At 45.6% G+C, this 144,179-nt stretch overlaps 3 protein-coding genes and 1 long non-coding RNA gene across 4 annotated transcripts in view; 1 reads left to right on the top strand and 3 right to left on the bottom strand.

The window, feature by feature from the left end:
* The window catches only part of TGFB1I1 (transforming growth factor beta 1 induced transcript 1), a 67,648-nt gene extending 59,800 nt beyond the window's left edge, over window positions 1-7,848 (bottom strand). Inside the window, exon 1 of the mRNA XM_069984790.1 lies at window positions 7,795-7,848. The gene's annotated coding sequence lies outside the window, so the exon portion shown is untranslated. The remainder of the gene's footprint in view (window positions 1-7,794) is intronic.
* Window positions 7,849-26,733: 18,885 nt separating this feature from the next.
* Window positions 26,734-71,142, bottom strand: ARMC5 (armadillo repeat containing 5). Its single transcript, XM_069984788.1, has 7 exons — window positions 70,829-71,142; window positions 51,360-51,390; window positions 33,203-33,310; window positions 31,806-32,622; window positions 28,944-29,497; window positions 28,437-28,569; window positions 26,734-27,615 (listed from the first exon to the last, which is right to left on the bottom strand). Exons 1-7 carry the CDS (start codon window positions 71,102-71,104, stop codon window positions 26,859-26,861), a joined length of 2,676 nt encoding a protein of 891 aa, XP_069840889.1. The 5' UTR covers window positions 71,105-71,142; the 3' UTR covers window positions 26,734-26,858.
* On the bottom strand, window positions 41,193-44,005 carry LOC138801707 (tigger transposable element-derived protein 1-like). The gene has a single exon (XM_069984789.1). The coding sequence runs from the start codon at window positions 42,887-42,889 to the stop codon at window positions 41,867-41,869; it is 1,023 nt and encodes a 340-aa protein (XP_069840890.1). The 5' UTR covers window positions 42,890-44,005; the 3' UTR covers window positions 41,193-41,866.
* Window positions 70,856-82,712, top strand: LOC138801708 (uncharacterized). The gene is made up of 3 exons (XR_011364647.1): window positions 70,856-70,940; window positions 81,543-81,637; window positions 82,539-82,712. It is a non-coding gene; the product is annotated as an uncharacterized lncRNA (long non-coding RNA).
* The last annotated feature ends 61,467 nt before the right edge of the window (window positions 82,713-144,179 follow it).

The following is a 144,179-nucleotide window of genomic DNA, read 5'->3' as shown; positions in this document are numbered from 1 at the left end:
CCGGCTGTCACTAAGAGTACAGAAAAACAAAGCCCGGCTGTCACTAAGAGTACAGAAAACAAAGCCCGGCTGTCACTATGAGAGTGCTAGACAACAAGCCAGGCTGTAACTATGAGAGTGCTAGACAACAAGCCAGGCTGTAACTATGAGAGTGCTAGACAACAAGCCAGGCTGTAACTATGAGAGTGCTAGACAACAAGCCAGGCTGTCACTATGAGAGTGCTAGACAACAAACCAGGCTGTAACTATGAGAGTGCTAGACAACAAGCCAGGCTGTAAAGACGAGAGACAACAGAGAGAGGATGTAACTTTGAGAGTGCTAGACAACAAGCCAGGCTGTAACTATGAGAGTGCTAGACAACAAGCCAGGCTGTAACTATGAGAGTGCTAGACAACAAGCCAGGCTGTAACTATGAGAGTGCTAGACAACAAGCCAGGCTGTCACTATGAGAGTGCTAGACAACAAACCAGGCTGTAACTATGAGAGTGCTAGACAACAAGCCAGGCTGTCACTATGAGAGTGCTAGACAACAAACCAGGCTGTCACTATGAGAGTGCTAGACAACAAGCCAGGCTGTCACTATGAGAGTGCTAGACAACAAGCCAGGCTGTAACTATGAGAGTGCTAGACAACAAGCCAGGCTGTAAAGACGAGAGACAACAGAGAGAGGATGTAACTTTGAGAGTGCTAGACAACAGAGCTAGGTTGTTACTACAACAGTGCTAGATAACAGAGACAGTCTGTAACAACTAGAGTGCAGAACAACAGAGGGAGAGGCTGTAACTAGGAGAGTGCTGGATAACAGAGAGGCTGTAACTACGAGAGTGCTGGATAACAGAGAGAGGATGAAACTGCAAGAGTTCTAAATAGCAGAGAGAGGTTGTAACTATGAAAGTGTTAGACAACAGAGAGAATTTGTCACTTAAAGAGTGCAGAACAACAGAGAGGCTTTAACTATGAAAGAGTTAGAAAACAGACTGTAACTACAAGAGAACTAGACAACAGAGAGAGGCTGTCACAATGAGTGCACAGAACATGAAAAAAAGATTATGAGAGCACATAAGAGGTGTAGAGCGCAGTTTACGGTTATGTTCACACTACGTATATTTTCGTAACACTACGGCCGTTGTTGCACATTGCACCAACGGCCGTGGTTATTACGAAAATATACATTACCTTGCCGTCTATGGGATCCTGGCCGGATTGTATACACATGGTATACGTTCCGGCCGGGATCCCTAGCGGCTCTGCAAACAACTGACATGTCAGATTTCTGTGGCCGCTATTTATTGAATAGTGGCCGCAGAAAACCCTGTCAGTGCACACTGTGGAGCAAGCGGTCCGACCATACACTCCATAGTGTGCAGTGGAGAGTTCTGATGCGGGAGCGCATGGATGCACACACTTTAGACCTCTGCGGCGCTAAAGATTATCCGGCCAAGATGATCTATAATAAGACCGGCCATTCCATGACCCTGCTGGCTCACGGAACAGCCGGTCTCTTACAAGGTCTGAACATAGCCTAAGTGATATAGAGGAGGAGGATGAGAGCACATAAGAGGAGTAGAGCGCAGTATAAGTGATATAGACGAGGAGGATGAGAGCACATAAGAGGTGTAGAGCGCAGTATAAGTAATATAGAGGAGGAGGATGAGAGCACATAAGAGGTGTAGAGCGCAGTATAAGTGATATAGACGAGGATGAGAGCACATAAGAGGTGTAGAGCGCAGTATAAGGGATATAGACGAGGATGAGAGCACATAAGAGGTGTAGAGCGCAGTATAAGTGATATAGAGGAGGATGAGTGCACATAAGGGGTGTAGAGCGCAGTATAAGTGATATAGAGGAGGAGGATGAGAGCACATATGAGGAGTAGAGCGCAGTATAAGTGATATAGAGGAGGATGAGTGCACATAAGAGGTGTAGAGCGCAGTATAAGTGATATAGAGGAGGAGGATGAGCGCACATAAGAGGTGTAGAGCGCAGTATAAGTGATATAGAGGAGGAGGATGAGAGCACATAAGGGGTGTAGAGCGCAGTATAAGTGATATAGAGGAGGAGGATGAGAGCACATAAGGGGTGTAGAGCGCAGTATAAGTGATATAGAGGAGGAGGAGGATGAGAGCACATAAGGGGTGTAGAGCGCAGTATAAGTGATATAGAGGAGGAGGATGAGAGCACATAAGAGGTGTAGAGCGCACTATAAGTGATATAGAGGAGGAGGATGAGAGCACATAAGGGGTGTAGAGCGCAGTATAAGTGATATAGAGGAGGAGGATGAGAGCACATAAGGGGTATAGAGCGCAGTATAAGTGATATAGAGGAGGAGGATGAGAGCACATAAGAGGTGTAGAGCGCACTATAAGTGATATAGAGGAGGAGGATGAGAGCACATAAGGGGTGTAGAGCGCAGTATAAGTGATATAGAGGAGGAGGATGAGAGCACATAAGGGGTATAGAGCGCAGTATAAGTGATATAGAGGAGGAGGATGAGAGCACATAAGAGGAGTAGAGCGCAGTATAAGTGATATAGAGGAGGAGGATGAGAGCACATAAGAGGTGTAGAGCGCAGTATAAGTGATATAGAGGAGGATGAGAGCACATAAGAGGTGTAGAGAGCGCAGTATAAGTGATATAGAGGAGGAGGATGAGAGCACATAAGGGGTGTAGAGCGCAGTATAAGTGATATAGAGGAGGAGGATGAGAGCACATAAGAGGTGTAGAGCGCAGTATAAGTGATATAGAGGAGGAGGATGAGAGCACATAAGAGGAGTAGAGCGCAGTATAAGTGATATAGAGGAGGATGAGAGCACATAAGAGGTGTAGAGAGCGCAGTATAAGTGATATAGAGGAGGAGGATGAGAGCACATAAGGGGTATAGAGCGCAGTATAAGTGATATAGAGGAGGAGGATGAGAGCACATAAGAGGAGTAGAGCGCAGTATAAGTGATATAGAGGAGGAGGATGAGAGCACATAAGAGGAGTAGAGCGCAGTATAAGTGATATAGAGGAGGAGGATGAGAGCACATATGAGGAGTAGAGCGCAGTATAAGTGATATAGAGGAGGATGAGAGCACATAAGAGGTGTAGAGCGTAGTATAAGTGATATAGAGGAGGAGGATGAGAGCACATAAGGGGTGTAGAGCGCAGTAAAAGTAATATAGAGGAGGAGGATGAGAGCACATAAGAGGTGTAGAGCGCAGTATAAGTGATATAGAGGAGGAGGATGAGAGCACATATGAGGAGTAGAGCGCAGTATAAGTGATATAGAGGAGGATGAGTGCACATAAGAGGTGTAGAGCGCAGTATAAGTGATATAGAGGAGGAGGATGAGCGCACATAAGAGGTGTAGAGCGCAGTATAAGTGATATAGAGGAGGAGGATGAGAGCACATAAGAGGTGTAGAGCGCAGTATAAGTGATATAGAGGAGGAGGATGAGAGCACATAAGGGGTGTAGAGCGCAGTATAAGTGATATAGAGGAGGAGGAGGATGAGAGCACATAAGGGGTGTAGAGCGCAGTATAAGTGATATAGAGGAGGAGGATGAGAGCACATAAGAGGTGTAGAGCGCACTATAAGTGATATAGAGGAGGAGGATGAGAGCACATAAGAGGTGTAGAGCGCAGTATAAGTGATATAGAGGAGGAGGACGAGAGCACATAAGAGGAGTAGAGCATAGTATAAGTGATATAGAGGAGGAGGATGAGCGCACATAAGAGGTGTAGAGCGCACTATAAGTGATATAGAGGAGGAGGATGAGAGCACATAAGAGGAGTAGAGCATAGTATACGTGATATAGAGGAGGAGGATGAGAGCACATAAGGGGTGTAGAGCGCAGTATAAGTGATATAGAGGAGGAGGATGAGAGCACATAAGGGGTGTAGAGCGCAGTATAAGTGATATAGAGGAGGAGGATGAGAGCACATAAGGGGTGTAGAGCGCAGTATAAGTAATATAGAGGAGGAGGATGAGAGCACATAAGAGGTGTAGAGCGCAGTATAAGTGATATAGAGGAGGATGAGAGCACATAAGGGGTGTAGAGTGCAGTATAAGTGATATAGAGGAGGATGAGAGCACATAAGAGGTGTAGAGCGCAGTATAAGTGATATAGAGGAGGATGAGAGCACATAAGAGGTGTAGAGCGCAGTATAAGTGATATAGAGGAGGAGGATGAGAGCACATAAGGGGTGTAGAGCGCAGTATAAGTAATATAGAGGAGGAGGATGAGAGCACATAAGGGGTGTAGAGCGCAGTATAAGTAATATAGAGGAGGAGGATGAGAGCACATAAGAGGTGTAGAGCGCAGTATAAGTGATATAGAGGAGGAGGAGGGGCGCACATAAGGGGTGTAGAGCGCAGTATAAGTGATATAGAGGAGGAGGATGAGAGCACATAAGAGGTGTAGAGCGCAGTATAAGTGATATAGAGGAGGAGGATGAGAGCACATAAGGGGTGTAGCGAGCAGTATAAGTGATATAGAGGAGGATGAGAGCACATAAGGGGTGTAGAGCGCAGTATAAGTGATATAGAGGAAGATGAGAGCACATAAGGGGTGTAGAGTGCAGTATAAGTAATATAGAGGAGGATGAGAGCACATAAGAGGTGTAGAGCGTAGTATAAGTGATATAGAGGAGGATGAGCGCACATAAGAGGTGTAGAGCGCAGTATAAGTGATATAGAGGAGGATGAGCGCACATAAGAGGTGTAGAGCGCAGTATAAGTGATATAGAGGAGGATGAGAGCACATAAGAGGTGTAGAGCGCAGTATAAGTGATATAGAGGAGGAGGATGAGAGCACATAAGGGGTGTAGAGCGCAGTATAAGTAATATAGAGGAGGAGGATGAGAGCACATAAGAGGTGTAGAGCGCAGTATAAGTGATATAGAGGAGGAGGAGGGGCGCACATAAGGGGTGTAGAGCGCAGTATAAGTGATATAGAGGAGGAGGATGAGAGCACATAAGAGGTGTAGAGCGCAGTATAAGTGATATAGAGGAGGAGGATGAGAGCACATAAGGGGTGTAGCGAGCAGTATAAGTGATATAGAGGAGGATGAGAGCACATAAGGGGTGTAGAGCGCAGTATAAGTGATATAGAGGAAGATGAGAGCACATAAGGGGTGTAGAGTGCAGTATAAGTAATATAGAGGAGGATGAGAGCACATAAGAGGTGTAGAGCGTAGTATAAGTGATATAGAGGAGGATGAGCGCACATAAGAGGTGTAGAGCGCAGTATAAGTGATATAGAGGAGGATGAGCGCACATAAGAGGTGTAGAGCGTAGTATAAGTGATATAGAGGAGGATGAGCTCACATAAGAGGTGTAGAGCGCAGTATAAGTGATATAGAGGAGGATGAGAGCACATAAGAGGTGTAGAGAGCAGTATAAGTGATATAGAGGAGGATGAGAGCACATAAGGGGTGTAGAGAGCGCAGTATAAGTGATATAGAGGAGGAGGATGAGAGCACATAAGAGGTGTAGAGAGCGCAGTATAAGTGATATAGAGGAGGAGGATGAGAGCACATAAGGGGTGTAGAGCGCAGTATAAGGGATATAGAGGAGGAGGATGAGAGCACATAAGGGGTGTAGAGAGCGCAGTATAAGTGATATAGAGGAGGAGGATGAGAGCACATAAGAGGTGTAGAGAGCGCAGTATAAGTGATATAGAGGAGGAGGATGAGAGCACATAAGGGGTGTAGAGCGCAGTATAAGGGATATAGAGGAGGATGAGAGCACATAAGGGGTGTAGAGCGCAGTATAAGTGATATAGAGGAGGATGAGAGCACATAAGAGGTGTAGAGCGCAGTATAAGTTATATAGAGGAGGAGGCTGAGAGCACATAAGAGGTGTAGAGCGCAGTATAAGTGATATAGAGGAGGAGGATGAGCGCACATAAGAGGTGTAGAGCGCAGTATAAGTGATATAGAGGAGGAGGATGAGAGCACATAAGGGGTGTAGAGCGCAGTATAAGTGATATAGAGGAGGATGAGAGCACATAAGAGGAGTAGAGCGCAGTATAAGTGATATAGAGGAGGAGGATGAGAGCACATAAGGGGTGTAGAGCGCAGTATAAGTGATATAGAGGAGGATGAGAGCACATAAGAGGTGTAGAGCGCAGTATAAGTGATATAGAGGAGGAGGATGAGAGCACATAAGGGGTGTAGAGCGCAGTATAAGTGATATAGAGGAGGAGGATGAGCGCACATAAGGGGTGTAGAGCGCAGTATAAGTGATATACAGGAGGATGAGAGCACATAAGGGGTGTAGAGAGCAGTATAAGTGATATAGAGGAGGAGGATGAGAGCACATAAGAGGTGTAGAGCGCAGTATAAGTGATATAGAGGAGGATGAGAGCACATAAGAGGTGTAGAGCGCAGTATAAGTGATATAGAGGAGGAGGATGAGAGCACATAAGGGGTGTAGAGCGCAGTATAAGTGATATAGAGGAGGAGGATGAGCGCACATAAGGGGTGTAGAGCGCAGTATAAGTGATATACAGGAGGATGAGAGCACATAAGGGGTGTAGAGAGCAGTATAAGTGATATAGAGGAGGAGGATGAGAGCACATAAGAGGTGTAGAGCGCAGTATAAGTGATATAGAGGAGGATGAGAGCACATAAGAGGTGTAGAGCGCAGTATAAGTGATATAGAGGAGGAGGATGAGCGCACATAAGAGGTGTAGAGCGTAGTATAAGTGATATAGAGGAGGAGGATGAGATCACATATGAGGAGTAGAGCGCAGTATAAGTGATATAGAGGAGGATGAGCGCACATAAGAGGTGTAGAGCGCAGTATAAGTGATATAGAGGAGGAGGATGAGAGCACATAAGAGGTGTAGAGCGCAGTATAAGTGATATAGAGGAGGATGAGAGCACATAAGAGGAGCAGAGCGCAGTATAAGTGATATAGAGGAGGAGGATGAGAGCACATAAGGGGTGTAGAGCGCAGTATAAGTGATATAGAGGAGGATGAGAGCACATAAGGGGTGTAGAGCGCAGTATAAGTGATATAGAGGAGGAGGATGAGCGCACATAAGAGGTGTAGAGCGTAGTATAAGTGATATAGAGGAGGATGAGAGCACATAAGAGGAGCAGAGCGCAGTATAAGTGATATAGAGGAGGAGGATGAGAGCACATAAGGGGTGTAGAGCGCAGTATAAGTGATATAGAGGAGGATGAGAGCACATAAGGGGTGTAGAGCGCAGTATAAGTGATATAGAGGAGGAGGATGAGAGCACATAAGAGGTGTAGAGCGCAGTATAAGTGATATAGAGGAGGAGGATGAGCGCACATAAGAGGTGTAGAGCGCAGTTTAAGTGATATAGAGGAGGAGGATGAGAGCACATAAGGGGTGTAGAGCGCAGTATAAGTGATATAGAGGAGGATGAGAGCACATAAGAGGTGTAGAGAGCGCAGTATAAGTGATATAGAGGAGGATGAGAGCACATAAGAGGTGTAGAGCGCAGTATAAGTGATATAGAGGAGGATGAGCGCACATAAGAGGTATAGAGCGCAGTATAAGTGATATAGACGAGGATGAGAGCACATAAGAGGAGTAGAGCGCAGTATAAGTGATATAGAGGAGGATGAGCGCACATAAGAGGTATAGAGCGCAGTATAAGTGATATAGAGGAGGAGGATGAGAGCACATAAGGGGTGTAGAGCGCAGAGGATCTCCAGGAGAGTGCAGACATGAAAAAAATCTCAGGGAAAGCGCATTTTAGTCTGATTAGAGTGAGATCCTCCATAGAGGGGAGAGAAAATGAGACAGCTGCAGGAAGAACAGTGAGACATACTTGGGGTCAGGACTGTGAGGAGAATGTGAGCACAGGGAGGAGGAATGAGGATGGAGAAGATGGGGAGGAGGAGGAGGAGGCAGAGGAGGAGGAGGAGGGGGGGGGTGCTTCTCTTCTTTTCCTTTTATGGGTATCAGACATCTCTTCTATGGAGCAGAGATAAACATTGAGGATAGAGTCAGCATGACGGCCATGTGCTGCACCCCACCAGCCTCCATGTCACATGTCTGAAAAGGAGGGGGTTCTAATGCGGTCTAGCTGGATGTTGTAGTGTCACGGCCAAGTCACAGGCCTCACTGGTGTCCCAGCTATCTCCGAGTTCCCACACACACTTTACCAATAGATTTGTCCCGATCCTGCAGTGTGTAGACAAATCACTTCTATCTCTGGGAACAATTGAAGTTTAGGTAGAAACAGGTTAGTAGTTAGAAGTTACCTAGTCTGGTAACTTTCCCTTTAAATGCGCTGCTTCTTAGCAGGTAAATGAGGAATTAAGGCCCCTAATAATAATTATTATTATTATTTATATAGCGCCAACAGATTACGCAGCGCTGTACAATTCTGGGGGGACATACATAGACACAGAGTAGACATTACAGAGATATACAGTGGTACCTTGGTTTAAGAGTAACTTGGATTGAGAGCGTTTTGCAGGAAGAGATCACAGTTTCTCAAAATTGTAACTTGGTGTAAGAGCATTGCTTTGGAGTAAGAGCTCCCTGTACTGGGTGGGAGGGGGAGTGGGGGAGGGGCATGGTCTGCATAGCGGGGTCTACAGCTCTGTACTCTGACCCAGGAAGTCTCCCTCACTTTCCAAATCATAGCAGATCCACTTCAGGCTGGGGCTTGCATCAGGGGACAGGGCTGTGGAGGTAATCTCTTTGCCCCATTTTGTCTCAAACCCCCTCCTAGTAGTCTGTAGCTAATAGGCCGTCACTCCTCATGTATGGATAATTAAATGTATATCTCTGTAATGTCTATTTTTGTCTATGTATGTACCCCCTGAGTTGTAAAGTGCTACGGAATTTGTTGGTGCTATATAAATAAAAAATATTATTACTATTAAAGGGGAACTCCGGATAAGGAAAACTTGTTTTCTATTAACCCCTTAACGACATAGGGCGTATATTTACGCCCTGATGCCGGTAAGGACGTTCAGAGCGGGGCGCTCTGAACCGCCGTGGTCCCGGGTGCCTCTTTTAGCCCGGGACCGCAGGTATTAGCGGTGCCCGCTAATACAGTAATCAGATGCAGCTGTCAAACATGACCGATTACCGGACGCAGCGTCATCCCTGGTGTCTAGTGGAGGAGATCGCTCCTCCGGGATGTTATCCCGGAGGAGCGATCTCCGTTTCTGAAGCCGGCCGGGGACCGCTCCAAGATGGCGCCCTCCCCGGCTCGGCACTCGTTTACTTCCGGCTGCAGCAGCATCTCATGGATCTCTGCAGCATATCTATGAGAGATCAGTGCACTTATACTAGAAGTCCCCTAGGGGGAATAACCCTAACCCCAGGAGGAATAACCCTAACCCCAGGGGGGAATAACCCTAACCCCAGGGGGGAATAACCCTAACCCCAGGGGGAATAACCCTAACCCCAGGGGGGAATAACCCTAACCCCAGGAGGAATAACCCTAACCCCAGGGGGGAATAACCCTAACCCCAGGGGGAATAACCCTAACCCCAGGGGGAATAACCCTAACCCCAGATGGAATAACCCTAACCCCAGGGGGGAATAACCCTAACCCCAGGGGGAATAACCCTAACCCCAGGGGGGAATAACCCTAACCCCAGGGGGAATAACCCTAACCCCAGGAGGAATAACCCTAACCCCAGGGGGGAATAACCCTAACCCCAGGGGGGAATAACCCTAACCCCAGAAGGAATAACCCTAACCCCAGGGGGGAATAACCCTAACCCCAGGGGGAATAACCCTAACCCCAGGGGGAATAACCCTAACCCCAGGGGGAATAACCCTAACCCCAGGGGGGGAATAACCCTAACCCCAGGGGGGGAATAACCCTAACCCCAGGGGGAATAACCCTAACCCCAGGGGGGGGGAATAACCCTAACCACAGGGGGAATAACCCTAACCCCAGGGGGAATAACCCTAATCCCAGGAGGAATAACCCTAACCCCAGGGGGAATAACCCTAACCCCAGGGGGAATAACCCTAACCCCAGGGGGGGAATAACCATAACCCCAGGAGGAATAACCCTAACCCCAGGGGGGGAATAACCCTAACCCCAGGGGGAATAACCCTAACCCCAGGAGGAATAACCCTAACCCCAGGGGGAATAACCCTAACCCCAGGGGGGAATAACCCTAACCCCAGGGGGGAATAACCCTAACCCCAGGGGGAATAACCCTAACCCCAGGGGGAATAACCCTAACCCCAGGAGGAATAACCCTAACCCCAGGAGGAATAACCCTAACGCCAAGGGGGAATAACCCTAACCCCAGGGGGGAATAACCCTAACCCCAGGAGGAATAACCCTAACCCCAGGGGGCCAAATAACCCTAACCCCAGGGGGAATAACCCTAACCCTAGGGGGAATAACCCTAACCCCAGGGGGGGAATAACCCTAACCCCAGGAGGAATAAGCCTAACCCCAGGGGGGAATAACCCTAACCCCAGGGGGAATAACCCTAACCCCAGGAGGAATAACCGTAACCCCAGGGGGGAAATAACCCTAACCCCAGGGGAAATAACCCTAACCCCAGGGGGAATAACCCTAACCCCAGGGGGGAATAACCCTAACCCCAGGGGGAATAACCCTAACCCCAGGGGGAATAACCCTAACCCCAGGGGGAATAACCCTAACCCTAGGAGGAATAACCCTAACGCCAAGGGGGAATAACCCTAACCCCAGGGGGGAATAACCCTAACCCCAGGAGGAATAACCCTAACCCCAGGGGGCGAAATAACCCTAACCCCAGGGGGAATAACCCTAACCCTAGGGGGAATAACCCTAACCCCAGGGGGGGAATAACCCTAACCCCAGGAGGAATAACCCTAACCCCAGGGGGAATAACCCTAACCCCAGGAGGAATAACCCTAACCCCAGGGGGAATAACCCTAACCCCAGGGGGGAATAACCCTAACCCCAGGGGGGAATAACCCTAACCCCAGGAGGAATAACCCTAACCCCAGGGGGGAATAACCCTAACCCCAGGGGGAATAACCCTAACCCCAGGAGGAATAACCCTAACCCCAGGGGGGAATAACCCTAACCCCAGGGGGAATAACCCTAACCCCAGGGGGGAATAACCCTAACCCCAGGGGAGGAATAACCCTAACCCCAGGGGGAATAACCCTAACCCCAGGGGGGGAATAACCCTAACCCCAGGAGGAATAACCCTAACCCCAGGAGGAATAACCCTAACCCCAGGGGAAATAACCCTAACCCCAGGGGGAATAACCCTAACCCCAGGAGGAATAACCCTAACCCCAGGAGGAATAACCCTAACCCCAGGAGGAATAACCCTAACCCCAGGGGAAATAACCCTAACCCCAGGGGGGGAATAACCATAACCCCAGGGGGGGAATAACCATAACCCCAGGGGGGGAATAACCATAACCCCAGGGGGGGAATAACCATAACCCCAGGGGGGAATAACCCTAACCCCAGGAGGAATAACCCTAACCCCAGGGGGGGAATAACCCTAACCCCAGGGGGAAGAACACTAACCCCAGGGGGGCTTCTAGTATAAGTGTAAAAGTAAAAAAAAAAGTGATGTTATTAATAAAAAGCCCCCTCCCCTAATAAAAGTCAGAATCACCCCCCTTTTCCCAAGTTATAAATAAAAGTAAATAAATAAATAAATAAACATATTTAGTATCGCCGCGCGCGTAATCGCCCAAACTATTAATTAATCACATTCCTGATCTCGCACGGTAAACGGCGTCAGCGCAAAAAAATCCCAAATTGCAAAATTGCGCATTTTTGGTTGCATCAAATCCAGAAAAATTGTAATAAAAAGCGATCAAAAAGTCGTATTTGCGCAATCAAGGTACCAATAGAAAGAACACATCATGGCGCAAAAACTGACACCTGACACATAGACCAAAGGATAAAAGCGCTATAAGCCGGGGAATGGAGCGATTGTAAGGGACGTATATTTGGTAACAATGGTTTGAATTTTTTACAGGCCATCAGATACAATATAAGTTATACATGTTACATATCGTTTTAATCGTAACGACTTGAGGAACATATATAACAAGTCAGTTTATCCCCAGGGCGAATGGCGTAAAAACACATTTCCCCCAAATAAACAAAATGCGTTTTTTTTTTTCAATTTCACCACACATTTATTTTTTTTCTGGTTTCGCAGTGTACTTTATGCAAAAATTCTGCCTGTCATTGCAAAGTACAATTAGTGACGCAAAAAATAAGGGTTCATGTGGGTTTCTAGGTGGAAAAATGCAAGTGCTATGGCCTTTTAAGCACAAGGAGGAAACACAAAACGCAAAAATCAAAATTGGCTCTGGTCCTTAAGGGGTTAAAAGTACATTAAACGTAATCTAGATGTGTCTATACAATGTATTACTGTATCTGTGCGGTTCCGCCACACTGGTAGCTGATCTAAATCCAGGAAGTGAAGAAAAATGGCCCCTGTGCCAATTCACATTGTCTCCTGCTCCTTCTGCTATCCCTCCTTAGGAGGCAAATCTTCCATGCCTCTGTCTCACTTTGTGTGTGTTTGCTGAGCACAGGCTGATGATACAAAGAGGGGGCGCGGCGTGATTCACCATCTCTGACCGGCCAGAAGCAGGTGTTTCAACTTCGCTGGTTGTGCAAAAGTCTGCAGAGAAATTAGGGCTGTGTTCACACATGTTGGAGTGTCATTGCAGTACTGCAGTATCTGCACAAAAATGATGCAGTAACACAAATAGATAAGTCACAGGTTGTCCAATGGGGGCGAAATTTTCGCCGTCTCTGGCAAATCTCTACATGTGATATTGGGAGGAGGTTGTTGTGTACAGCACCAACAACCCGTTTTCAGCCAATATTTTTTGGTACGGCAGGTACATAGACGACCTCCTCCTTATATGGCATGGTTCACATGAACAAGCACTGGATTTTGTCAAATACATAAATTCCAACAATTTAAATTTAAGTTTTACACACGAATTTCAGTTGCAAAAAATTTCTTTTCTTGATTTGTCTTTGTCGTTCCAGAGAGGTAGGATTGCTTCTTCCCTATACAGAAAACCTAGTGCCGGGAACGGTATCTTGCATGCCCGCAGCAACCACCCCAGGCACACCATTAAAAATCTCCCTATTGGGGAATTTATTCGGGCTAAACGCAGTTGTTGAGACTCTGCGTCATATGAACACTGTTGTCAGGACTTAATCCATAGACTACTAAATAGGGGTTACACTTCACAAGACATTAACAGAGCCCGTATGATTGCTGATAGCAGAGATCGGGAATTTCATCTTACAGACCGTAAAAATATCCTAGCCACACAACCAACACATTCATCGCAAGCCTCATCTCCTCCAACCTTTTCTACTCCACACAGCTCTCTGTTTCATCTCATACAGAACATTATCAATAAATACTTCCCGATCTTATACCAGGATGAGATCTGTGAGAAAATACTTGCCAATGGAGTCAGATGTGTTGCCAGGAGGGGAGTTACCATTGGCAACATCCTCTCTCCGAGTGCAGAGATACCAAACAAACCAATCAGTCTAACACCTGGCTTCAGGTCCAAGGTTTTCACACGTGTGCACAACCACGCTGTCCTATGTGCAAATATGTGCCCTTCAGAAAATCCACATTTGGGTCTTATATTGGAACTATCAGATAAAATCTTTTCTTAATGGTAATGCGACCTATGTGATTTATGTAGCCGAATGCCAGTCATGTTCTCTACAGTATGTAGGTTCTACGAAACGTAAATTAAAAATCAGGATTTCTGAACATCTTGCTGACATCCGTCTGTTAGGCACACGTTCACACAAGAAAGCGATGTCTGGCTTTTCTCGCCGCTTTATTGAAGTACACCAAGGCAATGTGTCCAGCTTAAATGTCTATGCTATAGAGAAGGTTACCTGTCCATGGAGAGGGGGCGATCATGGCCATCTCTTGAGACAGAGAGAAGCCCTCTGGATTCTACGTTTAGGTACACGTTTTCCAAAAAGATTGAATTACAGAAGCGATTTATTGTTTATTTATTAAAGTTGTGATATATATTTTTTGAAGTTTGCTTTAATTCTGTTGCATACGTTATGTACCTTTAAGTGAGTGCTGCCCCTGACAGGTGTAATTTACATGGGATCATGCTCACCTGCTAGGGGGGTGGGACTTTAGCAACAACATGATATTATGTGTCCTATATATATGTAGTACTGTTACACATGTTATCATGCCATGATTAAGGGAGACCATACCGAAACGCGTCGGAGTGTATTTTAAAGTTTTGTATGTATTTTATGGACACTCAATAAACTTTGGGACTTTATTTGGAGCTGTGGATTTCCTTTTGCCATGATTGCCCAGCTGGTGGTGTAGCCCAGCCTTCTACACGTGCTCCAGTCCTACATTGGGAACCACTCACTCCACTACGTTATCCTGCACATGGTGAGCTGACCCAGTTTCTATATTACAAATAGATAATGCTAAACAGCAGAGAGGATAAGAGCCGGCACTGCCAATCCCACCTGCACAAAAAAACAAGGCATAAACAGTATATCCCATGTAAGATAATATCGAATAAAGTCCTTTTTGTGGGAATCAACTTCAAAGGTAAAAGATGCTTGATCATAATATGTGCGTCGAAAGGAAAAGAAAAAAATATAAAAAAATTTATTTAAAAAGTTCTTTGCTTTATTCCAATATCAGCATAAGGGTGCGTTCACACCTACCGCATCCGCAGCTTATTTTTCCGCGGAAATCCGCAGGTCTGGTAGTGCAGATTTCAACCTGCGAGAAATCCGCGTATGTGTGCGTTTTGCGGTTTTTCCGCAGCAAGTTTATCGCAACTGAAATGTCAGTTTAAAATGTCTCTCATTCTAAACTGACATTTCAGTTGCGATAAACTTGCTGAAGAAAAACCGCAAAACGCACACATACGCGGATTTCTCGCAGGTTGAAATCTGCACTACCAGACCTGCGGATTTCCGCGGAAAAATAAGCTGCGGATGCGGTAGGTGTGAACGCACCCTTATAGGTAGAGAATACAGCGTGCTGTGCGGGTGGGACCACAATGAAATGATAAAGTACTGCAAATAATTCAGTAACACAATGAAATTGCAATGTGTGAACACAGCCTAGATGTTCTGCAACAGCTTTGGGCGGGGAATGTGCAGGGTGGGGGACTATGATGGAACAACTGAGGGAAAGCATAGCATTCTGGAACCTGTAGTACTGAGTACATCTGCTCAACCAGGAAATGGATTTTTGGCAGTTTCAAAACTGGGATAGACAGGTAAGTATTGTTATATGTTTCTGCAGAAGTTTCATTTTTTTTTTTACCTCTACCCGGAGTTCCCCTTTAATCTTTCTATAGCTGTAACCTCTCTCCCCAGACAGGGAGTGCTGCTATACTGTACCCACATCTGCCCTGCTCATTCCTTCATGCTCCCTGCAGTCTCTATCAGCCCTTTTGTTTCCCATTCTCTCCATTCCTGCTATAATGTGCCTGCACTCACACTCAGCTATACACACTGCTGCTATAATGTGCCTGCACTCACTCTCAGCTATACTTACACTCAGCAATACACACTGCTGCTATAATGCTCCTGCACTTACACTCAGCTATACACACTGCTGCTATAATGTGCCTGCACTTACACTTAGCTATACGCACTGCTGCTATAATGTGTCTGCACTTACACTCAGCTATACATACACTCAGCAATACACACTGCTGCTATAATGTGCCTGCACTTACACTCAGCTATACACACTGCTGCTATAATGTGCCTGCAATCACACTCAGCTAAACACACTGCTGTATAGAAAAGTCTCTGCCCCTGTCCTCCTGCACAGCTCTGTGATTCTCACTCCCTGATTGGTCCATGCTGAACACACACCCCCTTCCCCATTGCTGTCATGTGACCACACAGACCTCTGACAGCAGCCCTGCTTCTCTATTTTAGCCTGTTGTACTACGCTCCTACATTATGGGGATCTGCAGCTCCATCCTGTATCTACAAACTGCTGCAGTGTTATCAGGGTTATACAGTTACTATACATTATACACCACATGCTGATTGCTATACTGTACAGTAACTTATATATCACATATCCAGCTGCTGTGTTATCAGGGTTATACAGTTACTATACATTATACACCACATGCTGATTGCTATACTGTACAGTAACTTATATATCACATATCCAGCTGTTGTGTTATCAGGGTTATACAGTTACTATACATTATACACCACATGCAGCTATATTGTACAGTAACTTATATATCACATATCCAGCTGCTGTGTTATCAGGGTTATACAGTTACTATACATTATATACCACATGCTGCTATACTGTACAGTAACTTATATATCACATATCCAGCTGCTGCTGTGTTATCAGGGTTATACAGTTACTATACATTATATACTACATGCTGCTATACTGTACAGTAACTTATATATCACATATCCAGCTGCTGTGTTATCAGGGTTATACAGTTACTATACATTATACACCACATGCAGCTATATTGTACAGTAACTTATACATCACATATCCAGCTGCTGTGTTATCAGGGTTATACAGTTACTATACATTATATACCACATGCTGATTGCTATACTGTACAGTAACTTATACATCACATATCCAGCTGCTGTGTTATCAGGGTTATACAGTTACTATACATTATACACCACATGCTGCTATACTGTACAGTAACTTATATATCACATATCCAGCTGCAGTGTTATCAGGGTTATGCAGTTACTATACATTATACACCACATGCTGCTATACTGTACAGTAACTTATATATCACATATCCAGCTGCTGTGTTATCAGGGTTATACAGTTACTATACATTATACACCACATGCTGATTGCTATACTGTACAGTAACTTATATATCACATATCCAGCTGCTGTGTTATCAGGGTTATACAGTTACTATACATTATACACCACATGCTGCTATACTGTACAGTAACTTATATATCACATATCCAGCTGCTGTGTTATCAGGGTTATACAGTTACTATACATTATACACCACATGCTGATTGCTATACTGTACAGTAACTTATATATCACATATCCAGCTGCTGTTATCAGGGTTATACAGTTACTATACATTATATACCACATGCTGCTATACTGTACAGTAACTTATATATCACATATCCAGCTGCTGTTATCAGGGTTATACAGTTACTATACATTATACACCACATGCTGATTGCTAGATAAGTACTGCCCAGTACACTGCAGGTCTCCATGTGTGTACAGCGGTCACTGGGGGTTTCTGTGTATGTATAGCAGTCACTGGGGATCTCTGTGTATGTATAGCAGTCACTGGGGGTCTCTTTGTATCTACAGTGGTCACTGGGGGTCTATGTGTATATATAACAGTCACTGGGGGTCTCTTTGTATCTACAGTGGTCACTGGGGGTCTATGTGTATATATAACAGTCACTGGGGGTCTCTGTATGTATAGCAGTCACTGGGGGTCTCTTTGTATCTACAGTGGTCACTGGGGGTCTCTGTGTATGTATAGCAGTCACTGGGGATCTCTGTGTATGTATAGCAGTCACTGGGGATCTCTGTGTATGTATAGCGGTCACTGGGGGTCTCTGTGTATGTATAGCAGTCACTGGGGATCTCTGTGTATGTATAGCAGTCACTGGGGATCTCTGTGTATGTATAGCAGTCACTGGGGATCTCTGTGTATGTATAGCAGTCACTGGGGATCTCTGTGTATGTATAGCAGTCACTGGGGGTCTCTGTGTATGTATAGCAGTCACTGGGGATCTCTGTGTATGTATAGCAGTCACTGGGGATCTCTGTGTATGTATAGCAGTCACTGGGGGTCTCTGTGTATGTATAGCAGTCACTGGGGGTCTCTGTGTATGTATAGCAGTCACTGGGGGTCTCTGTGTATGTATAGCAGTCACTGGGGGTCTCTTTGTATCTACAGTGGTCACTGGGGGTCTCTGTGTATGTATAGCAGTCACTGGGGATCTCTGTGTATGTATAGCAGTCACTGGGGATCTCTGTGTATGTATAGCAGTCACTGGGGGTCTCTGTGTATGTATAGCAGTCACTGGGGGTCTCTGTGTATGTATAGCAGTCACTGGGGGTCTCTTTGTATCTACAGTGGTCACTGGGGGTCTATGTGTATATATAACAGTCACTGGGGGTCTCTGTATGTATAGCAGTCACTGGGGGTCTCTTTGTATCTACAGTGGTCACTGGGGGTCTCTGTGTATGTATAGCAGTCACTGGGGATCTCTGTGTATGTATAGCAGTCACTGGGGATCTCTGTGTATGTACAGCGGTCACTGGGGGTCTCCGTGTATGTACAGTGGTCACTGGGGGTCTATGTGTATATATAACAGTCACTGGGGGTCTCTGTGTATGTATAGCAGTCATTGGGGATCTCTGTGTATGTATAGCAGTCACTGGGGGTCTCTGTGTATGTATAGCAGTCATTGGGGGTCTCCGTGTATGTACAGCTGTCACTGGGGGTCTCTGTGCATGTATAGCAGTCACTGGGGGTCTCTTGGCCTCTGTCGTCCGTCTCAGTTTATTTCCTCATTTCTCATCTCTGGAGACAATTTAGGAAAATCATTTCCTGTCTCATACATAAAAGGAAGAAGAGTGGGAAACCGTTTAGATATCAGCTCCAAACACATGGCGTAGCGTAGGTTTCAGTATCATTTTTCCAACTGAAAAATTATAAATGCTGCGCACGCAGGGGCCGCACCCCCTGACCTGAGACCCCCTGACTAGCCCTGGATTGGTGACCTAATATTTAATAAATTATTTATTTAGAATGGACTTTTTGCATTACTGCTTATTATCTTCTATATCTGACACTTTGGTTGTGTACTTGTACACATGGTATATACAGTATATGTTGCAGTGAAATGATAAAATTAGGGATTTGATCAAATCCCGGGAAGTGATGAGATGACCGCGCCGTTCCATCATTTCCCTGAAGAAAGTCAAGGATTTGATCAAATACCTGACCCCTTTCAGGGAAATGATGGAATGAATTCTATCATTTCCCCTGCTTACTGTATTGGGCCTCCTGCTCTCCCCAGCCCGTCGGGAGGTCTGGTGCGCCTCTCTGCTCCCCGTCCGCCCCGCCGCCATATGCCTGCCGGGAGGGTTGGTGGAGGGGGTCCGGCACCATCTTGGGCCTTCTGCTTTTCGGTCCGCCCTCTGCCGTGCGTGCTGCTCTGCATCCTGCCAGGAGGTCCCGGCACCATCTTGGTCCTCCTCCTCGCTGTCTGCCCATTGCTGCTATGGTGCCTGCTAGGGAGGTGAGAGGTTGTCGTCCCTTCTGCTCCTGCTGTGCCTGCTGGGAGGTATGTTGCAGAGGCAATGATAGAATTCATTCCATCATTTCCCTAAAAGCGGTCAAGGATTTGATCAATTTCCTAGGGAAATGCTGGAACAGCGCGGTCATTTATTCATTTCCCAGGATTTGATCAAATCCCTGGATTCTATCATTTCTTTGCAACACATACCATATTTTTCGTTTTATAAGACGCACTTTTTAGCAAGAAAACATCTTACTAAAAAGTGCCTGTGTCTTTTATTTAGCAGACAGAGCAGCCGACACTGTCAGACCACCCTGACTCCTTCCCTGATTGTTGGGCACAGTGCTGACTGTGCCCGACAGCTGCATAAGCTGTACAGTCCTCTCTCTTCTCTACAGCCAGAATGGTATCACCACCCTCACTGAGGCCTGATCTTCTTAAATACTATGGAGATCATGGCATTTGGCTAAAACAAGCTAGGCGAAATTCCAAGTTCCCTTATGTCCCATTGGCATCACAACATATGGGGTATTATCGCCCCTGCGACAAAGGAATATTTAATGAACGTAATCAACAACTGTTTTTTTTTCCGTCTCCTACAGGAAGTATATAGAGAGTCTGCCTCCCTAGGGGACCTTGCTCCCTCCTCCTCCTACTATTATTTTTAGGTACCTTTATTGTTTTAGGTGCCTGTCTTTCCTCGCATCAGGCTCTGCCTGAGGTTTTTGCTGCAGCCTCCTGCCACTATTCTCTACCCCTTTACTGCTGGTGCGTTTGGGCAGTGGGGTGCTGCATCCTCGCTCTTATGCAGCATTGTCTTCCTGTGTATGTCCATGGCGGCCACCATTTTCCTGTAGTGCGGCGGCTGGGGGAATTTCACAGCACGTAATGACGTCATCACGTGCGGACACGTGCGCTGGGCCATCCGGGTGTTGGGATCCTGCATTTATTCCTGCTCCTCCAGTGTTCTGGTAGGTGCTGCTTCTGTGTCCTTTGGTTCACTGGCTCACCTTCTACTGAATTGCTTGTCAGTGCTGTTCTACATCTCCTGCCTGTGCCGTATATATCTGTCCCATTCGGATTCAGTGTGTTTTTTTAGGTGGGCTTTTATGCATTACAGGATATGTTTCTCTCTGGCTGTTCTGTATGTCTATGCATTTTCTTGCTTTATGTGTTGCATCTATTGTACAGGCTTGGTCTGTACCAGTGGTTACAGTACTGTTGTCCTTCATTTTTGTGCCTATTTTATATGTTCTAGCTAGGCTTGTAGTGATTGTATATTATACTTTACTAGATGTCTGCCATGGAAACCAGTTCATTTGGCAAGAAGACCTAAGCGGAAGCATTTTGCCTTTGCAGAATGTGAAACTCCTCTTCCAGACAGACACTAATATCGTACGAGAAGTCTTCTATCAACTTTATGGTTTCTTTTTACAGTATATGTTTTATAGTCTTATGTATATACTATGTATATTGTAGTCCGGTGTGCTACTTATCACCTGAAAAATAATGAAGAACCTGATGTCAGAGATGTCATTATTTGGGTGAAAGATTTTGTAGAAAAATCAGTTGCTAATAGGCAGTGTCATCATTCCTGTCAGAAGAAAAAGGCTTAGTGTAGTATTTCTCCTTCTGTTTCCAAGCCTGTGAGTCTTGAAAAATGTATAGTATGGTACCGTGTTAGCCAGAAAAATCCATATCGTGGTAAATACTTCAAATCAAAGTATTTTAGGAGTGATACCTTTATTGGCCAACAAAAAAACTGTTAGAGCTGTGAGCTTTCGGGATTCACAAGATCCCTTCGTCAGACAAGTTCACAAATGAATCATTTTACTGTGTATGTATGTGTCTGTATATTTTGTACCATCTCTTTTTTATTGTGACCTGTACTGTCCTTTTTTATTTGATATTAAATTTCACTTTAATAAGAGCTTTCCTGTGTTCTAAAAAGGCCCTATGTCTCTGAAGTAAAACGTTACCAGGGGTAAGTGATTACCATAAGATTGTGATAGATGTAATTTGTAGTTGCCTTAGGTGTGCATAAGGGTAAGGTGTCACGTCAGCCTTATTGTGACGTGTGGTGGCAGCAGAAAACGTGTAACTGGGTGTTAGGTTCTGGTTGGTAGCTGATCCAAGACGGTCCGAGGTGAGCCCGGTTGCCTACTAGCCAGAACCTAAGTCACGGGGATCGTAAAAGGATTCATTTGTGAACTTGTCTGACGAAGGGATCTTGTGAATCCCGAAAGCTCACAGCTCTAACAGTTTTTTTGTTGGCCAATAAAGGTATCACTCCTAAAATACTTTGATTTGAAGTATTTACCACGATACAAGCCTGTGAGTATAATTTATCCTTCTGTTCAGCTGGGGGTTGTGTTTTCTTAGCCAGTTTTTTAATTTATTTCTACCCTAGGGGTCAGAATTTAAAGTTGTCGGTGAGGTGGGATCTTCCTCTTCTCATGAATCTTCTTCCTCTTCTGAGGATTAAAAAGAAATTGTCAAAGGATAATTTCCTATCGACAGCATATACAAACATCGTAAGGCTATTCAAGCTGAAATTTACCCAGCTGAGGGCTTTTCATGTTGAGGAGACCTCCATATCCATGCTTCAGGCTGAATGGAAAAAAACAGAAAAAGCTCCGGTTTTAGTAAAAAGACTATCTATGTCCTTAAAGCGACTCTGTACCCACAATCTGCCCCCCCCCCCAAACCACTTGTACCTTCGGATAGCTGCTTTTAATCCAAGATCTGTCCTGCCGTCCGTTCGGCAGGTGATGCAGTTATAGTTATAAAAAAATACTTTTAAACTTGAAGCCCGTGCCAAACGGGAGTATTTGTGCCCTAACTTTGCACAATCCCTCCTCCCCACTCTTCTCATCATTAGGAATGCTCCAGGCAGATTGTCTCCTATTCGTCAGCTGTGGCAGCCTGGCACATGGGCTGGATCGTTAAGCACCTGTGCAATGTTCAGCATGGAGAAAATGTTTCAGTGGCATTCCTAATGAGTGTGGGGAGTAGGGACGGAGGTGTGGTGTAAAGTTAGGGCACAGATAGTCCCGTTTGGCACGGGCTTCAAGTTTAAAAGTATTTTTTTAGGACAATAACTGCATCACCTGCCGAACGGACCGCAGGACGGATCTTGGATTAAAAGCAGCTATCCGAAGGTACAAGTGGTTTGGGGGGGGGTCAGATTGTGGGTGCAGAGTCGCTTTAAGTTGGAACAGTCTAAAGATTGGACTTACTCTCCTAAAGTAAACAGGGCTATAGCTAAGCTATCCAAACGTACCATGTTACCTGCTGAGCATGGGTGAAACCTTAAGGACCCAATGGATAGGAGAGTAGAGGTAGCATTTAAAAGATCCTATACCGCGGCTTCCACCCAAGGGGCGGTCGCTATTTTGTCTTTTGAGGTCTCTAGGAGCCTTAGGAGATGGCTGGCTAAAGTCCAGGAGGATCTTGAATCTGGGGTGAACAGGGACAAGGTCCTTTGTTCGTTCAAAAAGGTAAACATGGCTATAGATTTACTTTGTGATGCCATCTCACAAGAGACTAGGTTGGCAGCAAAAACTATGGCTCTGTAAACCTCTGGAAGTCGTGCCCTATGGTTAAAACCTTGGGTTGGTGATACCACCTCAAAATTTTAATTATGCAATTTGGAATTCCAGCCGGGCAGATTGTTTGGCACAGAATTAGATAAATTAATGGAGGACCCATCTGACAAGAAAGGAAAGTTGCTGCCTTTAACATCTTGATTTCGTGGCTGCTAGCTTATAGGTAGATCACCTCAGAGGCTGAAAAGACGTTATCAGTCTAGAGGAAGGAAATTTAACAGAAGAGGTGCAGAAAACAGCAGCCCAAGGACTCCGCCAAGAAGCCAGAATTCTGACGCCAGAAGTATTCCTGTGGGGGGGGGTTAGGGTTAAAATAAACGAAAAATAGGTGTTAAGCATTATTCGCAGTGGCTACGCTCGATTGCCTCTTCCTCCCCCAACATTTCTTGTGTCTTGCTGTCTAGGTCTAGAAAAACATCCAGACCTGGACGAAAAGATTCTCCATCATCTGTCTATAAAAGGCTTTAGATGATGTTCCTCAGTCAGATCTCGGACAAGGAGTTTACTCTCCAGTTTTTCTTGTGACCAAGCCATCTGGAAAGAGGAGACTTATTATAGATCTGCGTTCAACAGATTCATGAAAAAAAAGATTTTATATGGAGAATATAAGGTCCATAAAAGCTATCCTCCAGGAGGGAGGTTTTATGGTGTCTCTAGATCTACAGGATGCATACCTCCACATTCTTATTATGCTGATGTACAGGAAATACTGTTCCGTGGCCGCTATGGCACATGCGGTACCTCCAGAGGGAAGCCCTGGCAGTATGAAATCAAAGAGTAGAAGACCTGGAAACTCTTCACGTCCTGTCTACACAGACAAGACAGTCCCTAACCTGCTTGGGACAGGTAAAGCAAGGAGCATTGATAGCCAAACCTCAGTGGGTCACTATTACCACAGATGCTTCTGGGACAGGTTGGGGTGCTCATCTAGAGGACAGGACAATAGCCGGCACATGGACCGGTCAGGAAATTTCTCTTCCCTCCAATGTGAGAGCTGAGAGCGTTCTTTCTAGCCCTTCTGCATTTTGCTCCTATCATCACGCAGAAAGCAGTAAGAGTCAGGACTTATGGCTTATCTCAACAAGCAGGGAGGTACCATATCTCTATGCATCAGACAATCCAACGGTGGTAGATGCGATAATTCCGTGGATGTTCCAGTTGGAATATGTTTCCCCCCCCATATCTATGATTCCCAGAGTTCTGATGAAAATCAGGCTGGACCAAGCATTGGTGATAATCCTTACGCCCTTCTGGCCAAAAAGATCACCCTTCTCATGAACATAAGCAAGGGGTATTCAGGAAACTGACAATATGCCCGGATCCGATATCTCAGGACAGCTGTCTGTCTCAGGATCTATCCAGCCTCAATCTGACGGCCTGGAGGCTGAGGGGGTCGTATTAGACTCTGAAGGGTTCTCTGAGAAGGTGCTTTGCGTGCTTTCTTATGCCCGTAGCACTGCAACAAATAGCTCTTACACTGAAATTTGGAAGGTTTTCCAGTCTTGGTGTCTCGCTAAACAGATAGATGTCATGAATAGAGTTGATTGAACATCGGAAAATCCTTCCACATTAGATTGCTGATGCCTTCCCGGTCCGTGCAGAAGGAGGAGCGTGCCCAGGGACCGCCTGGAATTTCGGAAGGTTCGGGAATGTTCGAGTTCGATCGACCTAGGATTTTCCAAAGTTCGATCATCTCTAGTCATGAACCTTCACCCCTCAGCTTTTGGGAGTTTCTCATGGAAGGCTTCGATAAGGGTCTTGCACCTAGTTCTATTTAAGTCCAAATCGCGGCTATCTGGGCTCACCTCAACTCAAGACTGTTCCAGATTGTGGAGGTCAAGAACTTGTAGACACCTGGGACTTGTCTTTTGTCCTTAAGGGTACAAACCCACTTGACGTATTTGCTGCGTGAATCAGTCTTAAAAATAAGCAGGCAAAACGCAGGTTGGCTTTATACGATTGTTCTGCGTTAAAATACGCAATTGCGTATTTTTGAAGCGTAAAGCTTGTGTTAGCAAAGCATCAGTTGTTAACAACCTGTGCGAAAAACACATGTAGCTTCATGCTTCAAAAATACGCAATTGCGTATTTTAACACAGAACAATGGTATAAAGCCAACCTGCGTTTTTCCTGCTTATTTTTAAGACTGATTCACGCAGCAAATACGTCAAGTGGGTTTGTACCCTAAATGCTTGTTTCTTCCTCCCTTAGAAGAGGTAGACCCTAAATTTTTTATTTTTAATTCAACGTTGTTGTTGGCCATTACCTCTGCCAAGAGGGTGGGGAAGCTTCAGGCTCTAGGTTCAGCTCCCCCTTATGTGGTTTTTCTTGATGATAAAGTTCTTCTCAGATATCTTCTTAGATTTCTTCCCAAGGTAGCTTATATATAAATATAAATAGGCCTGTGGTGCTTCCGGTTTTTGCTCCTACAGATCCAGTTCAAAATGAAGAAATCTTTTCTTATTAGTCATTTCCAGAGCTGTCAAGATATATTTAGACAGCGTGAGATACTTTTGTAAAGAAGAAATTCTCCTTATTTTGTTTTATGGCAAGAATAAGGGAAAGGCGGCCTCCAAGTCATCAATTTCTAGGTGGATCTGCAACGCTACTGGTCTCTGCTACACTTTAGCTGAACTTTCGCCTCCTGAGTTTACGCGGGCACATTCTACTAGTGGGGCTGAACGGTCTTCGGTGCCTCTGAAGAGCATTTGTCAATCTGGTCGTCTTTGTCAGACACTACAGATTGGACTCCATTCTGTCTGCTAGGACAGCTTTTGCTGTCTGTTCTAAATGTTGCTGTACAGGATAGCCCTCCCATTGGGGACCATACTTGCTAAATCCCCATATGTGGTGATGCAAATAGGATGTAAGGGAAGCTCAAATTGTTAACTTGTTTTCCCTAAGGCCCATTGGCATCACAAGTCTCCCTCCCTGTGTGTTGTATTTGTTGTTTATTAGACTGTGAAGGTTGGGAGGCGGGTTCTATATTATACTTCCTGTAGGAGGGGAATAAAATTGTTGTTAATTACTTTAATTAAATATTCCTTCATCCCAGGGGCCATAATATCCCATAAGTTGTGATGCCAATGAGCCTTATGGAAAAAAAATTAACTTAATTTTAGCTTATGGATTGTGGTGGTATATACAGAACCTCCAGCCTATGGTCATGGTTGGGACTGGGTTGTAAAATTACTTTAATGGTTTTTTGGCAAAAGGGACCGGATGACAGCACTGTATAAAAGGGAGGATGGAGGGGCCATGAATCACCAGATACAGAAACCTCCCTTCTTCAAAAAGAGCAGCTAGGATTGGTCGTGACCAGGTCTTCCAGCTGACAATGACCAGAAACCCACAGCCGGGACAACTAAGAAGGAAACTCACAGCCCAGCCAGACAATTTAGGAGGAAACCCACAGTCGGCACTAAGGAGGAAACAAACAGCCAACTAAGAAGCGGCTCGGTAAGGAGCATTTCATGGTCCTGGGAGTGGCCGCCAGTCTCCACACCTGACCCCAGCGACAGCCCTGAAACCTGAAAGACTTGGAGAAGATGTGTATGAAGGAGGGGAGACACAATCCCTGCTGCAGGGTCTGCAAACCTGGTCAAAATCTCTAGGAAACGTCCGACCTCTGTAACTGCAAACAAAGATTTCTGCACCAAATAGAAACTTTTCTTCTTCTATTGTATCACATCTTTATTTCATGGAATAAAATGGTAAATATTTATAAATCCTGCAACATATCAGGTATATTGGCCCCATGCACACTGTACATATATCACTGTTCAGGAGACAATAATACCATCTGAAGGAGTACCGGAAAAATAAATAAATAAACAAATGAAGCAGCAGACAATGTATAGGATATAAGGTTTATTCCACACCCAATATGGGCTACGCTGGGGACTGGCCCCCGAGGAGTGCTGAGAGGTAGTGCACAGGCCAAGGCACCGTAACATGGCTTCTAGTGTGAGAGGTTCAGCTTCTCTCCTGAACAAGGTCGTGAATGAGTAGGGAGAGCCGCTGCTTGTCCTGAGCTCTCTCACACAGCTGATGGAGGGTCTCTGCCCTCTTCTGTGGGGGGTGAAGCCGTCTCAGTAGGTACGAGCAGCAGTCTCTTCTAAGCTGGGCACTGTCATAAGTCTCTGCAAAGCTGTAAACAGAGGGCAGAGTGTCAAGGCTCAGCACATGGTCCCGCACAGTGGTTTCCAGCACTCTCTGCAGGCCAGGTAACAGGAATCTGCCTGCGGCAGCCAGTGTGTATGCTAGGGGGGAGTGCACCAGCTCTTCTCCGCACACAGCCCTCAGCTCCTGTAGAGTAGGGCACAGGGAGTCCTGGCTGCAGCCATACAGGTAGTGGAGCATGGGCAGGAAGGCACAGGAGGGCACCTCCCGGACATGGACCTCACACTGCTGGGACTCCGCATAGCCACCCTGCAGCATAGCCCTAAAGACGTCACATTTTCTAGACACCACCTCTCTGCTCCCAGGAATACGGTCTCCTTCATCCAAGATAAACACCACATCACTTCGGCCTCCAGATAGAAGCTCCTGGTAAGAGCACTTAGGGGAGGTGACGGGAAGGGCCGGGACTGGGCAATCCTCAGGGCTTAATAAAGAGGAAAGACACTCTGAGGTATGGAAGTAATAAACTGGATCGACAGAAATCATCATGGCTTCTAGAACCAACTGGAGGGCACCTCCGAGCAGCTGCTGCTGGTGAGAAGAGCATTTCCTGAGGAGAAAGAGAGCACAGACATCAAGTTACAGTGTGAACAACTGCATAAGACCAGTCTGTGGGAACCCAGCTACACGCTAAAAGTTCTGACATACATATATATATATATATATATATATATATACTGGCCTTGTATGGCTGTGTGTGTAGAAGTCATTGTAGTTGTGTGTGTATGTATACTGTCACACCTATGTCAGCTGTCCAGCCATATACCTTCACAATAGTGTAAACATTGGAGGATACAGTTGTTTGTTGCTATTGTTCTATGGCTGAAAGAACCTTGTAGCTGTAGTTGTGAACCATGTACCCAATGTTCTTAACAAATATGTACAGGGCCGGGGAGACATCAGATTACTTCCATTCATGGTCATCAGTGGTCTACATAGACATAGAAGCCCATCACCCCCACCCAAACTTACTATAAAGGTCGGGGGTATGTAGCTTTTAGTCAGCCTCAGCTGGAACAGAACTGCTACCTGACCGCTGTGTCCGGCCAGACTGCTGATTCAACTTCTGGGCCACATGACCTTGTGGAGGGGGCTCCCCAGACTGACCTGAACTCATTTTCATCACCGAAGCTAAGTATAATAAACATTTTTCTACTTTTTCATTAATTGTCTAGTCCTTCATTATACAGTATCTAGGTAAAAAATATCCAATTGGATACATGGCCCAAACCACAAACAAAACACCGGTATACTGAAATGTCCACCTGCTATGGCCCCAAACCGTGCAACAAGTCAACTGAGGCACCTATTTACAGGTATGTGCTCAGTACACCACCACGTCTACATACAGCACCAACGCAGAGTAGTTACCTGTAGATGAATGGCAGGCAGAGGGCACACTCCCGTCTTTCATTTGGTGATCCAGAGGCCAACATGTGGGTGATCACCCCAACACCAAAGGGCGACTCAGCCTGAATGCGGAGATTACGGAGAAGTGCGATACCTGCAGAGAAGGGAGAAAAGCGTAACAGTGGTTGAGGAGGTGGGCTGCTGCCACAGGTATATTCAGCGCCCCCATTCACATGCATCCCCCCCCCCAAATCTATAACTGCAGACACACACTCTGCTGTATATAATATCCCCCCTCCACACTCTCCTTTACATTAATACCCCCCCACACACACTGTCCTGTATATTATATCCCCCTCCACGCTCTGCTGTATATTATACCCCCCCCTACACACTGTCCTGTATAGTATATCCCCCCTCCCCTGTATATTATATCCCCCCCCCCCCCCCCCGCTCTCCTGTATATTATATCTCCACCTCCAGTCTATAACTGCACACACTCCCATCTTCACCATCTTGTCCTCTTACCGAGTTCTCTCGCCCTCTCTGGGTTGCGGATTTGCAGATCCCCCGCTGATGGGTCACTGAGGACCAGTCTGGACCTCAGGGTGCAGATACTTCCTGTCCTAATAAAGGATTCCAAGCAGGAGGGGTCGCAGGTCAGACGTTGCAGAAGCCTGGCAGCACGACCTGATGGATGGGGGTGACACATGACATATGTGAAGAGACCCCCCAGTACTGGATAAGACACCAAGGAGGAGATGGAATCTGACAGCTGAGAAAAACGAGAGAGAAGCAGCAGAACTGGGAACTCTGGACCCCAAACTTCAGGCTGAGCAGACCAGGTCCCCAATGGCCACTGGGAGCCCAGGATTTCCTGCACAGGAGACGAACACGGAGTTGAAAAGGAGCTGACAGATCCTGCTCGCCTCTTCTCCAGTCCAGGGGGTTTAGGAGATTCCTCCTGGGAAGATGAGGTCCTGTAGCCGAGTCCTCTAACTGGGGCATCTCCGTGCTCCAGGAACCAGTCTGGTGGGAGCTCATCCAAGCTGCTGATGTACCCTTCCGACAGGAGCCAAGACCTGCAAGACAAAGACACAAACACCATACTGAGAAACTGCTCAAGGGTCACCAGTCTGCTGTGTGAACAAGCCCACAGACACACAGAAGCCAGATGCAAAAGGGAACAGACTGCAGCGGGGTCACCAGTCTGTGTGAACAAGGCCATAGACACACAGAAGCCAGATGCAAAAGGGAACAGACTGCAGCGGGGTCACCAGTCTGTGTGAACAAGGCCATAGACACACAGAAGCCAGATGCAAAAGGGAACAGACTGCAGCGGGGTCACCAGTCTGTGTGAACAAGGCCATAGACACACAGAAGCCAGAAGCGGCAGGGAACAGGTTTAAGCAGGGTCACCAAACAGCATTTTTCTCAACATGCTTTTGACAAGGGGGCCTGGCTTACCAAACGTGTGTGTGGGGTGGGATAGCGGAAGGGATTGGTTATCCTGACCTTTTAGGAGGTATGTTTTTAGACTTACATTGTTGCCAGAGGCTATATACCTTAATTTACCCAAAAGTTAAAACTTAAAGCGTCTCTGTACCCACAATCTGACCCCCCCCCCCCCCCCAAAACCACTTGTACCTTCGGATAGCTGCTTTTAATCCAAGATCTGTCCTGGGGTCCGTTCGGCAGGGGATGCAGTTATTGTCCTAAAAACAACTTTTAATCCGGCAGCGCTGTGTCTAACGGCCGGGGCTTACACTTGTATATGCATTAGGCTGGCACCACCTCTCAGTCCTTCCTCCCCACCCTCGTCATCATTAGGAATGATCCAGGAACATTTACTGTTGTTTGAGCTTTGCACAGGTGTCTTAACGATCCAGCCCATGTTCATTATACACACAGGTGGGGAATAGGAGGCAATCTGCCTGGAGCATTACTAATGATGATGAGTTCTGCAGCAATGGTGTCTCTAGGATGTGTATCAAAAGCTGGGGTTAACTTCACCTCCAGGTATTATAATAGCTCCTTAGAGTGCTCAGGCATCACAAGAGATCTCATATGTTAAGTCTTTGTGGTTCTCTGCGGTATTACCACAATAGAAGAGATACCACTATCAGTTAAAATTGACTAATAATAATAGGGAGGTGTATTACTCCGATCGAGTCCTAGTCTGGGGTGCTTTGCGCTCGTGTACCTAAGCTGTTCCGGCTCAACCGGGGTTAATTAGCTTGACAACCTGGTGATCGGACTGTCCCGTAGCACGGGAGGACAGACTGATCCGCTCGACAGGAGTGTTCCCCCGCAATGGGTTTGACCCAGAGTATCCCCCACTTATAGCCGATCACTTTGATAAAGTCAGAGCATCTGATGAAACTAGTTACAATAGGCTTGGCACTTTTTAGACTAGGTATACCGTTCAATGCAATGAGATAGTAAAATCAGATAGAGGTTGAACTAGCTGCAGAAGGGGGATACTCTGGGTCAAACCCATTGCGGGGGAACACTCCTGTCGAGCGGATCGGTCTGTCCTCCCGTGCTACGGGACAGTCCGATCACGCTGGTTGTCAAGCTAATTAACCCCGGTTGAGCCGGGACAGCTTTAGGTACACGAGCCCAGAGCACCCCAGACTGGGACTCGATCGGAGTAATACACCTCCCTATTATTATTAGTCAATTTTAACTGATAGTGGTATCTCTTCTATTGCGGTAATACCGCAGAGAACCACAAAGACCAAATACATCAAAGACTTAACATATGAGATCTCTTGTGATGCCTGAGCACTCCAAGGAGCTATTATAATACCTGGAGGTGAAGTTAACCCCAGATACACATCCTAGAGACACCACTGCTGCAGAACTGTTCCCTTCTGAATAACGCATACAGTGTTCAAAGCATAATACACGCAACGGTAAACCAGATATACCTATTTTAATAGAGCACTGTAAATACACATTGTACACTGGGGCTTATTTTAAACAGATTTCAATAAACGTTAAGTTATAACTTTTGGGTAAATGAAGGTATATTGCCTCTGGCAACAATGTATGGGGTGGGAGAGCGGACGGTGTGATGAAGAGGTCTGGTTTAGCAGTTGGGGGTGGGCAGTTGTGTGATGAAAAGCTGTGGTAACTGTGTGATGAAGGGATGTAGCGCTCCCCCCCCCCCCCCTTATATATCACCATAACTAGCACTGGACCATTGGGTGCTATGGGGAAAGAAGTTGAATCCAGTAGAACAGCCGATCATATATAAAGTAAAATGGCGCAGACCACAACAGCTTCCCACACCACGCATTACTATTTCCCCAGATGTCCGGCAGACAGCAGTCACCACCTCCACCTGCCCCATAAGTCAAGACATCAGCTGTCCCCCAGCCTTACCTCAAACTCTCCTCCGAGGTTCCCTCTTGTTCGCTCTTCTTTTTGAGCTCTGTTGGGAAATCAAAAGAAGCAGATCCCTGATCCTCTTCTGCATCCACCACCTCCTGCACATAGGACGCCTCCCCCAATTCTTTTGTAGCCCACACAATTTCCTCTAATTTTTTTGCTAACAAAGGTGCAAGTCCTCTGGAGCCGAGCATGGCGAGAGCGGTAGTGTCATGGCAGTAGTGCAGAAAGGCAGTGGTTATCTTGTGGTGAACAGCACGATAGTGATGGCTGCGCAGGAGATCTAGAAGAAGTTCCAGTCCTCCCAGTTCTCTTACTCTACGACGGTTCAGCGCCTCCCGGCAGCACAGACATAATGATCTCACAAGAGGAATACACCGAGTGGGGGCCTCCAGCAAGGTCCTGACCTCCGCCATGAGGAGCTCAATGGTGCCGGCATTACCGAGCATAGGCCGCAAGGCTCCCTGGTTACAGAGATTGGACAGAGTGCCAAGGGCCGCCTGGCGCACACATGTTTTCATGGCCTCTCCACTGGTAAGTGTCACCAAGGTGGGTACAGCAAGACTTAGCTGTTCAGCACAGTCCAGAGAACAGCCTCGGCTCAGCTCACACATGGCCCGCACAGCAGCGCACACCAACTCTGGGTCTGGAGACGTCAGCATCTGGACACACGGGGCCAGGCCACCCTGCTGACAGATGGAAGCGCGATGTGCTGGAGAATCCCCCAGAATACGGAGCGCTCGCAGACAGCTCTGCTTACAGCCACTGTCCTGGCAACTCTGTAAAATCTGCACCAAAGTAGACACTGCGCCTATAAGAAGAAAAGATAAAAGGAGTGAGACATAAGGCACAAACAGGAGGCTAGAAGTAAAGGGAAACACAAAGCTTGTGGAGAGAAGATATGGAGACCTATCTGGCACCTTATCTGTTACATAAGTCGTCTTGTATACAGGAGGGCTTTATAATGTAGTTATAGCCTGCGTGTTACGCCCTGTGGTGTTCTGCTGATACTGCATTTCTTTTCTAGTGCATTTCATAAATAAAAGTAAAGAGTGGCCAAACACTCAGCCAGGCAATTACCTATGACGTCTTCCATCCTGATGACGTTACCTGACCTCAGCTACAGCCATCACAATAATAACTATGACCATAGACGTCCTCCACCCTGATGACATTTCTCCAATCTCCGCTACATCCAGATATCATTACCGATGCGATTTGAAGAGACCAGCACCAAGGATATTCTTACAGTGAGGGATTAGTGCAATGTTGATATTGGAGCCAATTAGCTGAGGACAGGTGAGCAGACGTTGCATGCTTCTATATATGAGGGCTTCTGGAAGGCCTAAAACTCAGCATCAGTCTGTACTAGGATGGGGTTAGCCACTCACCTGACTGGTGGATGAGGACACTGTTCTGTGGGTCTAGAGCCAGGTTTCCCAGAGCCCTGGAGACCCTGTTCCATATGGAATCTATGCACACAGACTGCAGGATGCAAACTGCAAGAGAGCAAAACAAGCTATGAGGTCCAACTTCCTGCACTTCACAAGCTCAGGAAAGACTCAGACTCTTCTTACTGTATAAAACATTTCTCTAAACACTGGAAGCACAGACAGATATATGACGGGTCCCATGTGTCTCCTGACCTCTATATAACAGTATCAGCAGTCTGGAAGCACAGACAGATATATGACGGGTCCCATGTGTCTCCTGACCTCTATATAACAGTATCAGCAGTCTGGAAGCACAGACAGATATATGACGGGTCCCATGTGTCTCCTGACCTCTATATAACAGTGTCAGCAGTCTGGAAGCACAGACAGATATATGACGGGTTCCATGTGTCTCCTGACCTCTATATAACAGGGTCAGCAGTCTGGAAGCACAGACAGATATATGACGGGTCCCATGTGTCTCCTGACCTCTATATAACAGTGTCAGCAGTCTGGAAGCACAGACAGATATATGACAGGTCCCATGTGTCTCCTGACCTCTATATAACAGTATCAGCAGTCTGGAAGCACAGACAGATATATGACGGGTCCCATGTGTCTCCTGACCTCTATATAACAGTGTCAGCAGTCTGGAAGCACAGACAGATATATGACAGGTATCATGTGTCTCCTGACCTCTATATAACAGTGTCAGCAGTCTGGAAGCACAGACAGATATATGACGGGTCCCATGTGTCTCCTGACCTCTATATAACAGTGTCAGCAGTCTGGAAGCACAGACAGATATATGACAGGTATCATGTGTCTCCTGACCTCTATATAACAGTATCAGCAGTCTGGAAGCACAGACAGATATATGACAGGTATCATGTGTCTCCTGACCTCTATATAACAGTATCAGCAGTCTGGAAGCACAGACAGATATATGACAGGTATCATGTGTCTCCTGACCTCTATATAACAGTATCAGCAGTCTGGAAGCACAGACAGATATATGACAGGTCCCATGTGTCTCCTGACCTCTATATAACAGTGTCAGCAGTCTGGAAGCACAGACAGATATATGACAGGTATCATGTGTCTCCTGACCTCTATATAACAGTATCAGCAGTCTGGAAGCACAGACAGATATATGACAGGTATCATGTGTCTCCTGACCTCTATATAACAGTATCAGCAGTCTGGAAGCACAGACAGATATATGACAGGTCCCATGTGTCTCCTGACCTCTATATAACAGTGTCAGCAGTCTGGAAGCACAGACAGATATATGACAGGTATCATGTGTCTCCTGACCTCTATATTACAGGGTCAGCAGTCTGGAAGCACAGACAGATATATGACGGGTCCCATGTGTCTCCTGACCTCTATATAACAGTATCAGCAGTCTGGAAGCACAGACAGATATATGAGGGGTTCCATGTGTCTCCTGACCTCTATATAACAGTGTCAGCAGTCTGGAAGCACAGACAGATATATGAGGGGTCCCATGTGTCTCCTGACCTCTATATAACAGTGTCAGCAGTCTGGAAGCACAGACAGATATATGAGGGGTCCCATGTGTCTCCTGACCTCTATATAACAGTATCAGCAGTCTGGAAGCACAGACAGATATATGAGGGGTCCCATGTGTCTCCTGACCTCTATATAACAGTGTCAGCAGTCTGGAAGCACAGACAGATATATGACGGGTCCCAGGTGTCTCCTGACCTCTATATAACAGTGTCAGCAGTCTGGAAGCACAGACAGATATATGACAGGTATCATGTGTCTCCTGACCTCTATATAACAGTGTCAGCAGTCTGGAAGCACAGACAGATATATGACAGGTATCATGTGTCTCCTGACCTCTATATAACAGGGTCAGCAGTCTGGAAGCACAGACAGATATATGACAGGTATCATGTGTCTCCTGACCTCTATATAACAGGGTCAGCAGTCTGGAAGCACAGACAGATATATGACAGGTATCATGTGTCTCCTGACCTCTATATAACAGGGTCAGCAGTCTGGAAGCACAGACAGATATATGACGGGTCCCAGGTGTCTCCTGACCTCTATATAACAGTGTCAGCAGTCTGGAAGCACAGACAGATATATGACGGGTCCCAGGTGTCTCCTGACCTCTATATAACAGTATCAGCAGTCTGGAATGTGAACTTCCTATTTAAACATTCTCCTTAAGGAAAGGTGGTCTCTGCATCACGACCTCTGGGAGCCCCCTTCAATATTTCAACTAAGGAAAACTTTGGGCAATGTACTACCCTGTGTATACACTATATTATACACTACTCTGTATCAGTATATACTATATTATACCCTACCCTGTATATACACTACCCTGTATCAGTATATACTATATTATACCCTACCCTGTATCAGTATATACTATATTATACCCTTCCCTGTATATACACTACTCTGTATCAGTATATACTATATTATATCCTACCTTGTATATACATTATATTACACCATATCCTGTATCAGTATATACTGTATTATACCCTACCCTGTATATACTATATTATACCCTACCCTGTATATACACTACCCTTTATCAGTATATACTGTATTATACCCTACCCTGTATATACTATATTATACCCTACCCTGTATATACACTACCCTGTATCAGTATATACTATATTATACCCTAACCTGTATCAGTATACACTATATTATACCCTACCTTGTATATACACTATATTACACCATATCCTGTATCAGTATATACTATATTATACCCTACCCTGTACCTGTATATACTGTATTATACCCTACCCTGTATCAGTATATACTGTATTATACCCTACCCTGTATACACTATATTATACCCTACCCTGTATCAGTATATACTGTATTATACCCTACACTGTATACACTATATTATAACCTATCCTGTACCTGTATATAAATTATACACTACCCTGTATATATACTATATTATAACCTACCCTGTATCAGCATATACTACATTATACCCTACCCTGTATATACACTATATTAAACCCCTACACTGTATATACACTATATTATACCCTACCCTGTATACACTATATGATACACTACCCTGTATATATTAGATTATACACTATCCTATATATACTACACTGCTCAAAAACATGCAGGGACCCCTCAGACAACCCCTCCTATATGTGATTGAATGAAATCTTCTCAACGATACTTTGGGATCTCCTCCCAAACTTGGACTAAAGCAGCTGCCAACTCCTGGACAGTCTGTGCTGCATTGTGACATTGGTGGATGGAGGAGAGATGATGTCCCCGATGTGCTCAATGGGATTCAGGGGAACGGTGAGGAGCACAGGGGGCCCCAGTGGTGAATTTACCAATCCTGGTGTTCTCTGGTAAATTCCGAGCGTTCTGCAGGGTGTTGGGCTGTGAGCACAACTCCCATCTGTGGACGTCTGGGCCCTCATACCGTCCTCATGGAGTCGATGTCCAACTGTTGGTGCAGACACATGGACATTTGTGGCTGCTGGAGGACTCTGTGCAGAGCTCTGGCAGTGCTCCTCCTGTTCCTCCTTTCACAAAGGCGAAGTTAGCGGTCCTGCTGCTGGGTTGTTGCCTCCTACGGCCTCCTCCATGTCTCCTGGTAGCCTTCCGCCTCTGGACACTACGCTGACAGACACAGCAAGCCTTCTTGCCACGGCTTGCATTGATGTGCCATCCTGGATGAGCTGCACTACCTGAGCCACCTGTGTGGGTTGCAGAGTCCGTCTCCTGCTATCACAAGTGTGAAAGCAACAACATTCAAAAGTGACCAAAACATCAGCCAGAAAGCCTCGGGAGTGAGAAGGGGTGTGTGCTCCCCCCCTGCAGGACCCTCCGCTATTGAGGGGGTCTTGCTGACAGTGAGTGTCATACCCTACTTACTACGTACGTGTGTGTGTGTGTGTGTATATACACATATATATATATATTATATACACACCCTACTTACTACGTACGTGTGTGTGTGTGTGTGTATATACACATATATATATATATTATATACACACCCTACTTACTACGTACGTGTGTGTGTGTGTGTATATACACATATATATATATATTATATACACACCCTACTTACTACGTGTGTGTGTGTGTATATATATATATATATATATATATATATATATATATATATATATATATATATATATATATATATATTATACACACACACACACACACAGGAAGTGAGCAGGGTATATATATATATATACACACATACAGGCAGTGAGCGGGGTATATATATATATATATATATATATATATATATATATATATATATATATATGTATATACACACACACAATCACAGAGGTAGTGAGCGGGGTATATATATACACACATACAGGCAGTGAGCGGGGGCAGTGTGTGGGGTATATATATATATATATATATATATATATATATATATATATATATATATATATATACACACACACACACACACACACACACAATCACAGAGGTAGTGAGCGGGGTATATATATATATGAGTCCAATCAAGAAGAAAAACAGTACCAGCCAGCACTACTGGAGTCACAGGCGATTACGCTCACCTTGCCAATGGATTAATGGAAGCTGGGAGTAACTTTAGCAAATGCTCAATCGGAGTAAACAAAGAAGCCAACACAATGTCCAACAATAGTAGAAGGATAGAAAACCGCGGCACTCACCAGATGCTAATCTTCTTGGTTTATTGTAGCCATAAATGCAGGAATTCAATCCGACAGGTGAGGGAGGACGTACATATGGCGCATATCAGGCGACGGACCGTTTTGCGCGCAAGCGCACTTCGTCACGGCTGACACGTCATCACGTCTGCCAGTCTTTTAAATAGATACAAGTGCGGACAAACACAGGTGTAACATTATTAAAATTAAGACACACAGAAATAAAAACATTAAAGGAAGGCAAGAAACTCATTCCTATCGTTCAGTCCAAGCGGACCTGTAGCATTACACAAAGAAATGAGGAAAGCTTCTCTTTTTAACCCCTTAACGACATCAGGCGTAAATTTACGCCCTGATGCCGGTAAGGGAGTTCAGAGCAGGGCCGCGCGGCGACCCCGCTCTGAACCGCGGCGGTCCCGGGTGCCGCGTGTAGCCCGGGACCGCAGGTATTAGCGGGCACGGTCCGATCGCCGTACCCGCTAATACAGTAATCAGATGCAGCTGTCAAACATGACAGCTGCATCCGATTACCGGATTCAGCCGTTCCCTGGTGTCTAGTGGAGGAGATCGCTCCTCCGGGATGTTATCCCGGAGGAGCGATCTCCGTTTCTGAAGCCGACCGGGGACCGCTCCAAGATGGCGCCGTCCCCGGCTCGGCACTCGTTTACTTACGGCTGCAGCAGCTGAAAGCAAACGAGTGCCGATCTCATGGATCTCTGCAGCATATCTATGAGAGATCAAAGCACTTATACTAGAAATCCCCTAGGGGGGAATAACCCCAACCCCAGGGGGGAATAACACTAACCCCAGGGGGGAATAACCCTAACCCCAGGAGGAATAACCCCAACCCCAGGGGGGAATAACCCTAACCCCAGGAGGAATAACCCCAACCCCAGGGGGGAATAACCCTAACCCCAGGAGGAATAACCCCAACCCCAGGGGGGAATAACCCCAACCCCAGGGGGGAATAACCCCAACCCCAGGGGGGAATAACCCTAACCCCAGGAGGAATAACCCCAACCCCAGGGGGGAATAACCCTAACCCCAGGGGGGCTTCTAGTATAAGTGTTAAAGTAAAAAAAAAAGTGTTGTTAATAGTAAAAAGCCCCCTCCCCTAATAAAAGTCTGAATCACCCCCCTTTTCCCAGGTTATAAATAAAAGTAAACAAATAAATAAATAAATAAATAAACATGTTTGCTATCGCCGCGTGCGTAATCGCCTGAACTATTAATTAATCACATTCCTGATCTCGTACGGTAAACGGCGTCAGCGCAAAAAAATCCCGAAGTGCAAAATTGCGCATTTTTGGTCGCATCAAATCCAGAAAAATTGTAATAAAAAGCGATCAAAAAGTCGTATATGCGCAATCAAGGTACCAATAGAAAGATCACATCATGGCGCAAAAAATGACATCTGACACAGCCGCATAGACCAAAGGATAAAAGCGCTATAAGCCGGGGAATGGAGCGATTGTAAGGAACGTATATTTGTTGACAATGGTTTAAATTTTTTACAGGCCATCAGATACAATATAAGTTATACATGTTACATATCGTTTTAATCGTAACGACTTGAGGAACATATATAACAAGTCAGTTTAACCCCAGGGCGAATGGCGTAAAAACACATACCCCCCAAATAAACAAAATGCTTTTTTTTTTTCAATTTCACCACACTTTGAATTTTTTTCTGGTTTCGCAGTGTACTTTATGCAAAAATTCAGCCTGTAATTGCAAAGTACAATTAGTGACGCAAAAAATAAGGGCTCATGTAGGTTTCTAGGTGGAAAAATGCAAGTGCTATGGCCTTTGATGCACAAGGAGGAAAAAACTAAAACGCAAAAATCGAAATTGGCTCTGTCCTTAAAGGGTTAATAACAGCTTATGTAGATCGGTGCCTCGGTTTCCTGGAACCACTCTTTCGAGGCCAATGAATTTTAAGTTACTGACATCGCTGTTGTGTGTGGATCTCATGGGCTCAATGAACCTCGCTGCCCCTTTGCCTGTGCGTACCGAGGTACAGTGCTCACGGAATCTGACCTGCAATTGTCTTTGTTTTTCCAATATAAAAAAGATGGCAGCTACAGAAGATTATACACGACTAGAGTGGACCTACACGTGATAAATTGCCTTATGTTCCAGTTCACACCACCTATATTCACAAAACTCAAAGCCGCATTATGTTTACAATGTGCACAATTGTAACATTTTTTATTTCCCATAGGACTGCTACATAACCAATTGCTCTTATTTTCATTCAAAGGTTTGTTACTTTTTAATTGGTCTCCTATTGTTTCTTCTAAAAGTTATTAAAGGTTTTTTAGGGATAGGATCTCCTTCCAGTACATACAAATATTTCAAGATGGTTTTTTTCAGGAACGCATTCATGGGTGAATTAAGAGAATGAAAAACAGAATCTTCTGCTGTCACTCTCTGTTGAGCCTTACAGAGCCTACACAAAGGTTTGAGTCACCTGAGATAGAGTTCCAAGATAAAGGGGGGGGGGGGAATCTACTTTCACCCCTCACTTGAACAAGGGGGGGCATTGGAGGTTTTTTCCAATCTGGTGCAGCAAGTTAAGGTGTTAATGTACCCTAAAGCAGAAAGCAACCTGTCCCCCGGGGAACAAAGAGCCTTGAAATGGCTCCGTAGCAGACCAGACCTCCTAATTAGAAGGGCTGATAAGGGGGTCTGTACTGTCGTGTTGTCTGCTCTTGACTATGCTCGAGAAGCTAAACGTCAATTGAGCGACACCACAACATATTGTCAACTCTCCAGTGACCAAACTATGAAAATAATGGATAAACTTAGATCATTGCTCAGAGCAAGTGTAGAGAGTAACTTCATTTCAGAGTGTACAGCAAATAAATTAATTCCTGACTTCCCCAAATGGTACTATTTGCCTAAAATACATAAGTCGCTGACCCGATCATCGCTACAATTGGGCGACCGGGGGGTCGGGTCAGCGACTTATGTATTTTAGGCAAATAGACCGAGCTGCTGTCTAAGTATATCGATTGGCTCTTGAGGCCATTACTCACCTCCATCCCCACCAATCTTAGGGACACAAAACACTTGAGGCCCTTTTCCACCAACAGATCTGACGACAGATTATCTGCCAAAGATTTGAAGCCAAACCCAGGAACAGACTATAATCAGAGAACAGGTCAGAAAGGAAAGATTGGGATTTCTCCTCTTTTCAAATCCACTCCTGGGTTTGACTTCAAATCTTTGGCAGATAATCTGTCGCCAGATCTGTTGGTGGAATATGGGCCTTTACTCTCTGTACTGGAATCCTGCGAGTGGCAACCAGGGTACAACCTGGTCTCTCTGGATATTGAGAGTTTATATACTCGAATACCACATGCACAAGGTATTGAGGCAGTACAGGAGTTTTTGGCCGACAATGAGAAATCTGCCGGCTTCTGTAATTTTGTATGTGAGGCACTAAATTTAATTTTATCTAACAATACCTTCCAATATGAAAAAGCCTGGTATAAACAAATGGTCTTTAAGTTTCTTAGATGTGAATATTTATACAGGTGGTCCTCGACTTACGACGTTGATCCGTTCTTGCGCGGCGTCGTAAACCGAATTTCGACGTAAGTGGGATCATACATTCATACAGTACTGTACCATAATAAGAGTACTGTGCTGTAAACACTTAGCCTATCCTAACACCTACTGTATGCTAACACAGTACCCTAAGTATCAATAAACACATAGGTACAGTAAAATGTTGTGCAGTATGTTTAATGATACAGTATTAAAGAGTGTACAGTACTGTAATGAAAAAAACAGTACATATGTACTGTACTGTAACAAAGAGAACAGTACTGTAAGTACTTTAACAGTAATAAACAGTGTACAGTACTGTACAGTAAGAAAAAAAAATTCTAAAGCGAGAAGAGGCTTATTGGAAGGAAGCTGCAGAAGGTGCTGGAGATACTGGGGCAGGTAAGTCAAGAGGGGCAGCTGAGGCAGAGGGTACAGGTACAGGATCTGTTGCAGGCCTCTCAGCAGTCTTGAAGTACTGCTGCAGGTTAGTCTGGAAGGAGACCATCTTCTTCTCCTCTAAGATCTCCTTGTAACATCTAAGGGAATCCATGACTCCTCTGGCAACACTACTGTACCTCTCCATGTTGGGATCCTCAGCCTCAAACTTAGACAACCCTTCTTCAACCAGGGCAAACCCTCTTGCCAATCCCTGCCTTGTGAATCTCTTGGGTTCTGGGGTTGGCATGTCTTCCTCTTCCTTTATGATTTGCTTCTCCAGCTGTATAAGGTCCTCAGCAGATAACTCCTCTCCATGAGATGCCAGTAGCTCTGTGACATCCTCCTCCTCCAGATTCATTGTCCTACTCATAGCAACAACGTTCTGTATGACACTAGTCACTGACTCTTGAACCTCTGTGACATCAGTCACAAACTGGGGACACAGTTTTTTCCACACACCATTCATACTGGTCTGCTTCACCTCATCCCAGGAATCAGCAATGTTCTGCACAGCATCAAGGATGTTGTATTTTTTCCAAAAGTCCTTTAGAGTCAAGTCCTTATTCTTTTCAGTTGCTTGTAAAGCATTGCCAATGACCCTTCGGGGGTAGTAGGCCTTGAATGTAGCAATGACTCCTTGGTCTATAGGCTGTATTAGAGCAGTGGTATTAGGTGGAAGGTAAACCACCTTTACATTAGGGTGAAAGTCATCCACATCAGCAGGGTGTTCAGGGGCATTGTCCAGAATGAGCAACACCTTAAAGGGGATATCCTTGGAGGTACAGTAGCGCTCCATGCTTCCCACAAAATAGTTGTTGAACCAGTCCTCAAACACTGCAAGTGTCACCCATGCCTTCCTGTTAGACTTCCAGATGACTGGTAGTTGAGCCTTAGAAATGCCCCTGAGTGCCCTGGGATTCTCAGCCTGATACACCAGCATGGGCTTCAGTTTGTAGTCACCAGCAGCATTGCCTCCAAGAAGCAAAGTCAGTCTCTCCTTGCTGACCTTATGACCTGGTGCTGACTTCTCCTCCTTGGAGATGTACGTGCGGTTAGGCAAGCGTTTCCAGAACAAGCCTGTCTCATCCACATTAAACACTTGTTGGGCACAGTAATCCCCCTCCGCAATTATCTGAGCCAGTGCTTTAGGAAACTCTCACTTTCACTTTCTTCTCCCCTTTCTCTTTTCAGCGCCCCAAACAATCGCCGAGCCTTCTCCTGAATGACCATAAGGCTCACAGGGATACGGCGTTGGTTTTGGTATTCCAACCACAGCACCAGCAATCTCTCCATCTCAATGATAAGCCCACTGCGCTGCTTTGTTATCACTGTGGCTTTCATAGGAGCAGATCCTTTCACATGTTCAAGAATACGATCTTTATCCTTGATAATCGTAGCGACAGTCGAACGACTAAGTCCTAATGACCGACCAATGTCTGTCGCTGTTTCCCCTTATCATATCTCTTTATGATATCTAATTTCACCTCCATGGTGATAGCCTTCCTTTTCTTTGATGCACTGGCATCAGCAGAGTCTGGCTTAGGTTTGGGAGCCATAATGCAGGGCGTTATAGCAGCCAGGAGACTCGTTTTTCTCAGTCTGGAACCTGTCACTGTATAGTATAGTACAGTACTGTACTGTATTCTTCCGCCACTGCACGTACTCGACTTACGACGGAACCGCGTAGGTCGGAACAAGGCGTCGTAACAAAGCGTTGTAACCACGAAACGTCGTAACTCGAGACCGTCGTAACCCGAGGACCACCTGTATTGAGAATGACACCATTTGTACAGAAGGTTACCGCAAAGCTACTGCGAGCAATGCTTATTTACATTTCAACAGTTCACACCCTCAGGCAGTGACAGAAGCAATCCCTTACCGTCAACTAATTAGATTAAAACGTATTAACAGTAACCCAACAACTTACCAGAAACAAGCCACTGAACTGAAAGATAGACTCCTTAGAGGAGGATATCCAGAAAGCAGAAAAAAGAGCCGCAAAGATCTCTAGAGAGTCATCGACTCACAAAAGAAAACAGACATTTGTATGTACTGGAAGGAGATCCTACCCCTAAAAAACCTTTAATAACTTTTAGAAGAAACACCACAATAGGAGACCAATTAAAAAGTAACAAACCTTTGAATAAAAATAAGAGCAATTGGTTATGTAGCAGTCCTATGGGAAATAAAAAATGTTACAATTGTGCACATTGTAAACATAATGCGGCTTTGAGTTTTGTGAATATAGGTGGTGTGAACTGGAACATAAGGCAATTTATCACGTGTAGGTCCACTCTAGTCGTGTATAATCTTCTGTAGCTGCCATCTTTTTTATATTGGAAAAACAAAGACAATTGCAGGTCAGATTCCGTGAGCACTGTACCTCGGTACGCACAGGCAAAGGGGCAGCGAGGTTCATTGAGCCCATGAGATCCACACACAACAGCGATGTCAGTAACTTAAAATTCATTGGCCTCGAAAGAGTGGTTCCAGGAAACCGAGGCACCGATCTACATAAGCTGTTATTAAAAAGAGAAGCTTTCCTCATTTCTTTGTGTAATGCTACAGGTCCGCTTGGACTGAACGATAGGAATGAGTTTCTTGCCTTCCTTTAATGTTTTTATGTCTGTGTGTCATGATTTTAATAATGTTACACCTGTGTTTGTCCGCACTTGTATCTATTTAAAAGACTGGCAGACGTGATGACGTGTTAGCCGTGACGAAGTGCGCTTGCGCGCGAAACGGTCCGTCGCCTGATATGCCTGATATATATACACACACACACATACAGGCAGTGAGCGGGGGCAGTGTGTGGGAGATATATATATATTAGGGATGGTCCGTACCCTCAGAGGTTCGGGTTCGTATGAACCTTAACGCTCGGCTTCAGATTCCCGCTGTCTGCCTGCTCCGTGGAGCGGGTGGATACAGCGGGAGGACCGCCTGGAAATCTGGGATACAGCCTATGGCTATCCCTGTATCCCAGTTCTCCAGGCAGTCCTCCCGCTGGATCCACCCGCTGCACGGAGCGGGCAGACAGCGGGTATCATTACTGGGAGTTCGGGTTCGTACGAACCCGATCCGAACTCTGTTCGGACCATCCTGAATTTTATATTTTAATTATATATATATATTATATTATATATATATATATATATATATATATATATATACACACAACCCACTTGGAAACAGCAGTATCTCCTAATGGACGCACAGTCCTCCAGCGGGTTGGCTAGTACCCAGCTCTTTATCCAGGCAAAAAAGGTTTGAAGACAGCGTCCTTGCAGTATCAAAAAGAATATTTTATTTAGCCAAATGCATACACAGAAAAAAGTTACGACGTTTCGGCTCTAAAACATACTGAGCCTTTCTCAAGTATAACATTACCCTATGTTAACCGGAGTTTTATACAAAAAGTGACCAATCACCATTAACACCTGATTAAAACCTCGACCTATCAAAAGGCCTCATGGGCGGGCACATCGTTGACAAACCATAATGTTATAATTATATCCATAAGAAACATTGCTCAATTCATAATAACTTAGTCCCAAGCTCATCACTTATCATGCCACCCAAGTCCCATAAGATCATAGAAAGCTATGAGGAATTAGTTAGCAAAAAAATTGAGACTTTAAAAAAGCAACATATTAGTTTCTGCTCTAATATGAACAGAGATGAGAGGGAATGCTTGAAGGAAATGAGTAATATGACTGAACTAACATTTAAGCCAGCAGACAAGGGGGGTGCCCTTGTAGTAATGAACACCATAGACTACAAACGTGAAATCATGAGACAGTTAGGGTCATGTTCTAGTTTACAATAAACTTCGCTATCCCCTAAGTTTGAACTAATGAAGCAACTCCAGGATATGGTAGATCAGGCATTAGAGAATGGGGTGATAGATGAGAAACTAGCTACTTTTTTGATAGCCAATAACCCCAGGACACCGGTGATATATATATTGCCAAAAATACACAAGAGGTTGATAGACCCCCCGGGTAGGCCCATTATATCGGGTTGTGGCTCACTTTTTAATAATGTGTCCATTTTTCTTGACAGAGTACTTCAGGACTTGGTGTGCAACATGCGATCCTTTGTAAAGGATACTACAGATTTTTTTAAAAAAATTTGATGGCTTTGAAATGACTGACTTATCAGAGGTGACATTGGTGTCATTTGATGTATGTTCTTTATATACATCCATTGTACATGAAAAGGGACTTGAGGCGGTACATATGGCGCTCACCAGCACCGGATGTGATCCTGAGGGTGTTTGTTTTGTGTTGGAACTGCTGGAGTTTGTCCTAGGTAACAACTACTTTTTGTTTGAGGACACATTTTTTTTGCAGCGCCAGGGGACGGCCATGGGGTCCAATGTGGCCCCTGCTTATGCCAACTTGTATATGACCGCCTTCGAGGAACAACACATTTTTGTTTCGCCCCTCATGGATCACATCCGCTGCTGGTGGCGCTATATCGATGATATTTTTGTGATATGGGTGGGCCCAGTAGAGCCCTTAAATGAATTGTTTGAATTCATCAATAGCCTACATGATGAATTAAAATTTACCATGGTTTCATCAAAAACGGACATACAATTTTTGGATACAAGAGTCTATGTGAAACATAACAGACTGCAGACTGACTTATTTGTTAAAGAAACTGACAGAAATAATTTGACTCACTTTAACAGCAATCACCCTAAACCCATGTTGCGATCGCTCCCATGGAGCCAATTACGGAGAGTATGCCGTATCACGAATGAGTTTGACAATTTAGAGAAGAATGTAAATACTATGTGTGACAAATTCTACAGACGAGGCTATCCAGGATGCCTATTGACACAACACAAGGAGAGGCTGGGCACGATTACGAGGGGGGACGCCCTGGTACCAAAGGTGAGAGATAAGGGACCAGGGTGTATTCCCTTTGTGTCTACCTACAGCCAGTGGCGTAGCTACAATGAAGGCAGGGAAGGCGACTGCTATGGGGCCCCTGCAGGAAGGGGGCCCGAGGAAGCCTGCCCTGCCTTCATGGTAGGTAGCCCGCTCCCCCAGGGGTCCAGAGAGGAAGAGGGACCCACACTGCACTGTTCAGCCCCCTCACTGTAGTGCCGGGTGAGCGGGCTGAACAGAGGAGCAGGACCTGCCAGACGGCACAGGAGAGTGATGAAGGACCTTTGGGTCACATGACCCAAAGATCCTCAATACTTCTATGTGAAGATCAGCCCGGACTACAGGAGGAGGAGGGGAAAGCCTGGGAGCTGTAAGTGCTGTGTATGTGTGTCAGTGTGTGTATATATGTATCTGTGAGTATATGTATATGTCAGTGTGTGTATATATGTATCTGTGTGTATATGTATATGTCAGTGTGTGTATATATGTATCTGTGGGTATATGTATATGTCAGTGTGTGTATATATGTATCTGTGGCTACGTGTGTGTGTGTGTGTGTATATATGTATCTGTGTGTATATGTATATGTCAGTATGTGTATCTGTGGCTACGTGTGTGTGTGTGTGTGTGTGTATGTCAGCAATGTCTGTAACACTGGTGTATATGTGTGCTTGTGTATGTCAGTTGTGTCTCAAGTGACTGACAGGTTTGCTCCTAAAGATGTTCTGCAGCAGCTTCTATTAATGCTGGGCTCTAAATAAAGAACCCACCACTAATATCTGCTGCATTTTCTTTTATTTCTGGTTGAGTATTTCTTATTACACTGAGATGATTTCCCTGTGTACAGTCTATTCATGGTGTATACATCTGCACTAGTGTAATCACATTACAGCGTATATATGTGTGTATGTCAGTGGCGTATCTGTATATACATTGATGGTGCCTCTGTGTGTGTATATGTGCGTCATTGTCTGTGTTTGGCCGGGGGGGGGGGGGGGGGATTTGCGTACAGGATTCATGGGGCCCCGTTCAGTTTTTTGCTTTGAGGCCCCATGAATCCTAGCTACGCCCCTGACTACAGCCCCTATAGTAGTAGGATAGCAAACATTTTGAGAAGTGAATGGGCAATATTGAAAAAAGGTCTAGGGGATAAAGTACCTGAATTTTTACAGCCCCCTATGATGGCTTACAAAAAGGGTAAAAACATAAGAGATATGTTGGTCCACTCAGATGTGGGATCTGCCAAGAGAGAGACACAGAGGGTATTGGCAACGCCAAAAAATGGTAATTTTCCGTGTCTACATTGTAGTAACTGTAATAATCTCATGAAGGGTGATTAGTTTCAACATCCCCACACAGGCAAGAAATATTACATCAGAGATATACGTGTGATTCTAAATTCGTCATATATATGATACAGTGCCCATGTGGGCTCATATATGTGGGCGAGACGGTGACAGAAGTAAAAACTAGAATGAACAATCACAAGAGTACCATCAGGTTAAAGAAAATAGAACACCCAGTGGCAAAGCATTTCGTAGAGTGTGGGCACTCTGTCAGCCAGTTTACATACAGGGTGATAGAGAGAAAATTTTAAAACAGAAAGAAATGAGGTGGATTCACACCCTAGACTGTGTTTGGCCGCGAGGCATGAATTTGGAATACAGTCTGGGTGAGTTTATGTGACTCCCAATTATGACTACTTTTACATTTTAGCACTATGTGATATGTTGATTTTAATGACTTTTTTTTATTCTTAAGGGACTGTTCACATTACTGGTAACATGGCCGATGACCTTCTGAGGGAACACTCCGGGCATTGGATGACACGCCACATTATCCAAATCCGCTTTGGGTATGAGAGAGACAAATTAGCGCACCGTACAGACTACTGTTTAAAGTCTATACTGCGATGTGTCTTGGATTCCTAATGGATAAAGAGGAAAATGGCAGCGGGATTATTCCATCACTATAAATGCTGCATGGACGATTTCACTTGTGTATCATCCCAAGAAGGACATGGAAAACCGCGAGCTAAGTGAACTTGGGTGTGAACTGAGCGGAATGGCTAGGGATCCGGCACCGTGACTGCTTGACAGCAGCAGGACTGATCGCACCTGTCAATAACAAGCTCGGAGAGCGGTGAGAGTACATACAAGTGGAATGGACTCTACGTCATACATAGTGAACCAATAGGAGGGGAAGCATCGGTTACTATGGAAACATCAATACCAATGGAGATTGTCGGTGTGCGCAGCCGTACTCCCAATGTTTACAAGCGGTGATGGAGGTGCGGCGTGGTCGACTGAATGATGGAGTTCCTGAAGCCGGTTTGTGAGGATCGTGTGATACCAGGAGATGACATAAGTGATGAACTTGGGACTAAGTTATTGTGAATTGAGCAATGTTTATTATGGATATAATTATAACATTATGGTTTGTGAACGATGTGCCCGCCCATGAGGCCTTTTGATAGGTCGAGGTTTTAATCAGGTGTTAAAGGACAACTCCGGCGGGACCCCCCCCAAAAAAAACAAAAACACAGACACCATACTCACCATCCCTCCGGTGACTATCGCCACTCCATTCGCCCGCTGTCCGCCTCACCTGCGTCCGCCGTCCAGCGATGTCTCTTGCTTCCGGGTCCATGAGAGAGAAAAGGCTGCCAGTGCGCTTGTGCACCGGCAGCCTTTTCATTGGCTGGAGCGCATCACATGGCTTCCAGCAAGCTCAGCCAATCAGGGCTGAGCAAGCTGGAAGCCATGTGATGCGCTCCAGCCAATGAAAAGGCTGCTGGTGCGCATGTGCACCAGCAGCCTTTTCTCTCCCATTCACTCTCAATGAAGACGCCGAAGAGGAAGAAGACCCGGACTGCCCCCCGGCTCTGACGTCGTCGTCACCAGATGCCGCCCGGGAGAAGAGGACCGTGACGACCGTAATAGGTAATGTATACATTCTTTAACTTCCGGGGGGGTGGGTCGGAAAGTGGGGGAAGGGGGCCAGACCGGGTATTTAACCACATTACAAAGTTATATAACTTTGTAATGTGTTTTAAACAAGCCAAAAAAATTTTCGCCGAAGTTGTCCTTTAATGGTGATTGGTCACTTTTTGTATAAAACTCCGGCTAACATAGGGTAATGTTATACTTGAGAAAGGCTCAGTATGTTTTAGAGCCGAAACGTTGTAACTTTTTTCTGTGTATGCATTTGGCTAAATAAAATATTCTTTTTGATACTGCAAGGACGCTGTCTTCAAACCTTTTTTGCCTATATATATATATATATATATATATATATATATATATATATATATATACACATATACATACACACATACACACAGGTAGTGAGCGGGGTATATATACACACACATACAGGCAGTGAGCGGGGGCAGTGTGTGGGGTATATATATATACACACACACACACACATACATACAGGCAGTGAGCGGGGGCAGTGTGTGGGATATATATTATATATATATACACACACACACACACACACACACACACATACATACAGGCAGTGAGTGGGGGTGTATATATATACAGGCAGTGAGGGGGGTGTATATATCCAGCTGATGTCGGGGTTAGTCTCTGTACTTATTAGGCTGCACAATGTGATCTCTGTTTAAGGGCAGGTTCACACTACGGAATTCTCGCGGACAATGTCCGCGGAATTCAGTCAGCTGTCCGCCCGCACATCTGGGCGCCTTTCCGCCGGTCCCATAGACACCATTCTATGGGCCGGCATATTCTGCTATACGCTGAAAGAAGTGTCATGTCACTTCTTTCAGCGGATCGCGGAATACGCCGGCCCATAGAATGGTGTCTATGGAGCTGGCAGAAAAGCGCGTGCCCGTGCGGGCGGACAGCTGACGTAATTCCGCGGACATTGTCCGCGAGAATTCCGTAGTGTGAACCCGCCCTAAGAGAGGAAACCTACAAACACTGGAAAAACATACAAACTCCTTGCAGATGCTGCCCCTGGAGGGACTAGAACCCCCCCAGCCCCTCAACCACCATCCTACACCTCAGCCCCCCTCTAACCTCCATCCTACCCCTCAGCCCACCATCCAAAGCCCCTCCCAACCACCATCGTACCCCCCCAGCCCCCTCCCAAACACCATCGTACCCCCAGCCCCCCAACCACCATCCTACCCCCTTAGCCCCCTCCCAACCACCATCCTACCCCCCAGCCCCAATAACCACCATCCTACCCCTCCCCAGCCCCCATAACCACCATCCTACCCCCCCAGCCCCCATAACCACCATCCTACCCCCCCCCAGCCCCCATAACCACCATCCTACCCCCCCAGCCCCCATAACCACCATCCTACCCCCCCAGCCCCCATAACCACCATCCTACCCCCCAGCCCCCATAACCACCATCCTACCCTCCCCCTGCCCCTGCTGTTCTCTCTCCATCTTTGCTAAGTTACATAAAGCTCCTGTATATAACTACAAAATCTCAATAAAAACGAATGTAATAAAATATAATAAAACTTACCGAGAGCGGGAATCCCCCCGAGCTGCCGCACCTAAAAGACAAAGATGGAGATAGAGCGACTGCTGCCCACAGTGTGTGTAAGGAGGATATCCCCGCCCCCCATCACCTGACTGTCTGTATAAGAATATCCCCACCCCCCACATCACCTGACTGTATAAGGAGGATATTCCCGCCCCCCATCACCTGCCTGACTGTATAAGGAGGATATCCCCACATTACCTGACTGTCTGTATAAGGAGGATATCCCCGCCCCCCCCCGTCACCTGACTGACTGTATAAGAAGGATATCCCCACATCACCTGTCTGTATAAGAATATCCCCACCCCCCACATCACCTGACTGACTGTATAAGAAGGATATCCCCACATCACCTGTCTGTATAAGAATATCCCCACCCCGCACATCACCTGACTGACTGTATAAGGAGGATATCCCCCCCAACATCACCTGACTGTATAAGAAGGATATCCCCACATCACCTGTCTGTATAAGAATATCCCCACCCCCCACATCACCTGACTGACTGTATAAGGAGGATATCCCCCCCAACATCACCTGACTGTATAAGGAGGATATCCAGTAACCGGATGGGTTTATTTCAGAAAATTAAAGTGTCTTATTGATGTGATGAGAGGGAATGTATTATTTTAATGTCTTGTGTATATATACATTTATATACTGGCCTTGTATGGCTAAAAAGTCATTGTAGTTGTGTGTGTATGTATACTGTCACACCTATGTCAGCTGTCCGGCCATATACCTGCACAATAGTGTGGACATTGGAGGATACAGTTGTTTGTTGCTATTGTTGTTTGGCTGACAGAACCTTGTAGTTGTAGTTGTGAGACTGGGTCCCCATTGTGCTTGGTAAATATGTACAGGGCCGGGGAGACATCAGATAACTTCCATCCATGGTGATCAGTGGTCTACATAGACATAGAAGCCCATCACCCCCCACCCAAACTTACTATACAGGTCGGGGGTATGTAGCTTCTAGTCAGTCCCAGCTGGGACCATGGATGGAAGGTGCCCAGCACCCTGGAGGTCATCGAGGGAAATGGGCGTATATTAGACCATAGTATACAGAGGGGCTCCCCATCTCATTGTGGAAAGAACATCTATGCATCTGTCCCATCTGTAACTGCAGCTAAGTATTGTTTTCTGTAATAAATACCTTATTTTTCTATAAATCTGTGTGGTTATAGCCTTCTCCGACTATTATCAAAAGCAACCGGTTACATAATGGTGTCAGAAGTGGGATAATAGTCCAGGAATTGCTATAACTATATAATAGAAATATAATGTATGTGTTAGCTGAGATGTGTAGTTGTGGGGTAGATGACAAAGCGAGTCCAGTCCCCTGGTGGGTGTGTAGTTCGCGACCCTGGGCACCCAGCACTCGAGGTGGTGACACCATGACAGCGGACAGACCCCAGTCGGCTGGTGGTGCCTTGTTATGTCTCTTGAATGGCAGAAGACGGCAGCAGATGTGGGATGGATCTGTCTGCTGGCGCGAATTGAGAGAGACATACAAGAAAAAGAAGTGAGGCAAGTGGCTTCATGGATGTGGAGATTGTAGGGGGGGGAGCAGCTCCTCACCAGGTTTTGGCCAATGAGCGGTCGCAGTGTGTTGGTTTATAGGTTTGAAGTAACTCATGGTAAGAGTTAGAGAGATGGGAAACCTGTAGTAATGTGTTTGCAAAGAGGATGAGTAGAAGTTGTGTTATTGGCCGGTAAGAATGGATGTTATTGTATTACCCGTATTGGAACGACGGATATGTAGAAGGTAACAGTGTGATAGTGAAAAGTGTAACTTCCAGCCATAAATGAAGGCTTGTATATTTGTGTGGTAATGGTCCGTATATGACGTTGCATGTGTATTTGTACTGCAGAAAAGTTTTCTCTCTCTGTATCTGGGAGAGCAGAGTGAGCAGCAGCTTGTCAGGTAACAGTCTATGTTCATCCCCTGAAGCTGATCTATGGCTTATAGTAGTAGCATGGAGTTGTATGGCTGATGGATGGCTTATAGTAGTAGCATGGAGTTGTATGGCTGATGTATGGCTTATAGTAGTAGCATGGAGTTGTATGGCTGATCTATGGCTTATAGTAGTAGCATGGAGTTGTATGGCTGATGGATGGCTTATAGTAGTAGCATGGAGTTGTATGGCTGATGTATGGCTTATAGTAGTAGCATGGAGTTGTATGGCTGATGGATGGCTTATAGTAGTAGCATGGAGTTGTATGGCTGATCTATGGCTTATAGTAGTAGCATGGAGTTGTATGGCTGATGGATGGCTTATAGTAGTAGCATGGAGTTGGTGGAGTTTTAAGTCTAATATTACTAGATATTCACATTTGAAACTAATGAAGATCATAAATATATATTAGTCGGGAAGATATCAGGGCGGTTTGTATGTGATTGTATTATAAATCCTTCAGCAGTATGCCATTCTGGAAAGCAGGGTGCAGCGCGGTACCCCTGCTCAGTAATATCTATACTTGTAGAGTCTAAGCTTGGATTTATAATGGTTGGTGGGAGTAATGAAGTTCTGTCACCACCCTGAGGGTTACAATTAAATTTTGGACTGTACAGGAAGTTTTTGCAATTCTAGAGTTAACTTATATTGAAATCTTTTTTAGTTGGGGACTAAAAAAAGGAAAGTTTATGGCTATTTTGTGTCTGAGAGCAATAACCTTAATCTCTGTGCAAAGTGTTGTCCTCTGTCCATTGTTTTAGTGTTGGTATTCTCTGTTTGTGGACCAGTCAGATAGAGGATATAATCTGATAGTATCTGATGACTTCATGGGATTATCTATAACTAATATGTCTGTGTTTTATCTGCAGGTTCTTGAAGGAATATAGCTATATATAGTATGTGTATAACCTGGGATGTAATTTAATTTGGTAAATGTAAACTGGGGCATAGAAAGAGAAAAATCCACGTGGTGAGATTGATGGCACCTTATCAGATTTGGAAAATAACATTGAGTTTTGTTTCCACAGCTGGAGGAGAGTTTTGCCCTAGTGAAAAGTTTGGTTTTTTCACAGTTTGGCAGGAAGGATGGAGACCAAGAACTTTAATGCCATTTATTATCTGTTCATATTATAGAGGTATAAAAAGAAGATTTGGCCAAGGAGGAGAAATGTGAAAATGTTTTTTTTTTATTATAAAATTAAGTACTTTTTGATTTGGTTAACCACATTTTTGAGGCAATTATTGTGATTTTTCATAATTTTTTGAAAGGAGCTCCAAGTTTTGTTTTATTTTTACCATTTCTTTTGTGTGAATTGTATGTTATGAATGGATGGGCCCATGTGTGTTTTATGTTTGGACATGTCTGTATTGTTATATGTGTTGTCTGTCTTGTGATACCACAAGAAGGTTAGTAGGCTTTTATGGTCCCAAGGTTACAGACGACTGACCTGAAGTATGACAGTACAAAGCCCTGGACTAAGGGGGTGGTGACAAATGACATAGAAAGGTGGGGGGAGAAAGGGAGAGTGACAGCCCCTTAGGTTTGGATATACCAGCCCTTTGCTCCTCCTAAAGATCTCATTGTCACTTGAAACCCTGAGAGGGTAAAAAGGTTGAGAAGTCTGAATTGTCTTCAGATAACTACTTGGTCCTATATAAGTGGTGCATCTGAATGGTGAATGGTAAATATTTGATTGAAATTGGTTTTAGGGATAAATATTAATCAATAATGAGGTAATAAAGTTCAGAAGGTTCAAGATTGTTTACAAACAAAACAATAAGGGTATTGGTGGATCGGTGTTATTGAAGGGTGGGGGAATTGTGTTGGGTTAATGCAAATATGTATGGGTAATTATTACTGAGAAAATGCCTGCATTGGATATATCCAGGGCCGTATTAACAGCTGCTGCCCTAGGCGCAAAACCTGAAGACGCCCCAGCGTGGGGGAGCGTGATTTTGGCCACATTCATTTCTTTACTTGTAGAAACATTGAATCACATTTTCATGGTTCTTAACGGCTTATAACACCTTATATACAGCCTGCACCTCCAGCCATACCTGCACCCCCCCCCCGACCCCTCACCAGAGATACAGAGGGGCTCTACAGCCTGCACCTCCAGCCATACCTGCCCCCCCCCCCCCCCCCCCATCACCAGAGATACAGAGGGGCTCTACAGCCTGCACCTCCAGCCATACCTGCACCCCCCCCCCCCACCCCTCACCAGAGATACAGAGGGGCTCTACAGCCGGCACCTCCAGCCATACCTGCACCCCCCCCCCCCGACCCCTCACCAGAGATACAGAGGGGCTCTACAGCCTGCACCTCCAGCCATACCTGCCCCCCCCCCCGACCCATCACCAGAGATACAGAGGGGCTCTACAGCCTGCACCTCCAGCCATACCTGCACCCCCCCCCGACCCATCACCAGAGATACAGAGGGGCTCTACAGCCTGCACCTCCAGCCATACCTGCACCCCCCCCATCACCAGAGATACAGAGGGGCTCTACAGCCTGCACCTCCAGCCATACCTGCACCCCCCGACCCATCACCAGAGATACAGAGGGGCTCTACAGCCTGCACCTCCAGCCATACCTGCACCCCCCCCATCACCAGAGATACAGAGGGGCTCTACAGCCTGCACCTCCAGCCATACCTGCACCCCCCGACCCATCACCAGAGATACAGAGGGGCTCTACAGCCTGCACCTCCAGCCATACCTGCACCCCCCCCCATCACCAGAGATACAGAGGGGCTCTACAGCCTGCACCTCCAGCCATACCTGCACCCCCCCCCAACCCCTCACCAGAGATACAGAGGGGCTCTACAGCCTGCACCTCCAGCCATACCTGCACCTCCCCCGACCCCTCACCAGAGATACAGAGGGGCTCTACAGCCTGCACCTCCAGCCATACCTGCACCCCCCCCCCCGACCCATCACCAGAGATACAGAGGGGCTCTACAGCCTGCACCTCCAGCCATACCTGCACCTCCCCCGCCCGACCCATCACCAGAGATACAGAGGGGCTCTACAGCCTGCACCTCCAGCCATACCTGCACCCCCCCCCCCCGACCCCTCACCAGAGATACAGAGGGGCTCTACAGCCTGCACCTCCAGCCATACCTGCACCCCCGTTCCATCACCAGAGATACAGAGGGGCTCTACAGCCTGCACCTCCAGCCATACCTGCACCCCGACCCCTCACCAGAGATACAGAGGGGCTCTACAGCCGGCACCTCCAGCCATACCTGCACCCCCCCCCCCCCCATCACCAGAGATACAGAGGGGCTCTACAGCCTGCACCTCCAGCCATACCTGCACCCCCCGACCCCTCACCAGAGATACAGAGGGGCTCTACAGCCTGCACCTCCAGCCATACCTGCACCTCCCCCGACCCATCACCAGAGATACAGAGGGGCTCTACAGCCTGCACCTCCAGCCATACCTGCCCCCCCCCCGACCCCTCACCAAAGATACAGAGGGGCTCTACAGCCTGCACCTCCAGCCATACCTGCACCTCCCCCGACCCCTCACCAGAGATACAGAGGGGCTCTACAGCCTGCACCTCCAGCCATATACCTGCACCCCCCCCCGACCCCATCACCAGAGATACAGAGGGGCTCTACAGCCTGCACCTCCAGCCATACCTGCACCCCGACCCCTCACCAGAGATACAGAGGGGCTCTACAGCCTGCACCTCCAGCCATACCTGCACCCCCCCCCCCCCCCATCACCAGAGATACAGAGGGGCTCTACAGCCTGCACCTCCAGCCATATACCTGCACCCCCCCCCGACCCCATCACCAGAGATACAGAGGGGCTCTACAGCCTGCACCTCCAGCCATACCTGCACCCCGACCCCTCACCAGAGATACAGAGGGGCTCTACAGCCTGCACCTCCAGCCATACCTGCACCCCCCCCCCCCCCCATCACCAGAGATACAGAGGGGCTCTACAGCCTGCACCTCCAGCCATACCTGCACCTCCCCCCCCGAACCCTCACCAGAGATACAGAGGGGCTCTACAGTCTGCACCTCCAGCCATACCTGCACCCCCCGACCCCTCACCAGAGATACAGGGGGGCTCTACAGCCTGCACCTCCAGCCATACCTGCACCCCCCCGACCCCTCACCAGAGATACAGAGGGGCTCTACAGCCTGCACCTCCAGCCATACCTGCACCCCCCCCCCCCGACCCATCACCAGAGATACAGAGGGGCTCTACAGCCTGCACCTCCAGCCATACCTGCACCCCCCCCCCATCACCAGAGATACAGGGGGGCTCTACAGCCTGCACCTCCAGCCATACCTGCACCTCCCCCCCCGACCCCTCACCAGAGATACAGAGGGGCTCTACAGCCTGCACCTCCAGCCATACCTGCACCCCCCCCCCCCCGACCCCTCACCAGAGATACAGAGGGGCTCTACAGCCTGCACCTCCAGCCATACCTGCACCCCCGACCCATCACCAGAGATACAGAGGGGCTCTACAGCCTGCACCTCCAGCCATACCTGCACCCCCCCCCCGACCCATCACCAGAGATACAGGGGGGCTCTACAGCCTGCACCTCCAGCCATACCTGCACCCCCCCCCCCCGACCCCTCACCAGAGATACAGAGGGGCTCTACAGCCTGCACCTCCAGCCATACCTGCACCCCCCCCCCGACCCATCACCAGAGATACAGAGGGGCTCTACAGCCTGCACCTCCAGCCATACCTGCACCCCCCGACCCCTCACCAGAGATACAGAGGGGCTCTACAGCCTGCACCTCCAGCCATACCTGCACCCCCCGACCCCTCACCAGAGATACAGAGGGGCTCTACAGCCTGCACCTCCAGCCATACCTGCACCCCCCCCCCCCATCACCAGAGATACAGAGGGGCTCTACAGCCTGCACCTCCAGCCATACCTGCACCTCCCCCCCCCCGACCCCTCACCAGAGATACAGAGGGGCTCTACAGCCTGCACCTCCAGCCATACCTGCACCCCCCGACCCCTCACCAGAGATACAGAGGGGCTCTACAGCCTGCACCTCCAGCCATACCTGCACCTCCCCCCGACCCATCACCAGAGATACAGAGGGGCTCTACAGCCTGCACCTCCAGCCATACCTGCACCTCCCCCGACCCCTCACCAGAGATACAGAGGGGCTCTACAGCCTGCACCTCCAGCCATACCTGCACCTCCCCCGACCCCTCACCAGAGATACAGAGGGGCTCTACAGCCTGCACCTCCAGCCATACCTGCACCCCCCCCCGACCCATCACCAGAGATACAGAGGGGCTCTACAGCCTGCACCTCCAGCCATACCTGCACCCCCCCCCCTACCCCGCACCAGAGATACAGAGGGGCTCTACAGCCTGCACCTCCAGCCATACCTGCACCCCCCGACCCCTCACCAGAGATACAGAGGGGCTCTACAGCCTGCACCTCCAGCCATACCTGCACCTCCCCCCCCCGACCCATCACCAGAGATACAGAGGGGCTCTACAGCCTGCACCTCCAGCCATACCTGCACCCCCCCCCCCGACCCCTCACCAGAGATACAGAGGGGCTCTACAGCCTGCACCTCCAGCCATACCTGCACCCCCCGACCCATCACCAGAGATACAGAGGGGCTCTACAGCCTGCACCTCCAGCCATACCCCCCCCTCCGACCCCTCACCAGAGATACAGAGGGGCTCTACAGCCTGCACCTCCAGCCTTACCTGCACCTCCCCCGACCCCTCACCAGAGATACAGAGGGGCTCTACAGCCTGCACCTCCAGCCATACCTGCACCTCCCCCCCCCCCCGACCCATCACCAGAGATACAGAGGGGCTCTACAGCCTGCACCTCCAGCCATACCTGCACCTCCCCCCCCCCCGACCCATCACCAGAGATACAGAGGGGCTCTACAGCCTGCACCCCCAGCCATACCTGCACCCCCCCCCCGACCCCTCACCAGAGATACAGAGGGGCTCTACAGCCTGCACCTCCAGCCATACCTGCACCCCCCCGACCCCTCACCAGAGATACAGAGGGGCTCTACAGCCTGCACCTCCAGCCATACCTGCACCCCCCCCCCCCCGACCCATCACCAGAGATACAGAGGGGCTCTACAGCCTGCACCTCCAGCCATACCTGCACCCCCCCCCCCACCCCTCACCAGAGATACAGAGGGGCTCTACAGCCTGCACCTCCAGCCATACCTGCACCCCCCCCCCCCCGACCCCCCATCACCAGAGATACAGAGGGGCTCTACAGCCTGCACCTCCAGCCATACCTGCACCCCCCGACCCATCACCAGAGATACAGAGGGGCTCTACAGCCTGCACCTCCAGCCATACCTGCACCCCCCCCCCCCGACCCCTCACCAGAGATACAGAGGGGCTCTACAGCCTGCACCTTCAGCCATACCTGCACCTCCCCCGACCCATCACCTGAGATACAGAGGGGCTCTACAGCCTGCACCCCCCCCCCGACCCATCACCAGAGATACAGAGGGGCTCTACAGCCTGCACCTCCAGCCATACCTGCACCCCCCCCGACCCCTCACCAGAGATACAGAGGGGCTCTACAGCCTGCACCTCCAGCCATACCTGCACACCCCCGACCCCTCACCAGAGATACAGAGGGGCTCTACAGCCTGCACCTCCAGCCATACCTGCACCCCCCCCCCGACCCATCACCAGAGATACAGAGGGGCTCTACAGCCTGCACCTCCAGCCATACCTGCACCCCCCCCCGACCCCTCACCAGAGATACAGAGGGGCTCTACAGCCTGCACCTCCAGCCATACCTGCACCTCCCCCCATCACTAGAGATACAGAGGGGCTCTACAGCCTGCACCTCCAGCCATACCTGCACCCCCCGACCCCCCATCACCAGAGATACAGAGGGGCTCTACAGCCTGCACCTCCAGCCATACCTGCACCTCCCCCCCCCATCACCAGAGATACAGAGGGGCTCTACAGCCTGCACCTCCAGCCATACCTGCACCCCTCCCCCCCCGACCCCTCACCAGAGATACAGAGGGGCTCTACAGCCTGCACCTCCAGCCATACCTGCACCCCCCCCCGACCCCTCACCAGAGATACAGAGGGGCTCTACAGCCTGCACCTCCAGCCATACCTGCACACCCCCGACCCCTCACCAGAGATACAGAGGGGGAGGGGAGGAATGAGACAGACATCTAAAGAGCGGGGGCAGATGCCTACTGAGGATCTGTTCTTTGGCCAACCAGGGAAGTAGTGATGTCACCGGGGCACAATAATCCCCTTGCTTCCCTGCACCAGAGATTGGGGTCTAAGAAGAAAGAAGATTCCCACCAGAATGGACGTTGTATTTTGTGCTATTGGACATTTGATAATTCTATGATTCTTTTTGTTTTTAAGCCCAGATGTGACCAGTTTCTGTTTGTAGCAACCGATGGTGGAGTGTTTAGTGTAATAATCAGATAATATTTTAGGTGAAAGATATTTTAATATGATGATTGTATGACTACAAATAGCCCAGGGGTGGATTGTAAGGCCAGGACTAATCGTGGCTAATGTTTGTAACTTCCTTAGATCACAATAAGACAAGGGCTGGAGTGTAACCGGATGGGTTTATTTCAGAATATTAAAGTGTCTTATCGATGTGATGAGAGGGAATGTATTAGTTCAATGTCTTGGGTCCATTTAAGAGTGACTTGGATCCCTTTAAGAGCGATATGGGTCCCGTCCCAATAAGAGCGACATGGGTCCATTTAAGAGTGACTTGGATCCCTTGGAACCCAGGTCGCTCATAAAGGGACCCAGGTCGCTCATAAAGGGACCCAGGTCGCTCATAAAGGGACCCAGGTCGCTCATAAAGGGACCCAGGTCGCTCATAAAGGGACCCAGGTCGCTCATAAAGGGACCCAGGTCGCTCATAAAGGGACCCAGGTCGCTCTTAAAGGGACATATTTCGCTCTTAAAGGGACATATTTCGCTCTTAAAAGGGACCCAGGTCGCTCTTAAAGGGACCCAGGTCGCTCTTAAAGGGACCCAGGTCGCTCTTAAAGGGACCCAGGTCGCTCTTAAAGGGACCCAGGTCGCTCTTAAAGAGACCCAGGTCGCTCTTAAAGGGACCCAGGTCGCTCATAAAGGGACCCAGGTCGCTCATAAAGGGACCCAGGTCGCTCTTAAAGGGACCCAGGTCGCTCTTAAAGGGACATATTTCGCTCTTAAAGGGACATATTTCGCTCTTAAAAGGGACCCAGGTCGCTCTTAAAGGGACCCAGGTCGCTCTTAAAGGGACCCAGGTCGCTCTTAAAGGGACCCAGGTCGCTCTTAAAGGGACCCAGGTCGCTCTTAAAGAGACCCAGGTCGCTCTTAAAGGGACCCAGGTCGCTCTTAAAGGGACCCAGGTCGCTCTTAAAGGGACATATTTCGCTCTTAAAGGGACCCATTTTGCTCTTAAAGGGACATATTTCGCTCTTAAAGGGACCCATTTTGCTCTTAAAGGGACATATTTCGCTCTTAAAGGGACCAAGGTCGCTCTTAAAGGGACCCATTTTGCTCTTAAAGGGACATATTTCGCTCTTAAAGGGACCCATTTTGCTCTTAAAGGGACATATTTCGCTCTTAAAGGGACCCATTTTGCCCTTAAAGGGACATATTTCGCTTTTAAAGGGACCAAGGTCGCTCTTAAAGGGACCCATTTTGCTCTTAAAGGGACCTAGGTTGCTCTTAAAGGGACCCATTTTGCCCTTAAAGGGACATATTTCGCTCTTAAAGGGACCAAGGTCGCTCTTAAAGGGACCGATTTAGCTCTTAAAGGGACATATTTTGCTCTTAAAGGGACATATTTTGCTCTTAAAGGGACCCATTTTGCTCTTAAAGGGACCCATTTTGCCCTTAAAGGGACATATATCGCTCATAAAGGGACCCAGGTCGCTCATAAAGGGACCCAGGTCGCTCATAAAGGGACCCAGGTCGCTCATAAAGGGACCCAGGTCGCTCATAAAGGGACCCAGGTCGCTCATAAAGGGACCCAGGTCGCTCATAAAAGGACCCAGGTCGCTCATAAAGGGACCCAGGTCGCTCATAAAGGGACCCAGGTCGCTCTTAAAGGGACATATTTCGCTCTTAAAGGGACATATTTCGCTCTTAAAAGGGACCCAGGTCGCTCTTAAAGGGACCCAGGTCGCTCTTAAAGGGACCCAGGTCGCTCTTAAAGGGACCCAGGTCGCTCTTAAAGGGACCCAGGTCGCTCTTAAAGGGACCCAGGTCGCTCTTAAAGAGACCCAGGTCGCTCTTAAAGGGACCCAGGTCGCTCTTAAAGGGACATATTTCGCTCTTAAAGGGACCCATTTTGCCCTTAAAGGGACATATTTCGCTTTTAAAGGGACCAAGGTCGCTCTTAAAGGGACCCATTTTGCTCTTAAAGGGACCTAGGTTGCTCTTAAAGGGACCCATTTTGCCCTTAAAGGGACATATTTCGCTCTTAAAGGGACCAAGGTCGCTCTTAAAGGGACCGATTTAGCTCTTAAAGGGACATATTTTGCTCTTAAAGGGACATATTTTGCTCTTAAAGGGACCCATTTTGCTCTTAAAGGGACCCATTTTGCCCTTAAAGGGACATATTTCGCTTTTAAAGGGACCAAGGTCGCTCTTAAAGGGACCGATTTAGCTCTTAAAGGGACATATTTTGCTCTTAAAGGGACCCATTTTGCCCTTAAAGGGACATATTTCGCTTTTAAAGGGACCCAGGTCGCTCTTAAAGGGACCAATTTATCTCTTAAACGGACATATTTTGCTCTTAAAAGGGACATATTTCGCTCTTATAGGGACCCAGGTCGAGCGAAACGGCTCTCTTTAAGAGCGAAATATTTCCTTTAAAGGGACCCAGGTCGCTCTTAAAGGGACATATTTAGCTCTTAAAGGGACCCATTTACCCTCTCAAGGGACCCAGGTCGCTCTTAAAGGGACCTGGGTCACTCTTACAGGTACTTAGTTCGCTCTTAAAGGGACCCATTTAGAGCGGCTTGGGTCCCTTTAAGAGCGGCTTGGGTACCGTCCCTTTAAGAGCAGCTTGGATCCCGTACCTGCTACATGGCTGCCTCAGCTCTGCTATTTTACTGACTGACCTCTGCTACTTATAATGGTAAAGATCATTGCTCGGTTACCATGACAATCTTACTCATGTCAGGAAGACAAAATCGTTTAGGACCTTCCATATATTATATCTTCTATTGGCCAATAGTGGACATGTGACTGTGGATGGTGTGATACATTGCATGACGAGACCTTAGAGTTCCTATTGGCTGCTATATTTCAGCTATTTGCATATGTGCTGTGATTGGCTGTCAGCGGTTAGAGTGTGGCCATTATTTGCAATGGGCCATTATTTTCTATGGGAAATTTGGGGTCTTTAAACGTAAATTTCTTAAAAACGACAAATCCGATCGAAACGAAAAATAGATAGCACACCACACACCGCCGAGGGCTTCGAAACGCAGTTTGAACGGAGTCTGTGCGCAAAGCAGTTCGGGCTGTATTACGCGCAGAAAAATGGCTGGAAGAAGAAACGGAAGAAGAAGAAGAAGAAGAAGAAGAAGAAGAAGAAGAAGAAGAATACGGATTACAATATAGGGATTTTCAAGCACTATAATAACATTGTTCTTCCATCACACTTTGCTTCCGTCCCAGAATCCTCCTTGTGCAGCAATTCCAGCATTGCACACCTTCGGCATTCTAGCTATTAATCTGTTGGGGTAAGCTGGAGAAATTGCCCCCCACGCTTCTAGAAGCAGCTCCCACAAGCTGGATTGGTTGGATGGGCACTTCTGGCGTACCATACGGTCCAGCTGCTCCCACAATGGGGTGGTGATCTGGTGACTGCGCTGGCCACTCCATTACCTAGGATAGAATACCAGCTGCTGCTTCTGCTGGAAATAGTTCTTGCACAATTTGGAGGTGTTTAGGGTCATTGTCCTGTTGTAGGATGAAATTGGCTCCAACCAAGCGTTGCCCACTGGGTATGGCATGGCGGTGCAGAGTGATGGCCTTCCTTATTCACAATCCCTTTTACCCTGTACAAATCTCCCACCTTACCAGCACCAACCCCAGACCATCACATGACCTCCACCATGTATAACAGATGGCGTCAGGCATTCTTCCAGCATCTTCTCATTTCTTCTGCGTCTCACAAACCTTCTTCTTTGTCATCCAAACACCTCAAACTTGGATTCATCCATCGTCCACAACACTTTTTTCCAGTCTTCCTCTGTCCAATGTCTGTGTTCTTTTGCCCATCTTACTCTTAATCTTTTATTGGCCAGTCTCAGATATGGCTTTTTCTTTGCCACTCTGCCCTGAAGGCCAAAATCCGGCAGCCGCCTCTTCCCTGTAGATGGTGACACTGGTGTTTTGCGGGTACTATGTAATGAAGATGCCAGTTGGGGACCTGTGAGGCGTCTGTTTCTCAAACTAGAGACTCTAATGTGCTTATCTTCTTGCTTAGTTGTGCAACGCGGCCTCCCACTTCTTTTTCTACTCTGGTTAGAGCCTGTTTGTGCTGTCTCGCATGGAATAGCCTTCATTTGTAAGAACAAGAATAGACGAAAGTTCTCTTTTTCTGGCCATTTTAAGTGTTTAATTGACCCCACAAATGTGAAGCACCAGAAACACAATCTGCTGAAAGGAAGGTCAGTTTTGGAAGGGCCCCCCTGTGCTATTGCATTGGGGACACATGAGGTCAGAGGCCAAGAATTGTTTTCTGCTGTTCTCTCTCTCCCTCCTGTTACCCTTACTTGTAGGTCTGTATGCCTAAGGAAAGCAGGGTCGCTATTGGCCTGTGGTGGTGTGATGTCACGTCTCCGGGCAGATGTGAGGGTTGCTATGCCAGATGTGCAAACAGCTGTGATTGGTTGACACACCTGAGTGGGAAAAGGAGCTGGTTATAAACAGCCAGCGTCCTGTGACCTGTGCTCAGTCAGATCCTGGAGCAGCAGAAGCACCTCCCCCTCCCCCCCTCTTTTAATAAAGAGTCCTTTTAAGCCATGTCACAATGTTTTATTAAGATGGGGTAATGGTCACGGGGCCATGCTCTGTGGGCCAGCTATGTTATGAAGTTCATTGGAATTGTTATTGTATGAATTCATTTACTCTTTAAAAGAAGTTATTTATGAAATGTTATATTTAATAAAATAATTATTACTTAATAAAACATTGTGGCCAGTTCACACCAGTAAATGTTGTCAGTATTTATTTATTTAAGGTGATGTGATGAAACAATTGAAAATGGGCCTTCTGACTTCATGTAGCTTCTGTAACTAGACTGTTTTCAGATGTGTGAACATGATTGCACAAGGGTTTTCTAATCATCAATTATCCTTCTGAGCCAATGAGCAAACACCTTGTCCCATTAGAAGACTGGAGTGATAGTTGCTGGGAATGGGCCTCTATACACCTATGTAGATATTGCCCCAAACACCAGACATTTGCAGCTAGAATAGTCACTTACCACATTAGCAATGTATAGAGGGGATTGGTTTAACATTAGGACTAGTTTATAGTTATCTTCATTGAGAAGTACAGCGCTTTTCCTTCAAAAATAAGGACATAAGGCTCGGAGAAGTTCTCATAATGGCCCAGGACAGATGGAGAAGAGAATGAAAAGGGAAGAACTCCGATCAGAGAAGACGTCCCCTGTGAGTCACCTGATATAACTGCACTGTAATGTATATGGTGTACAGAACCTGTGTAGAGCTGCGTCCAACTCTATATGACAGAATGAGGTGATAGTGATCTGTGCAGTGACTATTATTCAGTATTAGCGATGGTATTAGTCAGTATGTGTTGGTGGTAGTCAGTAGCAGCGGTGGTGTTAGTCAGTATGTGGTGGTGGTAGTCAGTAGCAGCGGTGGTGTTAGTCAGTATGTGGTGGTGTTATTCAGTAGCAGCGGTGGTGTTAGTCAGTATGTGGTGGTGTTAGTCAGTAGCAGCGATGGTGTTAGTCAGTATGTGGTGGTGTTATTCAGTAGCAGCGGTGGTGTTAGTCAGTATGGAGTGGTGTTATTCAGTATGTGGTTGTGTTATTCAGTAGCAGCGGTGGTGTTAGTCAGTAGCAGCGGTGGTGTTAGTCAGTATGGAGTGGTGTTATTCAGTATCAGCGATGGTGTTAGTCAGTATGTGGTGGTGTTATTCAGTATCAGCGATGGTGTTAGTCAGTATGTGGTGGTGTTATTCAGTATCAGCGATGGTGTTAGTCAGTATGTGGTGGTGTTATTCAGTAGCAGCAGTGGTGTTATTCAGTAGCAGCAGTGGTGTTAGTCAGTAGCAGCGGTGGTGTTAAGTCAGTATGGAGTGGTGGTGTTATTTGTTACTTATCTGGTACTTGGTTTTATTGGATTGAGTAAACTGGATTTAGTCAGTAACAATATGGTGGTGATGGTTGTGGTGTGGCGATAATATTTCCCCCCTTGTGTACTGGTATTATTAGATTATTATACAGGATCTGGTCAGTAACAGTATGGCGGTAATATGTGTGGGGATATTTGCTCTTTATATACTGGTGTTATTGGTAGCTGTATGACCTATGTATCTAAGTATACAGCGTTATGCAAAGAAAATTGTCTTATAGCCCAATTACACCGGCCAATTATCAGTAACAACCGCTCCTAGGAAGCCCCATGTAACAGCGCCAGAGATCAGCTGACAAGCAGACGCCCATAGTCGGCTGATTTGATCCTTTGTGCATCTGTAAAGATCATTGCTGTTGGCCGCACAACTGTGTATTCCTGCCCTGCTGATTAGCAATGGTTTGCAGCCCCATATCTGGCCGTGTTACTGGAGCCGTATTAAAGGGGTAGTGCGCTGTAAAGCAGTTATTCACTAAATAACACACATGTAATGCTTTACACTGCACTAGCCCTTCAATGTTACCATAGATAAGTATGGTGGCTGAAGGGGGGGCCCCAAGGGACTCCAGTCCGACACTGGGTATATTAGGCCATAATATACACTGGGGCTCCCCATCTCATTGTGGATGAAACCGCTCTGCACCTGCACCATCTGTTACTGCAGCCAAGTATGGTTTTCTGTAATAAATACCTTATTTTTCTATAATTCTGTGTGGTGGTTGTGGTGGCCTTCTGCCACTATTATCCAAAGCAACCGGTTACATATCCCCGCCCCCCCCCCCCCCCCCATATCACCTGACTGTCTGTATAAGGATATCCCCGCCCACCCCCCCATATCACCTGACTGTCTGTATAAGGAGGATATCCCCCCCCCCCATATCACCTGACTGTCTGTATAAGGCAGATATCCCCCCCCCCATATCACCTGACTGTCTGTATAAGGAGGATATCCCCGCCCACCCCCCCATATCACCTGACTGTCTGTATAAGGAGGATATCCCCGCCCCCCCCCCCCATATCACCTGACTGTCTGTATAAGGCAGATATCCCCCCCCCCATATCACCTGACTGTCTGTATAAGGAGGATATCCCCGCCCCCCCCCTCCATATCACCTGACTGTGTCTGTCTGTATAAGGAGGATATCCCAGCCCCCCCCCCTCCATATCACCTGACTGTCTGTATAAGGAGGATATCCCCGCCCCCCTCCATATCACCTGACTGTATAAGGAGGATATCCCCGCCCCCCTCCATATCACCTGACTGTATAAGGAGGATATCCCCGCCTCCCCTTCCATATCACCTGACTGTATAAGGATATCCCCGCCTCCCCTTCCATATCACCTGACTGACTGTACAAGGAGGATATCCCCGCCCCCCCCCCCATATCACCTGACTGTCTGTATAAGGCAGATATCCCCCCCCATATCACCTGACTGTCTGTATAAGGAGGATATCCCAGCCCCCCCCCCCCCCATATCACCTGACTGTCTGTATAATGCGGATATCCCTGCCCCCCCTCCATATCACCTGACTGTGTCTGTCTGTATAAGGAGAATATCCCCCCCCCATATCACCTGACTGACTGTACAAGGAGGATATCCCCGACCCCACATCACCTGACTGACTGTATAGGGAGGATATCCCCCCCCCATCATCACCTGACTGACTGTACAAGGAGGATATCCCCGCCCCCCAAATCACCTGACTGACTGTATAGGGAGGATATCTCCCCCCCATCACCTGACTGACTGTACAAGGAGGATATCCCCCCCCCCATATCACCTGACTGTGTGTCTGTATAAGGAGGATATCCCCGCCCCCCCTCCATATCACCTGACTGACTGTACAAGGAGGATATCCCCGCCCCCAATCCCCTGACTGTGTCTGTCTGTACAAGGAGGATATCCCCGCCCCTATCACCTGACTGTACAAGGACATCCCCGCCCCCCCCATCACCTGACTGTATAAGGAGGATATCCCCGCCCCCCCCTCCATATCACCTGACTGACTGTACAAGGAGGATATCCCTGCCCCCCCACATCACCTGACTGACTGTACAAGGAGGATATCCCTGCCCCCCCACATCACCTGACTGACTGTATAAGGAGGACATCCCCGCCCCCCCATCACCTGACTGTATAAGGAGGATATCCCCGCCTCCCCTTCCATATCACCTGACTGACTGTACAAGGAGGATATCCCCGCCCCCCCCCATATCACCTGACTGTCTGTATAAGGCAGATATCCCCCCCCATATCACCTGACTGTCTGTATAAGGAGGATATCCCAGCCCCCCCCCCCATATCACCTGACTGTCTGTATAATGCGGATATCCCTGCCCCCCCTCCATATCACCTGACTGTGTCTGTCTGTATAAGGAGGATATCCCCGCCCCCCCCCCTCCATATCACCTGACTGTGTCTGTCTGTATAAGGAGGATATCCCCGCCCCCCCTCCATATCACCTGACTGTGTCTGTCTGTATAAGGAGGATATCCCCCCCCCATATCACCTGACTGACTGTACAAGGAGGATATCCCCGCCCCCCACATCACCTGACTGACTGTATAGGGAGGATATCCCCCCCCCATCATCACCTGACTGACTGTACAAGGAGGATATCCCCGCCCCCCAAATCACCTGACTGACTGTATAGGGAGGATATCTCCCCCCCATCACCTGACTGACTGTACAAGGAGGATATCCCCCCCCCCCATATCACCTGACTGTGTGTCTGTATAAGGAGGATATCCCCGCCCCCCCTCCATATCACCTGACTGACTGTACAAGGAGGATATCCCCGCCCCCAATCACCTGACTGTGTCTGTCTGTACAAGGAGGATATCCCCGCCCCTATCACCTGACTGTACAAGGACATCCCCGCCCCCCCCATCACCTGACTGTATAAGGAGGATATCCCCGCCCCCCCTCCATATCACCTGACTGACTGTACAAGGAGGATATCCCTGCCCCCCCACATCACCTGACTGACTGTATAAGGAGGACATCCCCGCCCCCCCATCACCTGACTGTATAAGGAGGATATCCCCGCCCCCCCTCCATATCACCTGACTGACTGTACAAGGAGGATATCCCCGCCCCCCCATCACCTGACTGTATAAGGAGGATATCCCCGCCCCCCTCCATATCACCTGACTGACTGTACAAGGAGGATATCCCCGCCCCCCCATCACCTGACTAACTGTACAAGGAGGATATCCCCCCCCACATCACCTGACTGTGTCTGTCTGTACAAGGAGGATATCCCTGCCCCCCATCACCTGACTGACTGTATAAGGAGGATATCCCCGCCCCCCCTCCATATCACCTGTCTGTATAAGGAGGATATCCCCGCCCCCCACATCACCTGACTGACTGTATAAGGAGGATATCCCCGCCCCCCCCTCCATATCACCTGACTAACTGTACAAGGAGGATATCCCCCCCCACATCACCTGACTGTACAAGGAGGATATCCCCCCCCACATCACCTGACTGTATAAGGAGGATATCCCCGCCCCCCCCCCCCCCCACATCACCTGACTGACTGTATAGGGAGGATATCGCCCCCATCACCTGACTGTACAAAGAGGACATCCCCGACCCCCATCACCTGACTGTGTCTGTCTGTACAAGGAGGATATCCCCGCCCCCTATCACCTGACTGTACAAGGACATCCCCGCCCCCCCATCACCTGACTGTATAAGGAGGATATCCCCGCCCCCCCTCCATATCACCTGACTGACTGTACAAGGAGGATATCCCCCCCCACATCACCTGACTGACTGTATAGGGAGGATATCCCCCCCCATCACCCGACTGAATGTACAAGGAGGATATCCCCCCCCACATCACCTGACTGACTGTATAAGGAGGATATCCCCCCCAACATCACCTGACTGTATAAGAATGAGAATATCCCCCCACACACATCACGTGACTGATTGTATAATGAGGATATCCCCGCCCCTCCCCCCAACCACCTGACTGACTGTCTGTCTGTATAAGGAGGATATCCTCTTCCCGCATCACCTGACTGACTGTAGGAGATCCCGCCCCCATCACATGACCGTCTGACGCGCGCACTTGAACCAATGACCGTCAGCAGTGGGCGTGTCTTACCTGGGCGCGGCTCCCCGCCTCTGTGCAACTATTGGCCAGCAGACTAAGCGCAAGCTCCAGGTTCCGTCGTGAGGTTCCAAACACCGCAGCCCGCTCGGGGTCCGTGAACAGGGTGAGAAGAAGAGCGAGGCCGCCCCGCTTTCGGAAGAGCCCCGCACCCCCAGCACGGGAGACATGTCGGCTCCGCAGCTCACTGAGCGCCCTCCCCAGATGCGCCGGATCCTTCACCGCAGCCGACAGCCGAGATAGACAGGAAGAAAGCGACGGGCCAGACATCAGTGCAGACGCCGGAAGCGAGCCAAGGGAAAGGAAAGCGCATGCGCGACTCAGCCAGCACCACCGCCAAGCATGCCGGAACTTGTGGTTTTTGTAAAGCGGAAGCACGGCATTTAGAATTACGTAGATCACGTATGATTGGACGTTCGGCTCTTGGGCGTGTTCTTTTTAGGGTAGATTCTAGACGTATTCTGCGTTATAGCTACCCCTGACGTCACCTTCACTGTTGGTTTTATGTGTTCGAGAGAGTCAGGTCAAGACGTAGTGCTCCCAGCGGTCATGTTTAGTATGACAAGCCATTCACCTCCAGTAAGAGAAGCTCTATGTACTCCTAGTGGTGATATGAGGTATGACAAGCCGTTCACCTCCAGTAAGAGAAGCTCTCTGTACTCCTAGTGGTGATATGAGGTATAACAAGCCATTCACCTCCAGTAAGAGGAGCTCTATGTACTCCTAGTGGTGATATGAGGTATGACAAGCCATTCACCTCCAGTAAGAGGAGCTCTATGTACTCCTAGTGGTGAGGTCAGGTATGACAAGCCATTCACCACCAGTAAGAGGAGCTCTATGTACTCCTAGTGGTAATATGAGGTATGACAAGCCATTCACCTCCAGTAAGAGGAGCTCTATGTACTCCTAGTGGTGAGAAGAGGTATGACAAGCCATTCACCACCAGGAAGAGGAGCTCTATGTACTCCTAGTGGTGAGGTCAGGTATGACAAGCCATTCACCTACAGTAAGAGGAGCTCTATGTACTCCTAGTGGTGATATGAGGTATGACAAGCCATTCACCACCAGTAAGAGAAGCTCTATGTACTCCTAGTGGTGAGGTCAGGTATGACAAGCCATTCACCACCAGTAAGAGAAGCTCTATGTACTTCTAGTGGTGAGGTCAGGTATGACAAGCCATTCACCTCCAGTAAGAGGAGCTCTATGTACTCCTAGTGGTGATATGAGGTATGACAAGCCATTCACCACCAGTAAGAGGAGCTCTATGTACTCCTAGTGGTAATATGAGGTATGACAAGCCATTCACCTCCAGTAAGAGGAGCTCTATGTACTCCTAGTGGTGAGAAGAGGTATGACAAGCCATTCACCACCAGGAAGAGGAGCTCTATGTACTCCTAGTGGTGAGGTCAGGTATGACAAGCCATTCACCACCAGTAAGAGGAGCTCTCTGTACTCCTAGTGGTGATATGAGGTATGACAAGCCATTCACCTCCAGTAAGAGGAGCTCTATGTACTCCTAGTGGTGATATGTGGTATGACAAGCCATTCACCTCCAGTAAGAGGAGCTCTATGTACTCCTAGTGGTGAGATGAGGTATGACAAGCCATTCACCTCCAGTAAGAGGAGCTCTATGTACTCCTAGTGGTGATATGTGGTATGACAAGCCATTCACCTCCAGTAAGAGGAGCTCTATGTACTCCTAGTGGTGAGATGAGGTATGACAAGCCATTCACCTCCAGTAAGAGGAGCTCTCTGTACTCCTAGTGGTGAGGTCAGGTATGACAAGCCATTCACCACCAGTAAGAGAAGCTCTATGTACTCCTAGTGGTGAGGTCAGGTATGACAAGCCATTCACCTCCAGTAAGAGGAGCTCTATGTACTCCTAGTGGTGATATGAGGTATGACAAGCCATTCACCACCAGTAAGAGAAGCTCTATGTACTCCTAGTGGTGATATGAGGTATGACAAGCCATTCACCACCAGTAAGAGGAGCTCTATGTACTCCTAGTGGTGAGAAGAGGTATGACAAGCCATTCACCTCCAGTAAGAGAATCTCTGTACTCCTAGTGGTGATATGAGGTATGACAAGCCATTCACCTCCAGTAAGAGAAGCTCTATGTACTCCTAGTGGTGAGATGAGGTATGACAAGCCATTCACCTCCAGTAAGAGGAGCTCTATGTACTCCTAGTGGTGAGGTCAGGTATGACAAGCCATTCACCTCCAGTAAGAGGAGCTCTATGTACTCCTAGTGGTGAGGTCAAGTAAGACAAGCCATTCACCACCAGTAAGAGGAGCTCTATGTACTCCTAGTGGTGATATGAGGTATGACAAGCCATTCACCTCCAGTAAGAGGAGCTCTATGTACTCCTAGTGGTGAGGTCAGGTATGACAAGCCATTCACCTCCAGTAAGAGGAGCTCTATGTACTCCTAGTGGTGATATGAGGTATGACAAGCCATTCACCACCAGTAAGAGAAGCTCTATGTACTCCTAGTGGTGAGAAGAGGTATGACAAGCCATTCACCTCCAGTAAGAGGAGCTCTATGTACTCCTAGTGGTGAGGTCAGGTATGACAAGCCATTCACCTCCAGTAAGAGGAGCTCTATGTACTCCTAGTGGTAAGAAGAGGTATGACAAGCCCTTCACCTCCAGTAAGAGGAGCTCTATGTACTCCTAGTGGTGAGATGAGGTATAACAAGCCATTCACCTCCAGTAAGAGGAGCTCTATGTACTCCTAGTGGTGAGATGAGGTATGACAAGCCATTCACCTCCAGTAAGAGGAGCTCTATGTACTCCTAGTGGTGATATGTGGTATGACAAGCCATTCACCTCCAGTAAGAGGAGCTCTATGTACTCCTAGTGGTGAGATGAGGTATGACAAGCCATTCACCACCAGTAAGAGGAGCTCTCTGTACTCCTAGTGGTGATATGAGGTATGACAAGCCCTTCACCTCCAGTAAGAGGAGCTCTATGTACTCCTAGTGGTGAGATGAGGTATGACAAGCCATTCACCTCCAGTAAGAGAAGCTCTCTGTACTCCTAGTGGTGAGAAGAGGTATGACAAGCCATTCACCTCCAGTAAGAGGAGCTCTATGTACTCCTAGTGGTGAGGTCAGGTATGACAAGCCATTCACCTCCAGTAAGAGGAGCTCTCTGTACTCCTAGTGGTGAGATGAGGTATGACAAGCCATTCACCTCCAGTAAGAGAAGCTCTCTGTACTCCTAGTGGTGATATGAGGTATGACAAGCCATTCACCTCCAGTAAGAGGAGCTCTCTGTACTCCTAGTGGTGAGGTCAGGTATGACAAGCCATTCACCTCCAGTAAGAGGAGCTCTCTGTACTCCTAGTGGTGAGAAGAGGTATGACAAGCCATTCACCTCCAGTAAGAGGAGCTCTATGTACTCCTAGTGGTGAGGTCAGGTATGACAAGCCATTCACCTCCAGTAAGAGGAGCTCTCTGTACTCCTAGTGGTGAGATGAGGTATGACAAGCCATTCACCTCCAGTAAGAGGAGCTCTATGTACTCCTAGTGGTGATATGAGGTATGACAAGCCATTCACCTCCAGTAAGAGGAGCTCTATGTACTCCTAGTGGTGATATGAGGTATGACAAGCCATTCACCTCCAGTAAGAGGAGCTCTCTGTACTCCTAGTGGTGAGGTCAGGTATGACAAGCCATTCACCTCCAGTAAGAGGAGCTCTATGTACTCCTAGTGGTGAGAAGAGGTATGACAAGCCATTCACCTCCAGTAAGAGGAGCTCTATGTACTCCTAGTGGTGATATGAGGTATGACAAGCCATTCACCTCCAGTAAGAGGAGCTCTCTGTACTCCTAGTGGTGAGGTCAGGTATGACAAGCCATTCACCTCCAGTAAGAGGAGCTCTATGTACTCCTAGTGGTGAGGTCAGGTATGACAAGCCATTCACCACCAGTAAGAGAAGCTCTCTGTACTCCTAGTGGTGAGGTCAGGTATGACAAGCCATTCACCACCAGTAAGAGGAGCTCTATGTACTCCTAGTGGTGAGGTCAGGTATGACAAGCCATTCACCACCAGTAAGGCTCTATTCATACGTCCTGTTCCTGTCCTTAATTGCGGATCCGCAATAATATAGGACCAATGTATTTCAATGGACCTATACACACATCCGTGGTGTGTACAGGTCCGCAATCCGTTCCGCAATAAAAAAAGGACAGGCCCTAGTACGGACTGCGGACCCACCCAATACAACTCTATGGGGTCCGTAATTTTTGCTGATGTGCTCAGCAAACAATACGCATCCGCAAACAGGCGCCTGCAGACGCCATTCATATGCCGCTGTCACTTCAGAAGTGACAGCGGGCATTTAAATGGCAATGTTCGTTGGTGGTGAAGTGGGGGTGTAGATCGGCTCCCCCATGCAGGATTTTGGGGGGGCGATCTACACTACAGACAGCCCGAGTTCTCTTTTATCGGGTTGCCTGTATTGACTGATTGCAATAGGCTTCTGAAGGAAGCTTATAGCAATCAGTGCTAGAAATGAATAATCTTTGCAGTACCTAGTGCAGGGGTAGGGCACTACAACTCCCATTAAGCATGGACAGCCAAAGCTGTCTATGCATGATGGGAGTTGTAGTTTTTAATCAGCTGGAGAGCCAAGGTTCCCTACCCCTGCACTAGGTACTGCATTGTTCACTATGAGCAGTATTGCTCATAGAAGTAATGTATAAAACACAAACATATAAACACAAACCTACATGAAAATAAACTCTGTGAAAAAATATTTTTAAACACACCCCCTTTTCATAAAAGTCTCAAGTTTTTAATTAAAATTTTGTTATATAGTGTATATAAATATAATTTAAAGGGAACCTGTCAGCCCCCGTGCCTGGGCACAGCCCGGCCGACCCCTCGCTAGAGACCCCCGTGCACGAAGTCCCGCTACTGGACCCGCTCCCGTTGCCGAGATATCACCGTCTGAAGTCCAGCACGCGCGCATCAGAGATGAGTCCGACGCTCATAGAGAATGAATGGAGTCGTCATTCTCTTTGAGCATCAGACTCCTCTCTGATGCACGCGTGCTGGACTGCAGACGGTGATATCTCGGCAATGTAAGCGGGTCCAGGAGCGAGACTCTAGCGGAGTCGGCCCTGGTGCGCAGCAGGGAGAGACGCGACAGGTAGTCATCTGGGCAGCTTACCATCAGTTGTCTAGTCACCGATCTCTCCCTGTCAGCATACTTGGCAGGGGTGAGTGACAGGGAGAGATCGGTGACTAGACAACTGATGGTAAGCTGCCCAGATGACTACCTGTCGCGTCTCTCCCTGCTGCGCAACAGGGACGAGTCCCGCTCCTGGACCCGCTTCCATTGCCGAGATATCACTGTCTGAAGCCCAGCGCGCGCGCATCAGACCCACGGATATGACCCACGGATACAACGGCGCCGGCTCGGGGAAGACGGTGTTGTGGTCCGTTTTTTGAAACGCGGTCCGGTAACCGTGTAAGGCGCCGTTCTATCCACAGGTACCGGGCCAGGGCTGAAGCACTGGAGGTGGATGACACAGCACCATTGATTCTAATGGAGCTGCGACATAGAGGGGAGGGGATCGGCCCGCTTCCATTGCTTCAGCCCTGGCCCGGCTCTGTGGATAGAACGGCGCCTTACACGGGGTTAAAAAAGCTAATGTGTAGGTAGTCCAAAGCTGGAAAACATGGTCTTCTACCAGCTCATTATTCCAATCGTATGACCCGGACCAATGTTAAAGGACAACTCCCGCGGGACCCCAAAAAAAAAAAACCCACAGACACACACAGACACCATACTCACCATCTCTCCGGTGACGATCGCCACTCGATTCGCCCGCCGTCCGCCTCTCCGTCGCCGCCGTCCGCCATCCAGCGATGTCTCCGACTTCCGGGTCCAGGGGATGGAAAAGGCTGCCAGTGCGCTTGCGCACCGGCAGCCTTTTCATTGGCTGGAGCGCATCACATGGCTTCCAGCAAGCTCAGCCAATCAGGGCTGAGCAAGCTGGAAGCCATGTGATGCGCTCCAGCCAATGAAAAGGCTGCTGGTGCGCATGTGCACCAGCAGCCTTTTCATCCCCATTCACTTTGCATGAAGACGCCGAGGAGGAAGAAGACCCGGACCGCCCCTCGGCTCTGACCTCGTCGTCACCAGATGCCGCCCCGGAGAAGAGGACCGTGACGATCGTAATAGGTAATGTATACATTCTTTAACTTCCGGGGTGGGGGGTCGGGGGTCCGAAAGTGGGGGAAGGGGGCCAGGCAGGGTATTTAACCACATTACAAAGTTATATAACTTTGTAATGTGTGTTAAATGAGCAAAAAAAAATTTTTGTGGGAGTTGTCCTTTAACTTTAGGCAGGGCTATATGATAAGTCAAAAGTTGAATAAACCAACAGTTTTATTAACTTTCAGTTATACGGATCAGCAAAAAATACGGATGCAATACGGACTGAATTTGCGGATTGTATACTGACAATTTGCGGATTGGAAAAATATACTGACGTGTGAATAGACCCTTAGAGGAGCTCTCTGTACTCCTAGTGGTAAGAAGAGGTATAACAAGCCATTAACCACCAGTAAGAGGAGCTCTATGTACTCCTAGTGGTGATATGAGGTATGACAAGCCATTCACCTCCAGTAAGAGAAGCTCTCTGTACTCCTAGTGGTGAGGTCAGGTATGACAAGCCATTCACCTCCAGTAAGAGGAGCTCTGTACTCCTAGTGGTAAGAAGAGGTATAACAAGCCATTCACCTCCAGTAAGAGGAGCTCTATGTACTCCTAGTGGTGAGGTCAGGTATGACAAGCCATTCACCTCCAGTAAGAGGAGCTCTCTGTACTCCTAGTGGTGATATGAGGTATGACAAGCCATTCACCTCCAGTAAGAGGAGCTCTATGTACTCCTAGTGGTGATATGAGGTATGACAAGCCATTCACCTCCAGTAAGAGGAGCTCTATGTACTCCTAGTGGTGAGGTCAGGTATGACAAGCCATTCACCTCCAGTAAGAGGAGCTCTCTGTACTCCTAGTGGTGAGGTCAGGTATGACAAGCCATTCACCTCCAGTAAGAGGAGCTCTATGTACACCTAGTGGTGATATGAGGTATGACAAGCCATTCACCACCAGTAAGAGAAGCTCTATGTACTCCTATTGGTGAGGTCAGGTATGACAAGCCATTCACCTCCAGTAAGAGAAGCTCTATGTACTCCTAGTGGTGAGGTCAGGTATGACAAGCCATTCACCTCCAGTAAGAGAAGCTCTATGTACTCCTATTGGTGAGGTCAGGTATGACAAGCCATTCACCTCCAGTAAGAGGAGCTCTATGTACTCCTAGTGGTGAGGTCAGGTATGACAAGCCATTCACCTCCAGTAAGAGGAGCTCTATGTACTCCTAGTGGTGATATGAGGTATAACAAGCCATTCACCTCCAGTAAGAGGAGCTCTCTGTACTCCTAGTGGTGATATGAGGTATAACAAGCCATTCACCACCAGTAAGAGGATCTCTGTACTCCTAGTGGTGATATGAGGTATGACAAGCCCTTCACCTCCAGTAAGAGGAGCTCTATGTACTCCTAGTGGTGATATGAGGTATGACAAGCCATTCACCTCCAGTAAGAGGAGCTCTCTGTACTCCTAGTGGTGAGGTCAGGTATGACAAGCCATTCACCACCAGTAAGAGGAGCTCTATGTACTCCTAGTGGTGATATGAGGTATGACAAGCCATTCACCTCCAGTAAGAGGAGCTCTATGTACTCCTAGTGGTGAGGTCAGGTATGACAAGCCATTCACCTCCAGTAAGAGGAGCTCTCTGTACTCCTAGTGGTGAGAAGAGGTATGGCAAGCCATTCACCTCCAGTAAGAGGAGCTCTCTGTACTCCTAGTGGTGAGAAGAGGTATGACAAGCCCTTCACCTCCAGTAAGAGGAGCTCTATGTACTCCTAGTGGTGAGAAGAGGTATGACAAGCCCTTCACCTCCAGTAAGAGGAGCTCTATGTACTCCTAGTGGTGATATAAGGTATGACAAGCCATTCACCTCCAGTAAGAGGAGCTCTCTGTACTCCTAGTGGTGAGGTCAGGTATGACAAGTCTTCCTGTGTGGTGTGGAGTCCTCGGTGCTCATCGGACACCCCGCTGTATTCTAGGGCTTTCTTCTTCTTCCTTCCTTTCGCCATTCACTATAGGCTGGGGGTGGGGAGGTCTCTCTGTGCCACGTAATCTCTTGCCTCTTGCTTTTCTGGTTTGTAAATTCCTCGTACCATTTCTGTCTACTTCAGGTCTGAGACATTTTTTTTTTATTTATTATACACAGATTTACTGACAATATGTGAGGAGATGACCCCTGTACCAGGAGAGCCACCTCAAGGACAAATACAGAGGACACCTTCCTGTTATTAGTAGAATCTCCTCAGACATTCCTCTGGAGGCAGGTGACAACCTCCTCCCCAGTATCTTCTCTTCTATGTAGAGGCCGTGTTCTCTTCCAAGTAGTAAAAAGGAAAAAATTGGCAGCACTTCTAGGCCTCTGTTCACACTGCAGGTTGCACGCTGCTTGTGGCTTAAGTACAGACAAAAATACAAAAAGTGCAACAGCAACCCACAGGTGCATGAGCTAACGGTATATACCGTATATACTCCTCCCAATATCTACAGAGCAGGTGCATGGGCTTACCGTATATACTCCTCCCAGTGTACACACAATAAAAACCTGCTCTGTAGATATTGAAAAATGAGGATCTTAGCAAACTATTTGATCAAACTAGAGATCATTTGGATCCTTTCTGCCCAGTTGTAGGCTTGTTCAGCCCAGGAGAGGCCATTGCTAGTGTGAATATGCTAGAGTAGGGACCATGTCTCTGAGGACACCGTAACGTGGCGACATGGTACACTCTGTTTGATCAAATAGTTGGCTAAGATCCTCATTTTTCAATATCTACAGGGCAGGTTTTTATTGTGTGTACGCTGGGAGGAGTATATACAGCAAGATCTTACACCTGTGGGTTGCTGTTGGACTTTTTTTTTATTTTTGTCTCTTCCATGTAGAGGCCGTTTTTACTTCTACAGTGCTGGCCAAAAGTATTGGCACCTCGGCAATTCTGTCAGATAATAAATACTTTCTTACAGAAAATGATTGCAATCACAAATGCTTTGGTAATAATCTCTTCATTTAATTTGTCTTCAATGGAAAACCACAAAAAGAATTGTCAAAAAGCCAAATTGTAATTACCAGCAGCTGTTACTTACTTGTGCCACATAACAGGTGGTGGCAGTACCTAAATCACTCTTGCAGCCAGTTGAAATGGTTGACTTACCCTCTGTCTTGTGTCCTTGTGTGACCACATTGAGCATGGAGAAAAGAAAGGAGACCAAAGAACTGTCTGATGATACGAGAAGCCAAATTGTGAGGAAGCATGAGCAATCTCAAGGCTACAAGTCCATCTCCAAAGACCTGAATGTTCCTGTGTCCACCGTGCGCAGTGTCATCAAGAAGTGTAAAAAAAACACACAGGGCCGTCAGCCCACTGGGCCCCCTCTATCTTAAAGTTTCCCCTCCCAAAGAGAGGTCACCAATAGTTTTGTTTTACTAAGTGTAATTAAAATATAACTTTTAATAATATATGTAATAAATCAAATATGTGCTAGAATTAAAAACACAGTCGCTTGGTGGTGTGCTTGTATTTAAGGGTAAATGCCCCTTTATATCGGGGTATAGTAGTAATGATACTGCATCTAGTATATCTCTATATTTATGTAAGGTGGACAGCTGGTCAGGGAGTTGCAGGTTATAACAATCTCTCTCAAGCACACTATGAAAACTCAGCTAGTCTGAGGTGACTGTGGGGCCCGCGGGCCGCCTGGGGTCACTACCCAGTAGTGTGCATGCGAGTTCGATCAGACAGTACTGCAATATAGTCCCGTAAAAACAGACAGCTAGACCACCCAGAGAACTAGATGCTAGAATCACAGCCAAACACTACCAGCAGCTGCTATTTAAAATACTGACACACTCAGCCCCCGCGACTAGTTTCACCCTAACAGGGGCGTCATCAGTCACAGGGCAAGTGGCGGTGTGTCCTGGGAGAGCGTTCTTATTTATGTCCATTCTCTGTTACGTAGTATGGGGAGTTCCTGGCCTTCGGCCAATCACCATGGAACATCATACCTGTTACTTTGTCTCCTCTCTGTGACATAATTTGGTCATGTGATGTATACTAACCGGTGCATGCGCGAACCAGGACTCTGTCCGTTCTGGGGCACATGCGCAAGAACTTTATTATCCGAAACTAAGATACTTCATACTGCGCGTGCGCTAAGGCTGGAATACGAATCCACCCGTACTATGTCTGTCTGGGGCTGCGCGGCTACAATGGGTGGTATACTATATACAGAGGACATTGATCAAGGATGATATTTAAATCCATTATCCAAACTTGCTTTCTAAAGTTGTATATCGTTATTAAACAATAGATATCATGTATCATTGTCCGCCCGTGTCTCCGTTATGTATCTAATGAACACTCACTTACCAACACACATACCAACAAACAATTACAATCACATACACATTGCATATACACCTATATCCACATCCACTTACACTCACATAACATCACTAACTTACGCACTCAGACCCTTATACAAAAATAGACAAAAATCCATACATAAATACATATACCCAGATAAACTTGAAATTATATTTCTTCCACAGGTCCTCTCCAGAAGTCCCACCCACAACAGACCACACCGCACACCCACAGCCCAGGGACCGCCGCCGCCGGGCAGAAACCAGCACAGGCTGGCATGGTAAGTATCTTGTAATTTTATGACCGTGAACTATATTCCATCTAATAACATCACTATCTCTCCATACCGCATTGTTATATGCAGGTTAGCAGGATCTTCCTCAAATAAATACAGTAATTATTAAATTCTAAATAGACACAGCACGATCCCTAGCACACATTCAGAAATCCATAAGTTTAATAATATCAATCGAGCTTACAATTATCAGTGTGATCATTTAGCTAAAGAAATGCCGCAAACGAGAAGCCTTCATTAAATCCCAAAGGGCTCAGTGTGGATAGGCGATAAATCCATTTGGCCTCCTCACGTAATAATTTCTTATCGATATCTCTTTTGCGGTCTCCCAAACTAATATGGCATATACCCCAGAATCTCAGATGTTCCCAGGTGCCTGCATGTTCGCACCTAACATGACGTGCTACTGAGGTCTCTTGCCCTGTGCGAATAGCACTTATGTGTTTGGATATTCTCCTTCGAAATTCTTGCGATGTCTTCCCAATGTATAGTTTTCCACATTCACACCTTATACAGTAAATAATATTCCTCGTTCTGCAATTAATTTTTTGTCTAATTTGATACATTTTGCCATCCAGAGGGTTTGTGAATTCAGAAATGGAAGGAAGAAAGGGGCAAAAGGTGCAATTGAGACAGGGATATGACCCAGTTGTGGTTTGGGCACAGAAAAAGAAATAGAGGATAGGTGACTGTGCACCAACAAATCTCTAAGATTTGGTCCTCTCCGATATGTGATTTTTGGATACGGTCCAACCTCATCCAATGTCAAAAGTCTCCAATGTCTTCTCAAGATACGTTTAACAGCTTCTCCTTGTATGTCATATGTGCCGATACATCGTATCTGTCTCTGATCACTATCTGCTATTCTTTCATTACTACATAAAAGGGCATCACGATCACTCTCCAAGAAGTGTAAAGCCCATGGCACTGCGGCTAACCTCCCGAGATGTGGGCAATTCGGCTAACCTTCAGAGATGTGGGCACTGCGACTAACCTACCGAGATGTGGGCACTGTGGCTAACCTCCCAAGATGTGGGCACTGCGGCTAACCTCCCGAGATGTGGGCAATTCGGCTAACCTCCAGAGATGTAGGCACTGTGGCTAACCTCCCGAGATGTGGGCACTGCGGCTAACCTCCCGAGATGTGGGCACTGCGACTAACCTCCCGAGATGTGGGCACTGCGGCTAACCTCCCGAGATGTGGGCACTGCGGCTAACCTCCCGAGATGTGGGCACTGTGGCTAACCTCCCGAGAAGTGGGCACTGTTGCTAACCTCCCGAGATGTGGGCACTGTGGCTAACCTCCCGAGATGTGGGCACTGCGGCTAACCTCCCGAGATGTGGGCACTGTGGCTAACCTCCCGAGATGTGGGCACTGTGGCTAACCTCCCGAGATGTGGGCACTGCGGCTAACCTCCCGAGATGTGGGCAATTCGGCTAACCTTCAGAGATGTGGGCACTGCGACTAACCTACCGAGATGTGGGCACTGTGGCTAACCTCCCAAGATGTGGGCACTGCGGCTAACCTCCCGAGATGTGGGCAATTCGTCTAACCTCCAGAGATGTAGGCACTGTGGCTAACCTCCCGAGATGTGGGCACTGCGGCTAACCTCCCGAGATGTGGGCACTGCGACTAACCTCCCGAGATGTGGGCACTGCGGCTAACCTCCCGAGATGTGGGCACTGCGGCTAACCTCCCGAGATGTGGGCACTGTGGCTAACCTCCCGAGAAGTGGGCACTGTTGCTAACCTCCCGAGAAGTGGGCACTGTTGCTAACCTCCCGAGAAGTGGGCACTGTTGCTAACCTCCCGAGATGTGGGCACTGTGGCTAACCTCCCGAGAAGTGGGCACTGTTGCTAACCTCCCGAGAAGTGGGCACTGTTGCTAACCTCCCGAGAAGTGGGCACTGTTGCTAACCTCCCGAGAAGTGGGCACTGTTGCTAACCTCCCGAGATGTGGGCACTGTGGCTAACCTCCCGAGATGTGGGCACTGCGGCTAACCTCCCGAGATGTGGGCACTGCGACTAACCTCCCGAGATGTGGGCACTGTGGCTAACCTCCCAAGATGTGGGCACTGCGGCTAACCTCCCGAGATGTGGGCACTGTGGCTAACCTCCCGAGAAGTGGGCACTGTTGCTAACCTCCCGAGAAGTGGGAACTGTTGCTAACCTCCCGAGAAGTGGGCACTGTTGCTAACCTCCCGAGAAGTGGGCACTGTTGCTAACCTCCCGAGAAGTGGGCACTGTTGCTAACCTCCCGAGATGTGGGCACTGTTGCTAACCTCCCGAGATGTGGGCATTGTGGCTAACCTCCCAAGATGTGGGAACTGTGGCTAACCTCCCGAGAAGTGGGCACTGTTGCTAACCTCCCGAGAAGTGGGCACTGTTGCTAACCTCCCGAGATGTGGGCACTGTGGCTAACCTCCTGAGATGTGGGCACTGTGGCTAACCTCCCAAGATGTGGGAACTGTGGCTAACCTCCCGAGAAGTGGGCACTGTTGCTAACCTCCCGAGAAGTGGGCACTGTTGCTAACCTCCCGAGAAGTGGGCACTGTTGCTAACCTCCCGAGAAGTGGGCACTGTTGCTAACCTCCCGAGAAGTGGGCACTGTTGCTAACCTCCCGAGATGTGGGCACTGTTGCTAACCTCCCGAGATGTGGGCATTGTGGCTAACCTCCCAAGATGTGGGAACTGTGGCTAACCTCCTGGAGGTTCCCTGATGGTTTGGGGCGGCTTTGCTGCCTCTGGCACTGGACTGCGTGATCCTGTGCATGGCATTATGAAGTCTGAAGACTACAAACACATTTTGCAGCATAATGTAGGGCCCAGTGTGAGAAAGATGGGTCTCCCTCAGAGGTCAGGGGTCTCCCTTAGAGGTCATGGCTCTTCCAGCAGGACAATCACCCAAAACACACTTCAAAAAGCCCTAGAAAATGGTTTGAGAGAAAGCACTGGAGACTTGTAAAGAGGCCAGCAAAGAGTACAGACCTGAATCCCATAGAACACCTGTCGAGAGATCTCAAAATGGCCGTTTAGAGAAGGCGCCCTTCAAATGCCAGGGCCTGCCAGCAATTTGCCAGAGAAGAATGGTCTAAAATCCCAGCAGAGCATTGTAAGAAACTCATTGATGGTTCCCGTAAGCTGCTGTTCCCAGTTATTTTGTCTAAAGGTTGTGCTGTATTAGGCTGAGGGCGCCAATACTTTTGTCCGGCACATTTTGGGAGTTTTGTGTAAAATGATCAAGGATTTGACTTTTTTTTTCATTCTCTTTTGTGTTTTTTTATTGGAAGAAAAATAAATGAAGATATTATTACCAAAGCATTTGCGATTGCAATCATTTTCTGGAAGAAAATTCTTTGTAGAGGCCGTTTTTACTTCTATTTAGAGGCCGTGTTCTATACAGGGTTACTAATCTATGACATATGGGTTCACTAATGTTAGACCCTTGAGCTCCAAGCTTATTTACCCCATGTACCTTACATACAGGGTTACTAATCTGTGACATAGTGGTGTCACTAATATGAGACCCATGGAGGTTTATCCTATCAGAGACCATCTGATCCTAGAGCTGTAGCCAGGCAGACGCTATTCAGCCCTTCTAGGTAGACATCATCTGCTCCTGGAGCCGTATCTGGACAGAGACAATCTAATCTTGGAGCTTTCTTGGGCATAGACCATATGGTCCTGGAGCTTTATCTTGGCATAGACCCTCCAGACCATCTGGTCCTGGAACTGTATGTGGGTAGAGACCATCTGGTCCTGGAGCAGGATGATCGTTCAGATTATCGTTAAATCGTTCCGTTGAAATGCAGTTAACGATTAACGACCGAACGAGAAATCGTTGATCGCTTTATAAGACCTGGACCTATTTTTATAGTTCGCATTGAATAAGACATCGTTCGGTCGTTCGCAGTAGATACGAACACAATAGCGAAGAAAAAACTATCGCAAATATGATCATAAGTAACGATTATCGTTTCATGGAAATGAGTGAACGTTTTCAGGTCTTTCGCAATAGTGGTCGTTTGAGATCGTTAATCGTTAACGATTATGCGAACAATAATCGTCCGGTGGAATAGGGCCCTAAGACAGAATGGACAATCACATTATACTCAAGGTAAATAAGCCAAGTCGGTAACTATTGGTCGAAGCAGTACAAAATGAGAAATCTAAGAGAATTGTCAGGAAGTAAAGCCAAAGGCAGGAAAACCAGGGAATACGTAACCAGGATATAGAGCTATCTTAGTCACACTCTAAAAGAGGCTCTATCTGAGGCAAGGAAACATGATGGGGGCAGTAGTCTTATAGAGGCTGGAGTCCCAGCCCCAGGGCATGATTGGGGTTGAGACTCCAGCCCCATGACAGCCTAATTATAACTTAAAACACCAAAGCCATTTGGCCAGGGAGTGGGCCGGTTGTCAGGGATGTCGTCGGCCGTGCGCTCCTAAAGTCATGGGAGTGGGGCGCGCGGCCATTTAGACTGCATGAAGAATGCCATAAAAAATCTGTGGCAGAATTGGTGGTGTTTAGTCATACTGACTTCCAAAGAAATGAAATAAAAAGTGATCAAATGTGACACAAAAATTAAAGGACACCTATCATTTAACAAACCTTCATGTCATAGTGTAACCGGTTGCTTTGGATAATAGTCGCAGAAGGCTATAACCTCACAGATTTATAGAAAAAGAAGAGATTTAATACAGAAAACCATACTTAGCTGCAGTAACAGATGATGGTACAGATGCAGAGATGTTTCATCCACAATGAGATGGGGAGCCCCATTGTACATTATGCACTAATATACACCCATTTCCCTCGATGACCTCCAGGGTGCTGGGCACCTTCCATCCATGGTCCCAGCTGAGGCTGACTAGAAGCTACATACCCCCGACATGTATAGTAAGTTTGGGTGGGGGGTGATGGGCTTCTAGAAATGTCTATGTAGACCACTGATCACCATGAATGGAAGTTTCCCCGGCCTTGTACATATTTACCAAGCAAAATGGGCACATGGTTTTACAACTACAGCTACAAGGTTTTGACAGCTGGATAAGAGCAGCAACTGTATCCTCGAATGTTGATGCTATTGGGGAGGTTTACAGCTGAACAATTGACAAAGGTGTAAAAGTTGACTCAAACATATTGACAATTACAAAAGGGAATAAGTATACATATGGGTTCCCACACATACAACTGTAATGCGTTTCACACACATAGCCATACCAGGCCATCTAATACATATATATATATATATATATATATATATATATATTTCCATCCATATATGACAATAAGAAAAATGCATTCCTTTTTATCACATCAATAAGACACTTTAACCTCTTAGGGACATATGACATACCCGTACATCATCTGTCCGCAAGAGGTGTTCAGAGCGGGGCCGTGTGGCGACCCCGCTCTAAACCGCCGCGGTCCCGGGTGCCGCGCCTGCTAATACAGTAATCAGATGCAGGTGTCAAAGATGAAAGTTGTGTCCGATTACCGGACACAGCACTTCCCTGGTGTCTAGTAGGGTGAACACACGTAGGCGGCCCTGGACGTACAGGTACGTCCAGGGTCACCTAAGGGTTAAACATTTGTGATTTTTCTGTCTTTAAGGTTGTGCACTTTATAAAATACAGTAGGGTGAAACATATGAGATTTTGATATTTTGTAGAAAATTTTGAAAATTGCTGCTAAACTATGAAGTCTCCTTAAAAAAAAAACAGTGAAAAAGTAAGGACAACATGAAGTAGACATGTTGTACATGTTTATTGATACTTAATTTGTGCAATAACTGTCCTCTCTAATGTACTGTACCACTGTGCTCTCTAATGTACTGTACCACTGTCCTCTAATGTATTGTACCACTGTCCTCTAATGTACTGCACCACTGTCCTCTAATGTACTGTACCACTGTCCTCTCTAATGTACTGTACCACTGTCCTCTAATGTACTGTACCACTGACCTCTCTAATGTACTGTACCACTGTCCCCTCTAATGTACTGTACCACTGTCCCCTCTAATGTACTGTACCACTGTCCTCTAATGTACTGTACCACTGTCCTCTCTAATGTACTGTACCACTGTCCTCTCTAATGTACTGTACCACTGTCCTCTAATGTACAGTACCACTGTCCTCTAATGTACTGTACCACTGACCTCTCTAATGTACTGTCACTGTCCTCTAATGTACTGTACCACTGTCCTCTAATGTACTGTACCACTGTCCTCTAATGTACTGTACCACTGTCCTCTCTAATGTACTGTACCACTGTCCTCTAATGTACTGTACCACTGTCCTCTCTAATGTACTGTACCACTGTCCCCTCTAATGTACTGTACCACTGTCCTCTAATGTACTGTACCACTGTCCCCTCTAATGTACTGTACCACTGTCCTCTAATGTACTGTACCACTGTCCCCTCTAATGTACTGTACCACTGTCCCCTCTAATGTACTGTACCACTGTCCTCTAATGTACTGTACCACTGTCCTCTAATGTACTGTACCACTGTCCTCTCTAATGTACTGTACCACTGTCCCCTCTAATGTACTGTACCACTGTCCTCTAATGTACTGTACCACTGTCCCCTCTAATGTACTGTACCACTGTCCCCTCTAATGTACTGTACCACTGTCCCCTCTAATGTATTGTACCACTGTCCTCTAATGTACTGTACCACTGTCCTCTAATGTACTGTACCACTGTCCTCTCTAATGTACTGTACCACTGTCCTCTATAATGTACTGCACCACTGTCCTCTCTAATGTACTGTACCACTGCCCTCTCTAATGTACTGTACCACTGTCCTCTCTAATGTACTGTACCACTGTCCCCTCTAATGTACTGTACCACTGTCCTCTAATGTACTGTACCACTGTGCTCTCTAATGTACTGTACCACTGTCCTCTAATGTATTGTACCACTGTCCTCTAATGTACTGCACCACTGTCCCCCCTAATGTACTGTACCACTGTCCTCTCTCATGTACTGTACCACTGTGCTCTCTAATGTACTGTACCACTGTCCTCTAATGTATTGTACCACTGTCCTCTAATGTACTGTACCACTGTCCCCCCTAATGTACTGTACCACTGTCCTCTCTCATGTACTGTACCACTGTCCTCTCTAATGTACTATACCACTGTCCTCTCTAATGTACTGTACCACTGTCCTAACTAATGTACTGTACCACTGTCCTCTCTAATGTACTGTACCACTGTCCCCTCTAATGTACTGTACCACTGTCCTCTCTAATGTACTGTACCACTGTCCTCTCTAATGTACTGTACCACTGTCCCCTCTAATGTACTGTACCACTGTCCACTAATGTACTGTACCACTGTCCTCTAATGTACTGTACCACTGTCCTCTCTAATGTACTGTACCACTGTCCTAACTAATGTACTGTACCACTGTCCCCTCTAATGTACTGTACCACTGTCCTCTCTAATATACTGTACCACTGTCCTCTAATGTACTGCACCACTGTCCTCTCTAATGTACTGTACCACTGTCCTCTCTAATGTACTGTACCACTGTCCACTAATGTACTGTACCACTGTCCTCTAATGTACTGTACCACTGTCCCCCCTAATGTACTGTACCACTGTCCTCTCTAATGTACTGTACCACTGTCCTCTCTAATGTACTGTACCACTGTCCTCTCTAATGTACTGTACCACTGTCCCCTCTAATGTACTGTACCACTGTCCTCTAATGTACTGCACCACTGTCCTCTCTAATGTACTGTACCACTGTCCTCTCTAATGTACTGTACCACTGTCCCCTCTAATGTACTGTACAACTGTCCACTAATGTACTGTACCACTGTCCTCTAATGTACTGTACCACTGCCCCCCCTAATGTACTGTACCACTGTCCTCTCTAATGTACTGTACCACTGTCCTCTCTAATGTACTGTACCACTGTCCCCTCTAATGTACTGTACCACTGTCCTCTAATGTACTGTACCACTGTCCTCTCTAATGTACTGTACCACTGTCCCCTCTAATGTACTGTACCACTGTCCCCCCTAATGTACTGTACCACTGTCCTCTCTAATGTACTGTACCACTGTCCCCTCTAATGTACTGTACCACTGTCCTCTAATGTACTGCACCACTGTCCTCTCTAATGTACTGTACCACTGTCCTCTCTAATGTACTGTACCACTGTCCACTAATGTACTGTACCATTGTCCTCTAATGTGCTGTACCACTGTCCCCCCTAATGTGCTGTACCACTGTTCTCTCTAATGTACTGTACCACTGTCCTCTCTAATGTACTGTACCACTGTCCTTTCTAATGTACTGTACCACTGTCCCCTCTAATGTACTGTACCACTGTTCTCTCTAATTTACTGTACCACTGTCCTCTCTAATGTACTGTACCACTGTCCTCTCTTATGTACTGTACCACTGTCCCCTCTAATGTACTGTACCACTGTCCACTAATGTACGGTACCACTGTCCTCTCTAATGTACTGTACCACTGTCCTCTCTAATGTACTGTACACTGTCCTCTAATGTACTGTACCACTGTCCTCTAATGTACTGTACCACTGTCCCCTCTAATGTACAGTACACTGTCCTTTAATGTACTGCACCACTGTCCTCTCTAATGTACTGTACCACTGTCCTCTCTAATGTACTGTACCACTGTCCTCTAATGTACTGTACCACTGTCCTCTAACGTACTGCACCACTGTCCTCTCTAATGTACTGTACCACTGTCCTCTCTAATGTACTGTACCACTGTCCCCTCTAATGTACTGTACCACTGTCCTAACTAATGTACTGTACCACTGTCCCCTCTAATGTACTGTACCACTGTCCTCTCTAATATACTGTACCACTGTCCTCTAATGTACTGCACCACTGTCCTCTCTAATGTACTGTACCACTGTCCTCTCTAATGTACTGTACCACTGTCCACTAATGTACTGTACCACTGTCCTCTAATGTACTGTACCACTGTCCCCCCTAATGTACTGTACCACTGTCCTCTCTAATGTACTGTACCACTGTCCTCTCTAATGTACTGTACCACTGTCCTCTCTAATGTACTGTACCACTGTCCCCTCTAATGTACTGTACCACTGTCCTCTAATGTACTGCACCACTGTCCTCTCTAATGTACTGTACCACTGTCCTCTCTAATGTACTGTACCACTGTCCCCTCTAATGTACTGTACAACTGTCCACTAATGTACTGTACCACTGTCCTCTAATGTACTGTACCACTGCCCCCCCTAATGTACTGTACCACTGTCCTCTCTAATGTACTGTACCACTGTCCTCTCTAATGTACTGTACCACTGTCCCCTCTAATGTACTGTACCACTGTCCTCTAATGTACTGTACCACTGTCCTCTCTAATGTACTGTACCACTGTCCCCCTCTAATGTACTGTACCACTGTCCCCCCTAATGTACTGTACCACTGTCCTCTCTAATGTACTGTACCACTGTCCCCTCTAATGTACTGTACCACTGTCCTCTAATGTACTGCACCACTGTCCTCTCTAATGTACTGTACCACTGTCCTCTCTAATGTACTGTACCACTGTCCACTAATGTACTGTACCATTGTCCTCTAATGTGCTGTACCACTGTCCCCCCTAATGTGCTGTACCACTGTTCTCTCTAATGTACTGTACCACTGTCCTCTCTAATGTACTGTACCACTGTCCTTTCTAATGTACTGTACCACTGTCCCCTCTAATGTACTGTACCACTGTTCTCTCTAATTTACTGTACCACTGTCCTCTCTAATGTACTGTACCACTGTCCTCTCTTATGTACTGTACCACTGTCCCCTCTAATGTACTGTACCACTGTCCACTAATGTACGGTACCACTGTCCTCTCTAATGTACTGTACCACTGTCCTCTCTAATGTACTGTACCACTGTCCTCTAATGTACTGTACCACTGTCCTCTAATGTACTGTACCACTGTCCCCTCTAATGTACTGTACCACTGTCCTTTAATGTACTGCACCACTGTCCTCTCTAATGTACTGTACCACTGTCCTCTCTAATGTACTGTACCACTGTCCTCTAATGTACTGTACCACTGTCCTCTAACGTACTGCACCACTGTCCTCTCTAATGTACTGTACCACTGTCCTCTCTAATGTACTGTACCACTGTCCCCTCTAATGTACTGTACCACTGTCCTCTCTAATGTACTGTACCACTGTCCTCTAATGTACTGTACCACTGTCCCCCCTAATGTACTGTACCACTGTCCTCTCTAATGTACTGTACCACTGTCCTCTCTAATGTACTGTACCACTGTCCCCTCTAATGTACTGTACCACTGTCCTCTAATGAACTGTACCACTGTCCTCTCTAATGTACTGTACCACTGTCCCCTCTAATGTACTGTACCACTGTCCCCCCTAATGTACTGTACCACTGTCCTCTCTAATGTACTGTACCACTGTCCCCTCTAATGTACTGTACCACTGTCCTCTAATGTACTGCACCACTGTCCTCTCTAATGTACTGTACCACTGTCCTCTCTAATGTACTGTACCACTGTCCACTAATGTACTGTACCATTGTCCTCTAATGTGCTGTACCACTGTCCCCCCTAATGTGCTGTACCACTGTCCTCTCTAATGTACTGTACCACTGTCCTCTCTAATGTACTGTACCACTGTCCTCTCTAATGTACTGTACCACTGTCCCCTCTAATGTACTGTACCACTGTTCTCTCTAATTTACTGTACCACTGTCCTCTCTAATGTACTGTACCACTGTCCTCTCTTATGTACTGTACCACTGTCCCCTCTAATGTACTGTACCACTGTCCACTAATGTACTGTACCACTGTCCTCTCTAATGTACTGTACCACTGTCCTCTCTAATGTACTGTACCACTGTCCTCTAATGTACTGTACCACTGTCCCCTCTAATGTACTGTACCACTGTCCTCTAATGTACTGCACCACTGTCCTCTCTAATGTACTGTACCACTGTCCTCTCTAATGTACTGTACCACTGTCCTCTAATGTACTGTACCACTGTCCCCTCTAATTTACTGTACCACTGTCCTCTAATGTACTGTACCACTGTCCTCTCTAATCTACTGTACCACTGTCCTCTAATGTACTGTACCACTGTCCTCTCTAATATACTGTACCACTGTCCCCTCTAATGTACTGTACCACTGTCCTCTCTAATGTACTGTACCACTGTCCCCTCTATTGTACTGTACCACTGTCCTCACTAATGTACTGTACCACTGTTCTCTAATGTACTGTACCACTGTCCTCTCTAATGTACTGTACCACTGTCCTCTCTAATGTACTGTACCACTGTCCTCTAATGTACTGTACCACTGTCCCCTTTAATGTACTGTACCACTGTCCCCTCTAATGTACTGTACCACTGTCCTCTCTAATGTACTGTACCACTGTCCTCTAATGTACTGTACCACTGTCCCCTCTAATGTACTGTACCACTGTCCTCTAATGTACTGTACCACTGTCCTCTCTAATGTACTGTACCACTGTCTCCTCTAATGTACTGTACCACTGTCCTCTCTAATGTACTGTACCACTGTCCTCTCTAATGTACTGTACCACTGTCTCCTCTAATGTACTGTACCACTGTCCTCTAATGTATTGTACCACTGTCCTCTCTAATGTACTGTACGACTGTCCCCTCTAATGTACTGTACCACTGTCCTCTCTAATGTACTGTACCACTGTCCCCTCTAATGTACTGTACCACTGTCCTCTAATGTACTGTACCACTGTCCTCTAATGTACTGTACCACTGTCCTCTAATGTACTGTACCACTGTCCTCTAATGTACTGTACCACTGTCCTCTAATGTACTGTACCACTGTCCTCTAATGTACTGTACCACTGTCCTCTCTAATGTACTGTACCACTGTCCTCTAATGTACTGTACCACTGTCCTCTTTAATGTACTGTACCACTGTCCTCTCTAATGTACTGTACCACTGTCCTCTAATGTACTGTACCTCTGTCGTCTAATGTACTGTACCACTGTCCTCTCTAATGTACTGTACCACTGTCCTCTAATGTACTGTACCACTGTCCTCTCTAATGTACTGTACCACTGTCCCCTCTAATGTACTGTACCACTGTCCTCTCTAATGTACTGTACCACTGTTCTCTAATGTACTGTATCACTGTCCCCTCTAATGTACTGTACCACTGTCCTCTAATGTACTGTACCACTGTCCTCTCTAATGTACTGTACCACTGTCCCCTCTAATGTACTGTACCACTGTCCACTAATGTACTGTACCACTGTCCTCTAATGTACTGTACCACTGTCCTCTCTAATGTACTGTACCACTGTTCTCTAATGTACTGTACCGCTGTCCTCTAATGTACTGTACCACTGTCCCCTCTAATGTACTGTACCACTGTCTTCTAATGTACTGTACCACTGTCCTCTCTAATGTACTGTACCACTGTCCTCTCTAATGTACTGTACCACTGTCCTCTAATGTACTGTACCACTGTCCTCTCTAATGTACTGTACCACTGTCCCCTCTAATGTACTGTACAACTGTCCACTAATGTACTGTACCACTGTCCTCTAATGTACTGTACCACTGTCCCCCCTAATGTACTGTACCACTGTCCTCTCTAATGTACTGTACCACTGTCCTCTCTAATGTACTGTACCACTGTCCCCTCTAATGTACTGTACCACTGTCCTCTAATGTACGGTACCACTGTCCTCTCTAATGTACTGTACCACTGTCCCCTCTAATGTACTGTACCACTGTCCCCCCTAATGTACTGTACCACTGTCCTCTCTAATGTACTGCACCACTGTCCTCTCTAATGTACTGTACCACTGTCCTCTCTAATGTACTGTACCACTGTCCACTAATGTACTGTACCATTGTCCTCTAATGTGCTGTACCACTGTCCCCCCTAATGTGCTGTCCCACTGTCCTCTCTAATGTACTGTACCACTGTCCTCTCTAATGTACTGTACCACTGTCCTTTCTAATGTACTGTACCACTGTCCCCTCTAATGTACTGTACCACTGTTCTCTCTAATTTACTGTACCACTGTCCTCTCTAATGTACTGTACCACTGTCCTCTCTTATGTACTGTACCACTGTCCCCTCTAATGTACTGTACCACTGTCCACTAATGTACGGTACCACTGTCCTCTCTAATGTACTGTACCACTGTCCTCTCTAATGTACTGTACCACTGTCCTCTAATGTACTGTACCACTGTCCTCTAATGTACTGTACCACTGTCCCCTCTAATGTACTGTACCACTGTCCTCTAATGTACTGCACCACTGTCCTCTCTAATGTACTGTACCACTGTCCTCTCTAATGTACTGTACCACTGTCCTCTAATGTACTGTACCACTGTCCTCTAATGTACTGCACCACTGTCCTCTCTAATGTACTGTACCACTGTCCTCTCTAATGTACTGTACCACTGTCCCCTCTAATGTACTGTACAACTGTCCACTAATGTACTGTACCACTGTCCTCTAATGTACTGTACCACTGTCCCCCCTAATGTACTGTACCACTGTCCTCTCTAATGTACTGTACCACTTTCCTCTCTAATGTACTGTACCACTGTCCCCTCTAATGTACTGTACCACTGTCCTCTAATGTACTGTACCACTGTCCTCTCTAATGTACTGTACCACTGTCCCCTCTAATGTACTGTACCACTGTCCCCCCTAATGTACTGTACCACTGTCCTCTCTAATGTACTGTACCACTGTCCCCTCTAATGTACTGTACCACTGTCCTCTAATGTACTGCACCACTGTCCTCTCTAATGTACTGTACCACTGTCCTCTCTAATGTACTGTACCACTGTCCACTAATGTACTGTACCATTGTCCTCTAATGTGCTGTACCACTGTCCCCCCTAATGTGCTGTACCACTGTCCTCTCTAATGTACTGTACCACTGTCCTCTCTAATGTACTGTACCACTGTCCTCTCTAATGTACTGTACCACTGTCCCCTCTAATGTACTGTACCACTGTTCTCTCTAATTTACTGTACCACTGTCCTCTCTAATGTACTGTACCACTGTCCTCTCTTATGTACTGTACCACTGTCCCCTCTAATGTACTGTACCACTGTCCACTAATGTACTGTACCACTGTCCTCTCTAATGTACTGTACCACTGTCCTCTCTAATGTACTGTACCACTGTCCTCTAATGTACTGTACCACTGTCCCCTCTAATGTACTGTACCACTGTCCTCTAATGTACTGCACCACTGTCCTCACTAATGTACTGTACCACTGTTCTCTAATGTACTGTACCACTGTCCTCTCTAATGTGCTGTACCACTGTCCTCTCTAATGTACTGTACCACTGTCCTCTAATGTACTGTACCACTGTCCCCTTTAATGTACTGTACCACTGTCCCCTCTAATGTACTGTACCACTGTCCTCTCTAATGTACTGTACCACTGTCCTCTAATGTACTGTACCACTGTCCCCTCTAATGTACTGTACCACTGTCCTCTAATGTACTGTACCACTGTCCTCTCTAATGTACTGTACCACTGTCTCCTCTATTGTACTGTACCACTGTCCTCTCTAATGTACTGTACCACTGTCCTCTCTAATGTACTGTACCACTGTCTCCTCTAATGTACTGTACCACTGTCCTCTAATGTATTGTACCACTGTCCTCTCTAATGTACTGTACGACTGTCCCCTCCTGGTACTGTACCACTGTCTCCTCTAATGTACTGTACCACTGTCCTCTCTAATGTACTGTACCACTGTCCTCTCTAATGTACTGTACCACTGTCTCCTCTAATGTACTGTACCACTGTCCTCTAATGTACTGTACCACTGTCCTCTCTAATGTACTGTACCACTGTCCTCTCTAATGTACTGTACCACTGTCCTCTCTAATGTACTGTACCACTGTCCTCTCTAATGTACTGTACCACTGTCCTCTCTAATGTACTGTACCACTGTCCTCTAATGTACTGTACCTCTGTCCTCTAATGTACTGTACCACTGTCCTCTCTAATGTACTGTACCACTGTCCTCTAATGTACTGTACCACTGTCCTCTCTAATGTACTGTACCACTGTCCCCTCTAATGTACTGTACCACTGTCCTCTCTAATGTACTGTACCACTGTTCTCTAATGTACTGTATCACTGTCCTTTCTAATGTACTGTACCACTGTCCTCTAATGTACTGTACCACTGTCCTCTCTAATGTACTGTACCACTGTCCCCTCTAATGTACTGTACCACTGTCCACTAATGTACTGTACCACTGTCCTCTAATGTACTGTACCACTGTCCTCTCTAATGTACTGTACCACTGTTCTCTAATGTACTGTACCGCTGTCCTCTAATGTACTGTACCACTGTCCCCTCTAATGTACTGTACCACTGTCTTCTAATGTACTGTACCACTGTCCTCTCTAATGTACTGTACCACTGTCCTCTCTAATGTACTGTACCACTGTCCTCTAATGTACTGTACCACTGTCCCCTCTAATGTACTGTACCACTGTCCTCTAATGTACTGTACCACTGTCCTCTCTAATGTACTGTACCACTGTCTCCTCTAATGTACTGTACCACTGTCCTCTCTAATGTACTGTACCACTGTCCTCTCTAATGTACTGTACCACTGTCTCCTCTAATGTACTGTACCACTGTCCTCTAATGTATTGTACCACTGTCCTCTCTAATGTACTGTACGACTGTCCCCTCTAATGTACTGTACCACTGTCCTCTCTAATGTACTGTACCACTGTCCCCTCTAATGTACTGTACCACTGTCCTCTAATGTACTGTACCACTGTCCTCTCTAATGTACTGTACCACTGTCCTCTCTAATGTACTGTACCACTGTCCTCTCTAATGTACTGTACCACTGTCCTCTAATGTACTGTACCACTGTCCTCTCTAATGTACTGTACCACTGTCCTCTCTAATGTACTGTACCACTGTCCTCTGATGTACTGTACCACTGTCCCCTCTAATGTACTGTACAACTGTCCTCTAATGTACTGCACCACTGTCCTCTCTAATGTACTGTACCACTGTCCTCTCTAATGTACTGTACCACTGTCCTCTAATGTACTGTACCACTGTCCTCTCTAATGTAATGTACCACTGTCCTCTAATGTACTGTACCACTGTCCTCTCTAATGTACTGTACCGCTGTCCTCTCTAATGTACTGTACCACTGTCCCCTCTAATGTACTGTACCACTGTCCCCTCTAATGTACTGTACCACTGTCCTCTCTAATGTACTGTACCACTGTCCCCTCTAATGTACTGTATTACTGTCTCCTCTAATGTACTGTACCACTGTCCTCTCTAATGTACTGTACCACTGTCCTCTAATGTACTGTACCACTGTCCTCTCTAATGTACTGTACCACTGTCCTCTAATTTACTGTACCACTGTCCCCTCTAATGTACTGTACCACTGTCCCCTCTAATGTACTGTACCACTGTCCTCTCTAATGTACTGTACCACTGTCCCCTCTAATGTACTGTACCACTGTCCTCTCTAATGTACTGTACCACTGTCCCCTCTAATGTACTGTACCACTGTCCTCTAATGTACTGTACCACTGTCCTCTAATGTACTGTACCACTGTCCCCTCTAATGTACTGTATCACTGTCCTCTAATGTACTGTACCACTGTCCTCTCTAATGTACTGTACCACTGTCTCCTCTAATGTACTGTACCACTGTCCTCTCTAATGTACTGTACCACTGTCCCCTCTAATGTACTGTACCACTGTCCTCTCTAATGTACTGTACCACTGTCCCCTCTAATGTACTATACCACTGTCCCCTCTAATGTACTGTACCACTGTCCTCTAATGTACTGTACCACTGTCCTCTAATGTACTGTACCACTGCCCTCTCTAATGTACTGTACCACTGTCCTCTCTAATGTAATGTACCACTGTCCTCTCTAATGTACTGTACCACTGTCCCCTCTAATGTACTGTACCACTGTCCTCTAATGTACTGTACCACTGACCTCTAATGTACTGTACCACTGTCCCCTCTAATGTACTGTACCACTGTCCTCTCTAATGTACTGTACCACTGTCCCCTCTAATGTACTGCACCACTGTCCTCTCTAATGTACTCTACCACTGTCCTTTCTAATGTACTGTACCACTGTCCTCTCTAATGTACTGTACCACTGTCCCCTCTAATGTACTGTACCACTGTCCCCTCTAATGTACTGTACCACTGTCCTCTCTAATGTACTGTACCACTGTCCTCTAATGTACTGTACCACTGTCCCCTCTAATGTACTGTATTACTGTCTCCTCTAATGTACTGTACCACTGTCCTCTCTAATGTACTGTACCACTGTCCTCTCTAATGTACTGTACCACTGTCCTCTAATGTACTGTACCACTGTCCCCTCTAATGTACTGTACCACTGTCCCCTCTAATGTACTGTACCACTGTCCCCTCTAATGTACTGTACCACTGTCCTCTCTAATGTACTGTACCACTGTCCCCTCTAATGTACTGTACCACTGTCCTCTAATGTACTGTACCACTGTCCTCTAATGTACTGTACCACTGTCCCCTCTAATGTACTGTACCACTGTCCTCTAATGTACTGTACCACTGTCCTCTCTAATGTACTGTACCACTGTCTCCTCTAATGTACTGTACCACTGTCCCCTCTAATGTACTGTACCACTGTCCTCTAATGTACTGTACCACTGTCCTCTCTAATGTACTGTACCACTGTCCTCTCTAATGTACTGTACCACTGTCCTCTCTAATGTACTGTACCACTGTCCTCCCTAATGTACTGTACCACTGTCCCCTCTAATGTACTGTACCACTGTCCTCTCTAATGTACTGTACCACTGTCCTCTCTAATGTACTGTACCACTGTCCTCCCTAATGTACTGTACTACTGTCCTCTAATGTACTGTACCACTGTCCTCTAATGTACTGTACCACTGTCCTCTAATGTACTGTACCACTGCCCTCTCTAATGTACTGTACCACTGTCCTCTCTAATGTAATGTACCACTGTTCTCTCTAATGTACTGTACCACTGTCCCCTCTAATGTACTGTACCACTGTCCTCTAATGTACTGTACCACTGTCCCCTCTAATGTACTGTACCACTGTCCTCTCTAATGTACTGTACCACTGTCCCCTCTAATGTACTGCACCACTGTCCTCTCTAATGTACTCTACCACTGTCCTCTCTAATGTTCTGTACCACTGTCCTCTAATGTACTGTACCACTGTCCTCTAATTTACCGTACCACTGTCCTCTCTAATGTACTGTACCACTGTCCCCTCTAATGTACTGTATCACTGTCCCCTCTAATGTACTGTATCCCTGTCCTCTCTAATGTACTGTACCACTGTCCTCTCTAATGTACTGTACCACTGTCCTCTCTAATGTACTGTACCACTGTCCCCTCTAATGTACTGTACCACTGTCCTCTCTAATGTACTGTACCACTGTCCCCTCTAATGTACTGTATCACTGTCCCCTCTAATGTACTGTATCCCTGTCCTCTCTAATGTACTGTACCACTGTCCTATAATGTACTGTATCCCTGTCCTCTCTAATGTACTGTACCACTGTCCCCTCTAATGTACTGTACCACTGTCCTCTAATGTACTGTACCACTGACCTCTAATGTACTGTACCACTGTCCCCTCTAATGTACTGTACCACTGTCCTCTCTAATGTACTGTACCACTGTCCCCTCTAATGTACTGCACCACTGTCCTCTCTAATGTACTCTACCACTGTCCTCTCTAATGTACTGTACCACTGTCCTCTCTAATGTACTGTACCACTGTCCTCTAATGTACCGTACCACTGTCCTCTAATGTACCGTACCACTGTCCTCTCTAATGTACTGTACCACTGTCCCCTCTAATGTACTGTATCACTGTCCCCTCTAATGTACTGTATCCCTGTCCTCTCTAATGTACTGTACCACTGTCCTCTCTAATGTACTGTACCACTGTCCTCTCTAATGTACTGTACCACTGTCCCCTCTAATGTACTGTACCACTGTCCCCTCTAATGTACTGTACCACTGTTCTCTAATGTACTGTACCACTGTCCCCTCTAATGTACTGTACCACTGTCCTCTAATGTACTGTACCACTGTCCTCTCTAATGTACTGTACCACTGTCCTCTCTAATGTACTGTACCACTGTCCCCTCTAATGTACTGTACCACTGTCCTCTCTAATGTACTGTACCACTGTCCCCTCTAATGTACTGTATCACTGTCCCCTCTAATGTACTGTATCCCTGTCCTCTCTAATGTACTGTACCACTGTCCTATAATGTACTGTACCACTGTCCCCTCTGATGTACTGTACCACTGTTCTCTAATGTACTGTACCACTGTCCCCTCTAATGTACTGTACCACTGTCCCCTCTAATGTACTGTACCACTGTCCTCTCTAATGTACTGTACCACTGTCCTCTCTAATGTACTGTACCACTGTCCCCTCTAATGTACTGTACCACTGTCCCCTCTAATGTACTGTACCACTGTCCTCTCTAATGTACTGTACCACTGTCCCCTCTAATGTACTGTACCACTGTCCCCTCTAATGTACTGTACCACTGTCTCCTCTAATGTACTGTACCACTGTCCCCTCTAATGTACTGTACCACTGTCCTCTAATGTACTGTACCACTGTCCTCTCTAATATACTGTACCACTGTCCCCTCTAATGTACTGTACCACTGTCCTCTCTAATGTACTGTACCACGGTCCTCTCTAATGTACTGTACCACTGTCCTCTCTAATGTACTGTACCACTGTCCTCTCTAATGTACTGTACCACTGTCCCCTCTAATGTACTGTACCACTGTCCTCTCTAATGTACTGTACCACTGTCCCCTCTAATGTACTGTATCACTGTCCCCTCTAATGTACTGTATCCCTGTCCTCTCTAATGTACTGTACCACTGTCCTATAATGTACTGTACCACTGTCCCCTCTAATGTACTGTACCACTGTTCTCTAATGTACTGTACCACTGTCCCCTCTAATGTACTGTACCACTGTCCCCTCTAATGTACTGTACCACTGTCCTCTCTAATGTACTGTACCACTGTCCTCTCTAATGTACTGTACCACTGTCCCCTCTAATGTACTGTACCACTGTCCCCTCTAATGTACTGTACCACTGTCCTCTCTAATGTACTGTACCACTGTCCCCTCTAATGTACTGTACCACTGTCTCCTCTAATGTACTGTACCACTGTCCCCTCTAATGTACTGTACCACTGTCCTCTAATGTACTGTACCACTGTCCTCTCTAATATACTGTACCACTGTCCCCTCTAATGTACTGTACCACTGTCCTCTCTAATGTACTGTACCACGGTCCTCTCTAATGTACTGTACCACTGTCCTCTCTAATGTACTGTACCACTGTCCTCTCTAATGTACTGTACCACGGTCCTCTCTAATGTACTGTACCACTGTCCTCTCTAATGTACTGTACCACTGTCCTCTCTAATGTACTGTACCACTGTCCTCTAATGTACTGTACCACTGTCCCCTCTAATGTACTGTACCACTGTCCTCTCTAATGTACTGTACCACTGTCCCCTCTAATGTACTGTACCACTGTCCCCTCTAATGTACTGTACCACTGTCCTCTCTAATGTACTGTACCACTGTCCCCTCTAATGTACTGTACCACTGTCCTCTAATGTACTGTACCACTGTCCTCTCTAATGTACTGTACCACTGTCCTCTCTAATGTACTGTACCACTGTCCACTAATGTACGGTACCACTGTCCTCTCTAATGTACTGTACCACTGTCCTCTCTAATGTACTGTACCACTGTCCTCTCTAATGTACTGTACCACTGTCCTCTAATGTACTGTACCACTGTCCCCTCTAATGTACTGTACCACTGTCCCCTCTAATGTACTGTACCACTGTCCCCCTCTAATGTACTGTACCACTGTCCCCTCTAATGTACTGTACCACTGTCCCCTCTAATGTACTGTACCACTGTCCTCTCTAATGTACTGTACCACTGTCCCCTCTAATGTACTGTACCACTGTCCTCTAATGTACTGTACCACTGTCCTCTCTAATGTACTGTACCACTGTCCTCTCTAATGTACTGTACCACTGCCCTCTCTAATGTACTGTACCACTGTCCTCTCTAATGTACTGTACCACTGTCCTCTCTAATGTACTGTACCACTGTCCCCTCTAATGTACTGTACCACTGTCCTCTAATGTACTGTACCACTGTCCCCTCTAATGTACTGTACCACTGTCCTCTCTAATGTACCGTACCACTGTCCTCTCTAATGTACTGTACCACTGTCCTCTCTAATGTACTGTACCACTGTCCCCTCTAATGTACTGTACCACTGTCCCCTCTAATGTACCATACCACTGTCCTCTCTAATGTACTGTACTGCTGTCCTCTAATAATGTGGTTTTATTGGCTATTCTACTCTCTAGTGATAGTGTACAAATCCCATGTAGACTTGGTATTTGAGTACTGTATGGTGGTTTTATTAGTTATAATAGTTTATTTATAGTGTACTGTGTAGACCTGGTACCTTATCAATGTATTGGGGTATTATTGGCTATATTACTGCTAGTATAGTGATAGTGTACCAGGTCTATGTAGTCCCGGTAGCTGAACACTGTATGGCGGGGTTATTTGCTATATTCCTGCTTATATAGAGAGAGTTTACAGGGTCTATGTGAATACCTGATATACAACTCCTTGAATAGTGCTAATGTATACCTGACCATGTGATTGGATGAATCTTGGTTCCTGTGTTATTCCTCTTGTTATGGTCATAGTGTAAATTCATCTTTAAGTGAGTAGTGACAAATGGAATCATTATGGGTAACATTTACAAGGCATGATATGTGTGGATTTTTTGATGACATGGCAAGATGATACGGTGGTACCTTGGTATAAGAGATCAAAGTTTCTCAAAATAGTGACTTGTGTAAGAGCATTGCTTTGGTGTAAGAGCTCCCTGTACTGGGTGGGAGGTGGAGTGGGGGAGGGGCATGGTCTGCATAGCGGGGTCTACAGCCCTGTACTCTGACCCAGGGAGTCTTCCTCACCTTCCAAATCATAGCAGATCCACTTCAGGCTGGGGCTTACATCAGGGGACAGGACTGTGTGTGTGTGTGGGGGGGTAATCTCTCCATAGCTGTAACCCCTCTCTCCCCGGACAGAGAGTGCTGCATGTATGTGCCCACATCTGCCCTGCTCAGTCCTTCCTGCTCCCTGCAGTCTCCGCCCTGGTGTTTCCCATCCTCTCCATTACTGTACAGTAACTTATAATATCACAGATTCTGCTGTTTCTGAATGTTTGTTTCATCTGTTTTACATCTTATTCAGAATAATAAATCATTATTTTTGGGGTGTGGAACCAATTGTCTGCATATCAATGATTTCTTATGGGAAAATTTGCTTTGATTTAAGAGTGGATTTGGATTACAAGCGCCGTCCCGGAACGAATTATACTCAGAATCCAAGGCACCACTGTATGTATATAGATACCACTTGTTATCACTTGTTACTTGTTATTACTTGTTCTCTATCACTTGTTCTCTATCACTTGTTCTCTATCACTTATTATCTGTCACTTATTTATCACTTGTTCTCTATCACTTGTTCTCTATCACTTGTTCTCTATCACTTATTATCTGTCACTTATTTATCACTTGTTCTCTATCACTTGTTCTCACTTGTTCTCTATTACTTGTTCTCTATCACTTGTTCTCTATCACTTGTTCTCTATCACTTATCTATCACTTGTGATCGATTATCTATGTTTTCTATCACTTATTATCTGTCACTTATTTATCACTTGTTCTCTATCACTTGTTCTCACTTGTTCTCTATCACTTATCTATCACTTGTGATCGGTTATCTATGTTTTCTATCACTTATTATCTATCACTTATCTATCACTTGTTCTCTATCACTTATTATCTATCACTTATCTATCACTTGTTATCTATCACTTGTTCTCTATCACTTATCTATCACTTGTTCTCTATCACTTGTTCTCTATCACTTGTTCTCTATCACTTGTTCTCTATCACTTATCTATCACTTGTTCTCTATCACTTGTTCTCTATCACTTGTTCTCTATCACTTATCTATCACTTGTTCTCTATCACTTGTTATCTATCACTTGTTCTCTATCACTTATCTATCACTTGTGATCGGTTATCTATGTTTTCTATCACTTATTATCTATCACTTATCTATCACTTGTTCTCTATCACTTATTATCTATCACTTATCTATCACTTGTTATCTATCACTTGTTCTCTATCACTTATCTATCACTTGTTCTCTATCACTTGTTCTCTATCACTTGTTCTCTATCACTTGTTATCTATCACTTTTTCTCTATCACTTGTTATCTATCACTTGTTCTCTATCACTTATCTATCACTTGTGATCGGTTATCTATGTTTTCTATCACTTATTATCTATCACTTATCTATCACTTGTTATCTATCACTTGTTCTCTATCACTTGTTATCTATCACTTGTTATCTATCACTTGTTCTCTATCACTTATCTATCACTTATTATCTATCACTTGTTCTCTATCACTTGTTCTCTATCACTTGTTCTCTATCACTTATCTATCACTTGTTCTCTATCACTTGTTCTCTATGACTTGTTCTCTATCACTTGTTCTCTATCACTTGTTCTCTATCACTTGTTCTCTATCACTTATCTATCACTTGTTCTCTATCACTTGTTCTCTATCACTTGTTCTCTATCACTTATCTATCACTTGTTATCTATCACTTGTTCTCTATCACTTATCTATCACTTATTATCTATTACTTGTTCTCTATCACTTGTTCTCTATCACTTGTTCTCTATCACTTATCTATCACTTGTGATCGGTTATCTATGTTTTCTATCACTTTGTTGTGTTATTCACCACTTATCTCTGGTTTTGTTTCCTGCCCTGGAGCTGCTCACATGCAGAATGTTGTCCTTGCCCCCGGCACATACAGCTGAAAGGCCACATCTCTGCACCTATACCTGTGTATATACCTATATATATGCCCAGTGCCTGCTGCTAGGACATGAGCTGAGAGGTCACTGCAGAGACATCAGGTAAGTGCCTGTGCTGAGGAGCCGGTGATATATCATGCTGATGTCCGTGCAGTACTGGACTCCTGATGGTGGACACATCCCTCCCATGTGTATAGGACTCTGTACATATTATAACTCATAGTAAGAGCCCTGAGGTCAGTTACAGAGAGATGGCTCACAAAACCCCTAAAGATCAGGTAGGCTCCCCCAAAGATCCGCATCAGGCCTGGGCACCCACCTAGTAGTAAATGATCACATTGTGGCGGTGTAAATGCTGCCATTAATATTGGCCGTGGAATGTAGAGGGTTAAAGGACTGCTATCAGTGTGTGAGTTACGACTGCTCGGCACCATCTATGTGCTCAGTCATTGTCACCTGCCATGGATAGTCACTCTGTACAAAGGCGTTAGATGGAGTTACTCCATGCCCGAGTCCACCAGAGATATATATATATATATATATATATATATATATATATATATATATATATATATATATATATATATATATATACAGTGGTGCCTTTCATTACGAGCATAATTGGTTCCGGGACCATGCTTGTAATCCAAATCCACTCTTAAACCAAAGCAAATTTTCCCATAAGAAATCATTGATATGCAGACAATTGGTTCCACACCCCAAATATACTGATTTATTATTCTGAATAACATGTAAAACTGATGAAACAAACATTCAGAAGCAGCAGAATCTGTGATATTATAAGTGACTGTACAGTAATGGAGAGGATGGGAAACACAAGGGCTGATAGAGACTGCAGGGAGCAGGAAGGAATGAGCAGGACAGATGTGGGCACATACATGCAGCGCTCTCTGTCCGGGGAGAGAGGGGTTACAGCTATGGAGAGATTACCCCCCCCCCCCCCCCCACAGTCCTGTCCCCTGATGTAAGCCCCAGCCTGAAGGGGATCTGCTATGATTTGGAAGGTGAGGGAGACTTCCTGGGTCAGAGTACAGGGCTGTAGACCCCGCTATGCAGACCATGCCCCTCCCCCACACCCCCTCCCACCCAGTACAGGGAGCTCTTACACCAAAGCAATGCTCTTAAACCAAGTCACAATTTTGAAAAACTGTGAGCTCTTAAACCAAAACGCTCTTAAACCAAGTTACTCTTAAACCAAGGTACCACTGTATATATATATATGCCAGGATCTGAAGGTTTCTATGGCGGCGTCAATGACAGGAGTCGGCTCTGCCGCAGGGATCGAGAATCTACCAGGCGCCATGGTCACTCGCTTCCAGAGGTCACTTATCTTAGGTCACACAGAGAGTGGAAATGTAGTCACCCCAACTTCCCCATACACCCTGGATGCTCTACGGGGACTCCTACCTTCTATAGTACCCTGTATAGTATATACATCCCCCTCAGTGTACAGGAGCAGGGACTCCTACCTTCTATACTACCCTGTATAGTATATACATCCCCCTCAGTGTACAGGAGCAGGGACTCCTACAATCTATAGTACTATGTATAGTATATACATCACCCCTCAGTGTACAGGAGCAGGGACTCCTACCTTCTATAGTACTCTGTATAGTATATACATCACCCCTCAGTGTACAGGAGCAGGGACTCCTACAATCTATAGTACTCTGTATAGTATATACATCCCCCTCAGTGTACAGGAGCAGGGACTCCTACCTTCTATAGTACTCTGTATAGTATATAGATCCCCCTCAGTGTACAGGAGCAGGGACTCCTACCTTCTATAGTACTCTGTATAGTATATACATCCCCCTCAGTGTACAGGAGCAGGGACTCCTACCTTCTATAGTACCCTGTATAGTATATACATCCCCCTCAGTGTACAGGAGCAGGGACTCCTACCTTCTATAGTACTCTGTATAGTATATACATCCCCCTCAGTGTACAGGAGCAGGGACTCCTACCTTCTATAGTACTCTGTATAGTATATACATCCCCCTCAGTGTACAGGAGCAGGGACTCCTACCTTCTATAGTACTCTGTATAGTATATAGATCCCCCTCAGTGTACAGGAGCAGGGACTCCTACCTTCTATAGTACTCTGTATAGTATATACATCCCCCTCAGTGTACAGGAGCAGGGACTCCTACCTTCTATAGTACCCTGTATAGTATATACATCCCCCTCAGTGTACAGGAGCAGGGACTCCTACCTTCTATAGTACTCTGTATAGTATATACATCACCCCTCAGTGTACAGGAGCAGGGACTCCTACCTTCTATAGTACTCTGTATAGTATATACATCCCCCTCAGTGTACAGGAGCAGGGACTCCTACCTTCTATAGTACTCTGTATAGTATATACATCACCCCTCAGTGTACAGGAGCAGGGACTCCTACCTTCTATAGTACTCTGTATAGTATATACATCACCCCTCAGTGTACAGGAGCAGGGACTACTACAATCTATAGTACTCTGTATAGTATATACATCCCCCTCAGTGTACAGGAGCAGGGACTCCTACCTTCTATAGTACTCTGTATAGTATATACATCCCCCTCAGTGTACAGGAGCAGGGACTCCTACCTTCTATACTACCCTGTATAGTATATACATCACCCCTCAGTGTACAGGAGCAGGGACTCCTACCTTCTATAGTACCCTGTATAGTATATACATCCCCCTCAGTGTACAGGAGCAGGGACTCCTACCTTCTATAGTACTCTGTATAGTATATACATCACCCCTCAGTGTACAGGAGCAGGGACTCCTACCTTCTATAGTACTCTGTATAGTATATACATTCCCCTCAGTGTACAGGAGCAGGGACTCCTACCTTCTATAGTACTCTGTATAGTATATACATCCCCCTCAGTGTACAGGAGCAGGGACTCCTACCTTCTATAGTACCCTGTATAGTATATACATCACCCCTCAGTGTACAGGAGCAGGGACTCCTACCTTCTATAGTACTCTGTATAGTATATACATCCCCCTCAGTGTACAGGAGCAGGGACTCCTACAATCTATAGTACACTGTATAGTATATACATCCCCCTCAGTGTACAGGAGCAGGGACTCCTACCTTCTATAATACACTGTATAGTATATACATCCCCCTCAGTGTACAGGAGCAGGGACTCCTACAATCTATAGTACACTGTATAGTATATACATCACCCCTCAGTGTACAGGAGCAGGGACTCCTACCTTCTATAGTACTGTGTATAGTATATACATCCCCCTCAGCATACACGAGCAGGGACTCCTACCTTCTATAGTACCCTGTATAGTATATACATCCCCCTCAGTGTACAGGAGCAGGGACTCCTACCTTCTATAGTACTCTGTATAGTATATACATCCCCCTCAGTGTACAGGAGCAGGGACTTCTACCTTCTATAGTACTCTGTATAGTATATACATCCCCCTCAGTGTACAGGAGCAGGGACTCCTACCTTCTATAGTACCCTGTATAGTATATACATCACCCCTCAGTGTACAGGAGCAGGGAATCCTACCTTCTATAGTACTCTGTATAGTATATACATCACCCCTCAGTGTACAGGAGCAGGGACTCCTACCTTCTATAGTACTCTGTATAGTATATACATCCCCCTCAGTGTACAGGAGCAGGGACTCCTACCTTCTATAGTACTCTGCATAGTATATACATCCCCCTCAGTGTACAGGAGCAGGGACCCCTACCTTCTATAGTACCCTGTATAGTATATACATCCCCCTCAGTGTACAGGAGCAGGGACTCCTACCTTCTATAGTACTCTGTATAAAATATACATCCCCCTCAGTGTACAGGAGCAGGGACTCCTACCTTCTATAGTACTCTGTATAGTATATACATCCCCCTCAGTGTACAGGAGCAGGGACTCCTACCTTCTATAGTACTCTGTATAAAATATACATCCCCCTCAGTGTACAGGAGCAGGGACTCCTACCTTCTATAGTACCCTGTATAGTATATACATCACCCCTCAGTGTACAGGAGCAGGGACTCCTACCTTCTATAGTACTCTGTATAGTATATACATCCCCCTCAGTGTACAGGAGCAGGGACTTCTACCTTCTATAGTACCCTGTATAGTATATACATCCCCCTCAGTGTACAGGAGCAGGGACTCCTACCTTCTATAGTACCCTGTATAGTATATACATCACCCCTCAGTGTACAGGAGCAGGGACTCCTACCTTCTATAGTACTCTGTATAGTATATACATCCCCCTCAGTGTACAGGAGCAGGGACTCCTACTTTCTATAGTACTCTGTATAGTATATACATCCCCCTCAGTGTACAGGAGCAGGGACTCCTACCTTCTATAGTACTCTGTATAAAATATACATCCCCCTCAGTGTACAGGAGCAGGGACTCCTACCTTCTATAGTACTCTGTATAGTATATACATCCCCCTCAGTGTACAGGAGCAGGGACTCCTACCTTCTATAGTTCTCTGTATAGTATATACATCCCCCTCAGTGTACAGGAGCAGGGACCCCTACCTTCTATAGTACCCTGTATAGTATATACATCACCCCTCAGTGTACAGGAGCAGGGACTCCTACCTTCTATAGTACTCTGTATAGTATATACATCCCCCTCAGTGTACAGGAGCAGGGACTCCTACTTTCTATAGTACTCTGTATAGTATATACATCCCCCTCAGTGTACAGGAGCAGGGACTCCTACCTTCTATAGTACTCTGTATAAAATATACATCCCCCTCAGTGTACAGGAGCAGGGACTCCTACCTTCTATAGTACTCTGTATAGTATATACATCCCCCTCAGTGTACAGGAGCAGGGACTCCTACCTTCTATAGTTCTCTGTATAGTATATACATCCCCCTCAGTGTACAGGAGCAGGGACTCCTACCTTCTATAGTACTCTGTATAGTATATAGATCCCCCTCAGTGTACAGGAGCAGGGACTCCTACCTTCTATAGTACTCTGTATAGCATATACATCACCCCTCAGTGTACAGGAGCAGGGGCTCCTACCTTCTATAGTACTCTGTATAGTATATACATCCCCCTCAGTGTACAGGAGCAGGGACTCCTACCTTCTATAGTACTCTGTATAGTATATACATCCCCCTCAGTGTACAGGAGCAGGGACTCCTACCTTCTATAGTACTCTGTATAGTATATACATCCCCCTCAGTGTACAGGAGCAGGGACTCCTACCTTCTATAGTACTCTGTATAGTATATACATCACCCCTCAGTGTACAGGAGCAGGGGCTCCTACCTTCTATAGTACTCTGTATAGTATATACATCCCCCTCAGTGTACAGGAGCAGGGACTCCTACCTTCTATAGTACTCTGTATAGTATATACATCCCCCTCAGTGTACAGGAGCAGGGACTCCTACCTTCTATAGTACTCTGTATAGTATATACATCACCCCTCAGTGTACAGGAGCAGGGACTCCTACAATCTATAGTACTCTGTATAGTATATACATCCCCCTCAGTGTACAGGAGCAGGGACTCCTACCTTCTATAGTACTCTGTATAGTATATACATTCCCCTCAGTGTACAGGAGCAGGGACTCCTACCTTCTATAGTACTCTGTATAGTATATACATCACCCCTCAGTGTACAGGAGCAGGGACTCCTACCTTCTATAGTACTCTGTATAGTATATACATCCCCCTCAGTGTACAGGAGCAGGGACTCCTACCTTCTATAGTACTCTGTATAGTATATACATCCCCCTCAGTGTACAGGAGCAGGGACTCCTACCTTCTATAGTACTCTGTATAGTATATACATCCCCCTTAGTATACAGGAGCAGGGACTCCTACCTTCTATAGTACTCTGTATAGTATATACATCCCCCTCAGTGTACAGGAGCAGGGACTCCTACATTCTATAGTACTCTGTATAGTATATACATCCCCCTCAGTGTACAGGAGCAGGGACTCCTACCTTCTATAGTACTCTGTATAGTATATACATCCCCCTCAGTGTACAGGAGCAGGGACTCCTACCTTCTGTAGTACTCTGTATAGTATATAGATCCCCCTCAGTATACAGGAGCAGGGACTCCTACCTTCTATAGTACTTTGTATAGTACTCTGTATAGTATAAACATCCCCCTCAGTGTACAGGAGCAGGGACTCCTACCTTCTATAGTACTCTGTATAGTATATACATCCCCCTCAGTATACAGGAGCAGGGACTCCTACCTTCTATAGTACTCTGTATAGTATATACATCCCCCTCAGTGTACAGGAGCAGGGACTCCTACCTTCTATAGTACTATGTATAGTATATACATCACCCCTCAGTGAACAGGAGCAGGGACTCCTACCTTCTATAGTAATCTGTATAGTATATACATCCCCCTCAGTGTACAGGAGCAGGGACTCCTACCTTCTATAGTACTCTGTATAGTATATACATCCCCCTCAGTGTACAGGAGCAGGGACTCCTACAATCTATAGTACCCTGTATAGTATATACATCACCCCTCAGTGTACAGGAGCAGGGACTCCTACCTTCTATAGTACTCTGTATAGTATATACATCACCCCTCAGTGTACAGGAGCAGGGACTCCTACCTTCTATAGTACTCTGTATAGTATATACATCACCCCTCAGCATACAGGAGCAGGGACTCCTACAATCTATAGTACTCTGTATAGTATATACATCCCCCTCAGTGTACAGGAGCAGGGACTCCTACCTTCTATAGTACCCTGTATAGTATATAGATCCCCCTCAGTGTACAGGAGCAGGGACTCCTACCTTCTATAGTACTCTGTATAGTATATACATCCCCCTCAGTGTACAGGAGCAGGGACTCCTACCTTCTATAGTACTCTGTTTAGTATATACATCACCCCTCAGCATACAGGAGCAGGGACTCCTACCTTCTATAGTACTCTGTATAGTATATACACCCCCCTCAGTGTACAGGAGCAGGGACTCCTACCTTCTATAGTACTATGTATAGTATATACATCCCCCTCAGTGTAGAGGAGCAGGGACTCCTACAATCTATAGTACTCTGTATAGTATATACATCCCCCTCAGTGTACAGGAGCAGGGACTCCTACCTTCTATAGTACTCTGTATAGTATATACATCCCCCTCAGTGTACAGGAGCAGGGACTTCTACCTTCTATAGTACTCTGTATAGTATATACATCCCCCTCAGTGTACAGGAGCAGGGACTCCTACCTTCTATAGTACCCTGTATAGTATATACATCCCCCTCAGTGTACAGGAGCAGGGACTCCTACCTTCTATAGTACTCTGTATAGTATATACATCCCCCTCAGTGTACAGGAGCAGGGACTCCTACCTTCTATAGTACTCTGTATAGTATATACATCCCCCTCAGTGTACAGGAGCAGGGACTCCTACAATCTATAGTACTCTGTATAGTATATACATCACCCCTCAGTGTACAGGAGCAGGAACTCCTACTTTCTATAGTACTCTGTATAGTATATACATCACCCTCAGTGTACAGGAGCAGGGACTCCTACCTTCTATAGTACTATGTATAGTATATACATCACCCCTCAGTGTACAGGAGCAGGGACTCCTACCTTCTATAGTACCCTGTATAGTATATACATCCCCATCAGTGTACAGGAGCAGGGACTCCTACCTTCTATAGTACTTTGTATAGTATATACATCCCCCTCAGTGTACAGGAGCAGGGACTCTTACCTTCTATAGTACTTTCTATAGTACTCTGTATAGTATATACATCCCCCTCAGTGTACAGGAGCAGGGACTCCTACCTTCTATAGTACTCTGTATAGTATATACATCCCCCTCAGTGTACAGGAGCAGGGACTCCTACCTTCTATAGTACTTTGTATAGTACTCTGTATAGTATATACATCCCCCTCAGTGTACAGGAGCAGGGACTCCTACCTTCTATAGTACTCTGTATAGTATATACATCACCCCTCAGTGTACAGGAGCAGGGACTCCTACCTTCTATAGTACTTTCTATAGTACTCTGTATAGTATATACATCACCCCTCAGTGTACAGGAGCAGGGACTCCTACCTTCTATAGTACTCTGTATAGTATATACATCCCCCTCAGTGTACAGGAGCAGGGACTCCTACCTTCTATAGTACTCTGTATAGTATATACATCCCCCTCCGTGTACAGGAGCAGGGACTCCTACCTTCTATAGTACTCTGTATAGTATATACATCCCCCTCAGTATACAGGAGCAGGGACTCCTACAATCTATAGTACTCTGTATAGTATATACATCCCCCTCAGTGTACAGGAGCAGGGACTCCTACCTTCTATAGTACTCTGTATAGTATATACATCCCCCTCAGTGTACAGGAGCAGGGACTCCTACCTTCTATAGTACTCTGTATAGTATATACATCCCCCTCAGTGTACAGGAGCAGGGACTCCTACCTTCTATAGTACTCTGTATAGTATATACATCCCCCTCAGTGTACAGGAGCAGGGACTCCTACCTTCTATAGTACCCTGTATAGTATATACATCACCCCTCAGTGTACAGGAGCAGGGGCTCCTACCTTCTATAGTACTCTGTATAGTATATACATCCCCCTCAGTGTACAGGAGCAGGGACTCCTACCTTCTATAGTACTCTGTATAGTATATACATCCCCCTCAGTGTACAGGAGCAGGGACTCCTACCTTCTATAGTACCCTGTATAGTATATACATCCCCCTCAGTGTACAGGAGCAGGGACTCCTACCTTCTATAGTACCCTGTATAGTATATACATCACCCCTCAGCATACAGGAGCAGGGATTCCTACCTTCTATAGTACTCTGTATAGTATATACATCACCCCTCAGTGTACAGGAGCAGGGACTCCTACCTTCTATAGTACTCTGTATAGTATATACATCCCCCTCAGTGTACAGGGGCAGGGACTCCTACCTTCTATAGTACTCTGTATAGTATATACATCCCCCTCAGTGTACAGGAGCAGGGACTCCTACCTTCTATAGTACTCTGTATAGTATATACATCCCCCTCAGTGTACAGGAGCAGGGACTCCTACCTTCTATAGTACTTTGTATAGTATATACATCCCCCTCAGTGTACAGGAGCAGGGACTCCTACCTTCTATAGTACCCTGTATAGTATATACATCCCCCTCAGTGTACAGGAGCAGGGACTCCTACCTTCTATAGTACTCTGTATAGTATATACATCCCCCTCAGTGTACAGGGGCAGGGACTCCTACCTTCTATAGTACTCTGTATAGTATATACATCCCCCTCAGTGTACAGGAGCAGGGACTCCTACCTTCTATAGTACCCTGTATAGTATATACATCACCCCTCAGTGTACAGGAGCAGGGACTCCTACCTTCTATAGTACCCTGTATAGTATATACATCCCCCTCAGTGTACAGGAGCAGGGACTCCTACCTTCTATAGTACTCTGTATAGTATATACATTCCCCTCAGTGTACAGGAGCAGGGACTCCTACCTTCTATAGTACTCTGTATAGTATATACATCCCCCTCAGTGTACAGGAGCAGGGACTCCTACAATCTATAGTACTCTGTATAGTATATACATCCCCCTCAGTGTACAGGAGCAGGGACTCCTACAATCTATAGTACTCTGTATAGTATATACATCCCCCGCAGTGTACAGGAGCAGGGACTCCTACCTTCTATAGTACTCTGTTTAGTATATACATCACCCCTCAGCATACAGGAGCAGGGACTCCTACCTTCTATAGTACTCTGTATAGTATATACATCCCCCTCAGTGTACAGGAGCAGGGACTCCTACCTTCTATAGTACTCTGTATAGTATATACATCCCCCTCAGTGTACAGGAGCAGGGACTCCTACAATCTATAGTACACTGTATAGTATATACATCACCCCTCAGTGTACAGGAGCAGGGACTCCTACCTTCTATAGTACACTGTATAGTATATACATCCCCCTCAGTGTACAGGAGCAGGGACTCCTACCTTCTATACTACCCTGTATAGTATATACATCCCCCTCAGTGTACAGGAGCAGGGACTCCTACCTTCTATAGTACTCTGTATAGTATATACATCCCCCTCAGTGTACAGGAGCAGGGACTCCTACCTTCTATAGTACTCTGTATAGTATATACATCACCCCTCAGTGTACAGGAGCAGGGACTCCTACAATCTATAGTACACTGTATAGTATATACATCACCCCTCAGTGTACAGGAGCAGGGACTCCTACCTTCTATAGTACTCTGTATAGTATATACATCACCCCTCAGTGTACAGGAGCAGGGACTCCTACCTTCTATAGTACTATGTATAGTATATACATCACCCCTCAGTGTACAGGAGCAGGGACTCCTACCTTCTATAGTACTCTGTATAGTATATACATCACCCCTCAGTGTACAGGAGCAGGGACTCCTACCTTCTATAGTACCCTGTATAGTATATACATCACCCCTCAGTGTACAGGAGCAGGGACTCCTACAATCTATAGTACACTGTATAGTATATACATCCCCCTCAGTGTACAGGAGCAGCGACTCCTACCTTCTATAGTACCCTGTATAGTATATACATCACCCCTCAGTGTACAGGAGCAGGGACTCCTACATTCTATAGTACACTGTATAGTATATACATCCCCCTCAGTGTACAGGAGCAGGGACTCCTACTTTCTATAGTACTCTGTATAGTATATACATCACCCCTCAGTGTACAGGAGCAGGGACTCCTACCTTCTATAGTACTCTGTATAGTATATACATCCCCCTCAGTGTACAGGAGCAGGGACTCCTACCTTCTATAGTACTCTGTATAGTATATACATCCCCCTCAGTGTACAGGAGCAGGGACTCCTACCTTCTATAGTACTCTGTATAGTATATACATCACCCCTCAGCATACAGGAGCAGGGGCTCCTACCTTCTATAGTACTCTGTATAGTATATACATCCCCCTCAGAGTACTTTCCATGGTCCTCATACCCTATTTTAAAAAAGATTTTTTGGTTTTGTTTTCTATCTGTGATTTAAAAGCCAACAAAAAGACTGTGTTGGGCCGAGTAGTGGGACAGCAGCGATTCTCATGTAATTATATGGAGATAGATTATATTACTTTGTGATAGGGTGCAAAATGTCACCTGACTTATAATAGTCTCTATACCTGCAGGATAGTCATGGCTGTGTATGTATAATATACTATTATGTGCAGGGATGTAGAGGATAGCCGGGTGTAGAGGAGATGTATCTCCTGCAGGATAGTCATGGCTGTATATGTATAATATACTATTATGTGCAGGGATGTAGAGGATAGCCGGGTGTAGAGGAGATGTATCTCCTGCAGGATAGTCATGGCTGTGTATAATATACTATTATGTGCAGGGATGTAGAGGATAGCCGGGTGTAGAGGAGATGTATCTCCTGCAGGATAGTCGTGGCTGTGTATGTATAATATACTATTATGTGCAGGGATGTAGAGGATAGCCAGGTGGAGAGAAGATGTATCTCCTATAGGATAGTCATGGCTGTGTATGTATAATATACTATTATGTGCAGGGATGTAGAGGATAGCCGGGTGGAGAGAAGATGTATCTCCTATAGGATAGTCATGGCTGTGTATGTATAATATACTATTATGTGCAGGGATGTAGAGGATAGCCGGGTGTAGAGGAGATGTATCTCCTGCAGGATAGTCATGGCTGTGTATGTATAATATACTATTATGTGCAGGGATGTAGAGGATAGCCGGGTGTAGAGGAGATGTATCTCCTGCAGGATAGTCATGGCTTTGTATGTATAATATACTATTATGTGCAGGGATGTAGAGGATAGCCGGGTGTAGAGGAGATGTATCTCCTGCAGGATAGTCATGGCTGTATATGTATAATATACTATTATGTGCAGGGATGTAGAGGATAGCCGGGTGTAGAGGAGATGTATCTCCTGCAGGATAGTCATGGCTGTGTATAATATACTATTATGTGCAGGGATGTAGAGGATAGCCAGGTGTAGAGGAGATGTATCTCCTGCAGGATAGTCATGGCTGTGTATGTATAATATACTATTATGTGCAGGGATGTAGAGGATAGCCGGGTGTAGAGGAAATGTATCTCCTGTAGGATAGTCGTGGCTGTGTATGTATAATATACTATTATGTGCAGGGATGTAGAGGATAGCCAGGTGGAGAGAAGATGTATCTCCTATAGGATAGTCATGGCTGTGTATGTATAATATACTATTATGTGCAGGGATGTAGAGGATAGCCAGGTGTAGAGGAGATGTATCTCCTATAGGATAGTCGTGGCTGTGTATGTATAATATACTATTATGTGCAGGGATGTAGAGGATAGCCGGGTGTAGAGGAGATGTATCTCCTGCAGGATAGTCATGGCTGTGTATGTATAATATACTATTATGTGCAGGGATGTAGAGGATAGCCGGGTGTAGAGGAGATGTATCTCCTGCAGGATAGTCATGGCTGTGTATGTATAATATACTATTATGTGCAGGGATGTAGAGGATAGCCGGAATTAGAGGAGATGTATCTCCTGCAGGATAGTCATGGCTGTGTATGTATAATAATATACTATTATGTGCAGGGATGTAGAGGATAGCCGGGTGTAGAGGAGATGTATCTCCTGCAGGATAGTCATGGCTGTGTATGTATAATATACTATTATGTGCAGGGATGTAGAGGATAGCCAGGTGGAGAGAAGATGTATCTCCTATAGGATAGTCATGGCTGTGTATGTATAATATACTATTATGTGCAGGGATGTAGAGGATAGCCAGGTGTAGAGGAGATGTATCTCCTATAGGATAGTCGTGGCTGTGTATGTATAATATACTATTATGTGCAGGGATGTAGAGGATAGCCGGGTGTAGAGGAGATGTATCTCCTGCAGGATAGTCATGGCTGTGTATGTATAATATACTATTATGTGCAGGGATGTAGAGGATAGCCAGGTGTAGAGGAGATGTATCTCCTGCAGGATAGTCATGGCTGTGTATGTATAATATACTATTATGTGCAGGGATGTAGAGGATAGCCAGGTGTAGAGGAGATGTATCTCCTATAGGATAGTCGTGGCTGTGTATGTATAATATACTATTATGTGCAGGGATGTAGAGGATAGCCAGGTGTAGAGGAGATGTATCTCCTATAGGATAGTCATGGCTGTGTATGTATAATATACTATTATGTGCAGGGATGTAGAGGATAGCCGGGTGTAGAGGAGATGTGTCTCCTGCAGGATAGTCATGGCTGTGTATGTATAATATACTATTATGTGCAGGGATGTAGAGGATAGCCGGGTGTAGAGGAGATGTATCTCCTGCAGGATAGTCATGGCTGTGTATAATATACTATTATGTGCAGGGATGTAGAGGATAGCCGGAATTAGAGGAGATGTATCTCCTGCAGGATAGTCATGGCTGTGTATGTATAATAATATACTATTATGTGCAGGGATGTAGAGGATAGCCGGGTGTAGAGGAGATGTATCTCCTGCAGGATAGTCATGGCTGTGTATGTATAATATACTATTATGTGCAGGGATGTAGAGGATAACCGGTGTAGAGGAGATGTATCTCCTGCAGGATAGTCATGGCTGTATATGTATAATATACTATTATGTGCAGGGATGTAGAGGATAGCCGGGTGTAGAGGAGATGTATCTCCTGCAGGATAGTCATGGCTGTGTATGTATAATATACTATTATGTGCAGGGATGTAGAGGATAGCCGGGTGTAGAGGAGATGTATCTCCTGCAGGATAGTCATGGCTGTGTATGTATAATATACTATTATGTGCAGGGATGTAGAGGATAGCCGGGTGTAGAGGAGATGTATCTCCTGCAGGATAGTCATGGCTGTGTATGTATAATATACTATTATGTGCAGGGATGTAGAGGATAGCCAGGTGTAGAGGAGATGTATCTCCTGCAGGATAGTCATGGCTGTGTATAATATACTATTATGTGCAGGGATGTAGAGGATAGCCGGGTGTAGAGGAGATGTATCTCCTGCAGGATAGTCATGGCTGTATATGTATAATATACTATTATGTGCAGGGATGTAGAGGATAGCCGGGTGTAGAGGAGATGTATCTCCTGCAAAATAGTCGTGGCTGTGTATGTATAATATACTATTATGTGCAGGGATGTAGAGGATAGCCGGGTGTAGAGGAGATGTATCTCCTGCAGGATAGTCATGGCTGTGTATAATATACTATTATGTGCAGGGATGTAGAGGATAGCCAGGTGTAGATGAGATGTATCTCCTATAGGATAGTCGTGGCTGTGTATGTATAATATACTATTATGTGCAGGGATGTAGAAGATAGCCGGGTGTAGAGGAGATGTATCTCCTGCAGGATAGTCATGGCTGTGTATGTATAACATACTTTTATGTGCAGGGATGAAGAGGAAACCTGGTTGTAGAGGAGATGTATCTCCTATAGGATAGTCATGGCTGTATATGTATAATATACTATTATGTGCAGGGATGTAGAGGATAGCCAGGTGTAGAGGAGATTTATCTCCTGCAGGATAGTCATGGCTGTGTATGTATAATATACTATTATGTGCAGGGATGTAGAGGATAGCCGGGTGTAGAGGAGATGTATCTCCTGCAGAATAGTCGTAGCTGTGTATGTATAATATACTATTATGTGCAGGGATGTAGAGGATAGCCAGGTGTAGAGGAGATGTATCTCCTATAGGATAGTCGTGGCTGTGTATGTATAATATACTATTATGTGCAGGGATGTAGAGGATAGCCGGGTGTAGAGGAGATGTATCTCCTGCAGGATAGTCATGGCTGTATATGTATAATATACTATTATGTGCAGGGATGTAGAGGATATCCGGTGTAGAGGAGATGTATCTCCTGCAGGATAGTCATGGCTGTGTATAATATACTATTATGTGCAGGGATGTAGAGGATAACCGATGTAGAGGAGATGTATCTCCTGCAGGATAGTCATGGCTGTATATGTATAATATACTATTATGTGCAGGGATGTAGAGGATAGCCGGGTGTAGAGGAGATGTATCTCCTGCAGGATAGTCATGGCTGTGTATAATATACTATTATGTGCAGGGATGTAGAGGATAGCCGGGTGTAGAGGAGATGTATCTCCTATAGGATAGTCATGGCTGTATATGTATAATATACTATTATGTGCAGGGATGTAGAGGATAGCCAGGTGTAGAGGAGATGTATCTCCTATAGGATAGTCGTGGCTGTGTATGTATAATAATATACTATTATGTGCAGGGATGTAGAGGATAGCCGGGTGTAGAGGAGATGTATCTCCTATAGGATAGTCGTGGCTGTGTATGTATAATATACTATTATGTGCAGGGATGTAGAGGATAGCCGGGTGTAGAGGAGATGTATCTCCTGCAGGATAGTCGTGGCTGTGTATAATATACTATTATGTGCAGGGATGTAGAGGATAGCTGGGTGTAGAGGAGATGTATCTCCTGCAGGATAGTCATGGCTGTATATGTATAATATACTATTATGTGCAGGGATGTAGAGGATAGCCGGAATTAGAGGAGATGTATCTCCTGCAGGATAGTCGTGGCTGTGTATGTATAATATACTATTATGTGCAGGGATGTAGAGGATAGCCGGGTGTAGAGGAGATGTATCTCCTATAGGATAGTCGTGGCTGTGTATGTATAATATACTATTATGTGCAGGGATGTAGAGGATAGCCAGGTGTAGAGGAGATGTATCTTTTATAGGATAGTCGTGGCTGTGTATGTATAATATACTATTATGTGCAGGGATGTAGAGGATAGCCGGGTGTAGAGGAGATGTGTCTCCTGCAGGATAGTCATGGCTGTGTATGTATAATATACTATTATGTGCAGGGATGTAGAGGATATCCGGTGTAGAGGAGATGTATCTCCTGCAGGATAGTCATGGCTGTGTATAATATACTATTATGTGCAGGGATGTAGAGGATAACCGATGTAGAGAAGATGTATCTCCTGCAGGATAGTCATGGCTGTGTATAATATACTATTATGTGCAGGGATGTAGAGGATAGCCGGGTGTAGAGGAGATGTATCTCCTGCAGGATAGTCATGGCTGTGTATGTATAATATACTATTATGTGCAGGGATGTAGAGGATATCCGGTGTAGAGGAGATGTATCTCCTGCAGAATAGTCATGGCTGTGTATAATATACTATTATGTGCAGGGTTGTAGAGGATAGCCAGGTGTAGAGGAGATGTATCTCCTGCAGGATAGTCATGGCTGTGTATAATATACTATTATGTGCAGGGATGTAGAGGATAGCCAGGTGTAGAGGAGATGTATCTCCTGCAAAATAGTCGTGGCTGTGTATTTATAATATACTATTATGTGCAGGGATGTAGAGGATAGCCGGGTGTAGAGGAGATGTATCTCCTGCAGGATAGTCAAGGCTGTGTATAATATACTATTATGTGCAGGGATGTAGAGGATAGCCAGGTGTAGAGAAGATGTATCTCCTGCAGGATAGTCATGGCTGTGTATGTATAATAATATACTATTATGTGCAGGGATGTAGAGGATAGCCAGGTGTAGAGGAGATGTATCTCCTATAGGATAGTCATGGCTGTGTATGTATAATATACTATTATGTGCAGGGATGTAGAGGATAGCCGGGTGTAGAGGAGATGTATCTCCTATAGGATAGTCGTGGCTGTGTATGTATAATATACTATTATGTGCAGGGATGTAGAGGATAGCCAGGTGTAGAGGAGATGTATCTCCTGCAGGATAGTCGTGGCTGTGTATAATATACTTTTATGTGCAGGGATGAAGAGGAAACCTGGTTGTAGAGGAGATGTATCTCCTGCAGGATAGTCATGGCTGTATATGTATAATATACTATTATGTGCAGGGATGTAGAGGATAGCCGGGTGTAGAGGAGATGTATCTCCTGCAGAATAGTCATGGCTGTGTATGTATAATATACTATTATGTGCAGGGATGTAGAGGATAGCCGGGTGTAGAGGAGATGTGTCTCCTGCAGGATAGTCATGGCTGTGTATGTATAATAATATACTATTATGTGCAGGGATGTAGAGGATAGCTGGGTGTAGAGGAGATGTATCTCCTGCAGGATAGTCATGGCTGTGTATGTATAATATACTATTATGTGCAGGGATGTAGAGGATAACAGGTGTAGAGAAGATGTATCTCTTGCAGGATAGTCGTGGCTGTGTATAATATACTATTATGTGCAGGGATGTAGAGGATAGCCGGGTGTAGAGGAGATGTATCTCCTGCAGAATAGTCGTGGCTGTGTATAATATACTATTATGTGCAGGGATGTAGAGGATAGTTGGGTGTAGAGGAGATGTATCTCCTATAGGATAGTCATGGCTGTATATGTATAATATACTATTATGTGCAGGGATGTAGAGGATAGCCGGAATTAGAGGAGATGTATCTCCTGCAGGATAGTCATGGCTGTGTATGTATAATATACTATTATGTGCAGGGATGTAGAGGATAGCCGGAATTAGAGGAGATGTATCTCCTGCAGGATAGTCATGGCTGTGTATGTATAATATACTATTATGTGCAGGGATGTAGAGGATAGCCGGGTGTAGAGGAGATGTATCTCCTGCAGGATAGTCATGGATGTGTATGTATAATATACTATTATGTGCAGGGATGTAGAGGATAGCCGGGTGTAGAGGAGATGTATCTCTTGCAGGATAGTCATGGCTGTGTATTTCTAATATTCTATTATGTGCAGGGATGTAGAGGATAGCCGAGTGTAGAGGAGATGTATCTCCTGCAGGATAGTCATGGCTGTGTATGTATAATATACTATTATGTGCAGGGATGTAGAGGATAGCCGGAATTAGAGGAGATGTATCTCCTGCAGGATAGTCGTGGCTGTGTATAATATACTATTATGCGCAGGGATGTAGAGGATAGCCGGGTGTAGAGGAGATGTATCTCCTATAGGATAGTCGTGGCTGTGTATGTATAATATACTATTATGTGCAGGGATGTAGAGGATAGCCAGGTGTAGAGGAGATGTATCTCCTGCAGGATAGTCATGGCTGTGTATGTATAATATACTATTATGTGCAGGGATGTAGAGGATAGCCGGGTGTAGAGGAGATGTATCTCCTGCAGGATAGTCATGGCTGTGTATGTATAATATACTATTATGCGCAGGGTTGTAGAGGATAGCCGGTGTAGAAGAGATGTATCTCCTGCAGGATAGTCATGGCTGTGTATAATATACTATTATGTGCAGGGATGTAGAGGATAGCCAGGTGTAGAGGAGATGTATCTCCTGCAGGATAGTCATAGCTGTATATGTATAATATACTATTATGTGCAGGGATGTAGAGGATAACAGGTGTAGAGGAGATGTATCTCCTGCAGGATAGTCATGGCTGTGTATAATATACTATTATGTGCAGGGATGTAGAGGATAGCCGGGTGTAGAGGAGATGTATCTCCTGCAGGATAGTCATGGCTGTGTATGTATAATTTACTATTATGTGCAGGGATGTAGAGGATAGCCGGTGTAGAGGAGATGTATCTCCTGCAGGATAGTCATGGCTGTGTATGTATAATATACTATTATGTGCAGGGATGTAGAGGATAACCGGCGTAGAGGAGATGTATCTCCTATAGGATAGTCGTGGCTGTGTATAATATACTATTATGTGCAGGGATGTAGAGGATAGCCGGGTGTAGAGGAGATGTATCTCCTGCAGAATAGTCGTGGCTGTGTATAATATACTATTATGTGCAGGGATGTAGAGGATAGCCGGGTGTAGAGGAGATGTATCTCTTGCAGGATAGTCATGGCTGTATATGTATAATATACTATTATGTGCAGGGATGTAGAGGATAGCCGGGTGTAGAGGAGATGTATCTCCTATAGGATAGTCATGGCTGTATATGTATAATATACTATTATGTGCAGGGATGTAGAGGATAGCCGGGTGTAGAGGAGATGTATCTCCTGCAGGATAGTCATGGCTGTGTATAATATACTATTATGTGCAGGGATGTAGAGGATAGCCGGGTGTAGAGGAGATGTATCTCCTGCAGGATAGTCGTGGCTGTGTATGTATAATATACTATTATGTGCAGGGATGTAGAGGATAGCCAGGTGGAGAGAAGATGTATCTCCTATAGGATAGTCATGGCTGTGTATGTATAATATACTATTATGTGCAGGGATGTAGAGGATAGCCAGGTGGAGAGAAGATGTATCTCCTATAGGATAGTCAAGGCTGTGTATGTATAATATACTATTATGTGCAGGGATGTAGAGGATAGCCAGGTGTAGAGGAGATGTATCTCCTATAGGATAGTCGTGGCTGTGTATGTATAATATACTATTATGTGCAGGGATGTAGAGGATAGCCGGGTGTAGAGGAGATGTATCTCCTGCAGGATAGTCATGGCTGTGTATGTATAATATACTATTATGTGCAGGGATGTAGAGGATAGCCGGGTGTAGAGGAGATGTGTCTCCTGCAGGATAGTCATGGCTGTGTATGTATAATATACTATTATGTGCAGGGATGTAGAGGATAGCCGGAATTAGAGGAGATGTATCTCCTGCAGGATAGTCATGGCTGTGTATGTATAATAATATACTATTATGTGCAGGGATGTAGAGGATAGCCGGGTGTAGAGGAGATGTATCTCCTGCAGGATAGTCATGGCTGTGTATGTATAATATACTATTATGTGCAGGGATGTAGAGGATAGCCAGGTGGAGAGAAGATGTATCTCCTATAGGATAGTCATGGCTGTGTATGTATAATATACTATTATGTGCAGGGATGTAGAGGATAGCCAGGTGTAGAGGAGATGTATCTCCTATAGGATAGTCGTGGCTGTGTATGTATAATATACTATTATGTGCAGGGATGTAGAGGATAGCCGGGTGTAGAGGAGATGTATCTCCTGCAGGATAGTCATGGCTGTGTATGTATAATATACTATTATGTGCAGGGATGTAGAGGATAGCCAGGTGTAGAGGAGATGTATCTCCTATAGGATAGTCCGTGGCTGTGTATGTATAATATACTATTATGTGCAGGGATGTAGAGGATAGCCGGGTGTAGAGGAGATGTATCTCCTGCAGGATAGTCATGGCTGTGTATGTATAATATACTATTATGTGCAGGGATGTAGAGGATAGCCAGGTGTAGAGGAGATGTATCTCCTATAGGATAGTCGTGGCTGTGTATGTATAATATACTATTATGTGCAGGGATGTAGAGGATAGCCAGGTGTAGAGGAGATGTATCTCCTATAGGATAGTCATGGCTGTGTATGTATAATATACTATTATGTGCAGGGATGTAGAGGATAGCCAGGTGTAGAGGAGATGTATCTCCTATAGGATAGTCATGGCTGTGTATGTATAATAATATACTATTATGTGCAGGGATGTAGAGGATAGCCGGGTGTAGAGGAGATGTATCTCCTGCAGGATAGTCATGGCTGTGTATGTACAATATACTATTATGTGCAGGGATGTAGAGGATAGCCGGGTGTAGAGGAGATGTGTCTCCTGCAGGATAGTCATGGCTTTGTATGTATAATATACTATTATGTGCAGGGATGTAGAGGATAGCCGGAATTAGAGGAGATGTATCTCCTGCAGGATAGTCATGGCTGTGTATGTATAATAATATACTATTATGTGCAGGGATGTAGAGGATAGCCGGGTGTAGAGGAGATGTATCTCCTGCAGGATAGTCATGGCTGTGTATGTATAATATACTATTATGTGCAGGGATGTAGAGGATAGCCGGGTGTAGAGGAGATGTGTCTCCTGCAGGATAGTCATGGCTGTGTATGTATAATATACTATTATGTGCAGGGATGTAGAGGATAGCCGGGTGTAGAGGAGATGTATCTCCTGCAGGATAGTCATGGCTGTATATGTATAATATACTATTATGTGCAGGGATGTAGAGGATAGCCGGGTGTAGAGGAGATTTATCTCCTGCAGGATAGTCATGGCTGTGTATGTATAATATACTATTATGTGCAGGGATGTAGAGGATAGCCGGGTGTAGAGGAGATGTATCTCCTGCAGAATAGTCGTGGCTGTGTATGTATAATATACTATTATGTGCAGGGATGTAGAGGATAGCCAGGTGTAGAGGAGATGTATCTCCTGCAGGATAGTCATGGCTGTATATGTATAATATACTATTATGTGCAGGGATGTAGAGGATATCCGGTGTAGAGGAGATGTATCTCCTGCAGGATAGTCATGGCTGTGTATGTATAATATACTATTATGTGCAGGGATGTAGAGGATAACCGATGTAGAGGAGATGTATCTCCTGCAGGATAGTCATGGCTGTATATGTATAATATACTATTATGTGCAGGGATGTAGAAGATAGCCGGGTGTAGAGGAGATGTATCTCCTGCAGGATAGTCATGGCTGTGTATAATATACTATTATGTGCAGGGATGTAGAGGATAGCCGGGTGTAGAGGAGATGTATCTCCTATAGGATAGTCGTGGCTGTGTATGTATAATATACTATTATGTGCAGGGATGTAGAGGATAGCCAGGTGTAGAGGAGATGTATCTTTTATAGGATAGTCGTGGCTGTGTATGTATAATATACTATTATGTGCAGGGATGTAGAGGATAGCCGGGTGTAGAGGAGATGTGTCTCCTGCAGGATAGTCATGGCTGTGTATGTATAATATACTATTATGTGCAGGGATGTAGAGGATATCCGGTGTAGAGGAGATGTATCTCCTGCAGGATAGTCATGGCTGTGTATAATATACTATTATGTGCAGGGATGTAGAGGATAACCGATGTAGAGAAGATGTATCTCCTGCAGGATAGTCATGGCTGTGTATAATATACTATTATGTGCAGGGATGTAGAGGATAGCCGGGTGTAGAGGAGATGTATCTCCTGCAAAATAGTCGTGGCTGTGTATTTATAATATACTATTATGTGCAGGGATGTAGAGGAGATGTATCTCCTGCAGGATAGTCATGGCTGTGTATGTATAATATACTATTATGTGCAGGGATGTAGAGGATAGCCGGGTGTAGAGGAGATGTATCTCCTGCAGAATAGTCATGGCTGTGTATGTATAATATACTATTATGTGCAGGGATGTAGAGGATAGCCGGGTGTAGAGGAGATGTGTCTCCTGCAGGATAGTCATGGCTGTGTATGTATAATAATATACTATTATGTGCAGGGATGTAGAGGATAGCTGGGTGTAGAGGAGATGTATCTCCTGCAGGATAGTCATGGCTGTGTATGTATAATATACTATTATGTGCAGGGATGTAGAGGATAACAGGTGTAGAGAAGATGTATCTCTTGCAGGATAGTCGTGGCTGTGTATAATATACTATTATGTGCAGGGATGTAGAGGATAGCCGGGTGTAGAGGAGATGTATCTCCTGCAGAATAGTCGTGGCTGTGTATAATATACTATTATGTGCAGGGATGTAGAGGATAGTTGGGTGGAGAGAAGATGTATCTCCTATAGGATAGTCATGGCTGTATATGTATAATATACTATTATGTGCAGGGATGTAGAGGATAGCCGGAATTAGAGGAGATGTATCTCCTGCAGGATAGTCATGGCTGTGTATGTATAATATACTATTATGTGCAGGGATGTAGAGGATAGCCGGAATTAGAGGAGATGTATCTCCTGCAGGATAGTCATGGCTGTGTATGTATAATATACTATTATGTGCAGGGATGTAGAGGATAGCCGGGTGTAGAGGAGATGTATCTCCTGCAGGATAGTCATGGATGTGTATGTATAATATACTATTATGTGCAGGGATGTAGAGGATAGCCGGGTGTAGAGGAGATGTATCTCTTGCAGGATAGTCATGGCTGTGTATTTCTAATATTCTATTATGTGCAGGGATGTAGAGGATAGCCGAGTGTAGAGGAGATGTATCTCCTGCAGGATAGTCATGGCTGTGTATGTATAATATACTATTATGTGCAGGGATGTAGAGGATAGCCGGAATTAGAGGAGATGTATCTCCTGCAGGATAGTCGTGGCTGTGTATAATATACTATTATGTGCAGGGATGTAGAGGATAGCCGTGTGTAGAGGAGATGTATCTCCTGCAGGATAGTCATGGCTGTGTATGTATAATATACTATTATGTGCAGGGATGTAGAGGATAGCCGGGTGTAGAGGAGATGTATCTCCTGCAGGATAGTCATGGCTGTGTATGTATAATATACTATTATGCGCAGGGTTGTAGAGGATAGCCGGTGTAGAAGAGATGTATCTCCTGCAGGATAGTCATGGCTGTGTATAATATACTATTATGTGCAGGGATGTAGAGGATAGCCGGGTGTAGAGGAGATGTATCTCCTGCAGGATAGTCATAGCTGTATATGTATAATATACTATTATGTGCAGGGATGTAGAGGATAACAGGTGTAGAGGAGATGTATCTCCTGCAGGATAGTCATGGCTGTGTATAATATACTATTATGTGCAGGGATGTAGAGGATAGCCGGGTGTAGAGGAGATGTATCTCCTGCAGGATAGTCATGGCTGTGTATGTATAATATACTATTATGTGCAGGGATGTAGAGGATAACCGGCGTAGAGGAGATGTATCTCCTATAGGATAGTCGTGGCTGTGTATAATATACTATTATGTGCAGGGATGTAGAGGATAGCCAGGTGTAGAGAAGATGTATCTCCTGTAGGATAGTCATGGCTGTATATGTATAATATACTATTATGTGCAGGGATGTAGAGGATAGCCGGGTGTAGAGGAGATGTATCTCCTGCAGAATAGTCGTGGCTGTGTATAATATACTATTATGTGCAGGGATGTAGAGGATAGCCGGGTGTAGAGGAGATGTATCTCCTATAGGATAGTCATGGCTGTATATGTATAATATACTATTATGTGCAGGGATGTAGAGGATAGCCGGAATTAGAGGAGATGTATCTCCTGCAGGATAGTCATGGCTGTGTATGTATAATATACTATTATGTGCAGGGATGTAGAGGATAGCCGGGTGTAGAGGAGATGTATCTCCTGCAGGATAGTCATGGATGTGTATGTATAATATACTATTATGTGCAGGGATGTAGAGGATAGCCGGGTGTAGAGGAGATGTATCTCTTGCAGGATAGTCATGGCTGTGTATGTATAATTTACTATTATGTGCAGGGATGTAGAGGATAACCGGTGTAGAGGAGATGTATCTCTTGCAGGATAGTCATGGCTGTGTATGTATAATTTACTATTATGTGCAGGGATGTAGAGGATAGCCGGGTGTAGAGAAGATGTATCTCCTGCAGGATAGTCATGGCTGTGTATGTATAATTTACTATTATGTGCAGGGATGAAGAGGATAGCCGGGTGTAGAGGAGATGTATCTCCTGCAGGATAGTCATGGCTGTGTATGTATAATATACTATTATGTGCAGGGATGTAGAGGATAGCCGGGTGTAGAGGAGATGTATCTCCTATAGGACAGTCGTGGCTGTGTATGTATAATATACTATTATGTGCAGGGATGTGGAGGATAGCCGGGTGTAGAGGAGATGTATCTCCTGCAGGATAGTCATGGCTGTATATGTATAATATACTATTATGTGCAGGGATGTAGAGGATAGCCGAGTGTAGAGGAGATGTATCTCCTGCAGGATAGTCATGGCTGTGTATGTATAATAATATACTATTATGTGCAGGGATGTAGAGGATAGCCGGAATTAGAGGAGATGTATCTCCTGCAGGATAGTCGTGGCTGTGTATAATATACTATTATGTGCAGGGATGTAGAGGATAGCCGGGTGTAGAGGAGATGTATCTCCTATAGGATAGTCATGGCTGTGTATGTACAATATACTATTATGTGCAGGGATGTAGAGGATAGCCGGGTGTAGAGGAGATGTATCTCCTGCAGGATAGTCATGGCTGTGTATGTATAATATACTATTATGCGCAGGGTTGTAGAGGATAGCCAATGTAGAAGAGATGTATCTCCTGCAGGATAGTCATGGCTGTGTATGTATAATATACTATTATGTGCAGGGATGTAGAGGATAGCCAGGTGTAGAGGAGATGTATCTCCTGCAGGATAGTCATGGCTGTGTATAATATACTATTATGTGCAGGGATGTAGAGGATAGCTGGGTGTAGAGGAGATGTATCTCCTGCAGGATAGTCATGGCTGTATATGTATAATATACTATTATGTGCAGGGATGTAGAGGATAACCGGTGTAGAGGAGATGTATCTCTTGCAGGATAGTCATGGCTGTGTATGTATAATTTACTATTATGTGCAGGGATGTAGAGGATGGCCGGGTGTAGAGGAGATGTATCTCCTGCAGGATAGTCATGGCTGTGTATAATATACTATTATGTGCAGGGATGTAGAGGATAGCCAGGTGTAGAGGAGATGTATCTCCTATAGGATAGTCGTGGCTGTGTATGTATAATATACTATTATGTGCAGGGATGTAGAGGATAGCCGGGTGTAGAGGAGATGTATCTCCTGCAGGATAGTCATGGCTGTGTATGTATAATATACTATTATGTGCAGGGATGTAGAGGATAGCCGGGTGTAGAGGAGATGTATCTCCTATAGGATAGTCGTGGCTGTGTATGTATAATATACTATTATGTGCAGGGATGTAGAGGATAGCCGGAATTAGAGGAGATGTATCTCCTGCAGGATAGTCGTGGCTGTGTTTAATATACTATTATGTGCAGGGATGTAGAGGATAGCCGGGTGTAGAGGAGATGTATCTCCTATAGGATAGTCATGGCTGTGTATAATATACTATTATGTGCAGGGATGTAGAGGATAGCCGGGTGTAGAGGAGATGTATCTCCTATAGGATAGTCATGGCTGTGTATGTATAATATACTATTATGTGCAGGGATGTAGAGGATAACCGATGTAGAGGAGATGTATCTCCTGCAGGATAGTCATGGCTGTGTATGTATAATAATATACTATTATGTGCAGGGATGTAGAGGATAGCCAGGTGTAGAGGAGATGTATCTCTTGCAGGATAGTCATGGCTGTGTATGTACAATATACTATTATGTGCAGGGATGTAGAGGATAGCCAGGTGTAGAGGAGATGTATCTCCTGCAGGATAGTCATGGCTGTGTATAGTATACTATTATGTGCAGGGATGTAGAGGATAGCTGGGTGTAGAGGAGATGTATCTCCTGCAGGATAGTCATGGCTGTGTATGTATAATTTACTATTATGTGCAGGGATGTAGAGGATAACAGGTGTAGAGGAGATGTATCTCTTGCAGGATAGTCATGGCTGTGTATGTATAATTTACTATTATGTGCAGGGATGTAGAGGATAGCCGGGTGTAGAGGAGATGTATCTCCTGCAGGATAGTCATGGCTGTGTATAATATACTATTATGTGCAGGGATGTAGAGGATAGCCGGTGTAGAGGAGATGTATCTCCTGCAGGATAGTCGTGGCTGTGTATGTATAATATACTATTATGTGCAGGGATGTAGAGGATAACCGGTGTAGAGGAGATGTATCTCCTGCAGGATAGTCATGGCTGTGTATGTATAATATACTATTATGTGCAGGGATGTAGAGGATAGCCGGGTGTAGAGGAGATGTATCTCCTATAGGATAGTCGTGGCTGTGTATGTATAATATACAATTATGTGCAGGGATGTAGAGGATAGCCAGGTGTAGAGGAGATGTATCTCCTGCAGGATAGTCATGGCTGTGTATAATATACTATTATGTGCAGGGATGTAGAGGATAGCCGAGTGTAGAGGAGATGTATCTCCTGCAGGATAGTCATGGCTGTGTATGTATAATATACTATTATGTGCAGCGATGTAGAGGATAGCCGGGTGTAGAGGAGATGTATCTCCTGCAGGATAGTCATGGCTGTGTATAATATACTATTATGTGCAGGGATGTAGAGGATAGCCGGGTGTAGAGGAGATGTATCTCCTGCAGGATAGTCGTGGCTGTGTATAATATACTATTATGTGCAGGGATGTAGAGGATAGCTGGGTGTAGAGGAGATGTATCTCCTGCAGGATAGTCATGGCTGTATATGTATAATATACTATTATGTGCAGGGATGTAGAGGATAGCCGGGTGTAGAGGAGATGTGTCTCCTGCAGGATAGTCATGGCTGTGTATAATATACTATTATGTGCAGGGATGTAGAGGATAGCCAGGTGTAGAGAAGATGTATCTCCTATAGGATAGTCATGGCTGTGTATGTATAATATACTATTATGTGCAGGGATGTAGAGGATAGCCGGGTGTAGAGGAGATGTATCTCCTGCAGGATAGTCGTGGCTGTGTATGTATAATAATATTCTATTATGTGCAGGGATGTAGAGGATAGCCGGGTGTAGAGGAGATGTATCTCCTATAGGATAGTCGTGGCTGTGTATGTATAATATACTATTATGTGCAGAGATGTAGAGGATAACAGGTGTAGAGGAAATGTATCTCCTGCAGGATAGTCATGGCTGTGTATGTATAATATACTATTATGTGCAGGGATGTAGAGGATAGCCGGGTGTAGAGGAGATGTATCTCCTATAGGATAGTCATGGCTGTATATGTATAATATACTATTATGTGCAGGGATGTAGAGGATAGCCGGGTGTAGAGGAGATGTATCTCCTGCAGGATAGTCGTGGCTGTGTATGTATAATAATATACTATTATGTGCAGGGATGTAGAGGATAGCCGGGTGTAGAGGAGATGTATCTCCTATAGGATAGTCGTGGCTGTGTATGTATAATATACTATTATGTGCAGGGATGTAGAGGATAACAGGTGTAGAGCAGATGTATCTCCTGCAGGATAGTCATGGCTATGTATAATATACTATTATGTGCAGGGATGTAGAGGATAGCCAGGTGTAGAGAAGATGTATCTCCTATAGGATAGTCATGGCTGTGTATGTATAATATACTATTATGTGCAGGGATGTAGAGGATAGCCGGGTGTAGAGGAGATGTATCTCCTGCAGGATAGTCGTGGCTGTGTATGTATAATAATATACTATTATGTGCAGGGATGTAGAGGATAGCCGGGTGTAGAGGAGATGTATCTCCTATAGGATAGTCGTGGCTGTGTATGTATAATATACTATTATGTGCAGGGATGTAGAGGATAACAGGTGTAGAGGAGATGTATCTCCTGCAGGATAGTCATGGCTATGTATAATATACTATTATGTGCAGGGATGTAGAGGATAGCCAGGTGTAGAGAAGATGTATCTCCTATAGGATAGTCATGGCTGTGTATGTATAATATACTATTATGTGCAGGGATGTAGAGGATAGCCGGGTGTAGAGGAGATGTATCTCCTGCAGGATAGTCGTGGCTGTGTATGTATAATAATATACTATTATGTGTAGGGATGTAGAGGATAGCCGGGTGTAGAGGAGATGTATCTCCTATAGGATAGTCGTGGCTGTGTATGTATAATATACTATTATGTGCAGGGATGTAGAGGATAACAGGTGTAGAGGAGATGTATCTCCTGCAGGATAGTCATGGCTATGTATAATATACTATTATGTGCAGGGATGTAGAGGATAGCCAGGTGTAGAGGAGATGTATCTCCTATAGGATAGTCGTGGCTGTGTATGTATAATATACTATTATGTGCAGGGATGTAGAGGATAGCCGGGTGTAGAGGAGATGTATCTCCTGCAGGATAGTCATGGCTGTGTATGTATAATATACTATTATGTGCAGGGATGTAGAGGATAGCCAGGTGTAGAGGAGATGTATCTCCTATAGGATAGTCATGGCTGTGTATTTCTAATATTCTATTATGTGCAGGGATGTAGAGGATAGCCGGGTGTAGAGGAGATGTATCTCCTGCAGGATATTCATGGCTGTGTATGTATAATATACTATTATGTGCAGGGATGTAGAGGATAGCCAGGTGTAGAGGAGATGTATCTCCTATAGGATAGTCATGGCTGTGTATTTCTAATATTCTATTATGTGCAGGGATGTAGAGGATAGCCGGGTGTAGAGGAGATGTATCTCCTGCAGGATAGTCATGGCTGTGTATGTATAATATACTATTATGTGCAGGGATGTAGAGGATAGCCAGGTGTAGAGGAGATGTATCTCCTATAGGATAGTCATGGCTGTGTATTTCTAATATTCTATTATGTGCAGGGATGTAGAGGATAGCCAGGTGTAGAGGAGATGTATCTCCTGCAGAATAGTCATGGCTGTGTATGTATAATAATATACTATTATGTGCAGGGATGAAGAGGATAGCTGGGTGTAGAGGAGATGTATCTCCTGCAGGATAGTCGTGGCTGTGTATGTATAATATACTATTATGTGCAGGGATGTAGAGGATAGCCAGGTGTAGAGGAGATGTATCTCCTATAGGATAGTCATGGCTGTGTATAATATACTATTATGTGCAGGGATGTAGAGGATAGCCGGGTGTAGAGGAGATGTATCTCCTGCAGGATAGTCGTGGCTGTGTATAATATACTATTATGTGCAGGGATGTAGAGGATAGCCGGGTGTAGAGGAGATGTATCTCCTGCAGGATAGTCGTGGCTGTATATGTATAATAATATACTATTATTTTCATAGAAAGCTCCACAATGATGGGTTCTTACTGCCTGGCGATCCTGGTCCTCCTCTCATTCTCCTATAGTACGGCAGGTATGGTTAAATCTCGGCGGTATTACTTATAAGTTTTATACACGGCCACAGTCCTTACAGGTAAGTTCTTTATCCACCATTGGGGTCATTGTCCCGCAGCCCAGATCCCTCCCCACCTTCTGGTATGGATAATGCTTTGTATCCAGTTTTGCCCAATAAATAGATCTGTGAGCTCCAAAAGATGTACAGAGAGATGCACTCCGTATAGAGAGATAGAGAGATGGACTCCTTATAGAGAGATAGAGAGATGGACTCCTTATAGAGAGATAGAGAGATGGACTCCTTATAGAGAGATAGAGAGATGGACTCCTTATAGAGAGATAGAGAGATGGACTCCTTATAGAGAGATGGACTCCTTATAGAGAGATAGAGAGATGGACTCCTTATAGAGAGATAGAGAGATGGACTCCTTATAGAGAGATGTACAGAGAGATGGACTCCTTATAGAGAGATAGAGAGATGGACTCCTTATAGAGAGATAGAGAGATGGACTCCTTATAGAGAGATAGAGAGATGGACTCCTTATAGAGAGATAGAGAGATGGACTCCTTATAGAGAGATAGAGAGATGGACTCCTTATAGAGAGATGGACTCCTTATAGAGAGATAGAGAGATGGACTCCTTATAGAGAGATAGAGAGATGGACTCCTTATAGAGAGATGTACAGAGAGATGGACTTCTTATAGAGAGATAGAGAGATGGACTCCTTATAGAGAGATGTACAGAGAGATGGACTGCTTATAGAGAGATGGACTCCTTATAGAGAGATAGAGAAATGGACTCCTTATAGAGAGATAGAGAGATGGACTCCTTATAGAGAGATAGAGAGATGGACTCCTTATAGAGAGATAGAGAGATGGACTCCTTATAGAGAGATAGAGAGATGGACTCCTTATAGAGAGATGGACTCCTTATAGAGAGATAGAGATATGGACTCCTTATAGAGAGATAGAGAGATGGACTCCTTATAGAGAGATAGAGAGATGGACTCCTTATAGAGAGATAGAGAGATGGACTCCTTATAGAGAGATAGAGAGATGGACTGCTTATAGAGAGATGGACTCCTTATAGAGAGATGTACAGAGAGATGGACTCCTTATAGAGAGATAGAGAGATAGACTCCTTATAGAGAGATGGACTCCTTATAGAGAGATGGACTCCTTATAGAGAGATAGAGAGATGGACTCCTTATAGAGAGATAGAGAGATGGACTCCTTATAGAGAGATAGAGAGATGGACTCCTTATAGAGAGATAGAGAGATGGACTCCTGATAGAGAGATGGACTCCTTATAGAGAGATAGAGAGATGGACTCCTTATAGAGAGATAGAGAGATGGACTCCTTATAGAGAGATAGAGAGATGGACTCCTTATAGAGAGATAGAGAGATGGACTCCTTATAGAGAGATAGAGAGATGGACTGCTTATAGAGAGATGGACTCCTTATAGAGAGATAGAGAGATGGACTCCTTATAGAGAGATGGACTCCTTATAGAGAGATAGAGAGATGGACTCCTTATAGAGAGATAGAGAGATGGACTCCTTATAGAGAGATGACTCCTTATAGAGAGATGGACTCCTTATAGAGAGATAGAGAGATGGACTCCTTATAGAGAGATAGAGAGATGGACTCCTTATAGAGAGATAGAGAGATGGACTCCTTATAGAGAGATAGAGAGATGGACTCATTATAGAGAGATAGAGAGATGGACTCCTTATAGAGAGATAGAGAGATGGACTCCTTATAGAGAGATAGAGAGATGGACTCCTTATAGAGAGATGTACAGAGAGATGGACTCCTTATAGAGAGATAGAGAGATGGACTCCTTATAGAGAGATGGACTCCTTATAGAGAGATAGAGAGATGGACTCCTTATAGAGAGATAGAGAGATGGACTCCTTATAGAGAGATAGAGAGATGGACTCCTTATAGAGAGATAGAGAGATGGACTCCTTATAGAGAGATAGAGAGATGGACTCCTTATGAGAGATAGAGAGATGGACTCCTTATAGAGAGATAGAGAGATGGACTCCTTATAGAGAGATAGAGAGATGGACTCCTTATAGAGAGATGGACTCCTTATAGAGAGATAGAGAGATGGACTCCTTATAGAGAGATAGAGAGATGGACTCCTTATAGAGAGATAGAGAGATGGACTCCTTATAGAGAGATAGAGAGATGGACTGCTTATAGAGAGATGGACTCCTTATAGAGAGATGTACAGAGAGATGGACTCCTTATAGAGAGATAGAGAGATAGACTCATTATAGAGAGATGGACTCCTTATAGAGAGATAGAGAGATGGACTCCTTATAGAGAGATAGAGAGATGGACTCCTTATAGAGAGATAGAGAGATGGACTCCTTAAAGAGAGATAGAGAGATGGACTCCTTATAGAGAGATAGAGAGATGGACTCCTTATAGAGAGATAGAGAGATGGACTCCTTATAGAGAGATAGAGAGATGGACTCCTTATAGAGAGATAGAGAGATGGACTCCTTATAGAGATATAGAGAGATGGACTCCTTATAGAGAGATAGAGAGATGGACTCCTTATAGAGAGATGGGCCCTTTATAGAGAGATGGACTCCTTATAGATAGATAGAGAGATGGACTCCTTATAGAGAGATGGGCCCCTTATAGAGAGATGGACTCCTTATAGAGAGATGGGCCCCTTATAAAGAGATAGAGAGATGGACTCCTTATAGAGAGATAGAGAGATGGACTCCTTATAGAGAGATGTACAGAGAGATGGACTCCTTATAAAGAGATAGAGAGATGGACTCCTTATAGAGAGATAGAGAGATGGACTCCTTATAGAGAGATAGAGAGATGGACTCCTTATAGAGAGATAGAGAGATGGACTCCTTATAGAGAGATAGAGAGATGGACTCCTTATAGAGAGATAGAGATATGGACTCCTTATAGAGAGATAGAGAGATGGACTCCTTATAGAGAGATAGAGAGATGGACTGCTTATAGAGAGATGGACTCCTTATAGAGAGATAGAGAGATGGACTCCTTATAGAGAGATAGAGAGATGGACTCCTTATAGAGAGATAGAGAGATGGACTCCTTATAGAGAGATAGAGAGATGGACTCCTTATAGAGAGATGGACTCCTTATAGAGAGATGGACTCCTTATAGAGAGATAGAGAGATGGACTCCTTATAGAGAGATGGACTCCTTATAGAGAGATAGAGAGATGGACTCCTTATAGAGAGATGGACTCCTTATAGAGAGATGGACTCCTTATAGAGAGATAGGAGAGATGGACTCCTTATAGCGAGATGGACTCCTATAGAGAGATGGACTCCTTATAGAGAGATGGACTCCTTATAGAGAGATAGAGAGATGGACTCCTTATAGAGAGATAGAGAGATGGAACTCCTTATGAGAGAGTGGACTCCGTATGAGAGAGATAGAGCAGATGGACTGCTTATAGAGAGATAATGAGATGGACTCCTTATAGAGAGATAGAGAGATGGACTCTACTAGAGAGATAGAGAGATGGACTCCTTATAGAGAGATGGACTCCTTATAGAGAGATGGACTCCTTATAGAGAGATAGAGAGATGGACTCCTTATAGAGAGATAGAGAGATTGACTCCTTATAGAGAGATGGACTCCTTATAGAGAGATGGACTCCTTATAGAGAGATAGAGAGATGGACTCCTTATAGAGAGATAGAGAGATGGACTCCTTATAGAGAGATAGAGAGATGGACTCCTTATAGAGAGATGGACTCCTTATAGAGAGATAGAGAGATGGACTCCTTATAGAGAGATAGAGAGATGGACTCCTTATAGAGAGATAGAGAGATGGACTCCTTATAGAGAGATAGAGAGATGGACTCCTTATAGAGAGATAGAGAGATGGACTCCTTATAGAGAGATGGACTCCTTATAGAGAGATAGAGAGATGGACTCCTTATAGAGAGATAGAGAGATGGACTCCTTATAGAGAGATAGAGAGATGGACTCCTTATAGAGAGATAGAGAGATGGACTCCTTATAGAGAGATGTACAGAGAGATGGACTCCTTATAGAGAGATAGAGAGATGGACTCCTTATAGAGAGATAGAGAGATGGACTCCTTATAGAGAGATAGAGAGATGGACTCATTATAGAGAGATAGAGAGATGGACTCCTTATAGAGAGATGGACTCCTTATAGAGAGATAGAGAGATGGACTCCTTATATAGAGATAGAGAGATGGACTCCTTATAGAGAGATAGAGAGATGGACTCCTTATAGAGAGATAGAGAGATGGACTCCTTATAGAGAGATAGAGAGATGGACTCCTTATAGAGAGATAGAGAGATGGACTCCTTATAGAGAGATAGAGAGATGGACTGCTTATAGAGAGATGGACTCCTTATAGAGAGATAGAGAGATGGACTCCTTATAGAGAGATGGACTCTTTATAGAGAGATGGACTCCTTATAGAGAGATAGAGAGATGGACTCCGTATAGAGAGATAGAGAGATGGACTCCGTATAGAGAGATAGAGAGATGGACTCCTTATAGAGAGATGGACTCCTTATAGAGAGATAGAGAGATGGACTCCTTATAGAGAGATAGAGATATGGACTCCTTATAGAGAGATAGAGAGATGGACTCCTTATAGAGAGATGGACTCCTTATAGAGAGATGGACTCCTTATAGAGAGATGTACAGAGAGATGGACTCCTTATAGAGAGATAGAGAGATAGACTCCTTATAGAGAGATGGACTCCTTATAGAGAGATGGACTCCTTATAGAGAGATAGAGAGATGGACTCCTGATAGAGAGATGGACTCCTTATATAGAGATAGAGAGATGGACTCCTTATAGAGAGATAGAGAGATGGACTCCTTATAGAGAGATAGAGAGATGGACTCCTTATAGAGAGATAGAGAGATGGACTGCTTATAGAGAGATGGACTCCTTATAGAGAGATAGAGAGATGCACTCCTTATAGAGAGATGGACTCCTTATAGAGAGATTGAGAGATGGACTCCTTATAGAGAGATGGACTCCTTATAGAGAGATGGACTCCTTATAGAGAGATAGAGAGATGGACTCCGTATAGAGAGATAGAGAGATGGACTCCTTATAGAGAGATGGACTCCTTATAGAGAGATGGACTCCTTATAGAGAGATAGAGAGATGGACTCCTTATAGAGAGATAGAGAGATGGACTCCTTATAGAGAGATAGAGAGATGGACTCCTTATAGACAGATGGACTCCTTATAGAGAGATGGACTCCTTATAGAGAGATAGAGAGATGGACTCCTTATAGAGAGATAGAGAGATGGAATCCTTATAGAGAGATAGAGAGATGGACTCCTTATAGAGAGATAGAGAGATGGACTCCTTATAGAGAGATAGAGAGATGGACTCCTTATAGAGAGATAGAGAGATGGACTCCTTATAGAGAGATAGAGAGATAGACTGCTTATAGAGAGATGGACTCCTTATAGAGAGATAGACTCCTTATAGAGAGATGTACAGAGAGATGGACTCCTTATAGAGCGATAGAGAGATAGACTCCTTATAGAGAGATGGACTCCTTATAGAGATATGGACTCCTTATAGAGAGATAGAGAGATGGACTCCTTATAGAGAGATAGAGAGATGGACTCCTTATAGAGAGATAGAGAGATGGACTCCTTATAGAGAGATAGAGAGATGGACTCCTTATAGAGAGATAGAGAGATGGACTCCTTATAGAGAGATAGAGAGATGGACTCCTTATAGAGAGATAGAGAGATGGACTCCTTATAGAGAGATAGAGAGATGGACTCCTTATAGAGAGATAGAGAGATGGACTCCTTATAGAGAGATAGAGAGATGGACTCCTTATAGAGAGATAGAGAGATAGACTGCTTATAGAGAGATGGACTCCTTATAGAGAGATAGAGAGATGGACTCCTTATAGAGAGATAGACTCCTTATAGAGAGATGTACAGAGAGATGGACTCCTTATAGAGCGATAGAGAGATAGACTCCTTATAGAGAGATGGACTCCTTATAAAGAGATGGACTCCTTATAGAGAGATAGAGAGATGGACTCCTGATAGAGAGATGGACTCCTTATATAGAGATAGAGAGATGGACTCCTTATAGAGAGATAGAGAGATGGACTCCTTATAGAGAGATAGAGAGATGGACTCCTTATAGAGAGATAGATAGATGGACTGCTTATAAAGAGATGGACTCCTTATAGAGAGATAGAGAGATGGACTCCTTATAGAGAGATAGACTCCTTATAGAGAGATGGACTCCTTATAGAGAGATAGAGAGATGGACTCCGTATAGAGAGATAGAGAGATGGACTCCTTATAGAGAGATAGAGATATGGACTCCTTATAGAGAGATAGAGAGATGGACTCCGTATAGAGAGATAGAGATATGGACTCCTTATAGAGAGATAGAGAGATGGACTCCGTATAGAGAGATAAAGATATGGACTCCTTATAGAGAGATAGAGAGATGGACTCCTTATAGAGAGATAGAGAGATGGACTCCTTATAGAGAGATAGAGAGATGGACTCCTTATAGAGAGATGGACTCCTTATAGAGAGATAGAGAGATGGACTCCTTATAGCGAGAGATAGAGAGATGGACTCCTTATAGAGAGATACAGAGAGATTGGAATCCTTATAGAGAGATGGGACTCCTTATAGAGAGCTGGACCCTTATAGAGAGATGGACCTGCCTTATAGAGAGATGTACATGAGAATGGACTCCTTATAGAGAGATAGAAGAGATGAGACTCCTTATAGAGATAGAGATGGACTCCTTATAGGTAGAGATGGACTCCTTATAGAGAGTAGAGAGGTGGAACGTGCCATATAGAGAGATGAGAGAGGACCTCCTTATAGAGAAGATAAGAGAGATGGACTCCTTATAGAGAGATGGACTCCATTATAAGAGATGGACTCCTTATAGAGAGATAGAGAGATGGACTCCTTATAGAGAGAGTAGAAGAGAGTGACTCCTTATAGAGAGATAGAGAGATGGACTCCTTATAGAGATTGGACTCCTTTAGAGAGAGAAGATGGACTCCTTATTAGAGATGATAGTAGAGATGGACTGCCTATAGAGAGATGAGAGATGGACTTCCTTATGAGATAGATAGAGAGATGGACTCCCTTTATAAGAAGATGAGATATGGACTCCTTATAGAGAGATGGACTCCTTATAGAGAGATAGAGAGATGGACTCCGTATAGAGAGATAGAGAGATGGACTCCTTATAGAGAGATGGACTCCTTATAGAGAGATGGACTCCTTATAGGGAGATAGAGAGATGGACTCCTTATAGAGAGATAGAGAGATGGACTCCTTATACAGAGATAGAGAGATGGACTCCTTATAGACAGATGGACTCCTTATAGAGAGATGGACTCCTTATAGAGAGATAGAGAGATGGACTCCTTATAGAGAGATAGAGAGATGGACTCCTTATAGAGAGATAGAGAGATGGACTCCTTATAGAGAGATGGACTCCTTATAGAGAGATGGACTCCTTATAGAGAGATAGAGAGATGGACTCCTTATAGAGAGATGGGCCCCTTATAGAGAGATGGACTCCTTATAGAGAGATGGGCCCCTTATAGAGAGATAGAGAGATGGACTCCTTATAGAGAGATAGAGAGATGGACTCCTTATAGAGAGATGGACTCCTTATAGAGAGATGGACTCCTTATAGAGAGATAGAGAGATGGACTCCTTATAGAGAGATGGGCCCCTTATAGAGAGATGGACTCCTTATAGAGAGATGGACTCCTTATAGAGAGATGGACTCCTTATAGAGAGATAGAGAGATGGACTCCTTATAGAGAGATGGGCCCCTTATAGAGAGATGGACTCCTTATAGAGAGATGGGCCCCTTATAGAGAGATAGAGAGATGGACTCCTTATAGAGAGATGTACAGAGAGATGGACTCCTTATAAAGAGATAGAGAGATGGACTCCTTATAGAGAGATAGAGAGATGGACTCCTTATAGAGAGATAGAGAGATGGACTCCTTATAGAGAGATAGAGAGATGGACTCCTTATAGAGAGATGGACTCCTTATAGAGAGATAGAGAGATGGACTGCTTATAGAGAGATAGAGAGATGGACTCCTTATAGAGAGATAGAGAGATGGACTCCTTATAGAGAGATAGAGAGATGGACTCCTTATAGAGAGATGGACTCCTTATAGAGAGATAGAGAGATGGACTCCTTATAGAGAGATGGACTCCTTATAGAGAGATAGAGAGATGGACTCCTTATAGAGAGATGGACTCCTGATAGAGAGATGGACTCCGTATAGAGAGATAGAGAGATGGACTCCTTATAGAGAGATAGAGAGATGGACTCCTTATAGAGAGATAGAGAGATGGACTCCTTATAGAGAGATAGAGAGATGGACTCCTTATAGAAAGATAGAGAGATGGACTCCTTATAGAGAGATAGAGAGATGGACTCCTTATAGAGAGATAGAGAGATGGACTCCTTATAGAGAGATAGAGAGATGGACTCCTTATAGAGAGATAGAGAGATGGACTCCTTATAGAGAGATAGAGAGATGGACTCCTTATAGAGAGATGGACTCCTTCTAGAGAGATAGAGATATGGACTCCTTATAGAGAGATAGAGAGATGGACTCCTGATAGAGAGATGGACTCCTTATAGAGAGATAGAGAGATGGACTCCTTATATAGAGATAGAGAGATGGACTCCTTATAGAGAGA

Source organism: Dendropsophus ebraccatus, chromosome 9 (genome assembly GCF_027789765.1).
Source record: "Dendropsophus ebraccatus isolate aDenEbr1 chromosome 9, aDenEbr1.pat, whole genome shotgun sequence".
In the NCBI taxonomy this organism is placed as follows: Eukaryota; Metazoa; Chordata; class Amphibia; order Anura; family Hylidae; genus Dendropsophus; species Dendropsophus ebraccatus.
This window is presented reverse-complemented; position numbering and strand designations above follow the sequence as displayed.

Excerpts from the sequence above, each read along its gene's own strand:
- LOC138801707 (XM_069984789.1), bottom strand. The coding sequence starts at position 42,889 with ATGCTGGTGTATCAGGCTGAGAATCCCAGGGCACTCAGGGGCATTTCT.
- ARMC5 (XM_069984788.1), bottom strand. The coding sequence starts at position 71,104 with ATGTCTGGCCCGTCGCTTTCTTCCTGTCTATCTCGGCTGTCGGCTGCG. Across the intron at positions 29,498-31,805 it reads ACCTCGGAGGAGAGTTTGAG|GTCTTGGCTCCTGTCGGAAG; the intron begins GTAAGGCTGGGG and ends TTTGTCTTGCAG. Across the intron at positions 27,616-28,436 it reads TGCCTGCCATTCATCTACAG|GAAATGCTCTTCTCACCAGC; the intron begins GTAACTACTCTG and ends CTTTCTCCTCAG.